The sequence below is a fragment of the Vidua chalybeata genome, chromosome 6 (genome assembly GCF_026979565.1).
Source record: "Vidua chalybeata isolate OUT-0048 chromosome 6, bVidCha1 merged haplotype, whole genome shotgun sequence".
NCBI lineage: Eukaryota > Metazoa > Chordata > Aves > Passeriformes > Viduidae > Vidua > Vidua chalybeata.
Window position 1 is genome coordinate 40,996,066 of NC_071535.1, and position 144,179 is coordinate 41,140,244.

The 144,179-nt window shown below is 40.4% G+C and overlaps 2 protein-coding genes across 3 annotated transcripts; both read right to left on the reverse strand.

The window, feature by feature from the left end:
* Positions 1-4,475: 4,475 nt before the first annotated feature.
* Positions 4,476-23,458, reverse strand: ALKBH3 (alkB homolog 3, alpha-ketoglutarate dependent dioxygenase). 2 transcript variants are annotated; one of them, XM_053946628.1, is made up of 10 exons: positions 23,441-23,458; positions 23,113-23,189; positions 21,169-21,281; positions 19,984-20,018; positions 19,072-19,119; positions 17,424-17,527; positions 16,152-16,240; positions 13,094-13,303; positions 6,499-6,597; positions 4,476-5,979 (listed from the first exon to the last, which is right to left on the reverse strand). In XM_053946628.1, exons 2-10 carry the CDS (start codon positions 23,147-23,149, stop codon positions 5,887-5,889), a joined length of 828 nt encoding a protein of 275 aa, XP_053802603.1. In that variant the 5' UTR covers positions 23,150-23,189; positions 23,441-23,458; the 3' UTR covers positions 4,476-5,886. The 2 variants fall into 2 exon arrangements, with proteins under 2 accessions (XP_053802603.1, XP_053802602.1); XM_053946627.1 differs by lacking the exons at positions 23,113-23,189; positions 23,441-23,458 and adding an exon at positions 22,521-23,069.
* A 574-nt stretch (positions 23,459-24,032) lies between these two features.
* On the reverse strand, positions 24,033-109,135 carry HSD17B12 (hydroxysteroid 17-beta dehydrogenase 12). The gene is given in 13 exon segments (XM_053945470.1): positions 24,033-25,733; positions 25,884-26,033; positions 32,354-32,419; positions 36,389-36,470; positions 41,800-41,834; positions 51,967-52,011; positions 52,975-53,039; positions 58,007-58,117; positions 71,631-71,706; positions 76,170-76,216; positions 107,233-107,400; positions 107,403-107,556; positions 107,558-109,135. Coding segments are annotated over 13 exon segments (1,206 nt in total). The 5' UTR covers positions 107,660-109,135; the 3' UTR covers positions 24,033-25,628.
* Positions 109,136-144,179: the final 35,044 nt, after the last annotated feature.

The following is a 144,179-nucleotide window of genomic DNA, read 5'->3' on the forward strand; positions in this document are numbered from 1 at the left end:
TTCAGTAACTGAAGCTCTGCCTTGCAAAGAGGAGCCAGAGTGATGCTAATGCAGACAAGCAGAAAGAAAAAAAGCATAACCCCATTCCTGTCAGATGAAAGCCCATAGCACTCAAAGCTGAGAAATTATATTTTCTAAGGTAAAATAGAGCTACTTTAGTCTCTGCAAGGGAAGCCAGGAGATGACTGGCAAGGTCATCACGAAGAGATGATCAGTGCAAAATACAGGGGTGTTACAGAGAAGCAGCCAATGCTCAGGGCATCTTTTTCTACCTGTAGCTGCTGCAGTACCAAGATGCTGAGTCCTGTGTCTACCCTGCCCTAGCTCACACAATCGATCTCCTTGCCCTGAGGCCTGGGAGGATTTCTTCAGGCTGGCTTGTCAGCTTATTCCAGGGTAACAATCTCTTCTCTGGCACAAACTGTCATGGCCCCGTCACTGCTCTGAAAGTGCACGTATTGGCAAATTTTGCATTATGTACAGTTTGTCAGACACTGTCTCACTGGTGTGACCACCACTTCCCCTCCCTTTCTCTCCCACTGCTTCCCAACAGATAACACCACCAGGCAATTCTTAAATCCCTCTTCCACCACTTGCCCTTGCTTCTCCCAAAAAAATCGAGAAGCCTGCACCTTCCTGCACTCTCCTCTCCAAGCTCCCTCAGTTATCTCAAGCTAAAGGCATGCCATGTCAGTTGGACAGTCTCCTCCTTCACACAGATCTGCCTCCAAAAAGCAGGAGGTGGGGAACAGAAACTGGGAACCATGTAGATTGTGCACCCTGACAAACCAGCCAGGAAGTGTGGGGTGTACATCTAGGGCAGTACACCCTCTGGCAACTCATGTCTCTGCTCACTCCTGCTTTATCTTTTTTTTTTTTTTTTTTTTTTTTGCATATGAAGTTTTCAGGACAAGAAGCCTTCCCACAGCCCTCCCTAATGATGACAAGGAGCCAATGATAAGTCTGTGATAAGTCACAGCTATAAATCCCATCCAACACTGAGGGTCTTTCCAGTCCATGTGCTCTTCCATGTGCATGTGCATGGCAGCCTGCCTTGGCACAAGGGTGTTGCTGGAAGCACATGCCCAGGGGCAGAGGGCAGGCACTGGCATTTCAGAGATCAGCTGTAATTTCAACCCACTCTTCAGCATGGATCTATGCGATGCCTCCACAATGGGAGCAGAGCAACAGAACAAGTAACACCTTCTGTGACCAGCAAAACAGCTGCACACACAAGTTTAGATGGGAACAACTTTCAGCTGAGCACCATTCTGGATCCAGTGAGCACTGTCTGTCAGGATGATCCCATCATGTGAAGACTTTGCTCTAAGTTTTGCTCAGACAGCAAAATCTGTGTGAACAGATAAAAATTTTTGTTTCTGCTGGGAAACCTGAATCAAACAAACAATGGGGGCCATAGAACAGACCTCCTTGCTCCTTATTCTGATTAAAATTCTTCAATACTGTCCCCACGTTCTTTACTTAAAACAAGGCCTTCCAGCTCCCTCGAGAGCTGCTTTCCCAGTGTGAGCCACCAAGCACCTGCAAGCTTCAACGGAGCTGGCAATAATTCCACAAAGCTGTTCTGAACACTGCATAGGAGGAGGAGGCAAATCAAACAGGAAAAGAGAGGAGAAAGCACACATCTGTCACTTTGATGAGTGGGTGACTCTTTGGGAAGGGCCAGCACTCTCATGGCCAACTGTCACCAGTCACTCCCAAGTGTGCTGAGAGGACATGATACCTGCAAGATGTCAGCAGAACTTAGGAGCAGACAGGACAGGCCAGGATGCTCCAACTCAAACTAATTATCCAGGTTGCTATGGAAACCTCAAGGATGGGAAAGAAGCACTTTGAAAACAAACCATAGTGAGGCAGATTTCCTATCCACTCTGAAAAGGTTTATGACCAGAATAGGCAAAGTGGGTGTTAAATGCTTTTGAGCTAAGGCAATAGTAGCAGCACTTGAGGAGGCATTATGGATTCACAGCACCCACCATACATGCATCTTTTATCCCCAACCCCAGGCCTTGTATTTTGCCAACACTACAGTATGAAAATTCTGACTTCTTAACCCCTTCCTGGCACCCTCTTTCTCCATTACTCTTGTAGCTATAAATTACCATTTGTAGCTATAAATTACTATGTGTAGCTATACTAACCCTATAAGTCATGACAAACAGAAAAGACACAAGTAGAATTCATCTGATACAGATGAAGTAAAATTATCCATGCCTTTAAAGCTAATCAAAACTGAATAACCTAAAGAGTTCTTTTTCACAAAAAAAAAACCAACCAACCAACCAACCAACCAAAAAAAAAAAAAAAAAAAAAAAAAAACCAACCACAAAACACAAACAAAAAACCCCAAAAACCCAGAGCAGAGAAGTGACAGAACTTTGCTATTGAATTCAAATGGTGTGTGCTCAGATAAACCCACTGTGGCCCAAAAGTGCAATACTGAATCAGATACACTCCAACCTTACCAAGAGTTTGTGATTGAATATTCAAGTATTCAGTGACAAAATGATTACAAGTAGCATTGGGACAGAGTGATGTCTGACACCAGTGTAGTTAATTCATAATGTTATTGCTTATATAGCTGTTAAATAAATGAAAGGTTACATATGGACCCAGTTGTGGGTTTTTTATTTCAGAACAGCTCCATCCTGAATGCTCCCTAAGGAAGGCAGGCTACTGTCCATCCTTACCCAAGACAGCTTCCATTCATCTGCTCCTTATCATCAAATCTTTACATTTTGGAAAACATGATGGCTATTTTGGAAAAGGGAATCTTACCTGGGGTTACTACTAGATTCCACCTGTTTGAAAGTCAGAGTCTAACAGTTTTGAAGAATGCAATTTTTGAGCATTTTTTGGAAGAGACATATACTCTGCTGAAATCTTCAAGGACCCTTCCAACCCAAACCATTCTGTATTTCAAAGAAAAGAAAACAGTAAACCCACAGTTTTTATCATCCACATAAAAATACTGACACAGAGGTGTTCTGTAAGCAAAGCAGCTCTCAACAGCTGCTGCAGCCCCTCAGATGGACAGAATCTGGTGCCAACTGCAAAAACAAAACTCTCAGGCCAGCCCCCTGTCCTCGAATCCTCTGTGAACATATAAATAGTATATTTTACTTTACTTTAGTGTACTCTGAGTTTAAATTATTTTTCAAAAAGTTTTTGGCTGAGAATATCCTGACAACAGTCCTAAGAAGGAAGAAAGTAAGCTTTTTATCTGGAAAGTAATTCTTTTGGATGACATTTTTAGAAACGCTGTTTTCAAATCCATGTAACTAGGGGAAAGGTTCCTCCACCTATCTTTTAAGTTAAAGAATGAGACTTAACTGCATATTTACCATTCTAAACATGCTGCCCTTTGCACCTGACTGCAATAGCAGACACAGCTGAACAGCAGCACAAGAAATGTGCAAGTTGCCCTGGTCTGTAGTGAAAAGTCTTTAGGTGCCATGGGAACACCATCAGCTCAAGAACTCTCAAATCTCACTTTTGTGCACACCCATTTTGAGAACTCAGCAGAAGTGCCTGTAGCATTCAGGAACAAATTTCTACCAACAGGAAAGTCCTTGCAGAAAGGTCTCCTGAGGAGCTCTGGGCTGGAATCTCCTCTGCCCAAAGCCATTTCCTGCTCTCTTGGCAGGCAGGGGTTGCAATTTGCTGCTACCTAGCTACCTGACTTTTCTGGTGAAGAGGTGGGGGAAGGAAGGAAGGAAGGAGCTACAAGCTCCCAGCTAACAAAGAAACTTGACCCCTAGGCCAACTGCTCCCCTTGCAGCCAGTATGCACAGCACAGGCTGGGGAATCATGCCATACACCTTCTCTTCACTGTCAAACAGATTTAGATACAGTGAAGCTGACACGTGAGAGAAAGCAGAATGCAGTAGTCTCCAGCAACAAAAGGAGCACTGGAGGATAGAACATTTCTCCTATAAATCATTTCATTACTGGGGAGGAAAACTTGGTCTTTTCCCAAATCAAAGGAAGTAAAGAAACTAAACCAAAATTTGCTAACATTACTAAATTGAAACCAAGAAAAGGAAGTGAAAAACTGCTCTTCCACAACAGTATCAGCCTCTAGGGTCCTACCATTAGTTATGTGCCATAGATTCAGTGAATTCAAATGAGTTGCAATTTCCACAGGCTTGAAGTTTCCAACTCATCCCCATCTCCTACTCTTTCTTGCAGCCTGGCTGCTCTTAACACAGTGAAAACAAATGGAGCTTGTATGAATTGATATGGGCAAAAGTGTTGCCTTCTCAGAATGCCTTGACAAATTAGCACTGTCCCTCAGTTAAGGACTCCCACTCTCTGTCAGGACTGCCAAACCTGGACACATACAGCAATGTGCACAAAGCTCCAAGGACTCAAAGAAAGTAAATATGAAAGTAAGTGTCTGCCTCCTTCAACTCTGATTCCCATGAAATACATCATAGAGCCTAGACAAAAGATTCAAATGCAAGGAAATAACATTAAAAATAGTCCAAAAACATTTCTGTACAAATTGGGATGAAAGAGAAGACATCATTAGATAATGGAGTTAAGTTTTCTAGAAACATTCATTCATTTTAGAAGAATAACATATGGTGGTTTAGGTTGAGAAGCTGTTTCTAGGAAATGATTCTGCCCAATTTCAGACCACAGGGAGTGAAATGGCTCAACATTTATGTCCTTTATATCATCAGTAACATTAAAATATAGGCATAACTGAGTATTAATAACTTGACTGTTCTCACCAAATAAGAACTTAAACCACAACAGATGCTGGCTAAGAAAATACAGATATTTCCTCAACACCATTTTCTTCTTACAGTGAAGATGGACATTAGCTTGCTTAACAAAGCTAACGTGTTACAAGGCATAGAGTATTTACCTGTCCTTAGATCTTACTGCAGGCAGGCAGTGAAGATGGACCAAACCTATGATTTGAACCTGTACAGTGATGATATTTAGCTGCAGTAAGAACTTAATCACATAGGCAGCACTCCTGACTTAACATCCAGACTGCAGTCACGAGCCCTGCTTCCCAGCAGCAGGTGAGTCGCAGCAGGCAAATTTGAAGGATTCCAGCCAAGTCAGCCTGGAATCTGGTCTGAGGTGCTGACTGCTGATCTGTGTCAGCAGAGGCTCAAGAGATAACACTCTGAGTGATATTCTTTAATGCAATATGCACTGACCCAGAAGCAGGGTCATCAGATGTCTCTGTTGCTTGCCTTTGCCTTGTCCTGTCTACGTGGATAAACAGTTAAGATAAAGTCTGACCACTGAGTGCATGGCAGAAGAGAGCCTGGACCCTTGTTCCACTAGACACTAGTATAATTCAAGTAGTTATTTAAGTTATGAAACTGATTGCTTAACTGGAAAAGATTCTGCAACCTACAGATAAAAAGCAGTGCACCACCCTTTGGTGAAATGAGTAATACCCAGTGATCATCCTCAAGTGCAGCTTTCTCCTTTATGTACAGACACACAGAGGTGGATTTAGATCACAGAATCCCACCTTGTCATTTCTTCCAAAAGAGATGACCACTTGGGAGTAAAGGAGAGACAAGGTGCAAACTATGTGCTCACTAAATCTGTCTGCTCCAATTGGGACCTTTCAAATCTTTCACATGCTTTGCGTTCTTTTAAGAATAATCACTGCTCACAAACTTAAAGCCTGTGATTTAGTATCATCTAATAACATATAATTTCTGTCCACATAACACAGACAGCTTCTGATTGCCAAAGATCTTCATAATATCAGCTCTTTTCCCCATGACTTCAAGGAACTCTGTTTCTGCAAGGCTTCCTTTAAATCTGTAGCAATCTAAGGCTCTAGATCCACGTGGGTGTATATCCAGCAATGTCCAAAGTGGCTCTTCACTTCCATACTCCATCAGGTTCTGGATAAATAATCCTAAATGTCAAGTTTATCCGTTCATCTCTAGAATGATACTCCTTAGGCACTCGATGCTGTAAGTGACATTAGGAAAAAAGAAAAAAGCATGAGCTTGTGCATTTAAAATACAGGTAATCAAACAATGACTAAAACCTTAATTTCCTGTGATGCCTTTTTATTCATATTTCTAAACACTTAAGTAAGGTAAAAAAAAAATCAGGTTCTGAATGCTCAGGGCCACTGAAAACAAAAAATCTTTGTACATTACTATAGAATTCTTAAATTAAGTTACAACTTTTTGATGTTCTAAATTTCTAAATTGATTTTGTTCTTTTCACTGCAGGCTGCAACCTTTGTTGCTGAACTTTAATGCTGGAACATCTGAATTGATTCCTCCTGCATCACTTGGTACATGAAAACGAAACTATTGTTTCTGTGGGTGCTTTCAAACTCTGAGCAAGAAAGTAATACTAATATCTTGGAAAACAACTGTGCCACTGGAAGCAGAATGTCCCATACCTTCATGGGAGTGCCTCAGCTTATCTGGACAACTGCATTGCAAGTAAAGCACATAAACAGTGTCAAGTTCTTACCTGCCAATCCTCCTGGGTGGCTCCTTCCATCACCAACAGACTCCCGTGATCAAGTGGGATTCTAAGTCTTTCTATGTAAGTATAGTCTCCATCCTCTTCCTAAAAAGAAACATCAGACACTGAAGAGGCAGGCATGTGCATTTGGTAGAAAAACAGTCCTTTACAGCAGAGCTTAAAAAGCCTGTGAGGGAGGATGCTCTTCCAAGATCAGGAGGTCTAAGTAAACCTCTCTGTATCTGCATTTCATATAAAGTCCAGGAGCCAAGCACTTGTAACGATGACAAGAAGCCACTGTATCTCACTGCCTGGATGCCACAGGTAAAGTTCAACAACCAGTTCCTGTATTTAGTGCAAAATTCTGGAGTGAGGCTACAAACCTTGTGCAAACATCTTAAACAGTTCAGTGTGGAGACATTCTGCAATACTTAACCTAGATACCAATAGTTAACTACTTCATCAAAAGTAACATCTTCCCGCTATTCTGAATTTCTCCTGTTACAACATTACATGCTGCTATGGCACTAGCTGCTGGAAGAAGAGTTTTTCTTATTTAAAAAAAAAAAAATTTCCTTTTCCTATAATATCTGCTAAATCAAGTTGTCTTAATCACCACTAAGCAAAATGGAATGCTAGACTAAAAGACAAATAATTTTCAAGCTTTTGTTAAGCCTTTAGATTATGTGCAACCAATTTAAAACTCAAATGTAACAACTAGACATAGTGACACACCCCAGCAGTGGTCTCACACATGCCACATTGAGTGGGAACAGGAACTCTTGCTTTGCACTATCCTTTCCAACTTTAAATCAGATTTATACACTGCTTAGTGTGTAGTAGTTCAACTTGAAGGAGGTTTGTCCTTAAAAAAGTTCATGGCTTGCTGAAAAGCTCAAAATAATGAAGTAGAGTAACAAATACTGGGAAAATTATGTCCTAAACTAAAACAGAGTCTGATTTTCAGAAAACCAACTAGTAGTGTGTGTGTTTATAATTAAGATGCAGAGAGAAAGAGGACTGCACTTTCTGAAATGCAAAGAGCTTGGTTGATATGAAGTCAGTATCAAGAAACATTTTCTTATCGTCAGTGGAAACAAGGAAAAGATTTCAAAAATAGTTATTATAAACATGACTTCTGAGGAAAAGCAGAGAAATATCACTGTACATATACTTTCTATTTCAGAGGATTACATCATTTCACTTTGTGATGGACAACAGTGGGCTTATTTTTATCTCTTGCTCATTTTAATTAAAAAGTAATTTTGCTAAGATAAATGATTTAGGAGAAAACATCCTTTTGGCTTAGAAAAGTCAGTATGTAAAAACAGCAATTACTTTCTGGTTTAAATGGGACATCTCTGAACTCTATTATACTTAGAAAAAGATATTTTTATGTCAATTTGCTTTGCAAAGCCAGTGGAGTTAAACAACAAGTTTTTTACTTTCTTATGTGTCATTACTGTTGACCAAAGCTCATTTCAGAACTTTTATTCCTAGACCTGATGTCAGACGTACAGAAAACTCACTTGACTTTCAGAGGTCAAGAAGTTTATGAAGGAAATTTATTTTTGACATCAAAGGTGGAAAAGACTTTCTGGTAATAAACATGGAAAGTGCATCAGGTGACTTCTTTATGCTCACTCTGTAACACTATATATGTACCACAAAAGCATCGGTTTACAAAAACAGGTAAAGCAACTGTTCTGCTTTTTAATATATTAGAATTTTCATAATCTTGAGTTACACATTCAATACAATCCAAGCTTTACACTATCCCAGTACACTGGCTAAACTTTTTTTAAAAAACCTTAATTACAGTAACTACAGCCAATAAGTAAGGAAAGCTCAGCATGAGTTGATGGGAAGCTGTGAATCTAAAATCTGTAAAAATTCCTGGACTCCATCAAGGTTTTTTTCTTGAAATGCTATCAAAACCAGAAAGAGAAAAGATCTAGTATAAATCTGTATAAATCACCCAAGTTTGTTTCTTAAGTCTCAGAAAAGTTTATTGCTACAGTGGTAGGAAATTGTTTCTGGACAGTGTAGAGGAATCTTCTATTATATAGAAAAGTAAATGGAAACATCCTGTAGAAGAATGTATAAATAATAATGCAGTTATACAGGCAAATGAGCAAAATCATTTTCAATTGCAAAAGTCAGCATTTTTCATGGAGAACACTGATTTCTAGTCTTCTGCTTCACCTATTTATCTATTACCAAGAGAATTATCCTTGCAAGAGTTCAAATCTTGTATTTTTCAGATTTCATCTTGATTGTAGCCCTGTTTTCCAGTTTACATCTCTAGCACCAGCTGTGTTAATATCCTCCTCCACAACAAAGTAGTCTCACCTACCAATACTTCTGCATTTAACATGTTTATTTTCACTGTCTCTGACAAAATCCTCATTGCAGTTCTTTACAGATTCAGTAATGATGAATATCAGTTATACTGCCCTTTCTTCCCATAATGCCCTGGCCTGCCTACACAGGCCTACCTTTAGACTCCCTCAGTCCCTTCTTCTTCTCTGCTTGTCTACAGCTTCTCAAGCCGTGCCAATACTGGTGGACAACACCTCGTCCTCCTCTGCAGCCACTGCTGTCTGTGAGTCTCTTTGATGCCAAACTAAAAGTTCAACTTGCTTCATCTTGATCTCAATCTCTGCTTCTACCATGCTCCAGATATTCCCACATTCATCTTCATTTAGGTCTGTTATGATACAAAGGGTTGTTTTTCTGCTGTTTCCAGAAGTACTAGATCTTTATCTTCTGCTTAGGAAAAACGGACTGCGCTTCAGGGATTCATTTGAAGGACAGGCCCATCTCAAGGCTGATTCTCTGAACACCAGGAACACCCTGCCATTATCTAACAGGTGTGAAGCTCCCTCCCTTCCCAGCAGCCATGGGTTTCCTTGGTTATAGATGGAAGAAGAGCAAGACAGCTGGCTAACTCCTTCCACAGTTCACATGTCCATTTGCTGGACAACCACCCAGCTGGTCCCTATGGCACCCGCCCCTGCTCTGCCACTGGGCACCTCCCAGTGGAATGTGGGGCATCAGGTATCACCCTTCCCCCCATAGTTACATACCCCACTCAGCTTCCAGGAGGACACAATCAGATAACCTGGCACTGTCTCAGAGTTGAGCAGTGAACAAGCAATAGTAAAAAATGGTAGTGAGGCTGTATCAGAAACACCCATCCCACAGAGTGAAACCAATTCCTCTTGACTGGGAGGATGAAGTCATGTCCAAGTGGGCCTGGGGGCTTGAGGCTGTGTGGGGAATGGGAGGAGGTCATGGTGTCACAGTGGTGACACTCAGGCTGTAGGTAAACACTAGAGGACTCACTGACTCAACCAATAGCTGTGAGAACTGTGTATGAATCACAGTTCTAAAGCAAAGCATTTGTCTCCTGATTTCAGTGTAGGCAGGAGCTACAATGATGGGGCAGGGGGAACAAGAAAGCAGGAGCAAGCTTAAAGTAATTTACTGGAACTGGAAGAAGAAAATTGAAGAAACCACATCACTGTAGACTTTTAACTATGATGTAGGCACCTAAAAAACCCTAGAAACCATTTAAAGCAAAGGAAAAATACCAGCTGCTATCATGCAATTGATCCAAATAAACAGAAGAGGCTGTATTTAGAAAAAAGAATGCTTAAAAATTTCAGCAGGCAAGATAAAACTGTTTCTGGAGTCATGTTAATTCCCATGAAGTCTCCTTATTCCAGTGAGGAATTTACACCTGAAATGTATTTGCAACTTTTTTAACGTGCACTGGGCTGAAATCCCAGTAAGAATTATTTCTACTTCTCCACAAAGTATGCTTGTTTAAGAAGATACTAATAGTCTATGCATGTCTCTACACTCCTTTACCCTCTATTATTAGATGAAGACTTATCCAGTACAGTGCTCACCAAAAATAAAAACAGAGGACTGAACTTTTCCTTACCCTCACCCTAGAACAATTTTCAGGATAATAAAAAAAACACTTAAACATAAGTAACTTTTTTTTTCATTTTTACCAAGTGAAAAAAGATTTCAGATTGTGTGATTGTTTCAGAGTGACTTAAGTAAACACTACCAAACTACTAACAAACAATTGTCAAAATTCACATAAACATGCACAAAAAATGCAACCCATCAGCACTACTGGTCATCTTTTCAGAGAAACAGGATTTTATTCACTACCAGGTTCATCCACATTTCAAGATACAATCTAGAAAATATTTGTAGAGATACCAACACAAACTAAAGTCTCTGAAGGCTCTGATCTAGCACTCTTCAACTGCCCTTCAAGCTGCGACCTCACTTGCAGTACATATGGTTTTGTACTCAATACATGATCCCAACACAGGAAACCACATTTTTTTCCTAGGACCATTTATCCATAGTGATGTTCCACCATAGTATTTCTCATCTTGTATGTTCATTATATCTTTAATCTCAAAATACTTAAAAGTACTTACAAGAACTGAGGGAAATGAAAGCCTTTGAAACCCTAGAATCTGAAATAGCATAGTGTTGGCCCTCAGAGAAGTTTAATTTTGGGAGGAAAAGGATTTACTTTCTATTTCCCTCCTCAATGAAGACTAACTCTGGAAAACCCAATGTACTGATACTGCCTGATAATAAAACCAGGGAGAGCCTGAATGCCCGTGATGACTGTTAACCTGAATTCCTTTCCCCTAGATTACATTCCTCTTTCTGTAACTTGCTCTTTAACAAAGGAATGATCAAACTTCAAAGATGTACAATCAGTTTTAACTTTCTCTTAATGAAAGAGAGAATGCTACAGTAGAATAGGGTATGAAAATTACTTCTTTGGTACAGCCTGAAAGGTTGTAATTTCCATCAGAGCCTCTTGTAACTCCCACTTGGCAAAGCATCTATTGTCATAGGATGCTCTGAGGAAACTTAAGTCTTTGGGAATGTGCAAAGGATACGTAATATGTGCCATGTAATTATTAAGTATGAATTCCCTTAGGCACAGGACACTTAATAGCAACTATTCCAAAGATCTGCACATGGGGATTCTACTTCAGAAAAAAGGTATGTCACTTGCAAAAGGAATACACAGCTAGCAAGACTCAGCCAGTCAGAAATATCAGGTCAAAGGTGCTAAAAAAAATGAGGAAAGCTTGAGGGATACATCTATAGAAAACCATCCATCTCTGGAAGAAAAGGGAAGAAATCGTACAGTACAGCTCAAACAAGGCAGTCAAGTACAAATGGCATAGAGAATTTCCCCTTTGCTAATAGTGGGTGTCTTTCCAGAAAATCTATAGAAAAGGCATCTCACTCAAGAACTAGGATTGATTTTTAAGACAGAACCTGTGAAGTTTATACTGAAGTTTAAGCATATTTTATTCTGATTCATTGATGGGGAACACAGACACTTCTAAAATGAATCCAAACACCATTTCCAGTTTTCTAGAGGAATAAACTTTCCAGTTGACATTTTATTATCAACACAGCATCAGGGATACTTACTCATGCTATGCTCACTGACATAATAGACTGGTTACATGATCTTATGCTCAGGGACCAAGATTAAATTCCCTTCAGGCAACAAAGAATTAACAAATTGGAGAACTGGTGAAAACTACAAACTATTTGTTTTCTGGTTGAATTTCTGACCATTGCTGTTCAGACTAGGTGACCCAAGGTGACTCTTGATGGGTAGGTTTCAGTATGTCAGCATAGATTTTTCATATAGTCTGGTAATTATCACCTTTGCTTTCTGTACTACCTACTCAGAATAAATAGCAACACAAGCAGCTACCAAACTTCTTTCTGAAGTTGTCAAAGACTGCACAAGCAGAAAATTCATCTGAAACAGGACACCCTAAAATAAAGTCTGTATTCTCAACACATGTGAATCCTTTACTTGGATAAATAGGAACTGCAAAGTTTAAGCTGGCTTATAAACAAAGCACTCTCAAGCCCAGCACTTTATCTAGAAAGAGTATTCACTACTGAATCACCAATTAACTCCCGAAAGGATATTCCACAGGTCTCCTTATTGATGTAGAGGATCTCTGTTTAGCCTGCACTGAATAGGATGTGACAGCTTCCATGGCATTTCATGGAAAAGAAATGAGCTTCTTCCCTTTGTTCACTGCCCCTCAATCTGAATACACACATGTCAAAATGCAAACACTCTTAAGACGATTTTTACTTACAAGAGTAGTCAGAACTACTCTTCACCCCATGTACACTCTGCATTACATAACACTGTCCTGAGTTTAAGAAAATGCAACTCTTTGATTCATTTGCACAGTGTTAAGTCCACTTCCAGCATCACTGACCTCATTTTAAGCACCAGAAAGAGCCCTTATTTGGGCAGAAGACTGCCCAGGTTCCAATTCACTGCAGCACTACACTACACTGCTGCACATTGTGAGAGTGCTCCCATCCCCATCCTCAGAATGTCATGGTCCATGTGAGAGATTTCTTGATCCCTACACTTATTCCACAGAACTTTCCAAGTTGTGCTTTCATTAACTTTGAAATGCTTTAGTAATTACGTTTTCTTAAACAGGGAAAACAATAAACATATTAGTAGCTATGAGTCTCTCAGTGTGATATGAACACTCACAGGGGAAGGCTTTTTTCTCATCTCAAAGGTCCGAGTAGCACCAAAGCTGAGTGAGGCAATGACAGGATTTTTCCCCAGCGATGGCTCGTCATCACTGTGCCAGTCCACACTGTCCTTCTCATTTCGGTAGAGGTTGCAGAGAAGAGAGTTGAAGGTGTAGCCAGTGAACTCTTCAGTGCGCTCCTTCAGCATGGTCAGCAGAGGATGCCACTGCAATCAGCACACAGGGAAATGTAAATGCCATGAACACAGGTCAGGGGCAGGTAATGCAAGACAGAAGGCAAAAACCACTAAAACAAAATATGCTGCACTTTAATCACAATAAACTTAAAATCAAACAAATTACAGTAATTCTGATGATATTTTTAGTAGAGCAGAGGAATGGGCTGGGCTTTCTGCAAAATATGCACACATTACCCACCACTCAATACTAAATCATCACTTAAAACTCTGAAGCCAGGCTGCCTTTCATACTAATGGAGGCAACCAGCGACTAAATGACACTACTCTCAATTGCCTGCAGCTGTTGACAGAGAACAAGAGGAAATGGTTGGCATAACACAGCCCTCTGCCCCCACTCTGTTAGCACAGCTTGTTGAGATCAACTTATCACCTCTTGGGGTTTTGACTTCAACATTGTAATTCTTCAGTGGGTCACAAACCCAACATCAGTGGGTCCTGGATTTCATCCTTCCCTTTGCTAACATCTTGCTGAGCCCACAGCCCAAGGAAGCTCTGTACTTTCCATTACAAGTCAGTTCAGTTATTTAATGTTATGAAGTTACATCATGACTTTCATCTGTCAGAGTGATTTTAAGAACTTCACAAATATATAAAGAAAAAAAAAAAAAGCCAAAGCAATGTAGGCCAGAATTTTTGCCCATTATATAAGCAGAGAGCAAGAGAGGATAAGAAACTGATTCCAAATCTCCCAGTGCACCACTGGCAAAAGAAGCAACTGAGAGAGAGCTGGAAATATTTTCTAGTATCCACCTTTAATAAATAAGGCTGCACTACCTTCTTTCCAAGCTTCCCCAAGTTTAACAGGTATTTAACTTATTGGTTACACTGCAGGGGCCTCAACATACCATTTTTCTCTCATGGGGTATTTCTAGCTAAGTCATGCCTTCAACCATTAAGCATCATGTGAATGATTAATTCTAGGTAAACATAGCTTGCAGTTATGGAACATGTCGGGAAAGCGGTAATATCATCCAAAAAAAGTTTGCTTTGCAACTGGTCTGCCTGAATGTGCAGAAGAGTCCAACAAGAATTATTAAGAGCACTTTTCAGTGACCAACCAGGACTAATTTCTTCAACTCCCATCACAGAAGTATGTATTACTGAAATGGTACCATACAGTGAATTTTACAATGTAGTGGCAAGTCCACTACAAACTGCAGCAGAGTAGCTTTGTTGAAACAACTCTATCACTGCTTACAGAGAAACATTTTCTAATAGCAAAAATCATTGAGACACAAACACTGGATTATATCTAGAAGAGCTGCAATCACACCAATTCTTACCAAGCAAAAAAGGAGGGGCACAAAGTTAATTACCCCTACAGATCAAGTGTTGAAGGGAGTAATCAGTTTTGGCTAAGCTGTGCACTAAATTACATGTTAATCAGGATATTTTTGTGTTAGAAACCCTATTCTACAGGTAGGGACTGTGCTGTTTACACCATCCCCTATTTTCTAAGCTGCAGGTATTCCCACCTGCAAAGCTGCGTGAAATACCATTGTCTGTGTGCAGTGTACCCATAGATCTGCCTATGGGCAACTTCCAGCCGGGGAAGGGCTGGCTTCCAGCTATGCAACTTCTCCAGTGCATCTCACTTTTTGCTTGAGTTTCTTTCTCTCAGTAAAAAGCAGAAATATTCAGGAATAAAAGACAGAACCAGCCTGAGTAACTCATTTAGGTGTTGTACCTTTTGGATGAGAGAAACAAGCCAGTGGTCCAATGAGCACTCAGAACTTGATGCAAATTGAAATGAAACCTTGAATTCAGGGTATATGGACTCCATCCAGTCTCTGAACAGCAATGGATTTAACACCAGGCAGTTCTGAACTGGATTTAAATCATTAGTGCACAACAGAATGATTTTGTGAAGGCACTTCCAATCCCTAAAGCCATTCAGCTTTCAGAAAAGCCCATTTAAAAGAGTATTTCACAAACGAGCACCAAAGAAATGCTTGTTTTTCCACCACAAGTTCCCTTAACTACAGTATTTTTGAGACTACAAAATCTTCACAACTCATAATGTTAAATAATGCCTTTCCAACTCTTCCCAAATATCCCACTTTGGCAGCAGTTCTGGAACTTGGGACACTTTTCTCTCATGCTATCCAGCTTTCAACAGTGACACCTAATTACTGCCGTGGAAATTTTAAACAAAGCAATACCAAGAGACAGGCTGATGGGTCAACAGGCTGGTGGGAGGGGGGAGGAGAGATTAACAAAACATTAACAAAACATCACTGAGTCACTCAGAAGATTTTTAACTCTTCCAAAACAGTGTGGGAAATGACATGCTGCAATCTGGAGTTGCTGAGCATATGAGCTGCCTGTATGAATTTCACAGCATCCACACAGGAATTATAATATGCCTAAACTTTCATTTAAACAGTACTGAACCTAAGTGTTTCTGAAAGTAACTATTTCAGTAACTGGTATTACTGTATCTTTACAACAAAAAAATCAGTATGATTGTGTGCAGTACAATCTCCCATACAAAGATGCTTGAAGTAAGTAACACAGAGCAATTCAGAGTTTTGTACGAAGCTACAGCGACCCAAAGCAAAACTTTAAACTCTTAGAGTAGTAACCTCCTTTTGGCAACATTTGGCAACTAAATCACGCTGCTCTCAGTCTACTTACTCAAAGTGTACTGTATAAAACTGACCACATTCCAGTAGAATCTGCTGCTGATCACAAATTAAATGCTAACAGATTCTCTAGATAACTAGAATAGAGGAGAGAGGGAATTTTTGTCTCTTGATCTCTGCAAAGGTTTTCTTTGTAGACAATAATAAGACACATACAAACATATACATACATTTGGATTTGGCTGCATTTTTATCCTGGAGTATGTGTAAGGAAGTTCCCCATACCAGGATGTAAGCCGTGGTTCCTCAAAAGATATTTCTGAAAAAAAACAGGAAAACTTTCTCAGTTGACTTATCAAAGGATTTGAAAATGGAAAGATGATGCAATTCTTCCAAGAAACTTCATCAAGAAGAGACTGTCCATTCACCTAAAGTTAAAAAGTAGCCCCTTAAAATCCTCAGCTTTACATAATGAACTCAAATGAAGAAATTAAATTATTCAAATTCAGGTGTACATCCGCAGGAGGAATTACCTTGCCAAAATCTTGGAAACTTACCAATTTTCCTACCCCTAAAAGCCAGACAGAGCAGGGACTGGATGAGTTAAAGATAGCAAACAAAACTGAAGTTTTATCTTGTTTTATGTTCACTTGGTTCTGGTGCCCAGTATGTTGGTATAAGTTGCAAGGTGCAGATGGAACCACTGGAAAGGGTGAAGTAGAAAGGATTGTAGCATCCTTGGGACATTACAGAAACAAAATGTAGTAAGGCTGGACACAATATTTTGTCAAATATGTGTGTGCTCTGTGGTATAACACAAACATCAGTAAAAATACTTTCAGCTTCTGAAAATACTATCTTGGCAACTGACAGGTAGCCTTCTCCATTACACTGTTCCTTTATGGCCAGCCAAGAAACACACATGTAGAAGACATGTTCCAGCCCCATCCAGTAACTACTCTGATACATTATCTTACATCAGTTCCTGACTGAAAATGAAATTTAGCTAGAACAGGTGCCCCTTAGTGAACAAATCCAGAATAGCAGCCTCTTCTCCTATTGCATATTGGAACTAATAACTAAAGCCAAAGGAAAAGGAACATGCTCTGCTGGGATTTTCAGTAAAAGAGGCAAAAAATGAAAGAAACCTCCAAGAACACAGTTTTTGCAGCATTGCTGGGAGACTGTATGATGGTGGCCAGACTTAATCTTAAAAAATGATTGAGAAAAAGAAGTGGAGATGACAGAAGAGACAGTAAAATTCCAAAATTTTTAAGACAGGCAATTTTAATTTGGAAAGATCTCATTCAGTTGGCAATAGTAACATAGTATTAAAGATTGAAAAGTAAGCTGCAGTAGTCTTCAGATATGCATAGAAAACCTGCATGGAAACTTGAAGAAGTGGTAACACTGAAAATGAAAACCAATTCTGAACAGCACACAGATTCTGTTATGGAATTGACCTGTGAATGACCTGAAAAGGTGGTCTACACACTCCTTACCCTGTCTGATGTGAGTTCGCTGACCCCAGGGTATGTCTTGGAGGAGTTGCTCAAACATCCAGTCTGCTTGTTCTGAGTCAATAAAGCCAGGAATCAAATGAATCCTAAGGATGAAAAAGAAAAATGGAAGGAATATACATTTCTATATCTGCTTTGGGAAAATATTTTCGTTTCCAGGATTCCCAAAGGAGTTAAAAATGGCTGTAATGCAAGATATCAAAAGTCAAAGTCCAGTATCCTGTTTCTGACAGCCAAAAGCAAGCGTGAAGGAAAGAAGGGCTCCAGTTGAGTCTTACCCTCACCAAATGTATGGAATTTCTTTTCAAAACTTATAAAAACTCATGAAAACCAACAATATACCATGAATTCCACGATCAGCCATATGCTGTGAAAAATGGCATCCTTCTCCTTGTTATTAACTTCACATCTGATAAATCAGATAGACCTGATTATGGCAATACAATCAACATTAAGTAAATAATTGCCCTTTATTCACCATCTCCACATCACTTAGAATTTGACAGCCCTTTATCCTTACTGCCATTCCTGTTCTCTTTTTCAAAGCATAAAGAAAAGTATTTAGCATAAGGACACTATTTAACATTTCCTATTTTTCATTTCCATACGTACATCTAATACGTTGATTGAACCAACAGTCACCCAAGAATTACAGCCACTGTGGTGGGCTGCACAGTAGGAATGCTGCTAACAGCAGTTTACTCTCACAAGTATTCCATGCCCCTCACAGTAGGCGTATATAGTAACGGTGTTAAAAAAAGATGCAAATCTGATAATTAACTTTCCAGAAATATATATATTCCATCAGTGTATTATAGAAACAAACTCCAGAAAATGCAGGCTAACCCAGTTGACTGTGTATCTTGTCTCTTTCCAGCTGGTCAAAGCTTTTACTCTTCAAAATGCTTTAAAGATTTATTTGCATCTTTAGAAGAAACTAAGATGAAGACACAAAAATAGAATAATACAATAATCAGAAGAAATTAAATAAATGCACAAAAAAATAGTATGTCCTTGGCATTTTTTCCACTATTAATAAAAACCTATCAAATTCAAAAGAAGAGGATTAATATTGATATTGCAGCTAAATCAGCAAGGTAAAATGTATTTTAGTTAGTAGGAATCACAGAACAAGTAGGTTTTGTTTTGAAGTGTCCTGAAGCTGAAATAATTAAGTCATGGCATATAAGCACATGAGCTTACCACAATTGACTAAAGTTAAATGCTTTCATTAGATTTATTTGAAACAATTACAATTTACAGCTACAAGTTTTGGGCTGCTCTTAACTGTACAAAAGACATCACACACTTGCTTACACAGGAATACTGATCCAAATTTGCATCAGCAACTTACTGTGAATCATGACACCAATAGACAATTGTCCTTATTCTGGAAAGAGCACCGGATGTCAAAAGGTTTCTTTATTCTTTTCTTCAGTGCTGCTCAGAACCATCTCAGTCCCTGCTAAGTGTCACTCAAAAGTATTTCCAGAAGTACTCTAAACAGATGATGCACAGTAAGTGTCATGTGCAGCTGCTGAAGTCAAAACCCTCTGCAGAGACTGGACTTCAGAAAGCTAAGTATTACCACATTACTCTGCAAAACCAAATTAACATTTCATCCACTTACCTAGAAATGCCAGTTGGTCCCTTGCTGAGCTCATACACACCAGGCTTGCTGAGTATGTAAAAAGGAAATGAGAAAGACAAACAAGAAATTAGCTTAGACTGAGCAGCACAGACTAGAATTGCTGTATGCCTGGACTAGGGAAAAGCTTTCTTTAAAAGAGAAAAGTAAGTTAGAAAAGGGAAGAAATAATGTCCTGGACATAAAGGTCAGAGTACAGCAGCAAGGCATGCAAGCAAATGAGTTTGCATGCACTTCCTGTCCCTCCCCTCACCAAAGGCTCAGTAGTTTTAGGGCTCTTAGAAAAAAATAAAAGAGATATCACAGGGAACCTAAGGGAGACAACCATACGTGACTGCACTCAGATCACTACATTTGCATTTATTGGTACACTGAGAAAGAAAATTCTACCAAGACAGCCAAACTGAACCAAGCCAGATTTTCAGTATCTCTCACTCCACCATACACCACCACATCTTCTCACACTTCATGCCAAAATTGTCCTGACAAGTTCGCCATTTCAACACCAAGGGTAAATGACATACAAAGACCCAGCTTCACTATGAAACTTACTATCAGCTACTTCTCTGAGTCCTGAAAGAAGATGCCATACCAGCTATATTTCTGGTATATTCCCGAGTAAGTAATTTCTAGCATAGCTTACACTGGGACTGCCCCAGGAAAATGTGCACTGCTAACCAAAGGAGACATACTGGCAATTGTGCTGAACCAGAATGTTTAACTCATCATGGTTACTGGCTTCTCACCTATACAAAAGGCATAAAAACCAGTTAACAGACTTGGGCTCTCCTAATAACACATTCAGCTCATGATAAAAGGGTTAAAAGTCCACAATTTCTACTCTTACCGACCACGAGGACAGAAAAAGCACAGAGAAATCAGCAGGGTACTCACTCTATCACACCTGCCTCAGGAACTCTGTGCTCCACCTGAAAGGGAACAAGACGGTAAACAGTGAATATTAAAGTATCTGGCACTCTCCAATCAAGCATCATCTTTAGTGACTCTGTGTAGCCACACACTGATAAGCCAGTGAGAAAAACACTCAGGGCGAGAGGGAAGCAGTAACAGCTCAACCACTCCCTCCTCGTCCCAGAAACTCTCAAATGCAGCTACCATTGCAGGCTGGTTTTTAGCCACCAACTGCCCCCTAAAGGACACTGATTTCTAAATTATTTAGACGATCACAGTACTTGCTATTTATCAACTTCTATCAAGAAAATTCTTATTTTCATATTTAAAAAAATATCCTTATATAAGGAAAAATTCAGAGCCACCCTAAGAAGCATGAACAAACTGCAAGCCTCAGTCAAATGAGCAAAACACAAAAGATCAGACATAGCAGGAGTTTACACTGTAAAGCTGTCTGCACAGCTGAGATAGCTGTATTTTGTTAAGAGACAGAGTAGTTTAATCCAGCATTGACTATCATTCTGGTTGTCTAAGGGATTTATGCTTCCCTTCTCTGAGCTCAGTGGAGTTCTGATTTGCAAGGAGTTACTGCATTGAGCCAAGAGGATCAAAATATAGTACTACATAGAGAGCAGGTCTCTGCCACAGGGGAAAGAGAATCTTCCCAGGCCATCTTCAATGCTTCCAAGCCTAGATGACAGCCTTTCAAACAGGTCTAGCATAGAAAGAAGTGCTCATGATTATTTTTTTCCCCAAGCAAGGAAGTTCCCATATGCTGCATAGAGCACAATATCCTTCATCAACTGATGGGACATAAAGTCTATAAAACAAATACCACGCTCTTCCCCTGTAACAAGTTAAGACAGATAGGTACCCCACCTGAAAAAAAACAAGAAGAGCTCAAACATGCTTATGACATTGCAGACTTAATATTTAGTAGAACATATTCTTTTAGCTCTCTAAAATAGAGTAGTTATGAACAGGCTAAACAGAGGGACTGTAACTTTCTGTTTGCCATATACGCAAAACAATTACCAACTCCGCCTAGCAAAAGCTCAAAGCTTAGCTCAGATTTTAAACAATAAACTATATTCTCAAATAATTTTTTACCTATCATTTGAAGTTTTATAACAGATGAGATTTTGCTAGTTACCCTGTAAGTTTTACCTCTGATGGCTTTTCAAAGACAAATTGCTTTTCAGCGTGAGGCTGCTCTTTCTGTCTCCATGCTGGTCTCACACCTGTAAGGGCAATGCTGCTGGCCACAGGTGCCTTAGGTGCTAAAACAAAGAAGAAAAGATCACATGAATTGAGTATCACCATACTAAAAAAAACAGTTAGGAAAAACTTATGGAATCATTCCTTGGAGTAGTCTCCTATGCTTGGCAGAGACTTCAGGAAATTGACAAACCTAAGAGTTAAAACTGCACAGGAACTGAAATTTATATATATATATTTATTTATTTATATATATTTGTTATTCATGGACAAACACAACTGAAAACATACTTTTATCTGAAAGGATGACATCCATAACTTTTCAATTCTACAACAAACACCTATCACACACCAGCAGAAATTCTCCATGCAGCTAAGCTGTTTCCCTCTGTATTCCTTTTCTTAGAAAAAAACTTCTATTAAACCAGAATTTTTAAACCAGCGAGAAAGTGGAAGAGCAACTTTGGCACACCAGTTCAGGTGTTTTATCTACACAGGCTTTAAAGTGGGCCTGAAACACAGACAAAGTCTTCACTCTGCATAATTCAAACAATGGGGAATTTTTTTTTAATCCCCTTGGGAATAGAAGCAATGAAATGCACCTGTAACAGAAAATTTTGAGGCCACATGCACAAGTCAAAACTGTTGGCAATTCTCTTTCATAATTATAAAAAATTCAGCTTGCCTAGGCTGCTTAGTCTGCAGAGATATGGGAGCTTTAGGGAAACTACAATCAGCTGAGTGGAACGTGTTTTGAGCATGTTCACACAAACAAACCAGTTCCTCCTGCAAGACTGGAAACCTCCAAAGTGCTCCTCTGCCTCTGCATCCCTCCATCCCTTTCCACTACTTCTCTTTATTTTACAATGTTTTCACCGTGAAAAGCTAAACGAAGGCACATAATGCGTTTGATGGATAAGAAGTGGCTGACTGTTCTTAGGGAAGTCAGCTCCGCCAAACACTATTGGTCTCACTCGAGCTGCCCAGAGATGCGAGCGGCGCGCTCCCCTCAACGTGTGCGTCAGCAACACATCCGTACCCCGCGTTCTGCAGCCAAATTCGCCGCACCTCTGGCACAGGCGCCAATTTTACTTAAAAGCTGAACACCTGCAGTTCAGCTACCGACGGGAACGGGGGAAAGGGGGCCGGCCCTCGGGGCCGCGCAGGGCGGTCGGAAAGTGCGGCCGCAGACCGGCCCCCCTGCCTGCTGCTCGCCCCGTCGCCACTGCAGGACGGCAGTGGAGGAAGGCAAGCGGCCGTCGGGAAGGAAGGGAAGGGCCGCTGCTGTGGGCGCTCCTTACCTGCGGGCCGCCCCGCCGGGGCGCCGGCCCAGCCGCCCTGCACCCGGGACCGCTGCCGCCTCTCCGCCATGGCCGGCGCGGCCCTGCCCAGGACCCCGAGCCCCGCCCGCGCCTGGGCCCGGCCGTGCGGCCACAGCTCCGCCCGCCCGCCGCGCACGCAGCGGCAGAGCTTCCATTAAAGGTGCCCGGGGCCTGGGCACCAGCGGCGTCCTGCTCGTCCCACTCCAACAAGGGATGCAAATGCACTCCAGGTCTTGCGTGCGCCGCTAAGAAAAACATTCTTGGAACCAGCAAGGGACGGGACTGATACCACCAGAAACCCCCTCCTATTTCTGACAGGTGTCCAGGGTAATCCCAAGGACGTGGACAGCTATTAAATAGACATTACCTCCATCACTGAGGTGAACAGACATCCAAAATCAAAGTCGAGGTAATTCAGGTTAAAGTGTAAGTAAAATTTAGGTAAAAAATTAGTTTAGTGATTCCCTGCTGCAACTTGGAAAACAGAACACCTTAGGGCATGAGAGGGGGAACCCAACCTGCAGCCTGACACCACATGAAGGGGGACCAGGGGCTCTGAGAACCTCCTTACCTGGGCACGGCTCTCTCTGTGCCAGTAGGATGTGCATACTATTCCCTCTGCCATACCTTACTGAAAACCTTCAGTTTCTAGAAAATAGTTATTTAGAAATAATTATGTGTTAATAGCTTAACAGTTCTAATAAAATTCGTGTTCCGCTTATTTAAAGTATCAACACTGTAAAATCATAGAATATCCTGAGTTGGAAAGGATGCACAAAGATCAACTTAAGTTCAACTCCTGGCCTTGCACAGGACAGCCCCAAAAATCACACCATGTGCTTTTTGAGAGTGTTGGCCAAACACTTCCTGAACTCTGTCAGGCTTGGTGCCATGATTACTTCCATGGGGAGCTTGTTCCAGTGCCCAAACATCCTCAGGGTGAAGAACTTTTTCCTAGTATCCAACCCAAACCTCCCCTGACTCAGCTTCATGCTGTTCCCTTGGTTCCAAGTCACTGGTCACCACAGAGATCAGTGTCTGCCACTCCACCTCCCCTTGTGAGGAAGACCACTATGAGGTCTCCTGTCAATCTCCTCCAGGCTGAACAAACCATGTCACCTCAAACTGCTCTTCATAAGGCTTCTCCTCCAGGCCCTTCACCATCTTCATAGTCATTCACTGGACACTCTTCAATAGCTTTCTATCTTTCTTATATTGTGGCACTCAAAACTGCACACAAAGTATTCAAGGTGAGGCCACACCACTGCAGAGCAGAGCAGGAGAGTCACCTACCTCAAGTGGCCAGAGATGTTGCCTGAAGCACCCCAGATAGGGGGTAGATGACAGCCAGGAAAACAGATTAATATAAGCATTGTTTTTGGCGTGTAAAAGTACAGTAATTTTCACTGCTATTACTTACAATAAAGGACAATCAGACACTTGAATGTACCCGCAAACATTTTTACAAGAAAAACCTAACACATTAAAGACTCAAGAGTAATTTCCATTTTATTTGTTTTACAAAGTCAAAAACATACAGATTTTTTTAGTCCAATGCTTTCACATCAGATCCAGAGCAAACCAAACCACGTGCTCTTAGAGAACTAATACCACCACCGTCACCATCCCTGTTCCAAAAAATTAAGAAAACTATGGGATAGGATCTGCATCTCAGATTTGATCAGCACCATTGCATCGGTATTCAGGTTTTTTCAATGTACAGAAATGTTAGCCCCAAATCATGTCTCAGTGCAACACATCTTACTTCAAAATCAGAGCTTGAAATTATTCTTTGAAGAACAGAAAAAACCTCCCCTCTTCAACCATAGGAAGTTACCAGAGAAAATAGTGGTAGATACTTGCAATTTCATTTGCCTTGCAAGTTTTATATATTTTATGTTTATAAAAAGGAATGCTAGAGACCAAAATCTTCAATAAAGAGTAGGTAAATACAGACAACAGCAGTGCAGACTTCTCATGTACTCTGATCCCTGTGTCCAGGAGTTAGGTAACTTGAGCCTCATAGGAGCATTCCACTTTGGAACAGGACCATGAAAAAAAATCAGTTAATTTTAATGCAAGTAAATTAAAACTGTTCTACTCTTAAAGACATTTCCTGGTTCTCATTTTTAAAGCCATCTAAATATTCAGGACTCACATTTCAAAGGACCTCACTAGAAAGACAGACTGATAAATATTTCAAAAATAATTTAACCACCATTACTAACAAGGAGAGTAACTAATTTCAAGCTCTGCATTTAAAGTACCCATAATCTTTTACATAGCAACCAGCATGTAACGTGTAACTTGTGACATTTATCTACATTGTGTTATCACCACCTATTACAAAGAGCAGGCACTGAACTTTTAAAAATGTTATTACAAATCATGAAGATTACATATTACTGAAAAGTTAGAATCCATATTCAAGACCCCAGATTTTAAATGCTTTTTGCAATGTTACTTTATGTATATATTTATAGATGAGCTATTACACTTATTTTGGTTTTTGGCCCATTTCCCTCAAGTTCATAACCAAAAAAATCACACTGGACCACATAAGCAGGGGAGCACTCATAAAAGGATTCTGATAGTGCAGAATCCTTGCAAGTATCCAAAACCTGAGCTTCAAGAGGTCAATACTCTGAAAATAGTACAAGGTTACCTTTTTAAATAATTATGCTCCCTTTCCTCTCCTGCCCACCTGTCTGGGAATATATGAGAACTACTTTTTTTTCTGCCCTTCACCCATGAGCACAATAATAGATATGATGAACACTATATAACCAAGATGTTCTTCAACAGCGTGATGTCTGATCCAAGCCCATGAAAGTATCATAAAGCACAATGCAATTTTAGTTCAAAGCATTTCCCCCTCATAATATCTATAAACAAATAAAGCATATTTTTCAATTAATTTTAGAAGTCAACTGTCTTGTTTCATCTGTAGCCTCAAAACAAGACTGTTCTCTTGTTAGAAAGCACACCTACGATTGGAGATGTTTAAAACATTAGGTCTACTTGATGTTGCAACATGGTGTGGAACTTGCAGGAGTCCCAGGTTCCCAAGAACAAGTTGCTTCCCACTTACTTCTCCTTCATTTTTTTTAAATAGCGAGCCCGTATTTGTTTGTTTGTTTTCATTATTAAGTTTATAGCTGTAGATGTAGGTAGAAGAGAGATGACCCATCCCTAAAAAAAAAAAAAAAACAGGAAAACAAACTCAATTAAAATAAAAGGAGGGGGTGAGGTCTCAGCATTTTATAACCTGTACTAATTACTCTTTTTTCCATAATAAACACAAAGGAATTTCAGATCCTTACATTTTCCAAGGTGACTTACCATCAGTGCATGAGGTAGGTACCCATTGGTCTGGGACTGCAGGCCCACCGTGCCCAAGGCAGCTCTGACATACGTTTCAGGACTGGGCTTATCGAGGGTTGCCTTGCGGATTTTGGACATTTTTGTTGCCACATAATATGGTAGAACACTCTGCACACAGGAAAACTCATGTTAAGCAGGGAATGCTTTCAAGATAACTTACAGATCCATCAAGGATCTAAAGTAACTGGAAATCAGATAATCTGTACACTGAATTCTAGCTTAAGCCAGCCTTATTTTCAGTTCTAAGATCACAATGGGATCCTAATATAAGATCAAGAACTTTTTAATCAGATAACCCATGGGTCATATTTGGACATAGTTCAGTTGTCTCCTGACAGTCAACATCACCAGCTGGAGCCCTAGAAAAAATACTCTTGCAAGCATAGGGTTGAAAAGCCATTCTTACAATTTGCCATGTAAGTACAAAACTTCACTCCAGTTGTTTGATAGAAAATGCTGTACTGTTGCTTCTCTGTAGTAAACCCCCAATGTTTGCTTGGGAAGGAGGTGCAGAACCCGAGACAGGAATTTCATAGCAAAAACTCCTCAGTTTGGCACCTGTACAAAGGCAGGAGGAGGAAGAAGAAAAAATGTCCAGAGACTTGAAGCATGAAGCTCGTAACTCTACAGCAGGGCTCAAAGGACAGAGAAGATCATCAGTATTGGAGTGGAAGGACAGAAGGAAAGATCAAGAAACAGAGCACAGTTAATGAACTTTTTATAGCCATGTTTGCAAGCAAAACAGAAAAGTGTTGCTGGGTCTCAGAACTGTCTGTAGTGGAGAAAAAAGAGGAAGCAGCATAGATATGTTGATGGAGGGATGCTGATAGCACAAAGGCATATCCATGGTAGGGAAAGATAGACCTGGAGGATCCAAAACCTCATTCCACCTGTCCCAACCTCATGCTGCTGGAGAAGGAAAGGGAAATGCACATGTACTCGTACAGCAGGAAGCAATATTCTTTCCTCATGGTCATGGTTTTGGCAATGCTTTTAACTTGTCCTCAAGTTTTGCCTCTAAAGAAGTAATCACAAAAGCCCTGGTCTACAGCCCTGAAACAAATATTAAACATGCCATAACTCAACACACCTTGAGAGGTTGGAACTTCATCACCACTCTCAAGGACCTCCTAAGACACTGTCAGTGGCTCTAGCAGTGATTCAATACATCCATCCACTACTGCCCATCTAGCGAGTGCTCCCACTGCCATACCTTAACAGCAAGTGCCTGAGAAGTGTGTGTCCACTTCTGCTACACTAATTCATCTCCAAATGAGAATATCATCTCAAAAAACAGTCTATTTGGGCAAATTACAGTTTGTAAACCTGCTTCCCCATGTTAATTTATTAAAGAATGACCACACATGCCTGACCACAGAAACATCTGCTGCTGCTCTCAGCAGCACAGCACGGAAAGGACCTCTTCAGTTCCCACTGAATGTGTATCCATGCCATAGCTATGCACATTTCAACAGAAATTTTGCCACCACAAACAGGAAACATTGGTATGTCTGCTCATTCCTTCACCTGAGAACATGAAAACTGTGCCCTTCTGTCTAAATAAATGGGACTTTCAATAACATACTGCATGAGTCCACTTTCAAATGGGAAGGAAAAACATGGAGACCCAAACTTCAGAAGTGAAAGCAGCTACCATTGCCTTTGAAGTCTGCAAAAGCTTTAAATGCTTGGATAAGAAAACTATTCATTCTGCTACCATAGCAGCATAGGTACCTCATTTCAGCTCCAGAATGTGCACTGCATCTATTTTTCAGATTACATTTCTAAGCTGAATCTCTAGTTTGATGTTTTAAAAAGTAAAAATTTTAAGCTTCTTATTCAACACCAAATTATATCTGCAACATCCCCATCAAGAAAGGTATAATAGATATGATCTATTCTCTTTCTCTACTCAAAACAGACTTCAGAAGTGAACTGCATTACCCAGTTACACCACTGGATAGCATGAAGGGGCAAACAATTGTGCATAAGGATACTTGAAAAAGCAAGCATATGGTAGCACTACTGGATTGATCCACAGACTTCAAGGCACATAGAAAGATGGGATTACACTCCAATTTTTCTTCTCCCATATGCACTCCAGAAAACAAAAAGACAGGTACTTAATTTCAGATATGTTAGATTTACCACCTTTGTATTAACTGGACCTTATTTTAACAGATATCAAGAGACCTGCCGAATCTATTTAGTTTTTTCTCCTCTTCCTTCCCACAAGGAATTCAGAGATTCATGAACTGTATCTAAAACAGGCATAACAGATTAAAAAAAAAAAAACCACACCTTAAAGCCTTTCAGCATTTTACATTCAGACAGATATAACCCACATTGAATATTATTTAGATGTAAGAAGTCAGATCTCAAGACCTGAATAGTCAAGTTGTAAGTCCTCCAAAATCAGAACAGCTTGTTTACACAATTTTATCACCTTTTTTACCTTACTTTTTAAAAAGTAAAAAGACCTGAACTCTCCAATGTTGCCAAATAAGTTTCCTTCCCTTTCCAATGTGGGAAAAAAGGAGAGTGGGGAACATAAAAGGGAAACGGAAGAGTTACATCAACCAAAGCTGATCTGTAAAGAAAGCTAAACAGCAAAGCTAAAAAGCTTCTGGACGAAGGAAGGTAATGCCATTAGACATCACTTTGGTGACAGCACACTTTTGTGAATACCTGGAGATAGAGCTGGGCCTGTTCAGTATTGTGAAAAGGAAGCTGGTGGTGACGTCTTACCTAAAATCATTTAAATGGTAGTTATGAAGATAAAAGCCAAACTCCTCTTGGTAATGCCTGATCAAATGACAAGAGGGACAACTGTCAATTTTGTCTGTAGACTGCCAGACTGGACATTAGGGAGAAAGTCTTTTTATTAGAAGAGCAATGTAAAATTCAAACACACTGTCTAGAGAGTTCACAGCACCCCTGCCCTTGAAGGTTTCCAAGATTTGGCTGGATAAAGCCACAATTAGCCCATGACCTAGTGCCAGCAGCAATCCCACTGCTAATTCCTAGGCAATCCAGCTGCTGGGAAGGCAGGAGGTTAGGGTAGAAAACTTTCTGGTAATCCTTTTAAATGAACATTTTCATGAATTTGTGGTCTAGTATTTATTGTAATAAAAGAAAACAGACAGTGCCAAGTTTCTACCACTATACTTTTGCTATGCATAGTAATGAAGTACAGAGGGACCATGCCAATAACTAAACTGAAGTTTAAAATGAGAATAAAAGAAAGGGTCAAATAATCAAGCAATATTTCTAGACATATTAAAAGAGCAAAAATTTCATAAGTCTGCAGAAATCTTTCAAGGAGAGATCTTTCCAAAAGTCTTGAGAAAAGTCATTGTCACCTTCTTCCTTGTTTCTTTTCTTTTGCCTCTTTTCCCCACATAAACACACACAAAGTTTTAACCTATGCTGTTACTGTGCTGCTTCTGAAAAATTAAGCAGACCTATCAGCCAGAAGAGTATATTTTTAATCCAAAGATGGCTACACTGCAACAAAAGCACTATCAAAACTAAGCTTCCACAGATGGTAATCCACTTGAGCAAGACACAAACTTGAAGCTGATATGAAGAAACTGATAAAATCCCATCAGCACTTTGTTTCTGCTTTTCACACAGTGGCACTCCGCAGGTATTGCATGGCAGAAGTTAACTGTTTTCAATTATGATCATCTAGCTGGAAGGACAAGTCTGGAATTAAAAGTGTAATGCTTCTGAAGGTTATAGAGATATACTTCAAAAAAATCTAAGAGGGATGCAGTCTTCCTTAGGGACTGAAGGAGACAGGTCAGCGAGTCTTCACAGGAATGTAGCTGTAATATTCATTAGTGGCTTATAGTGACTTAGGCTGAAACAAGAGGACAAGGACATGGATCTGCAACAAAATTAGCGTAACAAATTGAAGCTGTGACAGCTATTGATAATCAGACACACATAACTCAATGGCAATTCACTGTCTAGTTAAGGGATAAAAAGCAGTGCTGTCAAGAATTCAGCATCCTAAGCCAACACCAGAGTCACAAAACGACAGTTTACCACAACCTGTGAAGCTTTGTACAGGAAAATATAACTGTAGATACAGGAAGTTAGAATTAATTCTTCATTTGTTTATAATCCTAAAAATGTAATGCACCAAAAACCCTTTTCCTAGCTTTTCTATACCCAAAAGCTAGAAAACCTTTCCTATACTATGTACATTCATACTGCGCTTAATGCCTTTAGCCAAGCATGAGTTACTGGGGTATTTATCTTTACAGTCTTAGCAGGTACTCCATAGTCATCAATGGTCTTGCTCCTCCTTCATTCTCCTCTCAAACTGCTAAGAGTACTATTTAGCCAAAATCTGGGGAGGAGGAGAAAGCTGCACATAGAAACAACACATCCCAAAGACGTAACACTTTTCTCCTACAAGCATCTGTCCCTAAGCACCCTCACACTGAAGTAACTTATGAGCAGCTATGCCTAAGAAAACACCAGAAAACAGAGGTTAGATGTGGTACCACAACACAGGCCCCAAAAAATTCATACCATCTTTATTGTCAGGGAAGCTGTGTGTTGAAGGGGCCTATGGCTCAGTTTGTAGACAGACTTCAGCAGGAAGGAAGTCCACCCAGAAGACTTGATATTAATGATGTAGGAAAGGGCAATACTTTACCAGTTCCTTGTGTCTCATTTTGAGACAGTGATGTGACAGACAGAGAGGGCTACATTGCATGTAGCTGAAAATTATTGAAGAACAGCTGTCTGATAGTGGAGCTAAATCTGCTAATAATACAATTTGAAAGACACTGAGAGGTAGAAGTAATCAAGTAGGGCAGAAGTGGTGAGAAAGCTGTAAGGAACTTGCCATGTGGTAAACATTGACCCATTGCAGGACAGTTTGGAGCTGTGAGAAGAGAAAGGAACAAGAAGACATGAAACACTGAAAGTTATTCCAGCTAAATCCACTTCAAGAACTGAGAGTACACAAAATGACCCTCTATGCTGAACCTGTACCTTTTCAGAATGCTACATTTTTATGCATCCTCCATTGCTGCACATCCCAGAGTGCTAGGACACAGAATCAAGCATCCAGGGGAGAAGTCAAGCTTTCGGAGCTGTATTCCAAGTTATAAAGTTACCAGTATAAAACTAAAGTCAAGCAGTTGGAAGGCTTTCAGGGTCCACCTTCCTCTCCACTGCCAACAAATCCCAAAATATACAGCACCCCTTCAGATTCTTAATATCAAGTTTAAATCTAGGTTTACAGGAGGTTCCCACTAAAGGGCCAGTGACTACATGGGAATAGCTCCCCCAACAACTGTCTTTTTTCTTAATGCAATCCATTCTTAGGAAATGTGACAGGACATTTTCTGGTGAGAAGTTCTTGTTTTGCTAAATATGCTTAAAAGGAAAAATAATCTAGCACATCAAAAAGGTAACATAGCCTTAATCTGGTAACAACTTCCCTATAGTATTAGCCAGTAGTAAGAGTTGTGCTCTTCTGTATGATGATTACACATTTAAAGCAGGCAACTTTGTGCCTTACCTTTCATAAAGCATTTGAAGTTCAAATGGCTTTGAGAACCACCACACAGAACAGAGGAATGAGAGGCATGAACATAGGTAACCCTGTTTGTAAGATCCTTAAATGAACTTCAGAAAGAGATACCATTGTCTTCACAGTACAGGTAAGACCTCATACCACCTTTATTAAACTGATTCTTCCTCTGGAGAGGTTTAATCAGCAATAGGTTCACTGTGATCAAAGCTGGAAATTCCAGCTTTGGAAGCAAACACTAGAAGTATGTGAGAAGTGATATTAAGGCAAAATCCAATAAAGCTGTGAGAAACTGGCTTGGTTTGCTTTTTGCCATGCCAAAAAAAATTAAAATCAAGGAAGGTAAACAAATGGGGAGGGGGCAAGGAGAGGTATGAAGCAAGACTCCCTAGCAATACAGAAAATTAAATCAGTCAGTTACACATGAAGGCTCTTTGAGGCTTTTGTTCATTCTTCAACTATGCTTAGATTAGCAGTTGATTCACTGACACTGCAGGGATTCTGCTATTCCAGTTGTTCGAGCTGTTACCCATGGAATGTCTGTACAGATGCATTCCACAAGTGTATTCCAGTAGATGAAGCTTCATAAAGATTATTTTACAGCACTGTGCACAGCTTTATGGAATACTTTATCCATAAAGGTTCAATTAGCACCATCAGCTAAAACCACACAAAATTAAACCATGTCTTTTGTTGCTTCAAGACCCATGGTTTCAGAGCAATTTAAGAAAGCTGCTAATGGGATCAAAGAAAATCCTTATCCTTAATCTGTGTCACACACTCATGAATAAGAGAATATGCTGATTCCTTTTTGTTGCCAAGACACCAATGTTGCCGTGGTAACCACACTTACATGAAACAAACTACTCACCTGCACAATGATGCCCTTGCTCTTGTATTCTGCATTGAGGCCTCGGGAGAAGTAATCCACAAAAGCCTGGAGAGAGAAGAAGGGAAACATGCAGCATGCTACACATTACAATAGAAATTCTAGTTTAACAGTTTTGTATAAGAGTATTTGAATTACTATTTGGAGTTCCTGTTTTCAAAGTGAAAACCCTAGGTTTTCAATGAAACTTTGCATACAAGAGCAATGCCATTCATATAGAAGCTCTATGCTTATGAAGTATTTTTACAGAAGCAAGGCTCAATCTAAACAAACCCCTTTTTAACTTAGAAGAAAAAAGGAACTAAATTTGTTAAATAAAGCCTAGTTAAAAGAGGAAAAGACAACTTCATGTTCATTTTGTTCATTATTTATGTCATTGTCTTAGTTATTTTTAAGAGTAATTTAATTGGGTTCCTCTTGTGCATGGTTTTTAGAACATAGTGTTTAAACACAGTCTTCTGCCTTTACACGTCTAAAAAAATGCCACCCTTTGGTGACACTTCTTCCTAATCCTCAAGTCCACCTCCACAGATTCTCTTCCAAACTTTTGGAAGTTTTAGAAATTGCAAGATTGAAAGTTCAAAGAAAGAAGTTAAAGAGCTTAAAAGGTGGATTTAGCACCCGCCTTCAAGATGCTCTCAAAGCTGATACAGCCGCCTGTTGCATCCCGGAGTTTGGGTTTAGATTAGGGTTTTTAATTTATGTTAAAATGGGTTCTGTAATCCCGCGTTTCCCCCGTGTTGTTCCCCCCCGCGGTTTCTGGCCCCATGTTGCCTGCTGCCGGCTCTTACCCCTGTGCCGCTCCTGTAACCACCCTGCCGTCCGGCCCCGGGAAACCCCGTGCTGGCCACCCCGAGCCACACGATCCTGCTCAGCCCAAGGCTCGGTGCCCGCCCCTGCGGGGTTCTCTGGTTGGTCACGGTTGCTGGCGTCACCACCACGGCAGCCGCCCCTATTGGCCGGCAGGCCGTGGATCCTGTCGCCCCGCCCCTCCATAAAGCCCTATCCCGCCTGCAGTCAGGCGCCATTTTCTCCCATGCGAGTGCCGGGAGCGGTCACGTCTTTCCATCAAACCGCGCCGCGTGACCAATAAACCGTTCCTGCTAAGCACGGAGTAAATGGACAAATTCCTTCCTCTTTGCCGGGTCCCTAGCGCACGGTAACAGAGGCTGGCCAGCCCACGCGCCCGAGACACAGAGCCGTGTCCGGGAACCCGCGGCAGCAAACCCCGGCAGCACATGGAAGCTATGCCACAGCCGGGCTCCCAAGAGCTGCGTGCAGCCGGGGAGAGCGAAAACCCACGCCGCAGCCGCCTCCTTAACCCTGCCAGGAAATACTATCCTAAGAATCAAAGGCTACCCAGCAGTTCAAACCAGCACAGATTCCCACTTCCAAAATTCTTCTAAACCACATTTCCACCTTACCCTGTTGTCCAATGAGAGAAAATACCAGGTTCTGCTACGGTTTCTTGTTTTAGAGAAGTGACACAGCCAAGAACAGAGTACCTTCAACTGAATGAATTAAATCATCCCATGCATGCTTGAAGATAAAAGAAATACTAAGTAAATTAGTTCAAGTATTTAAGAAGCAGTTGCTTCACGCCAGATTCAAATCAAGCAGCAAAGCTCTAGTACTGGACCTCCTTTACAGTCTTCCTTTGGTCATCATGTCCCCAGTGGTTTAACACAAGTCTAACCAAAGCCAGCACTTAAAGCTGGCAGTGCCTGTGTTTTTCCTATACAGGCCATCCCACTGAATTCAGCCTATACAAGAGGCAACAGAAACACTCCCAACACTACTGGACTATTTCTACAGACACTCTTCCCAGCATACTTGGAAGATCTGAAATAAAACTGGATTTTACTGTATAGCAGGTAGGTCCTTTTACTCTTCTTCAAGTTGCATGTATAAGCTAGCAGGAGGCTCCTTAAACCGTGAAAAGCTTATCTGCTGTTCTTTCTTTCTCCCTCTCCCCTGAGTATAAGTTCGTAACAAAATTCAGTACTCAACATGAACAAGACTGAAAGTCTGGCCTAGCAGCAGCTATTGAAATGAATCCTCTGACCATCCTCTTGCAACAGTAAGGTGCCTGCATGGACATGCCAAGTAGTTTGGTGCAGTTTCTGAACACAGCAGTCAGGTGCATGTGTAGTAACTGCACAGAGTATACTGATAATCTATTAAAAAGAACTATATTATATTAATGAAAGTGCTTTGATCATTCAAATTTCTAACTATTCCTCCATGACAAAAGTCCTGATGTTAGCAACTGTTCCAGATACAGAGAAGAAGTACAAAAGACTGTTTTCTCTACTGGTTGCAATGAGCTTGCTATAAAGAAAATGTTCATTTTACATGAGAAGAGAAAGCAATTTCCAGTATACAAATAAGCTTTGGAGTTTTTCTTCTTGAAGAATTTATTTCAAGACAAGTTGGGTTTTCTACCTCTACAAGCTCAAGTCCCCCAACAACCCTGAAGTCTTCAGAATGCTCTCTAAGTATACATTCCCTGAATAAGCAGGTAAGTGTTACACATTAGAAAACTTCTCCTTGGATATTTAAATATCTAATAATAAATCCAAACAGTAAAGGCATGGGGCTGAGGTGGGAAAAGATATAATCATATTTCACTTCTCATTAGCATTAACACAGGTAAATAAACCTGTCAAAATATAGCACTATGATTCCTTTAAAAGAGTCTCATTCCACTGTAAGCTAGGGAATTCTCCACAGGAAGGTTAAAGACTGCATTTGTTCCTGATAATTAGTCAAAGCCATTGACTTACACCTGAAGGGTACTATACTTTAAGTCCCGTTTAAATAGATGAGGGAAAAAAAAAAACCTAGAAACTGCAGATACAGTCTTTCTGTAGCTACATTAGGGGAGTCACTTTCATGCTTACTAATCTTGCTGTAGGAGAAGATGGGCAGTGCTGAGAATAGGCAGATTATTCGACTTGTAACTTAGTTTTTTAAGGGGAGGGTAAGAAATATTTCAGATTCCCATTGGAAAAAAAGACTAACCAAAGCAATTTAAGATATATTATCACTAAAATCAGAAGCTCAATTGATTCCATAAAGCTGAAAGCACTGCCACAACAAAGTGACCATTAAAACAAAAAACTGTCTTCTCAGGAAACAGCTACTTCAAGGGGAATTTTTATCACCTAAAGCTACTTCAGGCTTCTAGACTTAAATATGCCCTCCCTTTAGTATGAATAAAATAGTGTGCATCAACTCCCTTCTGGGAATATGAAGATGTTACTGAGAGTCTAGAGGAAATGTGAGTCTGTTCTGACATGAATGACACTACTGAAGGTTTCTTCATCCTGTCAAGGTTCTGCTTAGACTCTGAGATGCTTGAAATATTCAAGGTAATTACTAGGTACGCCTGAAAAAGCTGTAGTGCCATACTGCTTTAATACCAGTGTAAATGCCTCTTACATTCTGTTTTATCACATATGCCTCAGTTCCATGCTGAGTACCCACATTCTGTCTTTATGGCATTCACTGGAGATATTTTAGGGCAACATTTTAGAATCCCCTGAAAGTATCTTTGGGGGAAAAAAAAAAAAAAGTAAGACCAGCTGCAAAAACATGAAACTGTCCCAGTGACACAAAGAGAAATCAGAGCAGATGAACTTAAGATGAAATGTAGATCATAGAATCACCACAGAATTTAGGGGAAAGAAGTTTCAAAATGAAAATAAGAAAATGTGTTAAACTTAGTCAATGTCCTTTCTCAGCTTTACACTAAGCTTGCTTGGTACACTACTATTCTCTTCCATTTAAAAATTGAATACATGAGGAAATACATACAATAGTCATTTCCATGCCAGTAAACCCTTGTAGTCAGTTTTCTCTCAATCTTCCAGCTTCCACTATTGGAAAAACTCAAGACAGAAACTCTGTACTTTTAGTTCATGAAAACACCACTAGATGGACACCAAAACATTTATTCCTGTAAGTGTTGCCTTATGTTTGACACTTGATTTCAGTGTGGAAAGGAACACTTACCTTGGTTGCAGAATAAAGAGTCAGCAGTGGAGCTGGACACATCCCTGAAGCTGATGAGATATTCAAGATTATTCCTTTTGATCTGAAAGGAAGCAAAGATATATTATCATGAAATAAAGGAAACATCTTTCATGTTTCCAAAAATTACAGCAAGCCTAAAAAGATCCTTTAGAATGCAACTGAGATTAAGATCTGTTTAAAAACCCCAATCAAATCCTGAATTGAAATTCACTTTATGCACAGTTAGAAGTATCCAAGCAGCTGGTATAAATCAGGAACAACTCCAAGGTCAATAGAGCAAGAGAATCAAAGTTGTATTTATATACACATAAACATACACACACAATGAGCTAAACTATGCAAAACTATTGAGTCAAGCTGGCACAAGTTCAAGAGGAGCTTCTACATCTTGGGATAAGATGGCAGAAATGGCAAGACAGTTTCATTATGATTTACACTTGGATAATTCCTTTCATCTTCTAAATATTACTTCATAATGGATCTTCAAGATAGCAAGCATCTGAATCTACTGCTCAAATATAGAATTTAATAAATATGGAAGATATTCAGTGGCTGAACACAGAAAATGAAAGTTACGTTACAGCTGTATTACAGTAACACTGAAGGTATTCATCAACAGTATTTTGGTAAAGATACCTGAAATTAGCGACCACCTGCTCTGTCAAGCTGTTCTAAAGCACATGTAGGACAGGAAGGCTCCTGACCTCCCAATATATACTGATTTGAGCTGTATCTATTTCTGAGACTAGTTTTACCTACAAAACCAGACATATTTAGTGTTAGGTAGAAAAAAGAATTAATTTTAAAAGCTTTATGCAAATTAGGGCAATTACTCTGTTAGAAGGTCCTGCAAGACAGTCCAATATTGTGAAAGATAAATCTCTACTTCTTCCTATGCTGTTGCAAATTCAAGCCAGTTTACCTGAACATAGCATAAGTATGCCATGCTCAGTGCAGTGAGAAGACTCATGCAGGTAGACATCACACAATTCAACTCCTGGAGATTCACATGAGTTTCCATCATATTTGTTCAACCAGGTACACCCTGCACCACTGCTGCCACAATCATTTAAGTAGCCATTTTAAAAACAAACAGTAATTTAAGTCACCATTAAAAATTAAAACAATACAAATGCTTTGGAAATCATGACAATAGATTCAAACCAGAATGGCTTGTGCCATGATACAAGAGTAAATTACATCTGTGACTGGTTTGTCACAAGGAATGAGATGGCAAATGTGACAGAAAAGAGTAATTTCAGTCTTTTGGGATTTCAAGCACCTTTGCCAAAGTTTATTGTGTTTTTTGGGACTTCCCTGCAAGGCTTGGTTGGTGAGTAAGGTAGTAACATTGATCCAAATATGTTGCATGGAAAGCATAAGACCACAAATTAATCAGGAATTTTCAAGACAGCAAAAGGTTAACAGTGGATGGTAGAAGTTTTTTGTATCAAGACAGGTGATGACTGTGATATTTATTCATGAGCTCAAATGGAGATTAGCAATGAAATGAGTATTTATGCATTTTTAAGAGATTATCAGATTGGAGAATACGATAAGGAACTTCTTAAAAAGGCTGCTATGTGAACAGACTACAGAATGGCAGATGAAAAATCAATATTAAGAGTGCATCAATAATCTATTATCAATAACCAAAATAATGCATACTAAAGAAAAGATTGTGAATTAATCACAAACCTTGCAGGACTCTAAAACTCCTGTCACCTCCACGAAAAATCTGAACAAGGAGTTCTATTTTGTGCAGCAGTCACCAAAACCAGCCAATGGGATGCTGGGAATGGCAGGGACAGATCCTCCACAACCACCAAAATCTTGTATTACAGTCTACATACCATCTTTATCCCTCCAAATACTGAACAGAAATATTAAGAAACTGATGATTTAAGGGGAAGAGAAGAAAAAAATCCACCGCGATACGTCAGTTTAGTTATTTAAGAGACTATTAAGAGCAGCCACGATAAGAGTACACATACTAACAAATGAAAAAGATCAAGATCTTGATTCAGCCTCTCAGAATACAAAAGCAAGATGATATTTAAATGAAAGACTCAAATTTAGATCCAAAAAAAGAAAGTGCTGTTCTCATATTCAGACTAGGGAGTATTTGCCACAAAACTTAACTGAAGACAAAAGCTTAACAGGATTCAAAGAAGGATAAGCACTGATATGGATAAACACGAGCCTCAGCTTTTAAAACAAACTGAAGCTTCAGAAGAGAAGCTGACGTGCAGGCTGCCAGCACAGGTCTTGCAGCGCCTGGCTACGCTGTAACTTAAGCAGGAGTCGTGACCACCACCCAGATGGAGTGAATTAATGGTCTGACCCAGTGAACAACACCCTTTTGGCAACACAAAACATTAATAGCAGCCCCTTGCAGAAGCTCTGTATATTGGACTCTTTGAAGCAGTCAGTGCCACTGAGGGTTTTGTGGTTTGTATTTTTACATTTTAAAGAAAACAGTCCTAGTCTTAAAAGCTCATAACTTAAAGCCTCCAGATAAAATGAAATTGAGAAGCATGTGAGTAGGGGGAACACCTTCAATTACTCCAATTACAATTCTGCTTCTTAGAGGAATTGCAGAATAAATGTTTTTAGGGAGGGATCTGAAGAATTACTCAAGCATCAGTGTGGTAAAAAGAAATTTTAGCTCCATCTAATTCAACTGTGCCATTAATGGGGAAAAAAAACCAAAACAAACAAAAAAAGTTGGTTAGGATGAAGAGAGCCAGGCCCATACCCTCACACCTCCCAGTCATTCTACCTTAAGTGGTCCAGCACCAGGGAGGCTATATTTAGCTCTCTCCCTGTTGCTGTGGCAACCAGCGCCTGCTCCAGCTGCATGCCAAGTGGAAAGAGCAAGCTTCTTCTGTAATGTAATTATGCACTTGCTACTTTCCTGGCAATAAATACCATAGTTTGGTATTTGTCTAGCAATGGCCAACTGATTTTTGGTGGTGGTGGCTTTTTTTTGTTCCCAAAGACATCAAGCCTTGGTTTTCAGTTCTATGAGTTTCCTATCTCAGACAGTAGACTGAGTATTTATTCAGGAACTGCTCATTTAAGTATAATAGGAAGCTTCAGATAATAAATTGTCACTTTAAGTGTTCAGAGCACAGGGGAGAAGTCAAAGCAGAGAATCTAAATGCCATTACCAGAAGTGGCATTCATCTAATGCTGCTCTGTTTATTATAAATAGAAAAGTAAAAGGCACACCAAGAGGTAGCTTTGTTTATTCTTATCAGACCTGGATGCAATGCATGCAAAGTATGCTCTATTTTTTATTTATCTTCCAATATATTGTCATAAAACCAACATTCAAATACGCACTAGAGCAAGCTGCAAGATGCTCTAACACACTACGTCACATCTATCTACTCAACATGCTCTCCTCCTTGAACAAGTGAGGAATGACAATGAGATTCTTAGTCTAGCCTTATTCTTGGAGCCCAGAGCCCTTTTTCTAGCCTATGGTCCCATGTAAGAAATATACAGCTGACCTGAAGAGCAGCTGAGTCCAGCTCCAATTCATTCATGTCCTTGGATTTGCTGGACATCCATGTCCTCCTGTGGTGACAGACTCCTAGCGGTGTTAATGGCCTGTGAGCTATGACTATGCAGGAGTTGGCAGCTGCAGGCACTGCTTCTGTGCACTGCAAACCCAACCAACTTCACAAAAATCAAACAGAAAATGGAAGCTTTTTCAAATCTTTTTTCCCTGAGATGGAAACCAAGGCTGCCATCCAAATGGAGAAGTCTTTTAAAGTGGCTCCTTATATTCAGGAAAGTTCAAGATGCGTACTTAATTAGTTTTAACCACTATTAACCTTTTCTTTACAGGCTTCTTGAACATTTATCCTCAGAATCCCTGAGATAGTCATGCAGTTAGAGAAGTAAGAGGAAAGATTATATGTGCTCAAGGGCAGTCAGAACCAGAAGTCAGCAGGATCCTGGTTTGTTGCCCTTCATTCAAATCATCATACCCACATGGATGTGTAAGAGAAAGATCTATACAGGATATTCTCTAAGTAGGATATACATCATTCTGTCCTGAGAAGCTGAAAAGATAACTCTGCCAAATGGATAGTTACAATATTTCTTTAAACAAAGAAGAAACTGAGGCAAGAAACTGAAGAATTTTTAAGTTACAAAACCTAATAATGAAACATTAAATCCCCTCAAAAGTATAAAGGTTTTGGTCATGTTACACCGTCAGAGGACAGTGGTTTCACAGGTCCCTTTATATATTAATAATAGTACAAGGACAAGGAGTAGCTTCTGACCTAGAAGCCCCCTGTTCTATAATAACCCTCACCCTCTACTCTGGCTTCATTGAGAACTATTACACTCCTGCCCCAGAGCTCAGTCTTGGGTCTTTATTTCTAATTCAAATCTCTTGACATGAAATAAACTTATTCATATCTCCTAATTGTCTAAATAAAAATCTTAGCTCACCATCATCCTGATGTGCACTGACTCCCATAGCTCTGACAGTTTGCACCCAGGAAGAAGCTTTGTTTTAAAAGTGAAACATCTGTGCAACACTTGAATAGCTGAATTCTGGTCTCCAATGAAGACTCTCAGACAGTGAGATGACAAAAAATAAACCTTATTTTTCCCATCATCTTTACTAGATTTGGAGGCTTGCCCCAAATACAGACTCCTCCTGCCATATTCATTTGCGTGGTTCTACAGAGTTTTCCCCAGTACTGCGAACAGGGCTTAAGCCTGATCCAGGGCAATCCCCAGCAAGGCAGGGATAGCACCCCAAGAGAGGTGGCAAAGAGCCAGTGTAGCCAATATCAGCTGCAAAACAGCCTGGGGGAGACTAAATGGAAATTGTGAACCTTTTCGTTTCACCTGGGAGCTAGCTGGGAAGTCAGTACGTGTCTTCCCTGTTGACAGTGGTGTGTTATTCTAAAGAGCTGGTCTCCAATTTTATTTTTCCAAATTATCACAGCCTTTTCTCAATACACCTCCTACTGTATAATGAGAACATATTCTTTGCATCCATTTTACTTACAATGACTTAGAGAAATAGCCTTAAGAAGGTTATTCCCAGGAACTGTAACCACCCCCTCAGAATAGCAGGTTGTTGAGTTAGTGCTGATGAGTCAGACGGGCTTTTTAATTCTGTTCTAAAAGGAATCACCACAACAGTGGAGAAGGGAGAGGAAAAATAAAAAGGGAATCTAGTGGAAAAGGCTTCCACCATCTGATGATTCATGCACCATCAGCATGACTCACCCAGCACTACTCTGCCATTAAAACATGGAGACTAGGCTGATTAGTCACAGTAATGAATTTTTCAAGAAAGGATTCTCCCCTATAAATAATGATGACTTTGTCTGGATAGTGTTAGTGTGACTCACCTTTCCAGCATGCCGGGCAGCACCAATCGTGTCATCTGCAAAAGGAAAACATTCGTGATGGCTGAGAATGCAGACACCAGACAGGCAGAGACTGAGGGAAGCCTCCCTTCCTCCCAGAAGCAGCTACCACCCCCTCCACCCCAAGCACGGCTTGGGGAAGCAGGGACCATACTTTGCGTAGGCACTTTATTTTTATTCTACCTGGATAACTTGGCTCTGTCAAGTAGTATGTGCACTGAATCTGGTGAACCATCTAGCTAGTAGCACCGGAGAAAATAAAACAAATGTCTTCACCACTCTGCAGCATTCATGGCCTCTAAAGAACATTAGAACACCAGAGTACTACAGTACATGTACCATCTTTCTCTCCCTGTAAAAAACACCTGTCTTCCTCAAGACTGACTACATTTACCACCTATGCAAGATTCAAAACATTATCCAATACATTTTAGCTAGGCTTACTGAACTGCTGAGTTTAAGACAAAAATAAATTATGGAGCAGCAAGAGCACTGATAGAACTAGTCAATATAAGTTTCCTACATTATTACCTACAGAAAATACTTAAGACTCGAAAATATTTTTTGCTGATTACACAGATGTTTTCACACTGGAAAAACTACACCCCTAAGAGTAAAGTCGCCTTGCAAACCTCCTTGCTGCTCTGGAAACTCCTGCCTTTATTATGACTCTGAGCAATCCATATATAAGCTGGCTGAAGGATTCTCCCAACCAGTAATCCTAAAATGAGATTCCCAGTTGCAGACAGAGCATCTCTGACAAGGGAAACAAATTAAGCATTGATCCAAACTTGAACAAAATTTTAATTAGTGCAAAATAGTTAACTTTCCTACTACTAATTATTACTACCACCCTAAAACACAATTTAAATCCAAAACTTCTGCCTTCCTGAAATAGTATCAAAATTCTCCTTGTGCCAAATTCAGCCCTGCCCTAAGTAACCCTAGGAATAACTGTCACTGACACCAAAGACAGATCACACAAGAAAAATAAATTGCTACCACCTTGGACATCTAAAAGGTGTTCCAACAAAGTTTTTGAGAACATGGGGGGTGGGTAATAAAATGCTAAAACCAGCACACACCAAAACATAATGATATATCCACTGATCCCAAACTACCGTGATAGCTTAAAATAAAACGCTGAATATTTGAATAGTAGGGGAAGAAAAACATGTACAAAAAATCAGCATAAACAAGCACGCAAAACACCTGTAAGCACTTTGATTATAAAGAAACAAATTTTATTGTAGGAAGCCACTCATTTTATTATCACCAGTGCATTAGCACTCACATATGACTCAATCTGGGTATGAGGTTTTATTGTTTGGTTGGTTTTATTTTTTAATTATAAAACATACCCCTTCAGGAATAAAGGAGGAAAAAAAACACAAAAGAAAACAATGTCAGTTGATTGCAGCTGACACACAAAGAAAATGCTAGAGAAGGGCTGTGTTTTCCATTTTATTGGCATTTCTCCCTTAGAATAGATTCTTCCATCAGCCACACTGCATGACAGTTTTGATAAGGGACTGTATAGGCAGGAGTTGAACAGGCCTTCCTTTCATGAAGTCAGTTGTTCAAACACAGTGCTGTCAGCGCTGCCCCAGAAGTCAAACTAAGTACTCAGAGCTGATAAACATCAACAAGCTAAACAGATCTGATGTAGCTTCAAAAAACCCTCTAGTATTAAGTTTAAGCATACATGAGCTTTTTCATACACTAATGCTTCAAAAGAGATGTAGAAACAACTATTTATTTTAATCTTCAAGGATAAAGAATGATTTGGGCTGATTTTAAGACTAGTTCAAGATTGAAAGAACTTTTATCTGATCCAAGTTTTATGATCTCTTCCACAGATCCCTCGGCAAAAAGCAGCATATTGTTTCTTGCCTCTCAGGGCAGTGTAATGCTGCATATGATCTCCACAGATTGGCACATGGATGTGGACTGGAACTGCCTTACCTTAGGCAACCCATAAATGATCTGGAAAAACAGTACACAATTTCCCACTGTAGTGCAGAGGAGACCCCACATTTGAAACTTTGTCATAAATCCACACAAATGCATTCATGGTCTAAATCCAAATTGCAACCCACCAAGCAGCTCTAACAGTTTATCACGAAACTGCTGGCTACTAAAATATGCTACAATAATTGGTGGACTTGTATAAAATAAAAAACTATGAAGCCATTGACAGCTGAAATACAGCAATAGGCACACAGTTTGGGGAGAAATCAAGAAGTCTCTCACTACCAACTGCATTAAACGGTTTGTTTCTGAAGTTCAGCTGAACAGGCAATCAATTTTTTCCCCTCCACAGAAAAACAGATGGCAAAACTGGATTTCATACTCAACATCACTTCCATTTGTTTTACTGAAGTTCTTATTTTGAGGGAATTTCAAAATTCCATGAAATAGGGCAAACATTTCTATCAGTATCTTTACACCTTGTGATGTGTGAAAAAATATATTTATGAATATTCAGTATCTTGATGTAAAAATACTGTTATTTTTAAAGAGGAAGATAACAGAAGACAGCGCTCTGAGTCAGACTCACCTGACCCAGCCAACTGCACACTCAAAGTGCACGATTGGAAAAATGCTGGCAGGGTATTCTGCAGCCATACCCAGGTCTGGCAATTTTATACACTGTACACACATGTAAAATAATTTCAGCATTAATTCAAATAAAACAATTAATAGCAGAAATGTAGTTTCATCACTAATAGTGATGTCAATGGTGTCGACCCCCTCTTGCATTGTATGATCCTTATCCAAAACAGCCAAACTGGTTAACATTCATCTTCAATAGCTGTAATATCAGACATGCCATTATGAAATATGGCAGTTCAAAACCAAAACATCTAGAACTGAATAAATATCTCCCAGATAAAGAATCTAAATTTCAGCTAGATCTTGTTTAGAGATAGTCAGTTCAGTAAGGGTGTGTAGTTCATAAATGGCAAAGCCTTGCAAGTTAATCTATAGGAATTTGCATGTAGGATGTCAGAGAACTTCATAGGGGTGTTTCTTTGAAGACAATTTAATACAGGCAGAAGGAAGTGTCAGGAAGCCTAAAGAAGAGGTTGGGAGCTACCCTAAAAAGAGTGCCTTCAGCTGGTGATTACTGAACATGGTTAGGCTCCCTTCACATAATTTTTTTTCTGAAGGAATACTACTTTCCACAGAAATATGAGTGCTACAGTTGAAAAGACAAATGAAGACTCAGGTAATTCCAGACAAGTAGTTAGGCTACATGAAAACTGCTCATCCAAAACAAAGTGTTTTTTCTTTCTGAAAATTTGCATTAGAACAGAGTGAGCATGTGCATCTGACAAATTTGTTCGGGACAGACTACTTAGCATTGGAAGTTGTTAATCTTTGATATTTTACAGAGTCTGGCTAAAAGTTATGTTTAGCACACAACCATGAAGAATGGTAGGTGCACTCTATTTTTTGGCATGTTTTCCAATTATTTCACATACACACATAATGCTACCATAGAGTTTGGGGTATAGTTCCTTTGGTTTGGAAGGTTGCTTTGTTTTTAAGTCAACTTCTTTCATACCTAACCATCCAGATCTCAAGTTCCAGAATGCTCATGGCAAATTACTAACTTAAGGTAGATTGATTACAGAGCAGTTCAATAATCTTTTATAGGCAGCTATCATTTCTTTATGTCCTTTTATCTGCAACTGCATTTATTATATTCTTGGCAAGCACTGGTTGCATTGTCCACTCTTCCTCACCAAACCTGTCCTCTACCTCCTAGTTCTGGAAAAAGTAACATCACAAAGCAAAGTTTCCTACTTGCAAATACAAGAATGCACAGACTTATGGCTAGATTTATGTTCTAAAGCAGGCACTACAATTAAAAGCTGCATTAGAGGACTAACAAATATAGTTGGAAGTTATAACCATGGGTTTCCAGTGATTTTTCTTCAGAAGAAAACCTCCCATTCTTAATTATCACTGCATTGTAGTCTTTTCTCAATCTGGTCCAAGCAATAGATCAGAAGTAGAGCCTTTGAAAAGAATAATAATAATATGCAAAATTTTGAATCTCTTTCAAGTGATATTACTCAAACTACTAAAACACAGCCAGAAAAGGTGAGGTAAATATTCAAAGTCATCCTTCAGACCTTACGGGCCCCACAACTGTTATACAATGCCAGAAATCTAATACCACACTTGTATATTTAGAGCCAAACCATTCTATGATGTTACAACTCCAAGTCATTCTTTCCACTTTGAAAGAGTATAATGATACCCTTTCTGTAACTAGAGCTATACAAATACAACAAAGGGTGAGGCTTGAAAATTTGGACAAGTTTGCTACAGTGTTATGCAGCTAAGAAGCTTCCCTCATTCACAAACCTGGGGTGAAATTTTAACAACACAGAGCAACATAACTTTTTAAAGATCAGGAATTCTCTGTGGTGCACCCACTCATGTACAAAAACATCACTGTTACCATGAGACAACTCCCGAGTGTCTGGGCAGGGGATTCACACAAGCTCACAAATGCAGTAGCTGTTTAACAAAGTTAACTGGCACCCTTGCCCGCGGACGGTACACTGAAAATCTAAGGAACTGTTCTCATTCACTGGCAGTTAAATTGATTGTGAGGCCTATTCTCAGCATCTACAAAGTTTTCTAATGTGTCTCTCTTGAAATAGTAACTTCTTAATGCAGCTCATACCCCAAGCCAAACAAGAGTTATTTATATTTGTAAAAACTAGCAAGTAAACCTGAGGTCAGCTCAACTCACACAGTAACCCACGTGGCCATGTTAGGGGCACCAGACATAAAAAAGGAACCATGTTCATTTCCAGTGACTTTCCTCGGGGCAACAGTTTTAGAAGAGAAAGTTGTCCCTATTTAGAGCCACAAACTTTTGGAATCAAGTTAAAAACTGAAAGCTGTCAAAAGAAGCATATTTCTCCTTCTGCCCTTTACACAGGACTGCTCAAATAATAAGGCTGAACTTTCTTCTCTTTTCAAGAGGCAAAATACGTGTTTGTCAACCCCAAATCTACAGAAAGCTACAGAACTCTAGGATTGCCTTAATTTCCCCAAGTTACTTGTACTTTCAACAAAAATCCCCAGTGCTTCTCTGACTATTGCTTAAAAATATTTATTGCAGCTGCATTTCCCTTGATCCAGCTTTCTGTGTATCACACTCTCACGTTCAAAATCAGCAAGGTGGGAAACCACAGCATTGAATTTCTCCCTCTGGACCATCTGAATGATAAGCATGACCACCTTCACAGGATGCTTACTCCTTTTCCAAGCACTGGCAACTGTCCCTCTCTGTTTTAAACTTTTATTATGTACTTGGCTAAACCATCAACCCCCTCTTTGATTATGACTTTGAATATAAATGTAAAAAATCTCTTGACCAGACTGGAATACATACACACACACATGGAGTGATCTCTTCTTACAAGTCAGTGTTGCCACTGCCCTCAGAATTATGCTCCACTTACTGTGGATCCTTTCCACAGCAAATACAAAAACTCACATAGGGTTCTTGCAGGGGACAAGCAATCACCACCTGATTTCTGGTAAGGCACCTTTAGAGATGCAGTACTAGGTTGTACTAGCCCATCTGAACACACATCAGAAAGACAGATGTCATTTCCTACTGTCTTTTCAGGATTTCTGCTCCCCAGGCTTTTCTTCTTTCTATACACAGGTCTGCATAAGAATATTTCCCCTCTTTCTCAAATACACTAACTTCTGCTCCTCCTTTCAATTTTATATTGGTTGTGGGATCTGTTGTTGCTTTCTTTCCTAAACTCACAGTTTCAGACTTTGTAGTAGTCATTTCCACGTCCTTCCTGAGATTCACAACCTGGTGGAATTCACCTCTCACTCCTCCTCCATTACAGGGGAAGCTGACACCAGATCTCTCAGTTCAACATGAAGTATTTATGTATTCTGAAGTCTCGAGAAAATTAAAAGCATCTCAAATATGACAACAAAAATCCTTGGATGTTGTAAGGCCTTTTGTATTGACACTCAGTATAAAACATGAGTAAAGTCATCAATGTGACGACTACCACAGACACAAGGGATGTACGTGTACATAATTTACTCTCCTGCTTCATCTGTTAATGCCAATTTCCAAGCAAAGCCTGTTCTGCAAGCCTAAAATTTGCATCCCCTCACAACATAATAGTCTGCAAACCAATTCAGCTCCTTGCTTAATCAACCAGTAAGCCAGCACTCCCTCAACTATTTAGTCCTGCTTATTTTTCAAGAGAACATAAACTTATGCCTCACTCCCAATGCAATTAGCACACTGTGATGCTGCAAAAGAAATAACAAACTTGCAGTTCCTTCCATATCAAGTAACTTCTGCAGCTTTCAAAGGAGAAACAAGGGCACGCGGAAGCATTTGAAGATATTCTCTGTGTTCATTACCTACCCACTTTTCCCACTGGACAGCAGTTCTAGCACCCTTGGCTTTCAGGACATTAAGCCAATAGCCAAACTAAGTTTGTTTTCCCAAGTGAAACTAAAGGCTGTAGAATACAAAGATGAATCAACTCAAGAAGATGAAAATTACTACCAAGGAAATATGATTAGAACTATAGAGAACAACTCTAATTTTGATTTCTCCACACTTCCTGGTTAATGAAAAAACCCAGGGATTTTGACCTACTTCATTCAATGCCACTAATATTTATGTCTCAAAATGCAATAAGATACCCAAAAGTTATAATACAAACCCACATTACCTGAACTGCTACCAACAATCATTAAAGGTCAGCTATTTAAATCCCTCCAGAAACTTGAGATGAGATTATGACAAGAACCATGAAACTACATATACTACCTCATCTTCTTCCTCATTTATTTGTCAATTCAATCCTTGTATATGACTGTATTAAGTCTCAAGCTCTCCTGAGAAAATACCATGAACAAAAACTCCTTATTCTATTTATGGCATCAAGACCCATAACGCTTATTTTTTTGGATATTATATGAAGACCAGAGTAACTCCTGCACTGCACATGACCATAAAAATGTGATATTGCCCAGACTGCTTAAAAAGCATCTACTTTGGTTGGGGGACAGTGTGGTATTTTGCCAATTTTTTTAACCAGTATTTTAAAAGACATGAGGTTTCCAACATGCTTTAAACAGTTTTACGTGGCTTATCTTCAGTGATGTACAGGGTGCTTTAAAGGCACATCATTGTAATCAACACTTCATGCCAGACTGAGTGAACCCCAAAATTGTATGACTACGTGATTCATGGGTGATCCAATCTAACAGTGCTCTAAGGACATGATGGGGGCAGGGAGGGCAGCATGGAATAGAATTTGGGAAAGACACAGGTTTTAAAAGGTCTGACAAGAAACAAGTTCTCAAAGCACCTGCCAAAATTCCATAGTATTAAATACTTTACAGCTGGGAAAAATATTAAACAGTGGGACCAACTAGGCTGAAAGTTTGTCCTGCAAGGTGAAGACGTTGTCTCCTCTCTCAGTGAACCCCTTCTTACACGCTGCATATCTGCTAGGAAATCCAATGAGCTGACTAATGAAGAAAAAGATGGATCAAAAAGTTAGGGGATGAGCATTATGCTTCAAAACTGCCTATACTTATGGAAATAAAACAGATTTCAACATTTCTGCAAAATCAATCTGTTCTAATTATCCCAACTTTCCCACTTTGACTCCAAGTGGTGTTTCAGCCACAACTGGAGTTACTTGACATGCACACCAGAAGAGTTGTGCTGTCTAAAAGTTGCTGCTCATGGCACATGGTGCAGGTTACTGAGAGGACAGGGGATATCATCATCTTTTAGGCTCTGAGAAAGGTTGGTCCAAAAGGTAAGTAAGTGGATGCCAATGCTCTAGAACATAACAGTACAGGTTGTATAACACCTCCTTTAGGGATTTAGAGATACTGTGGGGAGAGCATGAACATGTAGTAGCTCTGCCTCTCCTGTACTTTCACATTTCAGCAGACCTTCAAGCTTCTTGCCTAAGAACTTTGTGCTCTCTTCCATCACAAACCTGATGTTTTTAGTCAGACAAGAAGAGAGAATATTCTTATTACTGTTTTTAAAAAACATACACACATACACATATGAGAGATGGTATCAATCTCAAAAACAGAACTAAATATTCACAGGATTACATCCTAAAAGTCTATGTGAAAAGATACACAGACTTCTCATAAATTTATTTTTTTCATACTGTGATTCTCTAGTTCTATGGGTTCTCCTGAAAAAGTGTCTTACAGATGGCACACATCTCTAATGTGTTCTTCTCCACAAAACACTAAGCATCTGGCATGCCTACTGTTTAATTACACAACATGCTCATGCAGGAGAAAACATTTTCAAGCTTGGAATCTTATGCTCAAACTCTGATTAAATGCAGTAGCAGGAGTTGTTCACAGTCAAGGAAAAAGTTTTCAAACAGAAGCAAAAACACTATTAACACACAGTAAGCAGATCTTCAGTAGTTTCTATATGTGCAAAAATAGCCATTTTAGAAATCTGAAGAGGTTGAGAGGATGCAAATTTTACAAGAAGCTGTATGACAATTTTGTTAAATTGTCTATGAACACCGATACTACAACTAAAGCATTAGTTTACTTTAGAAAACAACCCAGTCTTGCTGCATCTCTGGAACTTCAGGTGTATTCTGAGTTAAATTATTACTCTACTCTCCCATCTTCAGAAATACATATTGAAGTAGTTAGTCTGTAAATTTTCTACTCTAGCAAAATGCTCCCAGGAAGACTGACACCCCAAATTCTTTTATCACTGAATAGTGCACTCCCTCTGCTGGCACAGCACAGACCTGACACCTCAGCACAGCAGGTCTGTGCATGACACTTCTTCAGATGTACACCTGATGCAGTTCTGTTAACTAAAATTACTTCCTTAAGAGAAACTTTCCTTGAGAGAGAACTCATTAATAACTGACTTCTCTGATTAAATCTTGCAGGGGGACAACAAGACACCATGGGTTGTCCTTCTTGGTCAATTAGAAAGTCTGTACTTGTCAGGCTCACAGTCATTTTCCAGGTGAAAGGCTTCTGAAGGCTCACTGTCATAGCACTTCTTTCCAACAAGTAGTTCTGAGATGTCAAATAAAACACACACAGACATAAGAGCTTGCAGCACTAAAGTGACATTACCAACTCCCATTCAGTCATGCAACGGCTGCATTTTCATTGTTTGTCTATGTTTTAATAAAGTGTGAGAATCTTATTAAAGCATTGTTTTATGAGGTGCTGTACCTCTTCACATGGAAACCAGAGTTTAGACTACCCAAAAGAACTGTACTAGATTAATTTAGTACTTGACCTAATCAGAAGAGCTGCAAAAAAGTCAAATACTTTGAGCCATCTTTGAAATGTCTAATATTTTAGCTTTGAGGCAGAAGGTTAACCGTCAGCTGATAGAGATACACTGTTATGCATAAGAAGGTTTAGCAGCGAATAGTCACAAGGAGTTTCATCAGCACACACTGGTAATACACTAACAGCGTCCCTGTGATGTGTAAACAGCTATTTCCTCTGTCCTTTCTAAGCTTTGATATACTAGGATGAAAACCTCATTTTTTAATGGGGCTCATGTTAATCAACAAGAGAACAACCACATGTTTTAGCCTGAAGTGATGCTGATTTCTTCTCAATAAAACCTTCAGTTTGAATATCAAAAAATGAAGGTAACTTCTGAAGTAAAGTTAATGCATGCTTCTCTGAGTTTGGTTTTCCTTCTTGCTCGTATATTTTGCAGAAAATATTTAAGTGCTTTCTCACTACAGTGTACAAAAACCTTAGGCAAGCAGAGGTAAGGGCTGCCCACCCCAAGAAACACAGATGCAGGGGAAGAAGAATGAAGCATTTGCAAGAAGGACTAGAAGAACAATTGTCAAGAAGCATTAGGTGCTGTTTTATGTACTTACCTTGCTCCTTTCAAATAGCTAATAAGCATCTTTGCAACAAATTACATTTCACACAACAATCAGAACAGTCCGATGACAATCGGAACCGCTGGGTTTCTCCAAGACAAAAGTGAGCCTGGTCAAAGGTTACAGGTCAAAGTAATTCCCTCAGACAACTGAATCTCGTTTTCTAGTTTTGAATTATCAAGAAGTGTTGGTAACTTACCTTACAAACAGACATGATGTTAATGTTAACCATTTTGTCGATTGTCTGCAAGAAAACAAAGTTTTGGGGTTTACTCATTTTAAGTCATTTGCACAGTATTTATACATTCTCTGAGTTTAAGTGCCTGGATAATTTTTCTGCCTTTTCTCCTTGCCTACGTGCTTAACTATCAGGAACAGTGGTAGGCTTTCAAAGCAAAGTCTGTGAATTGCTGTTGATCAGGTTTCATCTTTGATTAAGGACTTGCATTCATGCAGAACAACAGAAGTGTGTCACACTGACATTCTATTTCCTAACACTATTTGCAAAACTTATGAACTTCAATAAATTCTTAACTTTTACACGTTTTGAAATTAACTACTATGTTTTACTCTTCACTATTTTAGTGACTTTAAGTTTATTCAGCAGGTTAAAAATTGGGATTTTTTTTTTTTGTTTTGCTAAACATTATGAAGCTTATTTGAAGGTGAACCAAACACCAGATACATTTACCAACACTTATGCAGAAAACACAAAACCACAGTGGACTCGGTGAGCTACAGGGGGTTCAGAAAGAAAATCATGCACCAGTGAAATTATTCATAATCAGAGTTTTTGATGTATCCAGTACAACCAAGACTGTCCCTACATTATGAACTGTCTAAAATGGTCATATTAAGTTTTGTAAGTGTTATGGACTATGCAGCTTTCATCCATGAAATTGCTTGCTCCCCCCTACAGTCACTTAAGAAGCGCCCCAGCACAAGCTAAAGCAGCTCATAAATAACAGCCAGATGAGACCAGGGACAGGAGCAGAAGCAGCAGGGAAGAGTACATAAAGAACACCATCAAAAAGTGAGACTGCCATCATCAGCATTGTGTTATGCTGCTTATGGAAATCTCCAAGCTTTTGAACACTTAATTCTAATCAGAAAACCTCTTTATGTGGGTTCCTTAACCAAACTTAAATACTTCTGTAATATCTGCTAAGCACAGTAGAACACTAGAAGGTCCCACAAAAGCACTTACCTTCTCCAGCTCTGGAATATCAATAAAATATTCAGGATAAGCATAGGAAATTCCCACGTTGTTGACTGAAAGAAAAGGATGAATGAGATCACTTGGATGGCCCCGATTAACAGCAATTTTCAAGCAATTAAATGCTTATAATGTTGGAATTTAGAACATTCTAACTGCTTTGGCCAGGTTTCCTTAAGTGTAAATACCCCCGCGCACACGCGGTGGGAGGCGGGAGCACACGGACAGGCCATTTTAACGTGAAAGAATTAATTCTCCCATTGTTTACAAGCTGCCCTATTTAGCACCTCGCACCCACACCCCACACCGCGGGGCGCACGACGCTGCCTCGGCCACCAACGGGGGTGTCTGCGGAGCGTCGAGCCAGAGAGCAGCCGCCTGGCGGGACAGCAGGCGAAGCCGTTCCACACCGTGTTTTCCGATAATCAAATGCACCAAGTGCAATGAGAGCCGAGCCGCACTCCCCGCGGAGGGAGCGGCGGGCGCAGTGCGCGGCGCGGCCGGGAGGTGGCAGCAGAGGCCGGCGCGGCCGCGTCCCGCACCGCCCGCCCCGAGCGCCGCCGCGCCCCGCGGGGGAGCCGCCGCCGCCGGGGACCCGGCGCCGCTGCCCGGCCTCCCTGCACGGAGATTCCCCGCGGAAAACCCTTCTCCCCGTCACCCCCACACCTGCATCGAATTATTTGAACCGCCTAGATTTGTTTTTTTCAATACTTTACACTGGCACGGTTTTATTCTCGGACGTGAAACCAATACCCGTTCTCTAAATCCCAGCCCCAACAGGAGAAAACTTTTAATTCTGTTCGAAAACAGAGCTGCACTGCAGCCTCCAACTCCACAGAGCACATTGATACGGAGACAAAAAGCAGCAACCAAAAGGGATCTCCGCTTCCTAAGTATCTGTTGTTCATCTTACGCAAGTGAATCGCGTGACATGTGGTTACTGTGGCAACATTTTACATTTATATAGTGTCTTACACCCCAGAGAATCCCAAAGTGCTATGTATGCTCAGCAGCACTGTGCACCTCCAGGCAGGAGTCTGCACGGGGACAAGAAACATCGTCAAAAGGCACTGATGCTTTTTTTAAAAAATAAAATAAAATAGCCCCTCCATCTGTGCCAAAAGCTATCGTTTTAAAACCCAGCCTGAAAGATAATTTAAGTATCAACAGAGATGCAGGATGTGCAAGAAACAGGAGGAAGAGATTCTGGCAAAATGCGCCAACTTCATTCGGAATTCCCTTAAGCTCTTTTAGTCCAGTTCTTAGTGTATAAATGGAAGTTCATTCGTCATGCTGTGTATTTCAAATTTTTAACTTTTAGATAACCTTTAAAAATTGAGGTGAGGAATTGAGGGGAACAGGGAGTTGGCAAATTCCCAGCAGACATTTGCTATACTTAGAAAGAGTGAAAAGTTTTTAAAAGGAAGAAGATCCAGTCTGGCTACTGGATTTTCTCAATTATTTAAATATGTATATTATATATTATTATTATATTATAATATTATATATTTATATATACTCAATTTTTTTCTTCTTTTCATCCAAAAAATAAACTATTTTTCATTCCATCTCTCTGGAAAGGATTTTGACTATGAATTGTGGCAGGGTTATGGGACTAACCTTGGTAATTCTGTCCAAATTTAGAATGCTTATATGATTCATGCTACAGAGACAGACACACGGAATTCACACCCCTTACTGCAGTCTGGGTCCCGCTTTCTGCAATCATCTCTGCTGCAAGTTTGTAACAGACCATTAAAGAATCAGGTTTTGGGTTTACCACCGTATTTTAACTAGAAAAAAAAGGACAGCAGCAGGGTAAGATACTGTCCAGTATAAACTCCTTTCAAGAATCAGATCTATTTAAGAATGGCAAAAAGAAGATTTCCCACCTCTACTTGTTTAACATATTGCTGTAGCTAGCACATGTTCGAAGTCACTGACAGACGCTGTTTTGAACACACAGCAAAACATTATGCAAACTCTTTTAGCCTTCCTACGTGGGTGAGAAGAAGCTTCCAAATAAGAAGTTTACAAGGATTTCAATCTGTAAGTACTTTAGTTAGACTCTGTGCAACTCCATAATTAGAAGCTCATTCTTGAGCAGTACGTGTGGAGACTCCTACGTCTCCAAGTATAAGGTTAAAAAATAATCGGCACTGATCACTGGCAACTGTGCTGTGGTACCAATGCTTCTCACACCTCCTGTTCCAGATGAGACCTGAAAGAAGAAAATATGCTGGAACCTGAGAACACAACCCTTATGGCTGTTCTCATTTAAATCCATGTTTTCCCTCACACTAACATGGAAAACACAGCTCAAAAGCTATATTCTGGATTCCAACAAATATTACAGAATTTAAAATATAAGGCACCAAAGCATGAGATTAATTACCATAAAAGCATTAAAATACTATCCTACAGGAGTAGCCATCATCTGTGTGGAAAAATTACATTGGCAAATGGTTGCTATTAATACAGATATATCTGGGGGAAAGAAAGTAACCACGTATCATGTAATCTGGTGATCTGGGGAACAAGATCTACTAAAACTGCAAGGGACTAGTTAGAAGAGAGGTTTTTTGTAAACCTACACTGACAATGGCTGCAAGAAAAAAAAAGCGGACGAACTCAGCTAGAGAATACATAACTCTAGAGCATTTAATTGCCATTTTTACCATGTTTTAGCCAAGGTGCTAAGGCAAATAAAAGCAAGAAGCAGGCTCTGTTTAAGGAACATGCTTTGTTTTCCTGTAATGAGCTTACACAAAATTTCAAACACACACTGCGTTAGTGCCCACTTTGTGCAAGGCTATAAAAAAGTCAGATTTTCATTATTTTGTAAATCACCATAACCTAATCACAGCCTAAGAAATAATAAAAACCCTTCCAGTGTGGATATGTACCTTGCACAGGTTTGCTGGTATTTTGAGACATTTAAACAATCTACCATTCTGCAGCAATTGCTACGTGACAAGGCAGCTTGCAAGCCTTACACTCCCTGAGTGCATTTTGACAGAACAGATTAGAATGTACATTAATTTTACTCTTCAAAGTTTCTTTGGAACTTATTTCCTTCAGACACAAGAAGCAAGGCATTCACAGCTGTGTCACAACTACTTTTTACACAAAACATATCCTTGGCAGTTGAAGTTACTTCAGTGGCTTTGAATTTTTATAGCAATTAAATACTGGATGCCATGACTTGTATGTACTAAAGTCTGCTAAAAGTAGAAGGGAGCATTCTGGGGTTTATCCTTTAATGTTATTTTTTAATTGCATTTTTATATACACTATTTTCTTAAGTGTTCTTTTCAAACACTGTACAACAAGATTCATCTATTAGCAACCAAGTTCATACAGTATATTATCATGTATATAACAAATTTGTTTTGAAATACGCCTAAAATACCCCATCAGTTGCAGCTCCAATTACTGCACTTCAAGTTAGTAAAACAAGTTTTGTAATGACACCATGAGCGTTTTATCAGATGACAGGTACTAGTGGATGTCTGAGCCACATGATTTTTTTTCATGTGTTTAACCATCACAGGTTCTCATCTCTATATTGACTAACCACAGGATATGGATATGCACAGACATAAGTGTTTCCAAGGGGGGAAAAAAAAAAACAGAAAACCAATAAACAATTGCCTTTACCCCACTGTTCAAAAAAGATTCAGGTAAACTGCTGTCGCCATTGAGGCAGGACAGGAACAGAGAGACTCCAATTCAGAAGACGAGAGGAGAACTGATTTATTTCAAATGTACCGCTCTTTTTATAGAGAACATCGTGCAGACCGATTTCATTGGTCATAAAGTAAAAACATCTCAGGCCATTGGTGCGCTGTGAATGATGCACAGTGGCAGAACATATCTATAAACAATGTGAACAACAAGACAGATAGTGAATTATTTACATCCCTTTCCAACTCTTTCCCAGGCCCAGCCTGGTAGAAATCTCTCCTTTTCTCTCTGACTGAACTGAGAATATCCACAAACTGCTGGTATGTTGATACTCTTCTTAGCTTGTGATAAAACACCTATATGAAATCACCTCAGTTCTACATTTGACAAAGTAACTGGAGGGATCACCTTGTCTTTTCAAGGACTCCCACACTACCTACACTCCTATGATGTAGCAAACCATACTCACACATATTGTGCTCCTATCAGCAAAAGAAACACAGCTTACCAACATGGCCAGAAGAGGCTTAAGACTTTTGAAGCAGGAGACAGTTACTTGATGTTCTATTGTAATGATTGAATTTCAACAGCTCTGTAATTAAAAGTTCATGGTTTTCTCACAGGGCTGTACTCCTAAATTGAATATTTCCTAAGCTAAGTATGTGAAGCTTGCTTAGGATCTAAGATGGCATTAGGTCATAGAATCATAGAATAGTTTGGGTTGAAAGGGACATTGAAAGGTCATTTAGTCCAATCCCCATGACATCTTCAGTGAGGTCAGGTTGCTCAGAGCCCCATCCCAGAATGTTCCCAGAGATGGGGCATCCTCCACCTTTCTGGGCATACTGCTCCAGTGTTTCAACATCTTTTCTTCTTTATACCTAATCTATACCTACACTCTTTTAGCTTAATGCCATTGCTCCTTGCAACATGCCTATTACACAAGCCCTGTTAAAAAGTGTCCCCATCTTTCTTACAAGCCTCCTTTAAGTACTGAACAACCACAACAAGGTCTCCCCAGAGAGAGACCTTCTCCAGGCTCAACAACCCCAAGTGTTCACGTCATGGTGTGTGCAGTCACAAGCCTCTAACAATCACAGAATAACACACTGACACATTCAATAAACATAAGTTCCTAGAAAGTACACACATGCAAGCACCGTCTCATGTAGTGTATCAAAAGCAAGCTAGAAGACATCTTAAGCATGCAGCAACATAGCCCTAGTCAGACAAATAATAGCTTTTGTGAATTAGTTTCAATAAGCTTCAATATGAGAAGTTAGTAGGCACGTAAAGACAAAACACAATGAAAGATTTAGAAAGATCAGAAACAAACCTAAAACACCAATCTCCAGGCCTTCCAATCCTGCTTTGATTCCATTGTAAATATCTTCTCTGTCTCCAAAGTCTGCCACAATGACTTTTGTTTCCACTTTGTACTTCTCCCCTAGAAAAAAACAGTTTTGAAAAGTTTAATTTTGAAATAGTTTACCATTCGGATATTAAGACTGTACCAGTTATTAGGTTTCACAAAACATTTTAAGTAGCTAGCATTACACAGGAACATTTCCACCTCTGCAAAAGGAATCCTTGAATTTTAACATTACCTGCACAGAAGTTCATGACATTAAGCTACTTCTGATGAGAACACAAATTCTCAAATGATTCTGCACATTTTATTTGTAAGGGACAAGAAAGGTGGCAAAATAGCAAATTACACACTTTTGCATAGAACAGCAAAAATGGAGAAATCTGGAAGCACATGTATACAACAGTGTTCACGTACAGCTTGACAAGAACATTTTTTTTTTCAACTTAAGCCAAATGGCAAATTAATTGCTTCAGACCAAACAAAACAATTCTGTATTGCCCTCCATTTCCATTCTTACTTTTGGTCTCATAAAACTTTTTGAATCTTTAGTTTTCTGAACGTGTACCAAAAAGGGAACGTGTGGGTGAACAAGAAGAGCAGAACTTCAAATTTGTTCATTCCAAAGCCCTTCTAATGTGCTGTCATCTCCAGCCTTACTAGAACAGGAAAAATGTAGGCAACTACATTTTGAAAAATAAGAAGGAATGTAGTAAAAACACTTCATATAAAAAGCAACTCTACTTCAATCAACCTAAATTATATTGAATTAAAAGCAGTACAATGTCCTCTCAGTCTTCAAAAGAACAGAACAGTAGCTTAACATCGCAGCATCTCTGTGCTGCTGTACCCGACTCCCAACCTAGCATTCCTTAAGGGACCTGTATACAGCTCGAGAAGGATTTTGCAGCACTTTGCCCCCAGAGCCATTCATAAAAACCAGTGCCATGTTAAAGGAAAAGAATCATTCACAAAAAAAGATTAGAAGCAGCCAGATTCCCATGATGCTCCTTCCCATTCAAGGGAAAGCCGTGACTCCCATGATCCTGCCATCCATTCATGCAGAATCATGAATCTACTGAACTCACTGGTTTGCTGGCTGCCTCCCCTCCTCCCCTCCCCCAATATCCCTAATGGCAGATGAAATTATTTCTGCTTCTTTTCCCATCCTCAACCTCTTCATCTCTCCTGAACAGCTGCATTGTTTAAAAATCCCCTGAGAGATGTTGCTATGTCAAATGACGACGTAAATAGCATTAAGCCCCTACTGCAGCAGCAGTCTTGTGATCGCGTCAGAAGAAAATCAAGTTCAACACTGGAGGGGGGGGCATAGAAATATTCTATTTTTGAACACAGCTGTTCTAATGTTTAGCACACACATTTGGTTTTTTACAGGACACAGAATTAAGGGAAACATTAGAGGCTCATCTCATACGTGCAAATGGACTGGATAGGCAAAGCCCAAGTCACACACTTTACACATGTGCCATTTTTAACTGTTTTGTGGGATCTGCAGCTGTTGTCACTGCCACTCAGATGCTTTGTGAAATGCAAGGTGTTTAAAGGACCTAAACACCATTCTCACAAACTTGCTCAATTCGTACTGTCCTTCTTATACTAAACACTCTTCGTTAGGATTGTTACCAATCCAGCTTCAAAGCTTCCTGAAATCACTACAGAGATACTGAGAAGACAAGGTAAAGACAAATCTGAGTATACTATAAATTATATACATATTACTTTACATAATACTATAAATAGTAAACAAAAATAAAAAATGTTCACACTACTATTCATATAAGACCTTTGAGCCTTTAGAAAATTAGCAACGAGGCATTACACTTAGGGTAGTTAAGCAATTCTCCTATAAAAAGCTGCAGCACCCTTTGTGGGCAGAGAGTGCCCAGTACAATGTATAAAAACATGAGAAGTAGAAGGCTGCCCACTAGTATAGCCAGAGGACAAGGTTTTTGTGCAATTGTTCATGCAAACATGCAAGGCTGTCTTGCCCCAGCAGATACCACCAGCTGACCAAACCTTCCCTCCCCATTTCACAACAGCTTTCAGGTATCCTGTAACTTTTGCACACCCTCTACTCTGTCCCAGAAGCTGCAGTAACTGGGAGGATCCCCTATCTCAGAGAAAAGACTACGAGATACACCTGGAAAACCATATGACAATGCAAATAGCATTAAGTCACTTCTGTGTAAACTTGGTCTAGTAGTCAGAGCATGAGGTGCAGAGAAGAGCAGGTGTACTCTGCTCCACATGAAAAAATGGAAAAGGGAATTTCCTTGATCTTAAGGATTAAGATGTTCTCAAACAGATGGGCTAGAAGAGAGAGCAGAGCACATTCCTATTTTATCTGCCAAAAAGACACTGAGATGTAGAGTAACAGAGAAAGAAACAAATAGGCTATGTCCTTATCCAGGCTATCTAGGAATGTCTGGGCTACTGCTGTCCAAGAGAAAATCTTGGAGCTCTCAGCTTGAGGACCAGGAGATACTTGAGAGCCACAGGGAGTGAAAGGAGGGTATAAGCCAGTTTTTGCAGCCACAGCTAGAGGACCTGAAAGAGCTATTACCTGCCAGCATGTCCAACATTCCTGACGACATTTTGAAAAGTGGATCTGATGTTTTGTCTTTGGAACTGGTATTTCAAATACTCCTTAGCAGGAGACAAAATATTACAGCACCATGTTGTCAGGAGTTGTGCAGCAGTAAGTTGTCACCTACCCACAGGATGGCAAAGGAAATTCAGTAGATCTCCTTCACAATTCTCAATTCTGACACACTACTGTCCTAATCATCACATTTACTAACAAATTCAGGTGAGACCAGTATTGGCCCTACAAATAAGTTTTAACCTAAACCTTCACATATCCAGCTAATTTACAGGGTCTGTATTACCTTAGCCAAGACATCTGATAATTTAGCAAGATACCAACTGTGCTCAACAGTATATTGGTAAACCAATAAAAGCAGACATGATCCTCTGCAATCACAGCATCATTTGATAAGTAAGTTGTTGACCATGAACAAATTTTCACAGCTGTGGAAAGGCTGGATCAACCAACACTCCCAATAGTGATAGAGCAGGCTGGTATAAACACTGTACAAGACAAAAACATGAAGTGAACTTTTGCAGAAGATACTGGGATGTATTCTTCTGAAAAAAGTGCCTGTATTTGCAGTGGTAAAAGAACTACTGACTTTCTGAGGCATGCTCCCATTGTGCATTTCTGCACAATACAGGATGAGACAGTCTAGAAACAAATACACTATTTAACTACTTTCTTCACACCATCAGAAGTACAAACACTTTCACATACAAGCCCTTGAAGGACACACTAGCTTCAGTATCCTCAGAAAAGGACTCCAAATAGTGTCTGAAACTTGGCTAATGTGTTACTATTCAAAATAAGCATAAAAACGCTTACAACTATCCTGAGGAAAAGCCAACAGGACAACACTTGCCTGATTTCTCATCTAAGATTGTCAGTTACAACATCAGTACGTGAAGCAAAAGCCTAATTAATTCTAAAGGCCGGGTATGTCTGACTTACAGGAAATGTATCCAGTCTTGCTATGCAAGGAAAACGCTAATCTCAACTATCAGGCAAAATAGGGCACACCTTGTCTAGTAAAAAGATTCACTTGCAAAACAGCACCACATTACCTAGAACACCAGGAAAAAAGGATCACACTGTAATAAAAATAAAAAAAAAAGCAGAAAGCACTGTAGAAACTAGAGTGAGCTACACTCTAAATAATAACAAAACTGTAAAATGGTTAGGAGGCAAGCATTTTTAATTTTTTTTAAATTTGTTTTTAAATATTTTTAAGCTTGCAAATAATTCAAATCAGCAGCCCTCCTAAACTGAAATCTTGGTTCTTGGCTAAGAAAATGCTAAGGAAGTTTTCAGACACAGATAAACTGGACTTGAAAGAAGTTTCCCAAGAGGAGCAAGCCTGTGTACTTCGATGCAGCAGCAAACAGACACCGGTTTGGTGGTCAGAAGAAGCAGCTCAATTTACCCAAGAGAAGCAGTGTGAGGGTGTCTGTCATATAAAGTCTTGCTGGGACACAGGAAAATCACAAGAACTTAATCCCTAATAAAATAACATTAGTTCTTGAACCACCTATTTCAAAGCAGTTTGCTGGAACAGCTTGAATTGGCACCAAGAACACTGAGGCAAATCCAGTCAACTTTGCACCAGAGAGGTTCGAGATACAATGCCCACACACTGTAAGCAGGTAATGGAGACAGCTCTTCCAAGATCAGGGAAAGGACATTAAAAACTCTTGCTAGATCTGAAGCATCTCACCACTTTACATTCAAAGCCACATATAAATATTGTCATCACAGTGATATGGTATAACACAACTGCTTGCAGAAACATAAAAGGTCTCATTTGGTCTTTAGCTTCAGGACAGTCAGAGATTCTAAGCAGTAGAAAAATAGCTCTCCATTTTTCATCATACAGGAGAGGACAAATTTGTTTAGGTAGGGAGAATCAACTACATCCACAAATAAAGATGCCATCTTTACAATATCACTGCAGTGGTAAAAATCATCTTAATCCAGCACCCAGTCTCCAGAAACAGAGTTTGTAACCTTTCAATAGAGGGTAAGAAGCTGAGAGATGAAAGCAAAACATTAAAACCTCCTGCTTTTTTAGTATTCTACGCAGGACAGCGATGAAGAATTTAAGACTATAGAGTGGCTGTAGAGAGCTCTACAAAGTATTTGGTTGGTTTTAAGGGAGAGCCATACATTTTGGGAATGTATGCAATTTGGGACTTTCAGAGTTCATAGAAGTAACTCACAGTGTCATGGATGGATGGAATCTGTTTTCCAGAAGTACCAAGTACTTCCAGACTGGTGGTAGCAGACTGTTATTACACAGTGATATATTCACCATGTAGAAACATGTTAAAATCAGCTGGGTATAACAACAGCTAGTTTTTTCTGAATATTCTGAAGGGTGTGAAACTCTAAAGCCGAATACTGATAACCTAAGAAATCGCTAAAAGGAAGCTCTGTTGCAAAGGAAGGCTATGCTGTTCCTGCATAGTTTAAGATGCCTGCATACAATTTAACAGTACTTGCTATGTTTCCATAAATTTTTTAAAGCACCTGCATATGAACACTTGGTCAAGCCCCTAGAAATAGGTTCCAATTCCTTTCATTCAAGTACACATGCAGGACTTCCAGGGAATTCCTTACATACTGCAATAGTTGCACATGAAATCTCATAGAAACAGCTTCCTTAAAAAGAGTGAATATTTTTAAAAATCCAATCACATAAAACTGTAGAGCAGGTAAAACAATGACAGACCTTAATTTAAATGTTCTGTTAACTTTAAGTTTCAATAGACACATATAAAAGTCAGTTCCTCACTTCTAAGCTTTGACATATGACTTCAGCTCTCCAAGCCAAAGTCCAAAAACCATTGAGCCATTGGGGTGTGTAAGTTTTTGATATACAGTACTAGAAAACAGAGGGAAAACACACTTTATTAATAGTTGCCTCCATTTGCTCTCCTCTAACTTCCATTACATCAAAATACATTACCATTTCTAAGACACACTAACCAAGTCAGAAACACATTCTGAGCAATGCAGGATCAATCAATAAGGCCATTCACCCAAATATTATGCTCAGCATTGCAAGCTTTTCTAAATCAAGCTTGTTCTAATTACCAAGCTAACTAAAAACACAAAATCAAGCAGCCTGTGACAAACAGCTGCAGAGGCTGACAGTCAGGGGGGCTGCACACTCAAGTCCTGGCAGTGTTGACAAACGCTGTGGTGGCTGCAGGCGAGCAGTGCCGCGGTGCTCCCCACACACCCCCTCGCCCCCGTGTGCCAGGCACGGGGGGCCCCCAGCCCCGCATGTGCAGCCGCCCTCATGCCGTGCGTCGGGAGTCGTGATTCCCAGAACAGCTCTCCGCACCGCGACCCCGACATATCCGCTCCGGCTGAAGCTGCACTAGGAGCCGGTTAGGGCACAATACCAAGCTGCTTTTGGGGGAAGCCGAGCGTGAAGCATGGGAGGGTTGCTATTGTGTAGTAGGCAGCATCTCAAACTCCCCTTCTGTCTCTCCTTTTTCCCCAACACTATTTTCAACCCCCCCACCAAGATTTTTTTTTTATATTCCTTGATGTATTTGTTGTTACTAAGCATGAAGAGAGCTATTTTTCATTTACTTAATCACTTTAGGAAGGTCATATGGACTATTTTCCATACTTCCTGTAACATTTCCTTTCCCTTAATGCCATTATCACATATGACAATATGTACACCTGATATGTGTATATACGTAAACATGAATTTCACATCACTTTTTGCAAAATGGAGTCCAAATTCTTCAGCCATATACTTATTAAAACAGTAATTATAAAAAAAAAAAAAAAAAAAAAAAAAAAACAAAAAAAAAACACCTCACCTTTTTTTCAGATTTAGGCTCAACAGAATGAATTTCAGAAAGACCTGAAAAAATACACTGTAAGAAGAATTTAGTGTCACTTATAGAGACTGAAAGGTGTCGTACCACAGATTAACAAAAAAAAAGCACCGTTACTCTTAAGTCAATTTCAAGACATATAAGTCAGTCACTCTTGAATTAAAGTAAATTTAGAAAGGGAAACAAGTTTCTAGGCTAATTCAGCATTATCTTTTATACCTCCAGTTCAGCACCCACAGTAAAATATTTGCTGTATCCCAAAGTCAGGCACTTAAAAACAAAAGTTTTCAGGGTTCTCCAAAGTATTACGTGTAAGGAAAAATCCATTGTTAATTAGTCCCCATCTACTGCTCAAAGAAATAGAGTACCCAGCTCAGCACTGATAGTGGCACATGCCTAAGGAGTTACAGCAGGCATACTTTTATCCAGTAGCTAAACACATTTGAAAATTGTTTATTTTTCATATTCAAGGGGTTTTTTTAAGAATTTGTTGTGCAGAACAAATAACTGAGTTTCCTTTCTCTATGAAGAGCTACTAACTAGCACTTTTTCCTCACCACAACATATTCCTGGAAAAACACAGAAGCGATTATCACCATTTCCTCAGTAAAGAAGTCTATCAAGGGTTTTTACAGCTTTGACAGATAAAAAGGACTTGATGTAATGGAACTTAACCTGCTAAAAATGTGACATAAGACTAAAATACACATTCATAGAATGAAGTTGCAGAAGGAAGACAGCACTGTTTGCACCACACAGTCCTTTCTTGTGCCAAAGAGAGATTGTTCCCTGCAGAGACACTTAAAAGGTCTAATTTTAAGTCTCTTGGCAATAGAGCTTCCACCAGTTGGCTTAAACTAGATTTTCAAAACAGACTTTCACCCAATCCATTGTGAAAACAATCCAATACTTTTCATGTGATGTTCAGCTTATTTTATACTGAAAGTGATAAGCAATAGATTGCAGCTTACATGTTAACAAAAGGTGTTTAAAGGCCCAGAGGCTCTTGTTTTGGCATCCCTAAAGGCTTATGTTAGATAGGTTGTTAGCAGAGACAGGCTTTACATTTGAGTATTACAGAAAATGCAGTGTATCCCCACACACAACTACTGCCAGGCAGAGGCAGCAATGACCCCAAACGTTTGCAGGGAAGACAATTCCTGGTTGTTCAAGTCTGGATTTCAAAAGTACCAAGGAAATTACCTGCCCATTGATCCAATTACCTAATATGCAAAATTTTAAGACTCAAGAAACCATTAAGTCCCAGAGTTAGTCCTGATCCTACAGGCACAATATACAGAGTATGTGAGGAGAGGAAGAGGCTACTTCTGCTGTGTTTACATTCAGACAAGGAAACGCAAAGTACCAAATTCACATTTAAATAACCTTCATACATTCCTTTTCCTGGACTTTCTCGGATTACAAACTATTAATAAGTATTGCATAGAAACACACTAGCAGTGAGGTTCACAGCAAGCACCCACTTTCTGGAAGACGCTCACTCAGTCCTGCCAGGTGTGAAAAAGCACCATCTCCTAGAGCTTGCGAGATCACCTACTGCTTTGTGGAACCCCTAACACTGACCAATAAACTTCCTGGTTTCCATCCTTAAAACCACGTGTCGTATGTGGCCTGTTACTCCATATGCTGACAGATGATATGGAAAGGAAGCGTATCACTAGTCATCTGCAGAGCATTTTACTTGTGGCTTGTCCTACCAGACTGCTACCTCAAAACTCTCCTAAGAGGTGAAATAGTTATAGGACTGCATCCTGTAGTTTGCAAGACATCTGTCAAGTGTTTCTCTCCAAGTATTCTGCTCAATTTCTTTAAATGAATCCAGACAAAATGTCACTGACAAAATTCAAGAGAAGACAATAAAAGAGACTGGGGGGGGGGGGGTGGGTGGTAGGAAATCCAGCCAAAACCACAGAAGCAAAATTCTTCTTAATGAAGAAAATAAAAAATTAAAAATAAGCTCCCTTTCCAACTGCTCTATCTTTTACATCAGGGTTCATCTACTTATTTTATTAACAAATTAATAAAAATTAATTCAGTTTGAATCCTCTGTCCACTGTCTACAGTGCCTGCCAACTGCTCCTTTAGTAAATGGCTCACACAAGTCAAAACCAAGAGAACTTCCTTCACTTCATCCAAAGGAAACCTTCTTCAGAGATGAAATCCAAGAGCTCATTCAGAATCAAAGATCCTTACACTACAACCTTATGTGAAAGGCAACTTCAGTGCATCAAAACAAGTCTAAAATATTTGAAGCCATTTTGTCAAGTTCAAGAAATATACAGGGATTTCAAGTATGTCAACCTGAACCTGGCTCAGGTGATAGAAGGCTGCAAACACATTAATTTACCTTAAAATGGATGACAAAAGGTCAGAATAACTGCCGGATTCACTTAGTCTTCAAGTTAAACTCAGGCAAGTGAACCTTGTCATTTCTGTGCAAGGAAAGTAAAAAGATGTCCCCTTCCTCTCAGAACTTGTCTGCATTTCAACCTCCTCTATTAAACACAAATATTCTTACTTGCCAGCTCCAAAATGTGAGGAGGATTTACTGGGGTGCAGCAGGGAGGAAATCCAAGTGTCACGACAGAGATGAAGGAGCCAAGTGCTCCAAGGGAGGTGCAGATGAGCATCTGCAGGGGTCAGATTTGGCATGGGGCCATGGCCCATTTGCTGCAGTGGGTCATGGTAAGGGATGGGGCACAAGCACAGGGGTCAGCATCAGGTCTGCTTCAGGATGCTGCCTCCAAACTGGTTACCAAGAAAGCAGAAGAAAACTGTAAAACCCACCTGCCTAGGAAATGGGGAAGAAACATTTCTGGGTTTGGCACCACATCCCATTTTTGTACTCAAAAATCATGCCAGAGTAGTAAGAACACAGCAGATATAAGCATGAAAGCTACCAGTTTGCAATACCCAAAGTCTTAGGGGTAGAGAGTAGTTCAAGATGAAATTACCATGCCCAAACAACTTAGATACACCACACACTGGGCTGAGGAAATGTATTGGAATGAAATAGCTACATAGATTTTAATTGCAAAAAAATCTTTATTTCCTTATAGAAAAAAAATTGTATTTTCTTATAGACATGTAGCAGAATCCAAGTTTTGAACATTAGTTCCCAAACAGTATGAAAGACTTACAGTGTATTCCAATTAAATGTTAATTTTTGAGAATACATTGGAAAAACAATTGATTTCTATCAATTCAAACAATTTAATTGGAGTCAATTTTATCACCTGGTTGTATGTAACCCTAAACCACCCACTTTAAAGCAGTAAATAGGAATTTCCTTTCATTATATAGTAACTGATGAGAAACTCTAAATCTGCCATGTTGCTTTTATATGCACTCACCTACAAGTAAGTAGCTACTTACACTCGTAAGTAGAAACACCAACAAGCAGTAAGAGTTTTTTCCTGGCTCTTGCAGCTCATGCTCAACTTCATGAAGTGTACTGTGAAGGTACCAGCTAACAATGGACACCAATACCAAATTCTTTTGACAATTCCCCTATAGACAAACTGAAATTTTTTCCTTGCTTATCTGGTCTGCACTACATTCTTCATATTGCAGCAGCCCTAGGTTATGAGTTTATACAGCAAAGTAGTTCTCAATTCCCCTCAGAACAAACGTATCCAGTGCAGTAACTGAAGCTCTTCTGCCTGCAAATCCATGGTTCGAGAACCAACTGCTAGCACAGAGCACCTGAGATGTCTTGGACCATGCTCATTATTAAATACAGCAAATCAAGGAACAGACTCATTATGTGGCACTCAAACAACTGTCTCCATTCACAGAGAAATTTTCTTCCTGATCCTCCCTGAATGTTTGGAAGTGTTTAACAATGCAATGCAACAGACACTTCAGAAAAGTGGTGGAACAGTGAAGCAGCATGAACTAAACTAGACAAGCCTTTTTTACAGTGACCTTAATAGTCTGTGCTTGTGCATGACAACTTGATTGAAAGATCAAATATATTTCCATAAAACTTATATAATTCCTCATAAAGGTTGTCCATGACGACTGAAGAGGAAACTCTAAATTTTTTCTTCAGTCAATGGCCAATACTCTATTTCTTAGGGAATAAACCATAGAATTTCTCTCTTATGGCAAATCCTGCAACACTTAGTACTCCGCAAAAAAAAAAAAAAAAAAAAAAAAAAGCTTTAAAACATGCTTGAAAACACAGTGAAAAGTCTTATAAAGTCTTCAGTGACTTGTAATAATTTTTGTTGCTCAAACTGAGCTGCACATTCAGAACATCTGGTGTTCCTGTAACATCAGTTCAGCCACTTTAATGTGCATATACACATAAAAAAAATCAGCTACAGGTCACCTGGCATTTAACATGCAGAAAGACATTTGAGTATTTCCCTTATGATGGTGGTTATACAACTTGTATTTTGTAAATAGATGTCACTCCTAGTAGAAGTCTCCCCTATGAGCAGACAAGTCTTCTGAAATAGAATGAACACACCTGAGCCTTGAAACCCCTGTCATTATTTGTGGCAGAGTGCATCTATCCATTCAATAGGATAAGCATGAGACTGATTAATGAAAGAGAGGAGGAAACTGAAAACATGCACAGAATCACTCAACTCAAAGAAATGGAATCAGTTAAACAGCTATTCTTCCCTAAAGCGATTAACAGTCATTACTCAAGAGGAGCAAGCTCATGCCAATATGAAGAACAACGAACCACCATAAAGAAGTTCAAAGTTATCTTAGAAGCCTGCAAGGGAACCATTTAAGTAATTACAGACTTAGCATTAAAAAAGTCACCCACCTTATATATGACAACATCTGAGCAGACTGCAGAGACCACATGAGACTGAATACAAGACAATTCTGTCCAGCTAAAACCTAGCAGAATCTGAAAGTGCAACTCAGGCTTGCTTGATCACGCAGACTATCCTAATCCTTCAGTATATGCCACGATGAACAAGGTATACTTTTCAGTAGCTCAGTGTTGTCAAAAGAAGTGTTCTGAAAACCCAGCGTGAGTCATCTCATTTCAGAATGGTTTAGGAAAGGAAGCAGAAAAATGTTTGGGTGAGGCCTAACAGTAATTATGTATTACAGGCTGCTTCACATAGGGAAATGTACCTATTTTTTTAATCTGAGAACCTCCCCCAGCAGCTATCATGTAAGTGCTGAAGCTCAAAGCAGTAGATTTATCTGTCTTGTCAGCATCACGCTTAATTCCCAGGGAGTAAGAGATACCCAGACTGTTACAGAAAGGGTTATGACCACTTTCAAGAAGCTTGTCACTTCATGCATAGGTGTTTGATTCCAGAACAAGATTATTTGTAGAAACTTCTTTCAGTTATAGTTTGACTTAGCAAAACAACTTTATGTAACATTGCTAGAAACGTGACTGCACATGCCCACACAAATGCAGCAAACTATCATCCAGCTACTGCAGTGAACCACCAAAAAACACCACCCTGTTGTAGCTTCTTTATGTATTGGCAGCAAGCATCAGCAGTTAAGACAGGTTACCCAGGCAGTGACACCTACTCTGCTGCATTTACACAGTCACTGGATTGATCAGAGTGTCACAGGTAGGTCCAGACGCTGCAGTGACAGCCTTAAATGAAGGATACTAATGAACATTGCCAATTACTTCCAAATCAGTGGAAGATAGAACTTAATGACAGCTTTGCTCTGAGAAGGAATGCTCTTTACAACTTAAACATATACATAGAAAAGAATAATTTTCTGTCTAGAAAACCATTTGATATGCCATCTTACTTTGGACACTAAAAATCAGAAATAGTGACATTTATATCAATAGAACTGTATGCCCTGACTTCTGTAGATTTAGTACAACAGCTACTGTTTAGCAAGTTGAAGTCCTGGAGTTTTTTAGTCATCCTTACTTTCACTCAGCACTCCCTTACAACTTAGTATGGGACAGTGTGTTGATTCTTGACTTAGGGGATTATGCTTTATAGTAAAACAGCGCCACTAACAAATTCACAGAAATTTTTAGTAAACTTAAGCCAAAATTATACATTTATGACCTTGGAAAGAGAACAGTTCTTACCATTATTTCCATTATGTACACAAACAATTTTAGAAAGCCTATGCAAGACAAGGGAGGGTAGCTCAGAAGCATCATCTTAAAGGTTTCTTTGCCCAACATCATTATGCTGAGAAACCTGCTCTATAGTATGCAACTTCTACTCCTGCTTATCAAAACCTTTTCACATGGTTACATTTCTCACTTTATCTTGACATACTCTGCACAAACTAATAACCTTGTGTGAAATAAAAGAGATATAGATTAGAAGAGGAATTCTTGTGGGTTAGATTATACTTTGCTCTGATTGGAAAATAATTTGTCAACATGAGACTTGAGGAAGCTTTTTCCTAACTGATCCTGTAGAAATACCCATTTGTGATTGAAGCACTAAAGTTGGTCCCTTATTTTTCCATTACAGCCATTTACTGAAGAAACAATCCCTAATACAGGTTCTTAAACACATTAACTCATTCCATATATTCTTATGACTATGAACACCCATCACCTCAAAAGAGCTTACAGGTCTCTGATCTAATCTTTGAGTAGTTTATGCAAACAAAACAAAAAAGAGGGAGACAGGGCAAGCTACCCACAATAAATCTGTATACTTGGTAAGACAACAAATAAGGAAAATGCTTTCAACAACTTCTAGTAGCAAAGAAACCACCCTTATGGCTGGAGCCCATGAAATCAAACTTGCTTCACACTGAGGGAATATTCAGATGGAGAAATTACTGCATGTTTCTTGCCTTATTATGATTTTAGACAACCACTACTATGTGAATAGGTGGTACTTCAGTCTGGCCTGGTAAGCTGCTCTTATGGAAGACTAACAGTTTTAGGAGTACTTATTCCAGAATTAAGCCCTATTGTTCTCAGAAGTTAAATATGAACAGCTGCAAAATTGAACTGCAAGGCCTTTACCACTTATATCTCTAACATTTGCACTGTGCACAAGAGCAAACTCTTTTCAAAATCAGAGCTGTATATATTAGCATGTATGAAATTCACGTGCAATTGCATTTATTTATAAGCATACCAGTGAAGTTTAGGGAAGAAGTTTTAACTCACTTATTTCAGTAGAAACCTGGTCCAGTTTTTCTTTTGACCTACTGATTAGAACCACCTTCATTCCACGTCTTGCTAACTGCAAGAAAACAAAACAGGAGAGATTAGAATAGTCATAAATCACTTCCAAGTTAGTATCCTAATCAAAGAAATTGCAAAATTCAAACATCACAACAATATATGACCAGCAAGTCTGAAAAAAATACATTTTTAAATAGAGACACAAAAGGGAAAACCAGGATAAATACTTCCATGTTATTTCTTACTTAATTCCCTTCACACCACACTATCTTCTCAGTCATCTAATATAGGTGGATAGGCACATTTATAAAATAGAAAACAAACAGTGGGTATTTTACAGAACTTTTGCACTACCTCTGCAAGTCAGAGCAAAAATATTATTACCCATAATGAAGTTTAACATGCCAAGTTAAGATATCCATGGTCACTTGAACACCTGTGTTGCAACTTAATACTTATTCCTTTTAGTAAGGCTACAGTCTTACTTTGTACTACTCATAGGTATTAAGGTTAATTTACTTCTGAAATTCTTTTAGGGAAGCTATCTGCAGAAATTAGGATGGGGCCAGAGCATACCCTGGTAATCGAATCAGACCTACCACTGCATGTTGAAAATGACATCTAACAAGTCAATTGAAAAATGTCTGCAGGAAGACAGTTACATATCTGAATTACTCTGAAATTAAAATTATGTTTGTGACTACTGTAAGTAGAAACAATATATCTATCCACAGTTCAAAGTGGCTCTGCCTTTCAGACACTTAAGACCTACACATAAAAAGCATGTATGTTGCCATTGCTCCAATAAAACTCCTTCACTGCCTTCAGAAGCTGATGAGAATGGGACTTCAATGGAATTTTAAAACACAACAAAAAAATCCCAACCAACTGACCAACAAAACACACAGACCTCAAACCTCAAAAGACTACAGCACAGTACAGCAACAACCTGAAGTGGCTTAAAGCCATCTACTTTTCTAGCAGGAGTATGCAATGCAGTAGTGATTCTGTTGGACAGAGGTGTAGCAGAGTTCATCAGTTAACTCTGTACTTTACTTCTGCTTGCTTCTCTAAGCAGTAGAAATCTCATACTACATCTCATGAGCATAGAGTGAGGTGTGGTGAAACCAAAGACACCATAGGAACCAGTAGCAAACAGCTGCCAGGTTCAGGCTTATAGGCAACTTAAGCCTTCTGCTCAAGGAAATGATATGGTGTTACAAGAATTAGTGTCTAAAAGGGATGATCACATCATCCAGCCAACTGCAGATAAGCACCTGGCTCACTGGAACACACTTTTATATGAAGCCTACAGTAAGCTTGGAAGACATCAGGAAGAAGGGAATGGCACTCTTGTTCCACAGGATCAAGGCACTGAAGGCCTTGATTACCTAACCTGCTAGGACAGTCTGACAGTAATCTACTCAGAATCCAAAATAATAATGTCGTCCCATGAGGCGAAAAGCCCCAGAGATCTTCCTCACAGATGCAAAGCTCCAGACTGCTGAAAGAAGAGTTTGCTCTCTTTCAGGAGTCATGACCCTTGGGCTCTCAGACTGCTTCAGTATGTACCTGGGCTTAATGGGAAAGTATTCATCTGTACTCAAAAGCCAAGGAAGTAAAGCGATGCCAATACATCCAGTCAGTGGAACTTCACCACGTTTTGAAAGTTTCCACTACAAGGGTGAGCTTGAGAGAAACCTCTGCTAAGTTCACACCGAAGGGATGCACTGTACAGAAGTACATCTGAAATTGGAAACCCTTTTGCAAGTGGAGCTCTAAGGGGAGAGCACATAAAACAGCCAACAGAAGACCCAGTAACTAGGAACAAATATCACTAAGAGAAGTAATCAAACTTGAAAAAGATACAGCACTTGAGAGCAAGTTCAATTAAGGTGCTTGATGAGCATTCTGCCTTCACTGGTAGAGACCTAGTTGGCTGAAAGGAACCACAATCATCCAGAGGGAGATAACGATCCCCAAGATCCCAGTTACTAATTACATTTTTATACAGGAATCAAGCAACACCCACTTGCTTTGTAGATAACCTGTTATTATACTTGTCCCAATATCCTTAGGGTCCTGAAACGGCTGAATGACAAGACCTTAAAACTTAACATAAAAACTCACCCAGAACAGCATATGTTGGGAGGCTACCCTTGTAACCTAAGGACTGATGCAAGCAAGGGTCACCATTCTAATGGAGCTGATGAATGGAGGTGTTTGATTTCCTTAAATGCCATGTTAGTGACTACCACATTTTCCACTTCAGTAGCAAAACACAGCTGCTGTGTAAACCCTTTTTCTTCAGGATGGAAGACAATGACACCAACAGCCAAACAAAGCAAGGTTAAAGCTCTTATTAGAGTAGACATAGCAAGAGATTCTAAAAATCCTATACTAAACAGATGTGCATAATAGAGTATTGCAGAGTATGCAATGGGATCACAACCTCTAGTTTATCACCAGCACACAAATACGGCTAGGGCTGAATTTATACTAATGATTTTCAAAAACAAACAAAAGATGATGATAGAGGTGCAATGAATACTGACTCCTGACCATATACTCAAAACATGAAACCTTTCACGAAGGGCTGATCTAGCAATGATAAGGATATCAGTGCTGGGCAAAGATTAAAGGTCTTAATACTGCAAGAGTGAAAATGTAAAAACAGTTCTTTGCTTGGAAAAGGCAAATCATCTACAAAGCAGTGTATAACCCAAGATTCCACACACTCATTAAGCTCTTCCATCACTTTCCAGTGAGACTACATCAAACTTTCAAAGAGGCACTTCTCAACACACAGTTACAATTCTCACAAATTCCTCCAAGGAAAAGGAAGTTGTCTGCATGACTATAATCACAGTCATCAAGGCCCAAGCAGCCATATGCCAGTGGAATTTATAGTAGCCAGAAGGGGATTTTTATTAGAAAATCAAGCCTTTTCAGGCAGACTTCTGTAGATATCTCTAGAGTTAATTTAAAGATTGAGATGTCTCTTCAGGTATTCCACATTTTGTCCTACATCCACACTTGACTTTACCAAGTATTCTTCATCCATCTAAGCTGTCAAAGTTTGGATTTGTGCTTTATTCTAAATAAATGCTTAAGTAACAATAATAAATACAACTCATTAAAAGTATGTTTTATTCTGTAGCCCAAGAATGAGTACCTGTACCTTTTGGGGTGCTCTGTGCTTACAGCAACCACTGTAAGGCAGCTGTAATAGACATGGTTTTCCAACAGTATCTCATACTCATGATGGCTTTCCTAATGGGGGTTTGAATGCAGGAGTCAGACAGCAGTAGACATTCAAGCTCAAAAGCAGCCGAGTTCTTAGAGACATTACAGAACATAAAGCAAGCTGTTGTTTTATTCACCCGGTATCTTAACCTATACATCTTGAAACTAATCTCCCATGATGTTCAGGGAGTGTCTCCCACACTAAAGGACTTCCTCCTGATAATGCTCTGCTCTGGGCACAGTGAACTCCTTCCACTTGTTCTAGACAGTTAAAATTAAGTGTGGCATCATTTGCTTCGGAACTATGTAACTGGGGTACCTGGCATGTAGGAGCTGTGAGCAATATGCCAGGATCAGGTGCTGCTGGCACCAGGCTTAATTCCTTTTGCAGGCAACTCCCCTTTCTTGAACTGGTACTATGAAGTACTACTTCCTGCAAAGTAGAAATTAATTTGGGGGCTAGGGGTGCAGGTAGCAGGGCAAGGCACATCAGGATGACAGGAAATCCAAAGGATAAGGACTGTCCATGAAGAGGAATGCCATTTTCCCAGTGGGCTTTGCAAAACCAAAAAGAAAAATCAAGGAAAAGGGAATCTCTCACAGCTGATCTCACACAAAATCATGCTGGTGTTTCAGAGAACACAAAAATGAGCACAGACAGGCTCACTTTGATAGTAATGCTGAGTTTAAGGTTATTTTTGCCATAAATTGTTGTAGCCAGCACTATTTGTCCTTATGTTCTCTGGGCTTATAGGCTAAATTACCCTATACTAACAGGCACTTTCTGTCTTAAGCAATACATTCCAGTATATGAAATATATTTGGAGCCCACATATGCATCAAAAGCAAAAGTACAGTAAAAGAGATAAAGGTAAAACCCAGCTTCAGAGACTTCATGAACTAGAAAAAATAATTGGAACATACTGCTGACAGCTGTAAATGCCGTTTAGTCAGTGCCTGGAAGTACCAACAGGAATTACCAAGGGCTGAGAAAGTTAAAATTCTTTTAAAAACTAAGGAAGTTAAAAATAACAACTGAAGGACAAGGTAAGAGCTGAAAATATAGTTCACAAATAAAAGAAACTAACGAGAAACTAACAAAAAAAGATACAACTTTTGGCTGGCTACCAGAGGAAAGCAAGGTAGGAGACCTCTTTCTCCACAGATATCTATGTTAAGATAAGGTGAGGAAATATCACATGCAGTTTGACAATTGAGACAGTTTGACATATTGCCAAGAATCAAGACAGACTTCCAAGTGGTAAGAATTCTTACCTCTTCTGCATAGGCTTTTCCAATCCCATCAGTAGCCCCTGTGACCACTGCAACAAAAAAAAAAAAAAAAAAAAACTACATTAGTTGCTTCACAGAAGTAACTGCAATGGTTGTGTTCATTTGTAGGTTATTAAAATACTCATTCCAGACAGAAACATATCAAAGTCTCTGGAACAGGTGTACAGGTTCTATGAAATTACTTTAAAAACTCACACTAAAACCTTTCCACAGGTAAGAAAGGAGAGAAAGACATGGAATTAGGAGCCTAACACGTTTCAAGAAGCATGTTTCAAGGTTCAGTACTCCTTTTAAAGCCAGGTCTCTGTCTTAATACTCTTCTTCATAAACTTTGTGGACTAAGAGATTTTCAAGCCATTTAACTAAAAAAAAAAAAGCCGATTTATGACTATTAAACCAGCTGTCAGCTTAGTTTTAAGTATACAGTAAAATAAAAGGTATTTCAAATCCTGTAAGCATCCAAGAAAACAGATTTTAGGACACAGACAACAGTTCTCTGTTAGTGTTCCTCCAGCAGATTTCAGATTCTTATGACCATTGTGCTCACCAGCAGCTAGTATGGGCGACTGATCCAGGCATCAGTTGCAAGCTGGGCTTCTACAACTTAAACTTTCTCACCTGTGGGTGACTGGATCTGTGTCAAGCTTCAAGTCTTTCTAAGATTCTTTTCCACAAGCTGAGAAGCTGTGAGTGACTCAACATGCCATTAGTTTGACAGATTATTCCAGGGCTCTCGCCACACTAGTAGCTGATCATCCCAGTAAATAGGAATTCCTCCATACAGAAACTGCTTTTCCAACTGCTTTTTATGCAAGTACATTCAGCATCATATTTTTTTCTCTCTCAGCTTTTTCTTCTCACCAAACCCAACATCTATACCTCAGCATCCTTATATTTTTAGCTCTCCTGTCCAACCTCTCATTTACCTGTCTCTGCTCTCACTCTCCACCTAACCTACTGGATTTTTTCTGTTTGTCCTTTTATCAGATCAGAAGAGCTTGGTTTGTGCTTCCACTGCATATCACTGAATGTAGCCATATAACCAGACTTGTTTAATGTTTCAGAACAGTGAACTGGGAGTGTTGGTTTAACTCTCAGGTCAACCTCTACCTGAATGCAAGTCATAGCAGACAGAGTGTTGTCTGGCATTGGGATTCAGCAATAGCTTCCCTTCAGAGCACCGGAAGGAGATGTGTTTGCAGATTATTTGATTAGCTACTGCTTGCAGATCCTCTCTAACAGTTGGCATGCAAACTGCAGCCAGAATACTTCTGTTTGAGTAATAACAGCTAGGAAATGCTGTAACCCTTTCAGTCTCTGTGCCTGCTTATCTATAAATAAGTGGATATAATAACAAAAGATGAAACTGCCAGCAAAGGTCCTATTTGAGTTTGAATGGTCCAGCAACAATTCAGTAACAGGCTAGAAAGAAAGTTCCAGTCATACCCCTGATTTAAGTGAAATTCACAGATGACGGTATGTGCATATATGTTTATCCCCTGTCTGGTTTCAGGGTTTATTTCCAAGATGACATAACTGCAGCATGATAAGGATATGCATACCGCACACACGGGATGCTCTGGCTACTAAACAGAGCTCTGGCTGCTGCACTGTCAGTGCCAGGGAAATTTATTGAGAAAATCAAGTGTCTGTGTCATGCTGCTTTGCCACTTCCTGTCCAGCCACCATTAGGGAAGTGTGAGTGACAGTTACGGTACAGAAACAAAGCCATGTAATGAAAAGTGAAACAAGGGTCCAAATGACCAATAAAAATCAGACTTTAGGGAAGAAATCAAGAATACTTTCCCAAGAGCCCCTTTCCTGCAACCAAACTTGTACCAATATTGTTACCCATTCAGCCAGACACACCACAGTCCTGCAGGATAGCATGATCCCTTCAGTTCCAGGACCAACAAGCTTCAGTTTCAGCCTTGCTGACCTGGGATTCACATCATGTATTATCACACAAGCCATTGTTGCTTCAACAATAGAATGAAGCAAACAGGAGTACAGTGAAAACAGTACCAGGACCCCTCCCCATAAGGATCACAACAGTAGCTGGACAAGTTCTAAGCTGACCCAATGTGGGAAACATTCAACTTCAGTTACTTGGTGAAAGGGGTTGTTTCTTTCACCATAGTTAGTGAGGCACCTAAAGAAGAACCATCCCCTGTAACACTTAGATTGTTTCTTCTCCTTCCAACTCAGAATTTACAGACTTTATGGTTTTATTCCCAGATAAGAAGCTCAGCATTTGAAAATACTGTTTTCTGACACTGCAAGTTATTCACTTCTAGCAGCTGCAGCCAAAAATGCATGCTCCATGAGGCAGGGACTCCCAAAAAGCACCTGTAGCCCTTTAAAGGCTTAGTAAAGTACAAGTAGTTTCAGTCAAGGATATTTACTCATTTATTGAATCCATTGCTTAGGTAAATGGTAATGGAATCAGGTGGAGCACGAGACATAAGCTGAAGATCAGGGATTTCTAACACAAGTGTGAGTAACAGGATGGTTTTTTCCCTGTTATAAGTCCTAGTTCAAATTCAAATAACCTGTTGTCCAGAGGTTAAAGTACCCTCCAGAACAGAATGTGAGAAATTTAAATAAATCTGATGTACATAAAAATTACAAAATCTCATCAGAAAAAAAAGTAGTGCTTGAGCCATCACCTACAGAAACAGACTCCTGATTAATACACATCCCTGTTTTGCTTCTGCTGCAGGAAAAGGCCTCAGGATAAAGTATGCAGCTAGTTTTTCTTAGCAATAAGAGAACTCCTCACAAGATGGCACAGAGACCATCATTTAATTACTGGTTCCATGTGGAGAAGGATAACTGTCTTCTGCTCCATGCTCCCACACCATCTTGAAGAACAAACAGTATAAGGACTGCTTTCCAACATCTAACCTAAGCCCCCTTTTTTCAGGCCACACTTCTCTTCCTAAGGCCCTTTGAGAGGAGCCACCTGGCTCAGCTCCCTCCCATTCAAAGCAAATGGATTTCCCATCTACAGCTGCACTGATGGAGAGGCCCTTGAGGGCAGCACCCAAGGACTGCGATGGGAAATGCACTAACACAGACCTGGCCTGCTGCTGACCAGTAGCAACCACTTCAGCCAGCTCTGGTTACTGCTCATTTACTGCATCATAGTGAGCAGTTTGGAGGGTCAGAAAGACTGCCCTGACAGGAATCTGCCAGAGCAGAAAGCAAAACTTAGACCCTGTATTGTAAAAGCAGGGAGAAGAGGTAGGGTAAAGGCAACTGATAGGACCAACATCACAGAAGTCAAGATTCAGCCACCTTATCTTTCTCCACATTTTAGATTACCTAAAGCTTGTACATTAGAAAGTCACTTAGATTTTCATATTGATTACATTCATCTCAAGCTTCTATACTGGAGAAAAACGTTGCTGTTTCAACCACTCCAAAGCTGTGTCAGTTTAATTAAGTTTCTACTATCAACTTGATGTGCCCAAGTTAGTTTGACGCCAAGTGTGGATTAAGCTTTTGAATTCTGTTTCTTCTACAGACTGCCTTCCAACAAAAGTTACAAACTGACTGCAGTTGGCAGAGCTTAAAGAAGGCAAAGCAAGCAGGATAGAAATAAGTTATTGTCTATACAAGAAAGCTGCACCAGCACCTAAGTGTGATTATATACATTTACTCAGTAGTCAGACTAACTGTAGTAGCTTCCCACTTCAGCCATCTGCTGTCTCCAGGAGAGAAGCAAGAAGAGTGCCCAGGCAACTTCTGTGTGAGCCCACCAAGTAAATGTTTGCCTGAATGGAAGCTTGTATTGCAGCATTGGATAATTTTAGACAAAGAAGTCAACACCTATCTTTGCCTTTTCCCCTACAGCCCTAAAAGTCGGGACAAAAAATAAGGGAAGGTATCCAGTAACATGACATACTCTGAGAACAGCTCACTTTTCATAAATCAGTACATGCACAGGCATTGGGCTGGAGATGTTCTACCCTGGGAAATCCCCACTGGCCAGACTTCAGCAGCTTTGGATACACAGTATTTCACAGAATAATTAGTACTCACCTGGAACAGATTCCCATCTCAAAAACCTTTTCTGAAACTAGTATATGCATAACTAGAGAGCTGACATATACATCATCTTTTTAAAGCGCCAAAAAAGCCTGTCTAAAAATTCCTGTTCTGAGTCAGAGTTAACAAAGCCTGGCCCTAGTGAGTCCAGCACACTGAAAGGAACATCTCTTGCTCTTCTAGGAAATGACATTTTGGGTAAGACTGGCATAATCATTGTTAGAATCGGTGACAGATGTATGTATGGTATCATACTCTAGTTCTGGCTTTCATTTCAGTTTTGCATCAATAGTCTTATATTCCAAACCCTACAGTGTTTGGAGTGGTAGACAAGAAATTGGAAAGCTGATAAAACTAAAATCACTATTCATGCTAGCCACTAGGGTACACCACCTTAGTATAAATTACTGTGAACCCACCCATGCTTTGGATGCAGTGATTGGGTGCAAAAAGAAATTGCCAGTGTAGTAGCAAGGTCTCCAAACAATGAGAGCAGTATGGGGCATCATCTGCTCACACTGCTGGAGGAGGTTACGTCATATGTAGGCTGTAGATATTTCAATTACCATTGTATATATACAAGTCATCAGCACAAGATCACAAATCAGCAGTTAAATTTTTTATTACAGTATTATCCTTAATATGTCATGTAATCTTTTCCCTAAACCACCAAAACCTACGCCTCAGGACAGTATAGCATCTTTGTCCTAATGGCTGTGCCAGAATTTTGCTTCCTATGTGTCTGTGGGGAGAGAAGAAAAAAGAAACTCACATCTTCCGACACAGACTTTTCAACTCCCACTTGGAGTTTAACTACACATCTTTGACCTCTTACGCTGGTGATTTCTTTAATTTAAGATACAGCTACACAGGCACCCACCACAGCCTCTACTGCTAGAATAGTTATTGACAAACACAAATCACTAATTCTCTACACTTGAATACCACCGAGTCAACTTCTCTCCTAATGCTTCATAGCTTTTGTCACATATACAACAGGCATGACGTAGTTCATAAGCATTGGCAACATTTCCTGGCCAGTACCAAACTCAGGGTAACCCTTGACAAACAAAGTTAGAAAACTTCACCAGTCAGTGAAATGTGTCATCTTGCACTAAAAGGGAATGGCTTTCCTTTTATGAAAAAAGCCATAGACCAAGTCTGTGGAACGCATGCAACCAGACAGTGACTTTAGTCTAGAAGATTAAAATGACCAGTGGTACTTCAGGGAATAAAAATATGGACAAGAAGCCTTACATAGGGGTAAATACACAAATATTTCCAATAGCACCTGCATCCTTCAGAAATCCCACAGTCTGTGGCTAAATATGAGAGATAAAGCGCCACCAACAGTGTGGGGAACTCACATGTTTTTTCTACTTTTAAGAAGTAACACCCAATGTGTTGCCAAATAAGAGGTAACCAAAAAACATCCACCACCTCCTAAGAGGTATAATAGAGTTATATTCCTTGCTCATAAAAAAGGGATTGCCATTCCAGAGCCAGGCAAAAGCAGAACTCAGCAGTCACTGGCAGTCTGTTCTGTGACTGAAGTGAGTATTCAAGGCCCAGGGAGAACATTTTTACTTGCTTCTCATGCAGCCAGGACATCTTAAAACAAAAGCAAAGAGCGGTGCAGTAAAGCATGAGGCAGGCATGTAGAAATCATCTCAACTCATGAAGGGAGCAAGGACCAGTGTTGAAATAGGGAGAGGGAGCAACAGCAAGCATAGAAAATTCTACTGCAGTTCTGCAGAGCAATCACGCTGAAACAAGATTACAGATTCGTGACTCCCCAACTCAAGGTTAGACTACAGTGAAAAAAAAAAGCTTAAAGAGATCAAGCCTGCCTTCAGATACAAACACACGTTTTCCACAGCAAAATGAACTTTTAAGATGCCTAACAGAGATAAAGCACAGAATACTTTTATTCATATTGCCTCTGGCAAACAGCACCAGGCATACTCCTGCAGTGCTTTGACTACCTGCACAATGAAGCTAGCAACTCTTAGGCATGTTCTCTACTAGTCTCTTCAAACGACAAATTCATTTTGGTTCAGCCATTTTCCTGTTTTCATTCAGAAAAGCCTGAGTTTTTAGGCAATCTTTCAGAGTACTGCAGATGCACTCATGCATGTCATTACCTAGGAGGGAGAACTCAGGCCACCAGCAATGTTATTCTCCAAAGACAGATGTGGGTCCAGCAATTTGGGAATACACCCTTCCTGTCAAAAAACTAAGCTAAGTAACAGATTTCAAGGAGGGTAGCCTAGGATCTCTGATCCCCTGAGAAGTATTCAAATTTGTTGTCAAAATGGTCACTGCAGAACTGTCTGTCTGCAACATCCTGCATTCACACAGAAGAGCCATCCCTGTCCTGCAAGACTGAATCCAGATACGAGTGAGGGTCTGTCACAGCACAGTACCCAGCTGCAGCACATATCAACATATACTAGAACCCTCTGTGTATTGCTAAAGCAATGCAGTTGAGAGAAACTTCACAGCACAGCTAACCTTAGCATGGGTTTAAAGTACAGCCCATAAATAACTGAAGACTCGAGATTCTTCTGCTACGAAACACAGAGGCTATATTAAGAATATGACAGCTCCTGGGGAAAACAAAAGCTGGCAAGGGGAGAAAAGACTATCCCTGCTTGGCATCAAGCAGTGCTTCATTTATTACAGATTTATATAAATCACTGGCATTTGACCAATACCAAGCTTCTAGATTATCTCCAGCCAACAAAAGTACTTTGGTCTGTGCTGGTTAAAAATACTCTACTTTTTGTCCTCAGCTTGCTAGGAATGGCTATTTTTAGTAAGACTCCAATCAACCTTATCAAAATCAAACATCAAAAATAGACTGGAGAAACACTGGAAGCATATACTATTTTTAGCTGCTCCATCTATCCCTGCCGTTATCCACAAATTCTGACTGCACAGACCATGCATGAGTGCTTAGTTATTCTAGGCAGATCTTAGTCGTGACCCTTTTTTTCCCTGAACACCTGAATGCAGAAAACACTCGATTGATTAAAGATTAATACAGCCGCAAACCATGACAGCTGCCTTTCGTCTGAGTGCTTTTGGGGAGGGGGAGAATACAGGATGACAGAGAGCTTGCATCAGTATTCCTCTTGGGGATCTATTACATGGAAAGAAAATTGCTATTTCAATTCCCCTTTGTTGCTAAAAATAGCAGCCCCAATTGATTCAAGCAAACAGGGCACCGGTTTAGCAATGCCAAATTTAGAAACCACTGAAGTCCCAAAGAGTGAACGCTAACGCAGTCTAACACATGCCAGCTCATATTTAACAAAGAACAAAGAAGATAAGCATGCTGGCTGCAAGTTAATAAGACAGCAGCAACTCCCTCCATTTTTATTAAATAAAACCAGAAAACTCTGTGCAAAAAATAAGACAAACTTCACATCTATTCTTAATTTAGCTGCTGAAATAGGAAGCCTCATCAGAAAGATCGGTACCCAAGCTGGAATCCTAGAAGTTGTGTGCATTCTTTTATTTTTCATATAAAGGGTTTTCTTCTGCACAGAGGAGCTAACACCTAATGGTCAGGCTTTGAAAAGACAGGCTACAGAAAAAGGTTCAATTCCCAAAACCAAACACTTACGTGGTAACAGCTTGTGTCTAGGAGGTAGGATTGTAGGTAGAAAAATATTCTATAAATATCGCAGCACTGACAAGTTCCCATTTCACCCAGAAGTACAGCAAGAAAGGGTTTTGGGCAGTGCACTCTGAAGATTCTTTACATTTGTGAACTAGAAGGAATCTAGAAATCTCTACAAGAAAAGCATACTGAAGAATTCATTAAAGTCACACTCAAGGTTTAAGCAATTCCAGTTCCAGCTGCCTCTGTGGGAGCTCTCCCAGTTTAGGCTGGATGTCTTTTATGCACTCAAACTCCACTCTTTGCTGTGAGGTCTTTCTTCCCTGTTAGTCAAGGGCTGCTGCATTATGGGCATGGGAGTCTGGGAGGAGAGGAGGAATTCTGTTATCCTGTTCAGAAGCCCCCACCCCATCCTTTGCTGCTTTCAAGCCTTTTGATCCAGAAAATGTCAGGTAAAACCAAGACTGCCCTGAATTTCTGCAGTAGCAAGTAAGTTGTTCAGATCATCTGCTCAAGCCAGTTCAAGTTGAGTTAAGCATGTGCAAAGGCTACAGCTGCCTCGTGCTCTGTAAGACAGTACAGTAAGAGTTACCGCATAGCATTAATATTCAGCAAAAACAACCTCTCGTTTGTTCATCGTTCTGAAATACATGACAGATGCTGACTGTCACGGCAAGCACGACCAGGCCAAAAAAACACATGCATAGAGGTCATTCAAATTACCATTTCTGGTTCTTCCTGCCTCTAGGAGGGGGTGAATACAACATGAACATTTGAGAGACCAGATAGCTCAGGACTGGCACCATCTGAAGGTTTTCAGTGTGTTTGCCACTGGAAACACACATAGATAAGTCAGTTTTCTGAGAAGAAACTAAGCAGCCAGAAGAAGGGCCTCTGGGTTTAGAGCCTGCAATGCTGAAAGAAGACTCTACATCAGAAGTCACTAAAAGAAATTTGAGATTTTTTTTTTTCCTCTTTCACTAAGTATTTGTAGCAGGCAGAAAAAAGAACCAACACTTACAAGCAGAAGAGGATAACAAGTGATCCTGGAAAGCTGTGGGCATTTTCATTTCAAGTCAAAGCTATGCAAGGTGTCAGAATAATTGTGAGCATAGAAAAAGTGGAGACTGGTATAAAATGCAGCACTAGATCCATTTTTAATCAAAAGGCAAACTGTGTCAAACTTCTAAAAGGTATGATCCGTTTAGACAAGAATAATGCTCCAGACCTACTAAGCGAAAGAAAATAATTTTATATGATGAAACATAAGTATCTTAGAATATCATCAGGGACTACCTGGGGAGGCATCTACAATGGTTCATACCAAAACTAGAATTCCATCAGGATAAAAGCAAATGACTAGTTACACTCCTCAGAGACTTATCTAAGCACAAATCCTGTTCAGCGCTGTTACTAGTGACCACCACACAAAGGAAATGCTTTATGAACATCACAGACAACCTAGCTCTGGAAAAGGATCACCGTGTCACACTGCAAAGAATTACATGGGTCTACAGACCACAGGAATAAAATATATTATATATTACAGAGTGACACAGAGATACCAGGTATCAAGATACACACTTGAGACTAACTTTGTTTAGAGGTGAGGTGACCATTGTAAGGAAGGGGAAAAAAAGTATCTGGTCTTTCTATCTAAAGTATCAGTGTCTGCATACAAAATTGTCCGTAAATTGTCCTTCTGATGCAGCTATAAAGACAACTTCTATAACCACTGATGTGCTTCCTGTAGTAGTAGGAAACAATAATACATTAAGTAATTTAAATGGGAACAGCTGCAAAAAAGTAGTTTTAAAAAAGGGCTGCTAAGATGACTTAAGAGTAAGCTGTCCTGGGAGATGAGTTTAAAAGGGTTTTGTTTGCTCTTCATAAGCTCCCATAGAAAAGGAAAAGTTTAGGCTAACATTGGGAAGACAATATAAGTTGGTTGGTTGTGACCAACTCGAAATCACTATATCTCAATGAAGGAAAAAAAAACCCTATTTCCGACTCTGAAGAGCAGAATAAAAGTAAGGAACCTGAGCTGTTGGAGGAGATCTGAGACGTGGGTCAAGCCAGAACTAACTCTGGAAATAGAGCTACAAACTTGGAACAAGAATCCGTTCATTACTATCCATTTAATGGATCAGACAGAAATTAGGAAACAAAATAAGCCTGAGTGTCATCTGTTTATTGTTTTTGATACATTCCGTCAACTGCATGGTTCTACACTTCCTCAGGTTGTCAGAGGGCATCACAGAAATGATCCTTCCTTCCCACCATCTCAGCACACAATTTGACTTCCAGAGGGTGTCTGTTCATCTCTTCATGAGAAAGAGGCTACCTGAAGCTAGAGATACAAAACAAAAAGGATATGCGAGTCAAACACACCATGGTCCGAGCAGAGACTCTGATTCCATGAAGCATTGGAACTGGGAAAGGGTTCCCACTTGAACCCCTTATCCTGCTGGCAGTAAGTCAAATTATCTTACTCAAGCACCTCCCCATTCACAGTGAGGCCACCAGCCTCCATTTGGGACATGAAAAAAACCAACAGAACCTTGTAATGGCTTTTTAAAGATCAGACCGTGGGCATGAAATTGGTGCAGTGCTAAATACAACCTTTTCTGTGCACTTTTGAAACACTGTTTGACCTTTCACAGCTTCATGACTAGGACCTGAACTATTTGCAGTTATACAAACACAGTCTTGAAATTTCTAAATGCAGGTTCGGGTATATTTCAAGCATAACGCATCATTCTGTATGAACTTGGCACATCCAACACGTCAGGTCATTAAGGAAAAAAATCCATGTTAGCAATCACCTGTTCCTTTGCCTTTGCACACATCCAACCATTTTTACTGGAAGCAAAGGGGAAAAAAACCAACACAGTGTAGACAAGCTTTCTCACATTTCATCCCAAGAACAGATCTTCTAGCTCACAACAGAGATGCAGCCAACCCAAGGTTTGGGTAGTGGTCAGCAAGAGGTACTGAGGGGAGATTTTGAGAAGTCAAGTATAATGATATCTCTCCAGGATGCTGTTCCTGTCACCATCTTGCAGCTCTGCAATTTAGTGAACAACAGCTGGTGTTTTTGGACAAATCCACATGAGACAAATTATTAAGGTATTTTAGAATAACTTCTGTTTTTTTAGTCCGTGTAGACCTTTAGCATGTAATGCAGACTGTAACAAGAAGCCACCCAGGTGAACTATATCCTGCATGGGACAGTATCCTCTCCTCCTGTTCTTTTTGAAACTCATCTGTTAGTTTGGGATTTGATGCTTTCTCCACTACCTCTTGATCATGGCAAGCAATGATACTCGTCATTTTGCTTAACTTTCTCTCTGTCCTTCAAATTGATGTTGTGGATTTTCAAGTTATTTTGTATATTACTAAACAGGTAAATCTAACAGATACAACAAAATTTTTAAGATTAGATATTTAGGAAACCCTTTGATGGGAGCTCCTATCAGAATCCCCTTGGACTACAGGTTTGCAAATTGAAAATTTAATTTAAAAAATTAAGTACATTTAAAATACCAAACTAACCATATTCCACATATTAGAAAAACCATATTTCTTCCCTACTCACAGAATAAAAATCTTCATTTCAAATGCAAGTTACAGAGTAGAATTTTACTGCATCAGCAATATACCAAAAATGAACAAACTGGGAAGCACAGAAAGACTATGGAGATTCTCAGGAATATATTCTCAAAACACAGCCTGCCAGCTTTCAGCTGAGAAGCCCATTCAGACCTAAGCAGCTCACCCAGAACCACTGGGTGCCTCCATATGGAGCCTTCCGAGCTCCTGAAGAGGTAAAGAATGCCTTGGAATCATACATTCATCCAGCCCTGCTCTCACCCAACAAACTTCCTTGCAGCAAGCCCCTGAGAAGGAAAGCAGAGAGCTGCTGCCTCACCTCTTCTTCCTGTAACAGTCCTTCCAACTGAATAACATTACCCTTTATGATATTATAGGTCTAGTCTCTAATCCTTAACCAGTTATTTACAATGTGGTTTCAATCCCATCATAGTCAAAATAAGTGTAGGAAATCAAACACATGGACCACTTAATTTTTTTCTGGAATACCACCTACCACTTTACTTTCTTCCACAAAGCTACTTCCTTAGGGTTTCCAAATTCTCATATACAAAAATTAAAATGTTCCATATTTGGGGAGGGATGATACAAATCAGGACAGCTACTTAGCTGTGCAGAAGCAGAAACAAGTTTTAACCCTGAGAAAGTGCTGTATTATCTCACGCAGCAGAAATATGATTAGGTATATCTTTGATATGGCTGATAAAGTCTATCTTTGATGAGCAACTTTTTTTATTACAGACATTTAAGGAGTTTACAAGTCACACCACAAGCTCAGTATATTATCTACCCATAAACAAATGCACACAATTGTCCCCAAGAACCTTCTTTAGGAAGATTTCAACCTACAGTGTCTCTACAAATATGATCAAAATCCTATCCATTTTCTCCCCCTTAAAGCAGGCTTAGCATGTGTGGATATATAGTTTAGGCATACTAAATCTCCACTTCTAACTCCAAAAGTATCAGTAATCAACCATTCTTAAAAATTTATTGCTCTTACGTTTGAGGATACCTTCTATTACTTATCATAAGCTTGGCCCTGCCACAACAAGCCATCTTGGGTACCAGTGCGCCAAAGACTTCAAAAGCTTTTAAAATTATAAATAAAACTAATCAGGATAGAGTTGACTTAGACCTTCAGCTACTAGTATAGTATACTCACCCTTTTTTATTGTTTCTCGCAGTTCCCTTCAAGCATTTGAGATCACAGGATTCAGGAAAAAGTCTTAGTAAGCAGCCAGACCACTATGAAACCATCACCCTCGCAGGTGAGGCCTCCCTGGGTTACAAGCTAACTCAGCTCCACTCCAGCAAGTTGTTCCTGGCTTCCACCTCCCACAAGCAACAACTCTTCTCCAACACCACCAAAAGCAATGAAGAGCCACTCAAAAACAAGCTCCCATCACCACTACAGAAAGATTCCCATGTTTGAGTTCAGGGGGAAAAGGGAGGGGACATCAGCTGTACCAATTGCTCTGATGACAACAGTTCCCTGCCAACCTAGAGGCCCTTCAAGGACACAAAGAGCAATTCTTTAAGAAAGCCTTAAGTTTTCTACACTTAAACAGGACAGCTGCACTACGGAGGTTCTGAAGTCCAGCACCCTAGAAAGCAACTGCAATGTGGCACTCCTGCCATGGAATTTGTGCTGCAGATTCACACTTAGTGATATACTGCCTCACCATCCAAAAACTGTATGGCTTTGAGCCCCTCCTGCCAGGCACTAAACAATTCTAAGTATTCCACACCAGAAGAGATCTCCCATTTTCTATTGTTAGAAGTCAGCTGGCCCATATCCATTTATTGCAAAGAGACCTTGAATAGCTTCTCCAGGAAGTAATTTTATACCTAACCAGCACCCCAAAACAATACATGAAACTATTTCTCCACAGCATTGCCACGTGAGGGTATTTTGGGGCAAGCAGAGAGGGCAGCTGAGGTGATCAGTCCAGCAGGAGGCTGGTTTTGCCCATCCCATGCCTTTGCTGCTTGCACCAAAGCAGTTCACCCTCTGCAGACAATAAGCAAAGCTGCGTAAGCAGCCAAGCACAGAAGATGAATGAACCGTGTGACGCTGAAGATCTGTGAATTGAAAAATCTAATGCATGAATTAAAATCTGTACCCTCATTCCCCCTCTCCCTTTCCCCCCAAAAAATAAATGTATATAGCAGGACATAAAAGGAGAAATAGAGAGAGGTGGGAAAACGTGGTCTGACACATTTAAAAAAATTGATGGCCTGTCACCCAGACGCTGATGAATATTTTTTACAGGATAAAAATGGCAACCTAGAGTCTAAAAATAAAATGCTGTGCTGCAGACCTGTCTGGTTCAGCAACACCACTGGAATACAAACACACTCCTTTGCTGGCGATTCTTGACTAAGATTTCAAAATAAGAGAAGGAAAAAAAGCACTGTACAATATAGGTTCTATTTTCAAGAGAAGGGATTTGGGGTTTTTAGTGTATTTTTTTTAGTAAGAATTCAGATTAGCATTATATTTCACTTGCACTGTGTAACTCCCAATAAAAAAAAAACTCTGCTAAATTTTAAGTGATTGATGAGAAGAGTAGAATACCTCATATGCTGCACAAAGCTATTTTTTCTCCCCCTCCCCTGACAATTACAATATAAGAATATATTTATCAGTGCCTTTAAACTGTAATTTCAGTAAGCTAAAAAATGTATTTTTAGAATCATGCTACAGACAAAACTGTGGACAATGCTATTTTGAAACTCACCCCACCCTCAGAGACAGAAAATAAAACCTTTTGTTTCATTCTCTATCACAGTTCAGATTAAAAATGTGCTTAGCTGAGAAGTGAAAATGACTGAACATCATTCACAAGAAGCATTAAATTCTCAAGACTATCCACACTGCAGACAGGCTGCCTTATGCAGTATAGATGCTATTTTTAGCAAGTGATGCAATAGCTGCAAGGGCTCTCCCAGAACCTTTAATTTATGAGCCCAAGCCATACTAAAACGTGTTTCAAGATACCTAATATCCCTGCACTATCACCTTCCCATTCTCTGCACCAACCTACTACCCACACAAGTCATTCCTTTTTAAGTTTCATCTACCAAGAAAGACACAGATTCTGCATGTGAAGAGAAAATCTGTATCTATACATTCGTCAGCAAACACACCTGCCCTGCAGTGTATATGACAAGAAAGTTACACAACACTGTACAGAGATTTTCTGACCTCTTGGTTTTCCATTGAAATACAAAGCAGCTTGGCTTCCTTGCTGAATTTGTGTGAAGAATTTGAAAAGCCCACAAAGCTAATACATCTAATCCTTCTCCAAGCTGTTTCCATTCTTGGAGATCTTTTTAAAAGTTCTTGTGTCTAATAGACAACTGTTAAGATAAATTTCTGCTAAGTGACTGTTTCAACAGCTAAAAATTCTAAAAAAAAAAGAAGAGTTCCTGAAATGCTAGGGCTTTTTAAAATTGTTTTAAAAATAGAATAGGGATTTTCCAGCCCTTTGGATCTGTGGATCCTTTATGTTCTGCAATAGCCATGTGGACCCCCATGTAACAGAGTCAAAGCTTACCAGTCAGTTTTGCACTGACCCCTTTTAAATTCTAATTCCATCTGCTCCCTCCCAAAAACCCCGAGAGTTAATCCCAAAATCAGAATTACCCAAGAAACTAGTTTTGTTTAACTTCCTACCTCCAGGGGCCCACGGGAGGGGACACCATCCAACAGTTCTAAAAAAGCCTTTATGTTTTGAATGTGTGGTCATGGGCAAAATATATTATGTGTGTGTTCTATAAGTCCATGAGCCCAACTTGCTGCCCTGCAGAGTTTGAGTCCTTTGCTTGTTAACACAGGCAGGGGACATATAAGAGCTCTTATCTCTTACTTCATACCATCCATTTATTGGTCATGGCCAGCATTTAGGGCTCGGGAGAAATTCCTATATGTGTATCATGTTCCCAAGTTTTACACCTCAGCTCCCATAGTGCACTAACAGATTGTGGGAGAGCAGGTATAAAGATGGCTCTGGGCATAGCAAAAGCATTTGTTTTTTGTAAGGATAGCTCCAAGCTCTTCCCTTTGTGAATTCTCATCATGCCATGTACCATGCAAGAAAGACAGAAGTAGGAAAGCTTGACAAAACTTCTTGTTTGAAGTGGTAAAGGTCTGCCTCCCCACCACCCACACAATGTATGCACTTCCCACCCCACCAACACAAGCATGGGGAAGCCAACGTCAGCAGAATCTGTAAGATCTCCAGGCTATCTGAGAAAGAGGAATCCAACTGCAAAGAGGTGAGACTTGGAGAGATTTCATGCAGAAGCTCGCTCTCTCTCAGAAATCCTGACTGCTCAGAAGTAGAACAGAAATTGAGCAGGAAGACACCCAGTGATATTTTATTCATTTTGGCTGGAAGCAACATTAAAATAAGCTGTGTGCTGAGAAGGTAGCATTAGCTCCACGGACACAGAAGTATGAAAATAAGGATTCTGCAGAACAGCTGAAGTGGAAACAAAACTCATACCCAAACGTGTAACCTGCTCAAAAGTACGGAAGTTGAAGCACAGAGACTTCCATATCTGATGCCCCCTAAACAGCAGGATGGGAAGCATCACACTGGGAATTTTACAAGGCCTTGTGAAGGTATCAGGAGGATAACAACTGCACAATGCAAGTTCAGGCCCTTCAATGTATATACAGTAGAAAACAAGTGTACAAATGTACCTCAGCTTCACTCCAGTACAGCAGGAGCAATGTCAAGCCAGAAGAACAGACCAGTTTCCATAGCCAGTTCCTCATGGTTTTACTGGAACTAAGAGCACAGCAGCCACATAATGTGTGTCACATTAGACACAGAAGTAGAATAAGAAGCCACCTGAGCTAATTAGCAAAGCAGTTCACATTAAGCAAGAACCAAAATCATATTGTTTAGAGACAATATTGGATCTTCTAGTAGCATCTTATGCTTCTGTTCTCATGACTGGAAACATCCAAAATTTCAGGTCACCCAAAACCATCAGTTCCCAAGGAAAAAAAAAAAAAAAAAAAAGATGGACTGGACCATTTAAGCTGCCTGTTGCTATCCAAGACACAAACTATCATCAAATACAACCCTTCCTTCCTTCTCCCTTCCTACTTTGGAATGAAGAATCTGTGCAATCCTACTCAAACCAAATGCTAAAGTAGCTCTTTTGGGGAGAGAGGAAAAAAACCCTCAGGGTGTCCCCTTTTGCAAGTTCAAGCACAACTGCACATACACCAAGATCCACAACAAGCCTGTAAGCATATTAATGCTCTGTTAGGAATTACTCTAAATCTTTTATAATCCCTAACTCCAAACAACACCTTTATTTCTGTTAAAAAATGGAGCCCTCTCAGATGTACTGGAAATAGTTTCTCATGGCTTGTTAGTGATGAAAATTACTTCAGGATCATATTTAGTAGATATTGTTTTGTTAAAAAGATGCAAAGACCAGCACAGATAAAAGGTGCCATAGCTGACAAGCCTTTATTCTTTATCCTATCAAGATCCTTAAAGGTAAGCTTTACAAATGTAGAGAAGTACCACTAGAAGAATTTAAATTTCTCATGTCTTTGAAAATTACCTAATTACGATGAGAAACAATCTACTCAAATAGATGCTTCATACAAACAACAACCCCCAGAAATTAAGGTAGTTGAAAAGCCATTAAACTTATCTTCCAAAGGTACCCTGCCTACAACAAGTGTGAGTACTCCGCAGTATGTTGTTTCTCAAGCCCACGTTTTGCATTCTGTGTCCCCTTCCAGTGCAAAGGCTAGAAGGGCAGCTCTGTTTAAACTGGAAGCGACCGGATCACGTCGCTTTGCGCCCCGCAGCCGCGGAGCCGCCGCGGAGCCCAGCCCGAGCCGCACCTTGCGGAGCAGGACACGCCTCGGTGCGCACCGAGCGCTCCCAGCAGCGCCCTCTGCCCGCAGCGGCAAGCGCAGCCGGCTGCTCAATCGAGCACAGCCCCGCCATTCATAAAAAAGGGGGTCGCGCAGCATTGAAAGGCGACTGTGCGGTGCTGGAAACCTAGCAAATCTGAACACCACTCTGTATTTTTTGACCCTAAAATATATATACAGTTTTATCTAAAATTAGCACATTTGGTATTTATTGCTCCACAGAGGTCCCTTCCATCCCACGCTCTTAATTACGTTCGCTTTAATTAAGTATTTCTATCCATCCGCCGGGAGAAGGCGGGGAGAAGGAGATGAATAATGTTAACACGCTCAAGTTAATCAACGTAGAAGGCAACAGTTGTCTTATGAGAAATGCCCTCGATAAATTACCATAAAGCATTAGGGAGACTCTTACGTTAAAGCGCTCTAGAAATCCTTGACTGTTTTATTTGTATCGGCACTGTTTTGCAATAGGTGTTTGCCTTAAAGATTTAAGGAAGAACTGGGGCAACACTGCCTTTGCTTTCCCGTTTCTAAATAAAAAAACGCCCACCGATGCTTTCTATATTTTACTCCAAGCCCTCGAAAACTTGCAGTATTTCCCTCGGTGGAAAACTCCCCAGATTTTCCCATGGAAATGAGGCTCCCATCAAGCCTCCTTAAATGTTTCAGCTACGATTGATTCGGTGCAATTTCTTCTCCCTGGCAGAGCAGGGAGGCACAGGAAGCGCCCGCGGGCACTGCATGGGCTGGCGCAGGCTGCCCCGGCCCCCCCGGCCGCACGTGGACTAGACAGTGTCCCTGGCAGTATCCCTGTCACGCGAGGCGGCCGCGCATCCCCGGCCCCGGGATGGAGACTCTCACGGAGCGGCGGTGAACGGCGGTGAACGGCGGCTCCGCCGATCCCCTGCCCGCCCGGGAAACTTCGGGAGGGGAAAACGGGGAGCGCTCCCCCGCCGCCGCCCGGCTCTCGGACGGGGCAGTCCGCTGCCCCCTCGGGGCAGGAAGCCAGGGCGCCCCGGGAGGAGCGGCAATGCGGGCGGAGAAAGCCATGCGCTCCCGGCAGGGCTCACAATGGCTGGCCCCACCACGGCCCCGCAGGGTCTGCGAGCCGGACCCTGTGATGGCCCCAGGCGCTTCTTAAGCGGAGCGGAGGGAGCGCGTTATGTCACCGGTTAGGTAACGGCGCGGGAGCCGCCGCAGTGACGGCACCACTCCCCCTCCTCCTCCCGCTGCGGCCGGGGCGGCTGAGGTGAGGCGGCATTAACCCTTGTGGAGGCCGGCCTTCCCCTGCAGGCAGCGGATCCCCCGGGAGCGGGCCGGGCTTCCCCTGCCGCCCACCGGAGGCAGCGGGGCCGGTCCCGCCGGGAGGGCGGCGGAGCGGCCCCGAGCGCCCGCACCTCCGGCGCGCCGTGCGGGCCGGCAGAGGGCGCTGCTGCGCCGCGGCGGGCGGGCGGGGGCGGACAGACGGACGGACGGCCCGGGGGCACCGGCGCCCTGCAGCCGCTGCTCCGCGCCCACGCGTGAGGCCCGACCCGGCGTGCCAGGAGCGCGTCCTATTCCCGGACACTGATCCCAGCACGCCCCTGTCACGGCGCAGGATGCGATCAGCCCCTGATACTAAGCATGCACGATCTCGGGGTGTCGGATCCTCTCGCTCCCGGCCAGCAGCCCGCACTACCTGAGCGTCTGGCTTCCAACAGGACCAGCGCGGAGCCACCAGCGCGCCCAGACCGGGCCAAGCTGAGCTGAGGCCCAGCCGAGAGCATCACCGCATCCCTCGCTGCCGCCTGCCCCACGGATCTCCGCAGCCAGCCTTCACACAGGATCCACCCACAGAGAACTCGCCCTTAGCTCGTGGCCAGCAGCCCTGCGTGCTCCTATCCCAAACACAAGGCATCAGGGCACGCACGCCCGGCAGAGGGAAGGACCTCCGGGCCAGCCCACACCACGCATGGATTTCAGGTCACACTGAGCCCCCGCTGCATCAGGGACCACAGCACTACTTACCTTGTCTTTAACGTGCACCTCGTCCCTGACAAAGTGGAGACTTCTACGGAGAGCTAAACCAAAAATGCAGCACTCCCCTGTCAAGGTCCACCACAACGTCCTTCCAAGGTCTTCACTGCAATGTCCCCAATGCCCTTTTCACTTACAGAGTCCACTCAAGCAAGTGGTGACAGGACTCTTCAGCTTGTCCCAAGCAAGCAAACCAGCAGCCATGGCTCAGAAAAAAAGGTAGCTCAGAGTAATTTTTAGCAACATCCCCTACCCATAGATGCAATGCTATTAAGGGAGAACAGCCTCCACCAATTGCCAGGATGCTCTGGAAAGCAGCATGCTCAATAGGTTGTACTCCCCTGGCTCCCTGTTTGACTTCAGGTACCTCCTGCCCCATCTCTCCTCTACTTGCTGCTTTCCTTCCTTTTTTGACATGCCATTCTTGCTGCCCTCCCATCCCAACTTCTCAAGGACTCTTTGATTTAGACAACTTCATAGGTTCCACAGCAGAAAAGATTTTCACTAGTGCTTCCCCAACTCCTCTCTGAGTGTGACTGGGGGCCAGCAATTGAACTTCTCTCTCCGGTCCAAGGAAAACGCTCCTTTAGAAGTCAAGACACCAGAAAGAGCAATGGACGTTGTTCTCACCACATCTGCATAGAGTGATCTTGGCATCTTTAGTCCACTGATCAGAACCAGACTGACAAAACAGCTTTATTATCCACAGGTCTTCTAGCCTCTCTCTCAAAAGACCCCTCAAAACTGAACAAAGCTCCCCCCTGCCAATGGGACCTGCTCCAGCATTTCTGCTGCTCTCCTTCAGGTCTGTAAACCTTTCTTACCACACACTCTGACAGCCAGTGCCACCTCACCAAAACACACCTGTCCCACAAGCACCAGGACACCTGCACAGGACAAACATAGGCCAGCTGGGGCAGAGCATAGCCTGGTTAGAGGTCGAGCAGCCCATTGCACATGCAAACTGTCACAGCAGTGAATTTAGGTGCATCATTCCTGCTGAAAATGGCCACTGTGGCTAGAGAAAGTAACTTGCATCTAAGGAACTAAGACACCCTAAGGAAGAGAAGGAGAGGGGAAAATAAAAACCTTTTAAGAACAGGATCACTGCTCCAAGATTTAGGAATAATGGCAAACTTCAGACTGCAGAAAATCCACAACTAGTAAGAATATGTGCATATAGTACCACCATACTGGGCATTAAAAGTTTTAATCAGCATCCCTTACTTACATGCATCCCATAGTACTACTTCCCTCCAAAGTAAAGCTTTAAAATGAAAATATAAACCAAATTCTACAGTAAAGGCTACTTTAAAAGAATATGCATTTATTTAAAAAAAAGATATATTGTTACTCAAATCTGCTTCTTCACTTGGTAAAGAATTTGTGCTGAAAGTCAGTTTGAGGAGACTAATTCTAGGTTAGTGCACAAGAAACACAGTTTCAGTTCAAAGCTTACAAATGGTGACTGAAACAAGCTAGTCTATGCTGGAACATCACACATTTTTCTGAACAAATGCATTATTTTCATATGTTGGCAAGGCAATGTTTTACATCAGAAATTTTACACTTTGATTTAACCACAACCAGCAACAGCAACTAAGTCACAAATCCAGCTGGGATGAGATACTACCAAAATTTTGCCTAGCTGGCAGATCGAAAATCCACCTCTTTCATTTTACTAAAATTTCTTGGCCTACAAAAACTTTCAGATTAACAGATTCCCACCCCACCATCTTCAAACACTCTAAAGTATCAAGAATTTGGTTACCAGAAAAAAAGTTTGAAACACAGCCAAGCACAACCAGTCTGTCCCCAAGGAGAAGGTCACAGGAAGAACAATACTATAAACTATTGTAGAAGGAATGACAAAGAGGTTTATGTCTCAAAATTAATAATCCTAGCTATCAAACCAATACAATGCTGTTATCCTAGTCTTTGAAAAGGAAAGGAGCTAGTTAAAACCTGTTAGCAGGGATTTCCAAAATCATACCCTGCAACTCATAACAATCCTCTCAAACACACAAGCAATACGTGCCACCCATCTTGACCCACAAAGAACCAAGCAAAACAAGACTTTGAAACAGCCCATCAAGATGGGACCAAGCAAAAGACCTGCCAACAGGCTCCTGCAGTTTTAGGCTCAGTTTCAGCCAGCTTAGCTGCAGGGCATCACCCAACAATCCATGCCTACCTGCTTCCTCAGCATCCGATTGCCAACTGCTTTTCAGGCAGCTCAGGAAGCTGACCCAGCTGACTGCAGCTGGTCTTCCTGCAGAGTTAGAGGCCAGCCACACAAACAAACCTCACCAACAGTACCACCACACATCGACTGAGGGAACATAAGGGAAGCAGTGAGAGCTCCCAGCCAGCGACCAGAGCAGCCGCAATTCTTTTGGCCGCAGCCTGGTCTTGGAGAAACTCAAGGTGACCACTGGGCTCAACTGTATCTTCAACATACAGTTCCATAATACTACCAAGTTTCTCTTCTGTTGCACCAGAACTGGAATTCATATGACCAAGCAGACTATGGAAAATAAATAGCCCCAAGGGACTAATTTTCTGCAGGACACGCTTCTTAACCAGATCACCACACAAACAGACCAACCTCAGTGCCAGCATAAGGAAGAAAAAAGCAAAGTAAGAGCCCTCCATCCACTTTCTCTCTCAACACCAAACTTTTACATCAGAAAGCCATGATGTAAAAACACACACTCTTGTGTATAAAGACATCTCAATTACAAGCTGACACAATGTGAGAGTGTCAGCAAACTGATTCCAGTGCAAAGGAACATGGACAAGGCTCTGGAGGTTAGAGTGAACACCCAAGGTGAAGAACCAGTCCACCAAATGGAGGGTTCTAGATCAAAATCTAGGAACAAACACAAAGCTGCGGAGCCCCAAAAGTTTTGCCACAATCTGGGTCTACCTGGACAAGACGACTGAGGTAAAGAGTTTGTATCAGGTCAGTTAACTTGCCTTTAAGCACACCTGTGAGTTGACAGGATACACATCCCTTTCTGCCATTGCATACAAACATTGGGTTGGACATGCAGGACAACTGAGGGCAGGAACAAACTGCAAGACATCCATCCTAACTCTAATCCCTTGTTCAACTGCAGACACGGTAGCAGCTTCTTCCAGCAGTGCAGTGATCCTTTGCTGCCCTATCCTTGATGCTGCTCTGTCCCATTAGAGAGCTGACTTGTGAGCCATACTGAATCCACACTCTGGGGTTGGACAGCTCTTTGGCAGATAGGACTGAGACAGCAGGAATACTGGGCATATACACCTCTTTCAAGAAAAAATAGTTATGCAAAATAATAGAGAATAACACGTTTATAGATTAAGCACCTTTGCTGGCAGGATAAGAATCCTGGGGGAGGGAGCAAAGGGGCAAAAGCCTATGGGAAACAGGTCTTCCAGAGACCTCAGAACAAGGGAAGAGTTTTGGACAAACAGATTGGCCAGTCACAGACAAAGAATGTGAAAGTAGGACTTGTTGGAACAAGGATCCAGTGATGAAGTAGAGTGTGGGGAAGAGCAATACACAAGCATAAGCAAGTGTTGGTTGGGTAGCAGCAGCTGCAGAAATAGAAATAGTTCTCTGCCTTTTGCTTTCCATATCTACAGCTTTCTATTTCCATAGCCTTCTAATACACATGAAAATCCTGTATAAAAATTGTTGTGATTAACAGCCCTAGAGCTGAGCTCCTCAAGTCTGCTCTTCTTTGTCTAGTAAGTACAGAGCTCCTCAAGAAGTAGAAACATAGCTGTCCCTCTGGCATGACTGATGGAATACACCCCTCTGGAACACAGGGCTCACAATTGCTTAGAGGACAAAATAGAAGGGAGGCGTAAAAAATAGAAAAAAACAAACATGCAACCAAAACCAAATCTGTACAGTCAACCAGACAATAAGTTCTGCATATACACACACCATGCCTGAAGCTGAGCCACCCAGCTTTCTCCCACACTGACAAGCAACTGACTCATGAGAGAAACGTGAGAGAACCCTCAGGAGAGAAAGAAGCAGGGAGGGTAACAAAAATGGGAAAAGTAGAAGAAACAATGGAACAGGCACTATTTTCCCTGAGGCTCAGCTTCTGGACATCTCAACTCCAGTTTTAAGAACTGCTAAACAGGAGATTTCTTTCAAAACCTACAACCAAACCTCAGGCTTTTAGGTGTCACCATTTGCTGCTGAGGGCAATGGAGTGAATTAGAAGCTCAGTAGGAAATTCTGCATATAGCTCTCTTCCCATGTTAGCTGGAGATGCTTATAGCGTGGAACAGGATTTCAGCACTGCTAATGACTCATCCAGTAGGTGATGGTGCACTGCTCTAGACATTAACTCCAGGAATCTGGGAACTTCCACAGATTTGAAAAACAATATATTATTTTAAGGTTAAATCAGGAGTCAAAAAATAGCAGATTTAAGGTAGAATTCTTTTGTGCAATTAAATGTACAACAGGGGAAGGAACTTGAACTGTCCTAATTCTAGCAAATATTTTCAGATATTAATGTACTCAATCTGAAAAATCTTTTGCTTTTCTCTAAGAACCCCCATTTTCCAAAACTTATCAATAAGTGAGCATCAGAAGTCATCTGAAGCAAGAAGTAGCAACTTAGGTAAGTGATGAAACCATGCAAGCCCAACACATGGGTGTTTTACCTACTAGTTACAGAGTTTATCCCACATTTTTGTTCATATACAGGCCTAAAGAATCACATTTGGCATTTCTGTTAGAATAATCAGGAAAGATACTTTCTTACTGTTATCCCTTCCACAGCAGAGATATCATCCTCACCCTATGGATCAGGAATTAATATATTCACAAGACCAAGAATTATGTATTTCATCCACCTACCAAAAAACAATTCCCTGGTGGAGAACTACTGCAGTTTTCCCAAAGGACACTCTCAGCTCTGCCCTCAGACCCTCAGGGCCTCCTGCCAGCTTACTTGTTCCTTACACAGGATTGCATTTACCCAATTGGCACTAACACCCAGCAAAATTCCAGCTGGGACTTCCTTGCTGAAGACACTTGCGTGCTCCCCACTTCTACATAATGCCTTTCCTTGCTGTCACCAGGGCACTTCACAGGTAATCTTCTTCCCAAACTGAGGGAAGCACACTGGCCAAAAGAACAAACCAAAGAAACTGGAACAAGATATTACTCTAGATTACATCCTCATATAAGTTCTCTAGTTTTAAGTAACCAGTTTCCATTACAAGTATTCCAACACACAGAAGACTGGGAGAATAAGCTGGCTTAAAATAACACAGCTGTTCATCTCCAGGCTAATAAATTGTCATGCATTTCCCTCTCAGGCTGTTTATCAGAGATGGGTATTCTTTTCACCTTAATGCAATCATCTGTCCTGCACTCACCATTAGCTGGTTTTTTGTTTGTTTGGGGTTTTTTTTTTTTTTTTTTGCAGGTGGAGAAACCACATTAAAGCATTTAACCCTCCTCCATATACATTTCTCTGCTCCTGCAGATAAACATGGCTAAGTCTGTTTATATTCTGAATCAAACTGCAGAGCTGTAGATGATGAGCTTGGCTGATGCTGAGGCTGGTGATGCCCACTTATGCCACATTTAGTGTGCTGGCATGATCCAGAAGGGAAGGGCTGAAGTCCATCAGCAAGGACACAGCAGAACTGGGACTCTGGACATCTGGGCTCTGAACAGTTGCTCTCCCTCTACTCTTCTGACCAAAGAGTGCAAAAAGGAGCACTTGATGCAGTAAGTGTTGAGCAATCCTAGAGGTTTTAAACAGTCAGCAACATCAGGTGCAAATGAAGACACCTGAAAGAAGTAAGCAAGCACCAGAAAGAGAAAAATTGTAGAAGACAGCAGAGAACAGTATGGTTCATTACTTTACATTGTCTAGGAAGCAGGGCTGATTTTAGGGTATGTTAATAGCAGTAGCCTATGTAAAAAATACTAGAGAGCCTCCCTGACTCACCAAGAGTTGCAAGGTCTCTGAAGGATTTACAGCCCCCTCAAACACCACACAGCACGAGCTGCCGAGTCTAGAGAAACAGGGTCAGAGATCCCACTTCTCCTGGGCTGCTCTGGAAGTTTGCTCAGTCCAACAAAGGATTGCTGAAGGGATACACTGACAGAAGTCTTCTAAATTACAAGTTATGAGTAAGACTGATGACTGAAGGCAGACAGCTAAAATTTTACAAGAGAAAATTTATGATGGATACTTGGAAACATTACATGGCAACTAGGAAAAGAAAAAGCCATACAGGCTGAAGCACAGTACTCCTGAGCAGTACAGACAGGATCAGGACAGTTGCATCAGACTGTTCTCTGAGCCACTCTTCAGTGCAGTAACCTTTCAGAAGCAGTTTGCAAATAGCCATACAAAAAACAAAACATGCTCCAAGTTCAGTCTGCACATTTCATTTGAGCTGTCACGATTACAAGTTAGTTTACAAGCAAGCTGGCATATTTCCATGCGTTCTTAACATTACTTTTCAGGTTAACAAGTGTCATGCTTTATTTCATACAAGGGTAGCATCCAGAATTGAGAACAAGGCCAGAAAACCTTCACCATGGACCTGAAGTGCTGAAGATAATAAATCCCTGAATAAGTGATTCAGCTAAAGAACTAAAGATAACCAAAAGCTCCCCACAAAGCTCTGCACACGCCAGCCACACACTCCTGCACAGGGAAAATGGGGAGTTGGGCAGAGCCTCTCCCCTCACATCCTGTAGGGACAGCAATGCTTAGAGAGGTTGAAACTCCCTTCTGCTCCATCTCCCTACCAACTACATCCTCATCACACATGCTGCTCTAGGGTGGCTGTTTAAATCTGCAACAGTGACTTGTGACATGGTCTGTCAACTATGTATCACTGCACATTGTGAAACACATGCAAAGCAAGACTGCACTTGTTTGTGCAACCTGGACTGAAACTTGCTTGCAGAAAACTAAGAAGCTTTAAGGTAACAACTATTTCACTTGATGCTAATGAGTTTGAAAAATGACACTGACAGTGAAAGTTGCTCAAAGTCATCAACAAGTTAGCACCTGATCAGCAGTGACCATCCTCTGTATGGAGTTCTTAAATTGTAACTAAAATATTTTACCATCTGATTTATTTCATTAAGGATGCCCCAAGAATTTTATAAGGATCAGGGTCTATTTCATAAGACACCATTTCTAGGGACTGCAGAAAGCATAACCTTACAGACAGAATCTAATGCAAACCATTTAAAAGCACAAAATCCAGCTAGTCCTCTTCTTAGACTTCTTCCTCTTGACATAAGCATCATATCTTATTAATGTAATAATATTGATAGGCTCTGATGCACAGAGCTTGTTATTATCTCAACTTACTAGTCAACAAGAGTTTGGGAATTGCCCCTGTATTCTTAGTTTTCAAAAGACCTGACTGTACAGACACAAAGAAGTACCTACTCTACTGCTCATGTACCCAGTTACATATATTTTTCATGCCTCCCTCAGTGGCCCTGATGCACAAATTGCTATTTTTAGAGGCCAGACTATGTTAAGTAAAAGAAGCCAACAAGAAGGCAGAGAGGGTCACCCAGCTTTGCTGCTGCTCAAAGTTTTTGTTAAATATTTACACAGGGAAGGACTGGTTTAAGACTGAATAAGGGGGGGGTTGTCTAAAATCAAATTACAGAAAGTTAGAGGCAGTTGAGAGCACCATCCTGATTAACAACCTCTCACAAATTCTTTTTAAGAAACCTAGAGCAAATTGCCCACATTTAGTTCATTTTGCATGCTAGTGAATAAACTCCAAGAAGCTTGATTAAGGCAAGCTCATCTTCACAAACCTTTGTTGGCCCAAATACAACTGTACAGCTGTAATCACCACATGAGAAAGCATCATCACTAGCAGACATCTTGTAACCACTAAATGTATGCTTATTCAACCATGACTCTAACAAAGGCATTGAAGATGGAGGGGAAGAAGTGGATGCTTTTATAAGACACTGTAAGGCTTGAAAGAAAGCAGGACTTGTCTTCAAGTGTCATATGGCAAATCACGTAATCAAAATAACTTGCTTCAGCTACAGAAAATTGGGGGGGAAACCCACATTTATCATCAAAATATTTGCAATGTTGAGACCAGTGAAAAAGAAACAAAAATTTTAAGTACCCACACAACCAAGACGTTAGATGCTTTAGAGCACCAGGTCAATCCAACTTGCACTGACAGTGTGTTTTGAATATACGAAGTTGATTGTCTGCATGCACTGAATTGGTCTGATTACACAGCTGACCCTGCTCCAATCAGGAGGTTGGACTACAAGCCTCCTGAGGTCCCTCACAGCCTAAATTACCACAGAGTTTTGAATTAATTTCACCAAGTTACTGAAGGGAAGGAGAAGAAGAATGATTTCATGTTTTCCTGCAAAAGAGGCGGCTTCCTAAAATAGGAGACACGGCATCTCTCCAAATGGAAGCTATAACAGCAGCAGACAGTTCCCTGCTCCAGACACTCTGTACTCCAGAATACACCCAATTTTCAATGGCAGAGAAGCAAGGTGGCTGCCTGCCACTACCATCAATGGGAGAAGAACAGGACTCTCATCCAGCCTAAGGAAACACCACTATGGATCACAACAATCAGCACTACCAACAGCTCTGTCTGCCTAGAGGAAGGAAGGGGAACAGCCACATCTTTGCTGTATTCTTGGTGAGTTCAGAATGACTCCTTGGCACTCTGGTCCTGTTGAGTCTGTGGTTTATTTAGCTACATTGTTTTTCAATCATAGGAACTGTTATTCTTATATTCTTTTACCAACTTGTGAAGCACATTAAAGGTAGAACATTCAACCCAGGAGTTTTCACTGTATAGTCTCTCAAGATGCACCCAGAAATCTCACACTGAGATATCCACCCAACTTCCTTACTGTACTTCACTGTACAGTAGCCAAAAACCAAGCCAGATGCAAGTTATACGGAGAGAAAACCAGAAAAGCTGCATAGAGACCGCCACACATAATTGTGACTGTAGAAAAACTAACTTTTTGTTAAAAGAGGTGCTATTTCAAGTAGTACAAACCTAGTTTTCCCAGAGTAGATTACCAGTTCACATAGTGGTTCCTCCTCCTCATACCCCCTCTTTTTAAATACCAGTAAATTAGACCAAGCACAGACAGAAGCAATTGCATATATGCATCCAAAAAAACCTCTAAGAAAACAAGGAAAAAATTTGCAACCCAATTTCAAACACGCAGAAGAGTTAAAGGGCAGTAAGAAGTCCTTCCAAAAGGACATGTGTTTTAGGGTTTTTATAAAGTTGCCCTCTAGTTGTGCACTAGAAAGAATACATTGACACAGTAACTACAGCAGCTAATTAGCATCAAAACAACTGTTTTTTAGACTATCAGAAAAAAAGGAAATGCACTTCTTCCTACAGTATGCCTTAATAATTTGGTAATCAAGGTGACCCAACATATCTGCAGCTGTGCCTCCATCTTCCTTACCATGAGAGAAAACAGAGAGCCTGCCCAGCCACAACATATTTCAGGGCAAACCACCCCAGTGCTTATTCAAACTAAGACAACCTCTCTTCATTTCAGCTGGAGACTACAGCAGCTGTCCCAATAAAGCAGCATCTTACCTGTGTCAGCTGCACACAGAGGACACACAACAGCTAACTCATGATGGCCACACATCTTCCTACAGTGACAGCAGGCATCATCACCCCATTTCTTCATTCTCCTTGACACTGCAGCAATGCTCAAACTTCAGAGCAGAGCAATAAACACGGAGTTTAGCTGTGCTACCAGTGCTCCTCTTCCTCCCTGCCTTGAACATCACAATCTTGGCAGAGAAAGAACAATTTCTGTGAGCAGCCATTGGCCACACTGCTGCCTGCACTTGTACAAAACAGTGGCAGAGGACATTTGCACTGCAGTTCTCTGGGTGTTTGAGGATGTGACTGTGGGAAGATCTGCTGTTTATAGTTTGTGGCTCCAGCTGATAAGCTGGCATTTGGCTCAAGCACTGCAAACTTCCATGTTTGAAACAATGCAAAACAAGCTCAAGTGGCCACCAAGATTTCTGTGATGCACCACAAGTCAGCAAGCAACTGATAATGCAGTTGTATATTCAAAACCAATATCAGAAAGTCAAAGGTTTGGGTGTCCTGTGCCAGTCATATCTTTAACAGGCATAACATTTCTCCAGCTGAAAGGAAGACCTGGGCCTTAGCTATTTGTATGTAAAGCTGTTCATTATCCAAGGCACAGCTGCTGCACTTCAAGCCTGTGCACACAGGATTCATGACATGTTCTGGCATTATGTATGCTGCGAGTAGCAGTGCTGCTTTACCGGTGTCTCACACAAGCAGACATTCAACTACCCGGGCATGTGCTCACATACAAGTTCCGTGTTGGCTGCAGTAGAGGTTATGGGGGAGCACAGTCATAATAAGCCCAGCAATCAACCTGCTTGTTGCAGGGCTGCTCTACCGACAGGTCTGACACCTGGAAACAGCTGCAGCACCCGAGCACTTGATGTCCTCCCACTCCCCTTGAGGAAAGGAAGTACCTTTTGCAGCCTTTTAAGCTGTCATCTCATGTTAAACTCACACCTCTTACACGCTACAATTATTTTTGTGGCCCCTCTTATCAACTCCCAATAACGCACAGGACTTGCCTTTTCCAATAACTTTTCCAAGAATGGATTTGAAAATTCCCTTGGCCTGATCTGTCACACCAGCAGAGAAGCCCTTTCTATCGTCTCATCATTACTTAAAGGCCAGAGTGGCAGCGGCAGACTCAGATGGAAGAAACTGTCTTTGCCCTGCGTGGCTCCTATGAGCAGGAATCGAAGTACTAAGAAAAGTTAGAGCAGCGCGGCACTAAAAATACCCTGGTAATAGCCTCTGTTGTACTTCCACAGCGCTCCTGCATTTCGGGGATGCCAGCTAAATGCTGCCGCCACCCCTTCCCGGCCACCGCTACTGTCACCCCCTCCACAGAGAAGGCCACTCGTGCTTCAGCCCCTTCCTGAGCGCGGCCCGGGACCGTGCAGGGGCCGAGCTGCAGCAGCAGGCAGGATCGGCATAAGTTTCGCGCCGCTCCGCAGTTCTCCAGAGTTCCTGCCGCTCTCGGCAGGGCTCTTCCCTCGCCCTCCAGCACAGCCCTTCTCCCGGGGCACCCGCGGGTGCCGCCGTTCGCCCGCGGGACAGCGCCGCCGCTCCCGGTGCCGGGCAGGGGCCGCGTGGCCCCCGGCTCCCGCGGCGCCGGGAGCGGCCGCTCCTCCGGGGGCGACGGGGACGGGGCGGGCCTGACGTCAGCGATGAGGTGCGAGGCCGGCGCGGAGGGGGCGGCGCGCACCGACCGGCCACGCTGGGAACTGCGGAGCGGCCCCGGCTGCGCGGCCCCGGAGCCGCGCTGCGCGCCCGGCCGCCCCGGGGACACCAAATTCAAACACGCCGTGCCCGCCCGCCCGCCATCCCACAAGTCCCAACAATCGGCGCTTCTCTCAGGACCGACGCGACCGGCGCGCTCTGGCCCTGCACGTTTCGTGGGGAGCTTGAGAGCGGCTCCCGGCTCGCCGGGGGCCCACTCGGCAGAGCAATAGAACCCGCCAGCCCCTCAGCCGCTGCCCCAGACCGGCCTGCCCGGGACCCCGCCGTCGCCCCACGGGCGCTCCGCCAGACTGCCCCGGTCGCCCCGAGGGCCGGTCCCCGCCGCTCGCGTCCCCCTCCCCGCCAGGCCGAGGCCGCTCCCGCGCGAGATCCCTGCCCCGGCCCGGGGGGGCACCGGAGAAAGAGTTGCGGCGGGGGTGGCCGGGACGCGCACTCACCTGCCCAGGCGCCCAGCGCCGGCCCCACGGAGCTGCTACCCAGCACCCAGACGCGGAGCCCGGCCAGTAGACGGTACGAAGCCAGCGCCGCCGCGTAGAGAGCGCCCAGGGCGCCCACCCAGTAGAAGAGGCCGGCGGCCGGGAGCGCGGCAGGAGCCACCATGCTGCGGAGGCTGCCGCGGCTGGACTGAGCCCTCCCGGCCACCGCCGCCCCGCAGCCGTCACGGCGCCCGCCCCCGCCCCGCCGCGATTGGCGGAGGGGCCTCTCAGCCACCGGGTAACCCGGCAACGCGGCCGGGCGCGCCCGCCCTGGGGCCGCCCGGCCCCGCCGCGCCGGGAAGGGGGGGGCAGGCAGCGAGCGGCCACACGCCCCCGTACTACTTGCGGCCTGCGCCCCACGTGGTCGGCACCGCTCTCTCGCCGCCATTGGCCAGCGAGCATGGCCGTCACCTAGCCGCCGCACTTCGATTGGTCCCACCGCCCAGGAACCCCGCAGGACTGGTGGAAGACGGGGCCTCCGCTCCCTCCCCCACTGACGTCATATGAGCCCATTCATAAAATGCTCAGGCTCCGCCTCGCACTCGAATATGTCCCTCGGCTCCCCTCCCCCCAGCCCCGCACTGCGCTCGCCCGCCGAGTCGCGCCGCGATCGCCACGGCACGGCACGGGTCTGCAGGGACCCCTGGGCAAAGAGAACCCTCACCAGGGAAACTCCATCCTGGGAAAAGAGGGGCTGAGCACCACAGCCCAGCTGCCACTGCACCCCACGCACCGCGGGGCTGGCAGCGTTGTCCCGTCTGGCCGGCCTCGATCTGTCTTCCCCGACAAGATCCAGGGTCAACGGAGACTTCCTGAAATATTTCCCCTGAGCTGACCACTTGTTGTGCCATGCCTGGACTTGCCCTGCCCCGTCGCCCTTCACCTGCCCGCTTGACACGACCTCTCTCCCAGAGCCCCACACACGATGCGGTTAGGAACGCCTAGACTTAGGAGGAGTGTAGGAGACACTTCTGAAATGACACACACACTCCGTCGGTGGCTCCTTCCATGGTGATGAAGGGTACAAAGCTCTGCTGCCTTCTGTCCCACCTCCAGCCACCTGCAGGGCCGTGCCACCCTACCTCACTTATGGACCCGTGTTTTTCCCTCCCTCCCAGGAGCAGCCTGGCGCGGAGAGGAGATGGGACAATGTAGGCTGTGGGAGGCTGAAGCCCTGAAATAGCTCATGGTTGAGACGTATTACCTCAATAGGCTGAAACAGCAGGAGTGGCTGAGGAACATGGAAAATGAGTGGCAATTTCGTGTAAGGTGTGGGTCAATTAAAATGTCAAAGAAGACCAGTTGAGGTATAGGGGACTGCTGTTTTTAAAGGGAGCCCTTTGCAACTTTCAGTGCCAACATTTTTTTTCTAGAAAACAAGCCTTTTATACCACTTATTTGACAATGACCTTAGTTCAAGCAGTAAGAAACCTTCCCTAGATTAGGTTTTCTGGAGATCTGCATCCATCTGAGTTATTAACAAGTAGCACAGGGGGTAATCTTAATGTTGCCTTTCCTTCCTCTCCTGGACTGGCAAAAAGGTCATACCCAAATCCAGCCACTACTGCTGAAGATCTCCAAGCTGTTCCAGCTGCCAGGCTGCAACCATGTTCCCCTCATCCACTCCTTTGTGTTACTTGCCACACGCCATGCCAATGGCAGAAGAAGCCTCCAGGAGCCTTATCTGCCAAATCCTGGCACGCCTCAGGCCTGGCATCCCCTTGCAGCTCCACTCCTGCAGACCACTGATTGTAAGCTCAATGGATTTACAAGTGCTGTACAATTTCTCTTTCCTCATCTCATTCCACATTTCCTAACCTCTTCCCGCTTCAGAGTTTGGAAAGAGCTCACGTAAGGTGCCACCTTACTTGTTACAGGTAAGCAGTACCCTGCATGTTGCACCTCGAGGCCACAGCCTGACCATGGTGCCATGTGAATGCAGTTACAAGCACTACTGCCACTTCACAGCTCTCATTTAGAAACAAGACACACTAGTATGACATCAACTACCTGATGCAAAGAACTGTGCATCCTGAGATACCTGAGGCTGCACTTTATGACCTTTTGACTATGCTGAGGGAAACAAGACCAAAGAAATTAAATGAAAACTTGCCATGATAGGTTTTATCCCTTTTATTCGTTTAATAAAAATAAACATTTTCTACATTTCCCGCTATTAAATATACATACACAAAATAGCTTTTCACTCAAAAATACATAATTAATAGAAATCAAAGGCTTCTGTTCATAATCTACTTGTGGAAAACAAATTCATAGTGGGATTCAAATTTCATTGGATTCAACAACACACTGCACTGATGTCAATTAAAGGCACGAAACTTATCATACACTTTGCAATGAATAATTAGTCAAGTCACTGTCTTATTGGCTGACCTATAGCTTTATAGTGGATTTTTAGAAATTAATCTTTATCATACGCAGTGGGATCCCACCTAATAGGAGGGAACATGTCACAGGATTTTGTCCTATTCCATAACAGGAAGCATCCAATCCATCCAGAATTAGTTCACTTTTTTTTTTTTTCTTTTGTCAATCCCTTATGAGAGGTGACACTGCAGAGGATCCAGCTCTCACCAAGTTTTCTTCCTGCATTTTTCCCAAGAGAGCCCACCTATTGCTTACTGGACATCACTTTTAGAATAGTGTGATATGCTAGGGCTAAATCCTGCAGGCATTACATAAGAAAAATCCTTACAGGCCTGACCAAGTGTGTAGTTGATATAACACCCTCCAAAGACAGGACTTTGATTACAAAAAAGTGCAAAATGCTGGGATAATTTTCCTCTTGTTCCATACCACCCTTTCCTTAATTTTTAATTTCTTCTATTGGCTGTCACAGCAGTTCTCATCTGTTCAGTTTTTGCAGAATAAATGCTGATCCTCACTCTTTTGTCTTCCAGAGGACAGGTGGATATGGCACAAGCATCTGGAAAGAGAAAAGGTAGAAAAGATCTACTACAAGTCAAAGACAACATAAGAGCTGAAGCAAAGGATGGAAGGTATCGATGGTCACCAGACTCACCAAGTGTTTAGAACAAAAGTGAACTGGGCAGCTAGACAGTGCATGTAGAGGCTGGTGGAAAGGACATGAGCACTGGGCAACCTGCTGAAGGGAGCAAGCAACTTCCTACTGGACATTCATGTAAGCTGCACTGCAGTTAGCAAGGGAATGCTGCCAATTACAAATGGGTCAGAAAAAGGGAAGGAAGTATGTGGGTGCTACGAAAGATTTGTTGGTCTCTGTCAGTGTCTACCCATATTTTATTATAACATCTCCTGCCCACTGCTCTGCAGTTGTGCTGCTCCTGAGACCTCTTGTCTGAACAACCTTCTTGTTGCAGGTCAGGACAGAACCTGCCCCACTGTTCTCTCAGGGGGACTGATAAACCCCTTGACAGAGAAGCACAGACAAAGCAAGGCAGTCTTCCATTTTTTTTTTTGTTGTTTTTTTTTTTTTTTTGTGTTAAAAAGATCATGCTGGTTATTCAAAAGTGTTGCTATTTTTTATGCTACCCTGCTTGGAGAGAAAGGCAGTCCTCTGAGAGGCTTACAGTCTACATTTAGAAGAAGATGAGTCACAGGCAGGGAAAGGGACTCACTGGAAGGGAAAGAATTATACAAAGGTCAAATGAGGGGGTTTGTATCTCTTGCTTATGGGCATCACACATTCCTGAGCAACAGGCATATCCCCCTTTCCAGGGTTAATCCTAGTATTCTCATGAGCTTTGCAGGTCTCTTCCCATTTGCCGTAAGCTGCTGCAAATCCCAAAGGAGCATCCAGTCGGCTGAGCTGATGGAACAGACAGGCATTTTGAGTGTACTCACACATCAACATGCATACATATATGAGGATACCTTGCCAAGGCCCCAGAGATCCATATTTCCTTAGCCTCTTTTATCAGCTCAGGCATGTAGTCAGTTCCAGATGACTGGAGATGCAATCTGGGTCAGGACAGTGATGTAAACCTCAGTCAACCCACAGCTTGGCTACATCGCTCCATCATATGGATCATGGCTAAGCTGTACAGCAGATCACAACAGAGATGAGAGAAGTGTTTAGGAAAGCTAAAGGAGTAGTGACATGCATGTCTAAAAAATGCAACAATAAGGAACAAAAGATAGGGACATAGAACTACATAGATGACAACATCAAAAGAAGACAAAGAAAACAAAAATACAGCACAGGAGCAATAAAACACAATGAATAGGGGATAAAAGAGCACCCAATAAGAAGAAACATTTGATTTTTATTATGAAATTTTTCTGTGATGTTGCTGCCACAAGTACCTCAGAAGCAATACATATCTCAGTGACATTTCCATGTCTCCCTCCTGCCCCGCTCTCTCAGTACATGAGGAAAACACTTCTCACTACAAGTCCACAAGTCAGTGGACCCAAGACAGTCCCTCACTGTCCCCACAGTGAGACCTGTGGCTCAGAGGTCTCAGCACTCGGGAAGCCTCAGCACTGGGATCCACTTCTCATCCCAGCCTGCCCAGTACTGCCAAAAATGCCGTCTGCTCTGCAGCAACCCTGAGACAGGAAAGGGGGACTGCTGGTTATCTGTGATGTGTCATGTTTTTTCCTGCCACTGAACAGTGTAGTCATTTGTTGTATTAAATGGCATTCTTGTACCCAGCACTAATTTTATCCCTTTACAAATATGCTTTTCACTCTAGCAACTCAAGAGCAGCTCTCCCCCCTGTACAGTCATTCTGCTCTCATGCCTCTCTTACCATTACTCACACTTATTGCAGTGAGGCCAGATTCAATAAAGGGCCTGGCTGCTGCAGTGCTGAGCACTGCAGTGTGTCTTTGCCTAAATCCATAGCCCCAAATTAAGACACCCTGCCCCAGTGCACACTGAAGGCAAAAATTAGAATACCTAAGAAAGTAATCTTCATTATCCATTCTGTTAAGGTGTCTACAAGAACCATTCAGACACACCAATGAATCTCTCAAAACACCTCATCAACTGCTGAGTTCATCGTAATGATGGGGTGAGGCAAGATACCTTGTGTGGAATTCCAGATCTTCAGCTTTTCCTTAGGCACCTACTCCATCTCCTTGCAAGGGTCATGGTACCCCTCCAATTCTGTGCACTATTTAGCATTCACCCAGGAGTTCAGGTTTCCCTCCTCTGCCTCAAAGGGCAGAAAAGTGCTTTAACAGCATGGCACATATGTGCAGGGTGAGGTGATTTTGGTTGAAGCTGTTTCACAGCACACAGAATCAAAGAATCATCACATCATAGAACCACAGAGTTGCCTGGGTTGGAAGGGACCTTAAAGATCCTGTACTTTCAACTCTCTTGCCATGGGCAAGGATGCCTTTCACAAGGCCAGGGTTCTCAGAGCCCCATCCAAGATGGTCTTGGATATTCAGAGGGATGGAGCATCCACAACTTCTCTGGGCAACCTATTCCAGTGCCTTGCCACCCTCCATAAAGAATTTCTTTTCAGTAACTGTTTTTCTTTCAGCTGTAATGATGGGAGGGAAAGCCAGTGGGACTGGAGGGGCTGGGGCAGACAGTCTCAGTCCCATCCTGTGCATACATTTTCAGCATATGTTAAAGTGGTATATTTGGGCAACTACAGAAGAAGGTATTTATGTAACCCTCCTCCCTCCTGGCATGCTACACATGAAACAGGTGCTGGGGGTTCCATGGTTCAGACTTGGGCTTTGCCAGCTGGCTCTCGCTGTCAGCTCCTATGGTACAGACTCCTGTGGGCCTAACATAAGGCACCTCAAGCTGATTGGCCCTGCTCTGCAGAGCTTGCAGGAAACAAGGGAGCCAGAGAACAGGAGGTTGAGAGAAAGGGATGGAATTGGTAACATTAAGTGCCATAATAAATAACCAACTAAGCACAAATTTTGATTGATGTGTCACTCATCTGCAATTGCACACTTTTGGGTATAGTTTCTATGAGAAGGGCAGAAACCTGCAAACACAAGGCAGCTGCAAAGCTCAAGTCTTAGCCTTGAAACTGAGCCAGTCAGGCATTTTAGGTTACCACACTGTGATACAGCTATACACTCCTTGCTTCTCAAATAAACCTTGGGCATCAGCAATTTAGCCTGCTTCAGGGAATAAAGTCCCAAATTTCTCAACAAAACACTCCAGGCAAATGTAGCAATGGAAGACAAACAGAACCTAAAGCCAAACAGTAGCTGGCATATTAACTAGTTGAGTCTACAGATTGCAAATCCAATGTGCCATGCAGATGTACACTGCTCTTTATAAGGAGGTCTGTTCAGTTTAACTTTCAAACAGGAAGCAATACAAATGGTACTACAAACTTCTAGTACTTGATACAGGGATTTTCCACTTTTACCTACTATGGATTGACAAGTGCATCTCCTGTTAAAATTCTGCTTTTTGTTGCCTTTCCCTGTTTAGAGTTCTCAGAAGTGACTGCAATGGGGGGCTCCAGATCCTCTTACTATGCAAACCAAGGAAAGGCTTAGTAGGACATGCATATAAAGTGGGGGTTCGGTTTTATAATCACCAGCAATATTGGAAATCAAGTACTACTAAAAAAAAATTCTAGTAGTCATGCATGCTGCAAATCCAAGTGCAGCATGTGTTTACTAGAGACATAATATGGCCATGGCAACAGATTACCCTTTTTCAATCCTACAACTCACTGAAATATATTGATTTGAGCTGAAAATATCATCTGTAGAAATGAAATGCTGTTTGCTTATTGTTTAATCCTTGATGTATCTTCTACCTAGTTTTGTAACTGTAGATAAGTGATACAGATACTTGTCCACATAAAATGAACAAAGTTCAGGAATGCATGGCACTCACACCACTGCTAACACTGTCATCTTGCATGACACATTCATCTTCAGACCCAGATGATGGACTACATTTGGTACTAAATCTCTGTCTTCTTATCCTTTTAAAAAAATCTGTAGTCCTCAAGTGTCACCCTAAAGGTCCACATGCCAGACCGTTCAGGCCAAAACACAGTACTTGTAGAAGACTTCGTCTTGGCTACTCCCAGTATTTCACAAACATGAATTCCACTTTGAATGCCTGTTAAACAAAATGCATCATTCCAAGGGAAATGTGAGGGCAGAAAGTACAACTAAGACCCTACCGGGGACAGAAACTGCGAGCAAAAGATAGATTGCTATCTATCTTTAAATCCCAATTATGCATCTGTATATTTTTCACCAAATTCTCTGTATTTCTTTAAAATGTTTGGATTCCAGATTTCCTAAAGACTTTTACCATTGCAGTTTTAACCACTGAAAATTGGCATTTCAAAACCACCATTGCTGAAAAACAATGTAGGACCAAAGACACCATAATAATGTTTTCACACAGAAGGCTATCTATTTAAGGTGTGTAAAATGCTATCCCCCTCTGGCAACTTCAGTGGAAATCTGAAGATTTACAGAAGCAATGGCCTGGCTCCAAAGTATTCCTACAAAAAAATAATTAAAGCCAAACAATGAGCAATTAAAAAAGCAACCCAAAAAATGCTGCTGCAGGCTGCAGTGAAACCTCCCTTTCTGAGTCTACTGATACCAAACCAAGCCCTGCCATACTCTGATTCTGTTCAGTGTGTGGGTTCCCAGTATACCTATATATTGACTCTCTGTTACTTCTACTCATCAAGCCAGCACCTGCAGCAAAACAGGGGTATCCTTACACATATATGTGCATGAACAGACACATGTACACATTCTCCCCAGATGTGGTTACATAAAACCAGCAAAAGAATGGATTTGACCTGCTCTTAGTGACAGCAGTAACACCTTATTTTTAATACTAAAATATGTGCTGTTCTGCTTTTGTTATTGAGTCACGCAAATGTCATTATCAGCCTTATCATGTGAATGCTGGTCACTTCCATGACTTTGCTCCCCCAATCAGTGTTATTTCAAGAGCCATAATACAGCACAAGAGGACTAGAAACAAGTGACACCAGTGGAAGTGCCTCTTTTAGTGGCACAAAGCCTTGTAGGATGACATGGACTAATCAGGTCAGAAAATTTTTCTTTGCTGAAGGCCTAACACAGAATTCCTGCCATTTCAATGGGAAGTCCAAAATTTCCTTCCAATTCAAAAAGGTTAAGAAAAGAACAAGAAAAAATCTGCTATGAATAGGAATTATTTTCTTTAAAGAATCAGACTCATAATGGAAGAAGAAAATTTCAGGAATCTGGCTTAAATAACAACCAAGCATGTTTCATTCCACACTCATACCATCACTCTGTGGTCACACTTCTGCCCTGTAAGCTTCAAGACAAATGTCTATAGCTCAAATCCCACTTTACAGGAAAAAAAGTACAAGAAGTACAAGAAACTAGTTAGAAATAATACTTTTTGTTTGTCTTTCTTCCTAGTCTTTCATACTGTCTCATACCAAATGAGCCTTCCATTTTCATGACTTGTTCACCTCTAGGCATATGAAGGAAGTTTAATTCTTATAATCAATTCACTTTGCTTCAGCAACTACTGAAAGTGCCAGTGGTAGCAGTTAATGATGATTGGATTGATTCAATCACTTAGTTTTCTATTGACCACTGAACAGGAAGTTACCTCCTTAAAACATACTATTTCTCTTTGAATAATCTGCTACAGCTGTGGACTGAAAAATAAAATTAAAATGGATGACTGAACAATGATTTCTTAACTCCCTGCCCTGTGGAGATTTCCCAAAAGTCAAAATGCCAAGTAAAAATCTAAACTGTCTACCTAGAGGAGAGCAGCCTTGCTGAAAAACAATATTCTTTAATCTTTAGGTTCTTCTGTTAATTCTTCAGTACTGCACTAAGTGTTGTATGTAAAAACTATACTATCCAAAAGGCAGGGAAAAAAAAAAAAGACACAAAGTCTCAGGTAACATCCCAAGGAAGCTGACTATACATAAATTTTAGCATGCAACATTGTCTTGGCCTAGATGCCTAAAAACTTACCTAAAAATTGTTCCATTAAGACTCCTATTAAGTAGCCCATCCAGGCACAAGAAGTCAGGTAGCACTGCATGAATTCAGCCATAGTGTCCAAACCAAATACACAGTTCAGAGCAAGCACAACCAAACTACTCTGCTGCTATTAAGAGGCATAAAATGAAATTAATATGACAAAAAACAGCAGCACTTTTCAAAATGGACCCACTGTAAATTAACATATCCATCTCAGAATCCATTGATACACAAAAATGCAGTATTATGGGACGGGATATCCAGGATTCCCAAGTCAAATTCCCCACCACTCTGCAGAACCAAACACTGATGTTCTTTCCTGGATATATCAAACTTCCTTCTAGAAGAAATTTAAACTTGTTTCTCATTTGAAACTAGTCCAGAGTATTGTCAGTGTGATAGTTAGAGCTCTTCCTGCAATTTCCAGCAAAGTCTACCCATTATCCCTTTTACACACATTTGTTTTGTTTTATTCTAATCTTGAGCTCATATAATTATTTTCCTTCCTTATATAACAGTATAATTGTCACTTCTGTGTCTTTTTGTTAAGCCTCTCTATTACTCTTAACATCCATGTGGTCCTTTTCTGCATCTGTTCCATCCATCTGTTTGAACCCATTTATCTGAATGTGGGTGATAGTTGGGCTCCACATAAGGTCTTACTAATGCCATACACTTTGACAGCAGTATTTTCTATAGAGGAAATCCATCCCTTAACACTTTCTAGGGCACTATCTTTTTTTTATTTTTATTTTCTCAGCCACGTCACATGCTATCATTCTGCTGCTGACTATTACACCAACTACCAACCTGTCACTGAAGTGACAGAATGAATTGTGATCAGTTGCTATCTGCATCACTAAATCTCATCTAATTCTATTAATCTCAGTTTTGATTCATCGTGTCAGCACATGGATATTCCAATCCTCCTCTCTATCAATACAGTCCACCAGTTTTGTGTAGTAAGATTTTATCATTGCTGTACTTTTTCACTAGTGTCACTAAGGAGAGAATTCCAATACTCCTCAAAACCTCCAGTTTGCAGCCTTCTTTCCACTTGTATAGTCTCTTTCCACTTACTATCTGTCAGTTCATTCCAAAGTCACTTTACAATGCAATTAATCCAAATTTTCTCTGTTTTATATGATTTCCTCACATGGTACAGTATCAAAGTTTCCTCACAATGAAACATAGATAGTCTGGCACAGTCTTTTTTTGCTAAAACTGCAAAAAAGTTTTTGGGCATCTCATCCCATCTTTAATTTCTCTGTGATCTTATTTTGCCCTTTAAAAATTGTCCTACAGCTAAGTGTACAATATCTGCCAGATTAGATCATCTCTATTACTAACCTTGTCTTTCCCTTTGGGTACCCTCAACTATTTGACCCCCTTTACATGTAGCTTCCACTAATAATACAGTACAGTATTTGCAGGTAGATTATACATTTTTGGCAAGGGTATATACTGTATTTATTGTGCTAAAACACAGCTGCAGTGTTAATGTATTGCCACTGAAATAAGAAAACAGAATCCAAGAAAACCTACTATTATAAAACTGGAAAAGCAATGGTAAGAATGGGAACAGAGTAGGCCATACACTAACAAGTTTAGAACACCTTACAACAGATTAATCATTTTTCTCTTGCCTTGATCTTTTCTGCTTTATTTTGTTCTGGACATGCTGATTTTGTATCTCAAGCCATCTTCATTAGCTTCACTCTGAAAGTCCAAACCATGAGAGTTTATAACGCTGGCACTGAAGGCACTTATCCCTTTTCTGTGGCTACTCAACAATTTCTTTCATAAGCAAAACATTTTTTCCTCCACTTGAACAATACCTTCCCTTGAAAAAACCGATACATTTAATTTCTTTGTTCTCTTCTGAGAACCATCTATGTATACCTTAAGAACTGTATTTCAGGTGATATCATTGGCTGAATCTGACGTGCTTTCTGACTCAAAAATGTTTGTAGAGTTACTCACATCTCTCTTGCAAAAACTAAGCAATAGAAAATAAACCTTTTTATGCTGTTGTTTGAGCTCAAGAGTGTAATTTTCTCTGCACTTTATTTATTAATTAACAAATAAATCAGTCTTCTTCTGAATCTCAGAAGGATTACTACTAGCAAGGAAAATAACCTCACAAGAATATTTCCATCCCCAAAAGAAGTTTAAGTATGTTCAGCCCCAAGTTCAGCTGTGGATGCATGACACCACTGTCTTTGAAAATCTGTTTCCAAAGTAAGGAGGAAAACAAAAATACACAAACAAAATTTACTAAATTCACTTAGACTGATTTATTATTTGCGATTCCTCTGATACATAGAGTAACTTATCCCCAGTTAATTAACAAGTTACTTTAAAACATCACAAGGTTTAACAAAAACTGACTTCGCACTATTGGCATAAATTAAATAAAATTAAATTAACACGTAGTGCTAATTGCCTTTTTCTTCCCTCCCCGCTTCGTCCCGAGAGAAAATACCCCTCTATCAAGTAAACTACCAAGTCTTGTTTGCTTCTTGGGTTTGTCCCATAACTTCAACGCACTTCAGCACCTTCATGCACCGTCATTCTTACACTTCACATTTAAAAAACTCAAAAGGAAAAAAAACCAGCTTGCAGATAAAAGCATTCTATCCCTTCTTGCCACGTGCCAGCCTTTGCTATCCGCGCAAGCAAAGCATCTATGTGCTCCGGGGTTCGGTGCGGAGCTCAGCGCGGAGAGGAAGCCAAGGTCCGCACACGGAGTGAGCCCGTGAGCTGGTGCCTCTCGGGGGCCCCGAGCAGCCACAGATGCGGCGGGGCTGTAGGAGCCCCAGAGCCAGCGCGGACGAGCCGCCCGTGTGGTTTAACCGAAGCAAATCCCTCTCGGGAGGACGTGGCTCCGGGCGAGCCCTGCCGGACCGGGCTGATGCCTCATGGCCGGCGGAATCGCAGGCAGCGAGGGGCAGCGGGAGGCCTCTGCTCCGGCCCTCGCCCGCGCCCCGGCTCCGCCGATACCGGGGCTGGCCAGGACTGGCCGGGCACCCCAGCACCACCGGCTCCGGGACAAAGTCGCCACTGACCTGCCGGCGCTCGAGACACGCCGCCGGCCGGGCCGCGGCTCGAGGCCGCTGCTCAGGGCGCGGGGATAACACCGGCGCTCGCAGAGACACCCGGCCGGGCACGGGCCGGCCCAGCGCGGCGGCTGAGCGCGGACGGGCCGGGCCGGGCCGGGCCGGGCCGGAGTTCCCGCCCGACGGGACAGCTGCGGCCCCCCACAGCAAAGTGGGCCGGCGCCGTCACGGCTGCTGCCGGCGAATCCTGGTCGCTCGTGGCGGTTCCCGTCATGCCGCGGCGCCTACAGCTCCCGCCGGCCCCCGCGCCCCGCCGCTGTTAACCCTCTGCGGCGCCGAGGCGCCTCCGCCGGCCCGCCCAGCCCCCCCTCGCCGCTGCCCGGCGGGTCCTTGCCGGACCCCAGCCCGGCGCCTCCGAGGCCCCCCAAGAAGATCCACCCCGCCCCGGCTCGCCGGCGGAGCTCGCTCCGAGCGGTCCGGTCCGGCCCGGCCCGGCCCGGCCCGGCCCAGCGGCGGGCCCCGGGCCGCTGACATTGTGGCGGGTTTCTGTACTCCCGCAGTGTGCTTTCTGGTCCCAGCCACAACTGTTTGTTACTGGCAGTTAGCTGCACGCTCCCTGCGAGATAGTAAAAAGCAGGTGAACTATCTTATTCTAGCTGGTGGGTCTTAAAAAAAATTCTTTATTTATGTTTGAGGAGGCAACTTGTAATAAGCAAATTAACTCCAAAATAGCTTTACCAGCCCCAGAAAACTTCGTGACAAAGTTACTAGGAAATGCTGGGCTATCCTGTAGTGAAACTAATGTGAAAATCAGTCACGCACTCACGTACTCACGTTCTGCTCTCCTTTCCATACACTCTTCATACAGGTGCTCAGTATACGTGTGACTAACACACACAGTACTTTTATAGCTCCTCTCTTAAAATAAGTAGCAAACAATGTGCATGCAACTACCCTACTGGGAACTAAAAAATATCCCGGAGAGTTGGGCTGAATTTTTAAAGTCAGTGAGGGACAGGGGCAGATAGCACAAGTCCAGGCAAAAGCAGCACCTCAGAGTAAAACCCTTGGGTCTCACCCAGCCCCGCTCCACAGCTCAGCATCGCACCCCAAAACAGCCCCTGCACACACGCAGACATCATCCTCTATTCTTCTATTTTATTTGCAATTTTTTTAATGAAAGCCTCATGCAACAAATAAAAGTCAAATAGCTCTAATTTGTAATGCTACAGACTGTAACATGCTCAGACGTGTAACTGCCTGACAGACTACACAGAAATCTAGCTTAGGCTCCAACCTCTGAAACAAATGCAAATATCCACAAACGTTCTCCTATTTCTCCAATATTAAATTACAAGTAAAACAAACCTATTGCCAGATTTTTCATACAAATACATCTTTAAAAAAATCGCTACAAATGTATTATTTATTTCAAACTATAAACAACACAGAGGAAAGAAACACATATATATTTTCCTTTTTAGAAAAAAAAAAAAAAGCAAACTTATCTATAAGAAAAGCCCACACATAGCTTCTTTTCTTTAAAGTTCATTTTTTAATACCCTGCCCCTGAAATCAGCCTACAAGCCCATAGATTTATCTAGAGAAAACACAATTGGAAAACCTTTTTATGTTGCACTGTTTTTGGACACTTACAGGAGATTGTTAAAGACAATTCACAGCCACACTATTGCAAGCAGCACGAATACAATTATTTAGAATTTATTCTTTACTGTGGGAAATTTTACTTTGGTATATTTTTCAAAATTTCCTGGGAAAACACTATCAGTCCCCATCTAGCTTAGCGCACCTACACTGTTACCTCTTTCTCTATATTTTTTCCTCACAAATCAACCACAAACATTTTGTAAGTGTTTACGTATACATAATTAAGTAAGAACAACAACAATACCATGAGAAAAATGCTCAAAACCAAACTGAAGGTGTAAATGACCTCCTGCCATGTTCCAGACGTACCTACAAAATCCCTGCTCACTGGTACAGGATTATACATTCCATTATAAGTTCAGCCTTTTTATATTTTGTACTATTTCAACACCCTAAATTTATAGATTTTTAAAATTGGCATGTTAAAAGGGCTTTATTTAAGAATTTCAATGAAAATAGTGTTATGTTTTGTCATATTACCATAATCCTTCTTTTTAAATCACTTAGAATTTCAGTATAACCTAATTAAGTAAATTTAAGTAAGTCTTAACCCAAATACATAGATCTAATAAAAATGTATTTTGCAAACAGGGAAAATAGACTTCTAAAATGGATTCCTCAGGTATCAACAAAGATGCTGAAACATTTCCTCCCCACAAACTTTGAGATCTGAACTATTTCATAGCAATTAGATTTAAAACCAAAATACTTATAAGAAAACAAATTTCACAAAATATCTAGCATAATGTTTCATTCCAAATCTATTTATTTATTCCTTTTATATTTGAAAGAAATCCTTCTATTTTCCTTGAGGAGAGAGAATAGGGGAAGAAAAATACTTAAAATCCTAACTACCTATCTGCACATACTATTTATTTCAAAACTCTTTGAACAGCAGTTTATATTTAATTTTAGATAATGTATATTATTTTGCCTGTAAAAATATTATTATTTAGATTTCTGCCTTTTCAAAGGCTACAGAACAACATTTTAGACTTTAGAGTCTTCTAATCATCTTTAATCTCTCACTTTTTTCAATGCTACAAACATCCTATTTGGTAAATGGAATTTATATTTTTCTCTTGTCCTAATTATCAAAAGTGAATCAACAATTCAAACCAGGAAGAACAAGTGACATACCGTAACACAATAGCAACTCCAACACTTTAACACAGCTCCTCTATGTATTGGTGTATAAAAAGCTTACACAAAGTTTAAAATACCTCAGAAATATAGACTCTTTCCTGATCATAAAATTTTACTTATTCACTAATTTGACCTCAAGCAACTGCATTTTTCTCAAAAAGCATCCTATCTAGAGCTTTATGCCATTTACTGACTCTTGCTTATTTAACCAGCATGCTTTAAAACCAAGTCTCAGCCCTTCAACTTAATCAGAACAGACTACTTTTAATTGCTACCACATCAAATATATTTGTCAACACAGTAAAACCACATACAATTAGAACTATTTTTTCTAGCCCTGTCTTTGACCAACCAGAAATTGTAGCATCTACTTCCAATTTATTAGCTGTTCTAATATGAAGCAAACTGAAACACACAGCACAGTTCACAAATACATTGATCTTTCTATAATATCTTATCATTTGCATCTTTTAATGGGAAAATCCTGTATACCACTGTCAGCACTGCTGTTCTCCTGCAACCGATCGGACAGCAGAAGGACTTGGTATTACTTCCCTCCCTCACAGCACTTTGCCTCCTCACCTCTCTCAAAATAAAACAAAACTATCTGTGTTTGTCTGAAATGTCAATAAATACCAAAATTTAAAAGGCCAAAAGGTCAGGTATTATTTAATCTGAACAGAAAAGTTATTTTTTATCTCTCTCTCAAACCATCAGTAAGAGCAGGTTACCTGAGAAGAAATGCCCATGTCCCTTGGACGTCCGTCCTTCTGTCCCAGAACAGGGGCTGTGCCATGCTCTCTGTAACGTAAGAAGGAATAGATTAAAATTGTTGTATACCCAGGCACATTTTTGCACGTTCAAATTATCTGGCCCTCAAAAAGCTTTATATCTTTTTGTCTGAAAAGCATTTTAAAAACTCTTATTACATTCAATTCCGAGTCCTCAAAATTGGTTTTGGTAAGTCAGGTACACATGTCAAAAATTAGTTCCATACATTGTCAGTTGAAGTACCAGATTTCCCAGGCCTGTTTTTCAGTTCTCAGAGGCCTCTATATTACTGCATACTCCATCTCATTAGCAATATTTAATCTGCAAGTGGTATGATCTTATATTTAAATATATATATATATTACATACATTGAAAAATTTTTAGAAGCCATTTACATGAGGGACAAAGCCCTAAAATATTTTTTTCCCACAGCAACTTTTCCCTCCTCGGCTTTAAAAGTTGAATACCTTCCCAGATAAATATAGTCTTTGCTTTACCCATTTTTCTGTGATTTGTATTATTTTGTACTTACTTCTGGTGCTGCAGAATTTACATAGGCCTGTAGTTTTGAGACTTCTATCTCCTCTCTCCACCTGTGAGGTAGATACCAGCTAAAATCACTGTCTATACACCATCCTCCCCCCACCACTTTTCCCTTTAAACTTTTACAAACAAATGTGAGAGGGAAAAATATTTAGGACAATGAGTACAAATTCAGTGTGCTAAATTAAAAAAAAAAAAAAAAAAAAAAAAACCAAAAAAAACCAAACCAAACCAAAACAAAACAAAAAAAACCAAAACAAAAAAAAAACACCCTTGCTTCAGTTTGTCATTTAATAAGCATTATCAACATAAATCATGGTCAGAAAGCCTCAGGGCTGTAGGGTGTAGTATTCATGACTAAACTGCCTTAAAAAAGTCTGTCATCTCATACCCTTTTCCTTCCATGTATTTACCTTCTTCATACTGCTTAGATCTATAGCAGACTGTTGCCACACATGTATCTTTACACAGAATTTCCTAGACACTGACAAATGTGAAACAAGGAAGAATTTTGCACAAAGTTAACTTATCTAAACCACTTATTTCCTCCATTCTCTCTTTTTGTCCATGGCATCCAATGTTTTTTTTTTTTTTCCCTCTGCTGTTGTTTTGTTTGGTATTGCCCCACTTTCCTGTACATTTGTCTGCTGCTGATCCTACCGGATCGGGGAGGAAGAACTGAATGTCTGTCTCTCCGCATTGCTACACTGCTATTTTTTGGTGTTTTAGCAATTAAATACATTCGACCATCCTTTTCATATATTTTTAAAGATACTTTTTCTTTTCCTTCTCTAGAAACTTGCCTGATTACAGTTACCAATACTTTTGTAAAGCAAGGTCAATTCTGTCCTGCTCTAGCACATGCTTCTGTCACCATCTTAAGGGTACATGACTTACAAGTCCGTGATGCTACACATGCAAAAGGAAAATGTGTAGGAAAAAGAGGGTAATGTGTACAGATGCCCCTAAATATCATAAAGAAAAAATTGACATTTTTAATTGGTTCTGATTTTTTAAAGAGATACCATCATGAGAAAACACCTATCTTAGGGGAAATCTTCATCTAGATCACTAGCAACACTTTTTCACACTAATAAAAGTAAAGGAAATTTTAAAATTCAAATTTACTGTTAAGCATCAGCACTTCAGGATTTCTGCATTTCACTCAGCCTGGGAAGGGAGAGTTGCCTGTTGGTTTCACTTTTGTTCTCAGTTAGTTTCACTTTCACACACTGGCAGAATCTTTTATGTTTTTGGTTCAGCAATGTTTAAGACAACATTTACATCTTTAAACAATCCTCATTATACTTTTAATACGAACAATTTGTGTCCATCTACTTCCCAAGACACTAAGAAAAGTAATCTGGGAGCCTGAATATAATGGGTGGCATACTTCTAAAGGAGCAGCTTTCACCTACAACTCCTGTTGGGTTATAGTCTGCTCTTTCTTTCCCTGAAATCAATAGGAAATGTGCCATTCACTTCAGTGATAGCAGAATCAGGCCACTGGGTCTGCAGTCTGCAACAAAAGAATGCCATATGCAGACAAATATATTCCTTACAACATACAATGTTTGCCTTTAATTATTTTCCTATGCAAACTCATGGGAAAAAATAATGGTCCCTGCATTTACCTTTCTGTATGCTTTTAAATTAGCAATAAATATTCTTCTTGACATAGGCCATAGGAAATTAGAGGACATATGTTCACTTTGGTTTGTATGGGAAACACTGCGTCTCCCAGCTACCAACTGCGGTAACACTTTCTCCTCCCCGTGCCAAGTGCAATCTATTAAAAAAAACACTCCAGCCCAGACAGAACCTTTACTGTCTTGCACCAGGACCTTGTCTAAGTAAAGTTTCCAAAGCATACACTTTTGTAACCCTCATTTTTTCATGATAAACCACAATGCTCTAAGCAACTAAACAGTCAACAGCAGCACAAGAACCGGCTTGCATTTATATTTTCCAAACCTGTATATTCCCTTTTATATTACCTCACACACATGGAGGCAAGCACATATACATACAATGGAATCTTTCTCTAGCTACCAAAGCACTGCAGTTTCTGCCTTTGTAGACATAAGGGCTTCTGAGACACTGAGACTTAATGGAAAGACCTAGGGGTTTATAGGAACCTTGCAAAAGTTGCTTTTCAACTTCTTTCGTAGAAATTTTGTGTCCTACAAGCACACAAATAAATTGTCACTAGCTGCTTACAGAAATTATTGTCATGTTTACATGCCAAAAGTCAAATACCAAAAGCTCACATATGCAACTCCTGTGAAAATACTTATATCACAGCTTTATTTACATTACTGTTTATTTCACCATATGAAATGTGAATAAAAGCATGGAATTTCATTGTGATTATGTACCCATCTACTTCACATTCACACACTTTTCTATCCCAGTACTCTGTGGTACTGTATATTCTACTTATATTGTCACATTACACATCTAGACATGAGCAGCTTCCACAGCACAATGTAGCACACATTCCTGCTTTCTCTTTTCCTGGATATTACTGCACGGAAGAGGAGCGACTGCACTCCCAAAGAATTTGTTTTTGCCTTCCTTCTCAACCACAACGTTTCCTCTCCTTTCCCCAGAAGGCACTCTTTTTGTTTCCAAGGCAAGTTCAACGTGAGACTTACACTAAATTTCAAGTGTCCAAATATACCCCATGTTCAGTGGGGTTATTCACTCATTTAGGTAAACCACACTTTAAGGTGCCTCGGTGCCTTACAAAAACAGACCACCATGACCCGGGTCACAGAAAACCTATTTTGCTGGAAAGCACAATCACAACACCGACTTTCACATATTCACAACATGCTACATTTGCGTCCCAGGGTATCCATCCATATTCCTCCTAAGTGCCAAAATTCACTCTCTCCTAACAGCAACATCTAAGACTGTTTGTCCCTAATTTCCTAATGTCCAACCACACTGTTGATAGACTGTTTTGGTGGGAGTTAGCTATTACACAGATTTTACATCAGGCTTTCACCCACAGCTCCATCTGCCCCAGTAATAATGTCCTGGGAGAAAGACTTTGCTTACTGCCATCTTTCCTTGTATTAGCTTTTTGGGCAACACCCCTGAGTTGTATCAATTTCTTTAATATAAGATGGAACTTAAGTGAGCACTCATGTATCAGTAAATATCTATCAATTAATATTGGCGGAATCAGATAAACAATTACGGGAAATACAATGGCTAATGGTTCCTTTACAGGATGTGCTTCATAACTTAGCCTTGTTCTTAAATGCTCTTCTTGGTGCACTCATAGAAATTATTTCCTTCTGGAGCATTCTGGCCTGTACTTTATCTGAATTTTATATAAATATTTGCTGTACATTTTTGTGTTTCTAAAACTATATAATTTTAGCTCTGTGATTGCCTTCCAATAATAAGGATATTAAGGCTCACAGCTTGTATTTCAATGAACTCTTTGAAATACTGTGAGAGCGGTAGAGAGGCTAAAGACAGTTACACAGGAAAGAAGATAGAAAGAGGGTTGGTGTTACTTCAGAGATACTTAATGTTATACTAATTCCTGAAATGCAAAGAAGGGAACTCTTCATGAGGTGCCTGTCCTAGCCATGCCAGCAGTTTTGAAGGGCTCTGCAGTCTTTCCTTAGGGTTCCTAATGGTTTACAGCCCTCTTCTGACAGGTTCTGCTACAGTAGAAGAGGTTATCACAAGGACAGTCTGCTTCTCTCACCTTTTTCCTTCTGGACACAAAGAGCAGAGCAACTATTAACAAATACTTGCTTGTGTATTTGTCTTGGAAGGCACTAGGCATAAACACCTGGTGCTATTTAATAGTCAGATTATTCGTAATCCTTGCAAGTGGAGAGTAACTGTCATGACAGGTAGGTTAAACAGAGGAACAGAGATGTGAACAGGTCAAACACTGTCTGTGACAGATGAGCTAGGATCGCTGACTTTTCACCTCTCTTTCACTCTAGTTCAGTCTCAAATACACCAAAAAGCTGTCTTTACCTTTTCCTGATCTTTAAGCAGTGCCCTGATCCTAATTCAATGGGGCATTCACATAGGAGAGACCAAGATGAGCATAGCAATAACCAGGCTAGCTCAGGGGATGGGGATCCATGCAGAAAATCCCAGTAGTGTTGGAACACTTTCTTTGGCTTGTGATAGAACAGCATCTTCCTTTTTGCACAATAGGGTTATCTCAGAGATACAGTGACTATTACAACACATGGATTATAAATGCTATTTGGCCCTATTTTAAACTACCAAGGTAACATTACCTCATAGATTTCTAATAGTCTTTTGCAACTTCTAACTAAGGACTGCCTGATCAAGGATCTAAAACAATAGACACACAACATAGGGGAAAAATACTTTCATTCTTTCCTTAAATTAAAGTAAGTATACCAACATCAAAACTTCTTCTATGGCCCATATCCCTTACCAAGAATAATTTTGTTTATAGAGAAACATGAGAGAAGGCAGCTGTGACTCAGGTTATCACAGTGACTTTGCGCTGTTCTGGAATTACGCAGATCCTCTGCCACTATCAGCAGATCTTCTCTGAATCTAGGTTAAACAAACCTGCTTTCTGACACTTTCTAAAACTGTGCTGTTGGGGAATTCATCACTCAATGGGAACTTTGCCTCTGCTAAACAATTGTTTCTCAAACCATGGGTTGCCAAAGGACAATGATACTCAGAGTTTTAAAACCCCAACGTTTGTCTGGAGTATCTCAGTTTTGACAGCTGGGGACTGAGAAGCTCCTGTAAGTATCTGCGGTAGCCACTGATCTACCAACTACCTTGACTTGCTGTCAGTGAGTCCAGTCTCCCTGAAAAAGTTACTTTTCAGGCAGCAATTACAAAAATCTATCATCAAAAAAAAGGGAAGAATTCAAGACAGTGACAGGGAGAGAGGTGAATCAAAAGGAAATTGCAGATTCAGAAAATTCAACACTGTACTAAAGGACATAATGACATTGCATACAGCAGATTGCAAAATAAGGACGTGCATATGCTGCCTGCTAACAGGAAAAGGAACTGCACCACAGGTTACCTCCCTATAAGATTAAAAAAAAGATACATAAAACTTTCCCTGATGATTGGCCGACTGGTAGCAGATTTATCAGACTTGATCAATTAACAGCACATCATTTAGGAACTACCTTTTTGCCATATATTCAGTATCCTACAATTAAAAAGTAGCGCATGATCCTCAGAGTCTGAAAGCATTGGTCCTTCTGAATGAGATATTAGTGGATGAATGGGAAGAAACTACACACGACTCATTTTAACTGGAGGAAGTGCTCAGCATGTGTAAAAATCCTGCAGACTTCACCTGCCTCAAAATATATTATGAATTTGGTACCTTTTGGATTGTATGCAGACAGCTGATGAGCTTGCTTGATTTCTCTCTACCATTTGAAGAGCTTCAACTATAAAAATAACTTATTGCCAAACAGTCCTTCTATTTTCTTGTTCTTAGACTAGCTTTGTACACTCCCAAGTCCTTTCCCAACTGTTTCTGGGAGAAGATAGTGTTTGATTTCTCCCACAGCAAATCTTAAATAATTTATTTTACTTCATATTCTACATGTTCATACATATATTCTACATAGAAATATATTTCTACATCTTAGTTGACATTCCAGGGCACCTAGGCAAATGGCATTCAAGTCAGTTAACATTAAACTTGCAAAAGATAAAAGACCCCTTACTTCTCCCACCCTCTTTACACCCTAGTGTATAAAATAACACCCTCTGGACAACAAAAGTTTGGCTAGAAATTTGTAGCATAATGAAGATCAGAAACTATCTACTAACAGGAGACTAAAAGAACATCCATTTTTATCCTCAGGAGGACCATCCAAAACCATACTATGTCTAGTCCTCAAGAATGCTTCTTCATGGGTTGCAAACCAAGCTGTGTCCAACTAATCTTGGATATACGGTATACCCATGCCTTCCCCGGGAACCAAGTCAAGTCATTCACAAGTATCAAAACACACTCATTAGCACTAAGAGAGTGGCTTTTCAACAGTGCAGTTATGAGCATGATGTAACAATTTAAATAGGATTAAACAAAATTCAGTAGACTTCCATAAAAAGGAAATGCAGTGTTCTGGTTTCAGAAATATCACAGGTATGACTTTGATCTTTTCCTATTAAAAAAAAATTGAAGTGCTGTATAAAAATTACATCATTGATCCTACAGATTTTTATGAAAAATTAAGCCCTGTCAGTCTTTTCCATGGACATTTCTTACTGTCCTATATTATTTTGCAGCACCTCAATATTAATGGTGTTTTACAGTATTTGACTAAATACTGTAGGACTTCTGGTCACAGCTAATAGCAAAATATTCTTCCCTGGCTACCCAACCATAATTAAAATAATCAGAAATGAGAAAAGAGGAGAGAAGAAGAAAAATTTGGCCTGATAGTTATCCACATGATAATAAATTACAGACCTATGTGTACACAGTGGCTGTGGGCCCAAGTACATATTCCTGATCAAAGCAGGATGAAGTGGACACTTCACATAGGTTAAGGTCAGGTATTTCTGCTCAGGTTTTCTGTCTCTCCCATGAATGGTATTGAAGCTGGTCTTACTGTGTTTTGTAAAGGCACCCGGCGAGCTGCCAGAGTATAAACTCAAGAAAAAGAGAAGGTTGGGCAGATTAATTCAAACTTCACTCAGTTGAATTTATCAAATAAAATAAGTGTGCAAAGAACACTGTTAATTGGCACAAACTAGCTGAGACTTTTTTCCCCCTTTTGAACCTTCAGAGCTTGTATGCCATGCATTTGAAGAATATGACCCATACTTCACTACTGTTGCACATCCTTGTGTGACCAGTGAACTCTGAAATTTCAGAAAATGTATACAGGAAAAATCCTGAATTTTAATTAAATTTGGAAAATGAGACATATGTGAAACTCCCACAAATGGTAAGTGATTCTGTCAGAATCCACTTTATTTTTACCAGTTGTTAGTTTAAGGCAGCCATTAATACCTTCTTGCTTCATGTTATCTCCCAACTTATATGCATAAGGAATAAATACACCAGCAGCTAGGTGTATTATACAGAGTCTGTTCTATATACAATATTTTCTTTGGTAAAAAAATTAATTCCTCTCTATTCTTAAAGTTTCAGTTTCTTTTAAGCAAGCAGTTAAAATAATCACTATGTCCAAGCCATAAATACAGAATATTATAAACAAAAATTCTGATAAATACAACCAAATTGAAACCAACTGCACTGTGCACTAGAATGTAGCCAAATAGTTTTTACTAAAACAAGCCTGACCCTAAATTTCTGGAAGACTTGGGTATCACAGACCTGGAATGGCCCCCATGCAAGAGCTGGGCTGCTCTGAGCATGGGCAGGCTTGTATTCCAGCTGCAAAGCTTAGCCTGTACCCCCACCTCATCCACATCTCAACTCTGGACTCCATTTCAGGATGGAGTTAGGCTGCAGTACAAGTCACTGCTATCACATGAGCCAAATGATCACTGACAAGCTCTTGGCTGGATTTATATACATCACATGCTCTGTATAATTTCACATCTTCACACCTATGATTCTATATGAATTGAAACTTCTTATCTTCAATTAAGCAATTTACAAAGAAGTTTGGTGCTAACCCACTTAAATCCAGATACCCTCATATTCTGACTGCTTTCCTTTTTGTTCCAATTAGATGCCCTTGTGCACATAGTACCATCTCATCTTAAATCCCTATGACATGAAATATAGATTTGCTGCATTATTATAGCAGAACAGTGGTGAAGATGACTTGAATGGTTGCTTTAAATCTTAAAAGCATAGGGCCTGATTGTTTAAGTAGCATTCTATATGATAAGTATAATGACCATTAAAACTAAAATTTGATAACTAAAATACCAATTTGCAACTCTGATAAATATTGAGGGAAATTAACTGGATTTTTAAAGTGAATTAAATTTAATGAATGGTATATTTTAGGTTAATAAATTCATGCTAGCAGCAGCATGTCATAATTACCCCAAGAATTTGTCCTACAGAAACAGAGGATTTGATATGAGTTAGGAAATTACAGAAATACAGAATAGTTTGAGTTGGAAGGAACCTTAAAGATCAGCTATTTTCAACCCCCCTGCCATGGCAGACAAAATTGTACTAATCTGAGTTCTATTTTTGCCCTTTACCAAATTAACCAGGGAGAAAAAGGGAAGAGAAAAGTTAAAGTTAATTAAATCTGTATTAATTAATTCTCATCCTGACAGGATGGATTTTTAGAGACCAGAGACCAAGCAATTGGGTCTTCTTATTTGAAATACCTTAACAATGAAAACTGTGGCAAAAATATTAGTCTTAGTAAATAGAATAGAAATCTAGGTAACTGTACCAGAAGAAAAATATTCAATGTGGAACCTCTAATAAAGATATTCCTATGATTATAAAATTACAGACAGAAACGAGGAAACTGCATTCCAAATTGTGCTTTGCCTAATCTTATTCTATTATCAGCTGGAATTTTGAATGTAGGACTTTGTCTTATATTTACGGTATCCTACAGAAAAAAAAAATATAAAATAAGAGTTTAGTGGAATAATAATTTATAGTTGAATCTTCATAATTGGAAATTTTTTAATTAATGAATTACATTGAATCATCTTTCACATATGCCTTATTGCAATGTGAAATACAGAAATATTTGAAAACTTTTTTGGGGGACTTTTTTGGGGTAATATTTTGACCCTTTCAGCAACTTTGGCATAATTTCTGGAGAGCAAAAAGATGACATAATTAATGTAATAATTAATGACAGGAGAACAAAACATTTCCAAAAAGTAATAGAGGTATATACATTTGTGAATTTTTTCTGGAGAATTTACTATTCACCTCTAAAACTGTTCTTTTAAAAATAAAGAATGAAGCATATTATTAACACAACGGTTCTGTTTCCCATTTTTTTGCTTACATTATGACTTACAGAGCTTTCTTTCTAATTAATGAAATAGTTAATAACATAATCATGTTTAAGCTTGTTAATACATGTTTTAAAAGCCCATGATTTCATTTTGCAAATTCATTTTACAATTTGCAAACTCAAATTTAAGGTGGTCTCTCAGTGGAAACTGTAGTCAAAGAAGTTGAACTTTGTTCCTGACATTTATGTGCTGCTATGACACTGAGGCAACTCTGAGCTCCCTCCCACTTCAGATCATGCTGTACCTACCTTCCATTTACTTGGTAAAATCTACCTTATTGTACTGATTATAGCACTAACATGGCCAGAAACAAATGCCCATTGATTTAAATTTTGTGTGGAAATAATTATTTTTCTTTGAAAAAAATACTTTTCTGGTGTTCCTCTCTCCACTGATTAGATATATCCAGTTATTCTTTTCCAAGGTAAACACTTAGGTCTACTTAGTACATGAAAACATAATTTTTTAATGCAGTTTCAATTAAATTTAAGGAGCTTTCTAGAGCTTTGAAAAGCTAAGTTCTGTGGTAGAACTCTCACCATGAATTTTAATGTTTTTATTTTAATTTTAATACAGTGCCAAAGCAAAAAAGGTGTTTCCCCTCTTAAAAAAATTGCAGCAGACATTTAGAAATATTTTTATTCAAATATGGGAGGGGTAGGGGGTCGTTTGTTTTTGTTCTTTTAACTCCTTCCCTGCAAAGACTTTAAAACTTCATAAAGTTACTTGTGCAAAATTGCTGCATATTTCCTTCTGTCAGTAATTTCTCTTGATGTCAAAACAAAATAAATATTTATTCTTTACTATAAATTTCAAAAACAACAGGGATATTGTGTTTATTATTCTGAAAGCCATAAATGGAAAAAACTTCAAGAATATTATGTAGAAACTGAACACAGAGCTTCCAGATGGGAGACTTTTAACATACAATAATTATTACAAGTGCTATTATTTGAATAAAAATTCATGTAGGATATTTTTCTAGCTCATTTTTCTATTAAATAAGTCTCAATTAAACTTACAAACAAATATGATGTAGCCCTGTCTGCTCAGTCAGTTTAATGAGATATGAACTATCCACAAATAAAAATATTTTATCCCAAAAAGGATTTATAAATAACCTATACATTATAGGCAAAAATATATCAAACCACATTTAAAGGTTTAGAAACATTTTTCAGGTTTTTTAGGAAGATTTAAAACAGAATCTTCTAATCTTGATTTGCTTTCATTGCTAACTACTTGAGAGTCTTAAGAAAGAACAAACTCCCCACTAAGATTCAACAGTGCAAATTAATGTTCCTAATAATTGTAACTGTATCTACATCCACATTTTGTTAATTATTATGTACAGTATTCAATTTGAAAAAAAGGCTATATTCTAGCTGCAGTCAGTTATAAGACAATATTATAACTTTCAAAAAGCTTCTTACATAAATTAACTTAAAAAAAAAGTTCAAATAATTTCCTATTAGTAATTTCAGAGTAAAAAGTCTGCTTCAATAGGAGGAGTATTTGTGAATTATCATTGAATTTACTTTTTTCTTCTGCTTCTCTATAGAAAAATCAATAACAATTTTTGAAAGAGGAAAAAACATAACTTATAAATAGAAACATATTCAGTAAGGATAAGTAACAATTCTAACAATTTTGTCTTAAAGTTATATGAATTAGTATGATATAAAGGAATTCATGGGATAGTGATGAGCCCCAAACTGACTTATGCTTACTGTTTACCTTTATCAAAGTATTTTCTTTTTGTACAAACTTTAAGTTTTAATCCTACCAATTGTCCTTCTTCAAAGGTTGTCTCTGCCTACTATTTAAACAATGTTTTTATTAAATTACAAATTTAAGCTCAAATACACAAATAATTTTTTTAATGCCTGAAAGACCAAATTTGTATATTTTGTTAAGATAAGCTCTTTCTTGATGCAAAAATATCCCTATTTTATTTTCTAATGCTAACATTAAAATGTCAGTTTTTAGGTAACTAAATTTTAGATTCAGTAGCTAGTTTTAATTGTTTTAATTGTCAAAACATATTTCATCCTTTATTCTGCAAGGGTAGGGCTGTATTTCTTTTGCATCCTGTATATGTTAATAAAGAATCTAAAACATCTAAGTCCTATAAACCACTTAAAAACAGTAGATAAATAAGGCTGAATACTTTTTATTAAATTATCAGCCAATAGGTTACAAATAGCTATCTCCCAAAAGCTTTTTTTAACAGTATTTGCTAGTCCTTGTTTGCTTAGATTTTAATCTGTAGTTTTTGTTATTTTGATTTTATACAAACAGTGAAGTTTTATTATTTAGCAGAATACTGAAGAGTTAATAAATTCTATTTAAAAAGCTGACATGAAATTCAGCTCCCTTTGAAGGCAAATGGAATTTAGCCACTCATTTCAGGAGAGCAGGATCAGTCCAGAAGAATATAAAATCCAATTGTCTCCTAACTTCTACAATATGAATTCAGTAATAGTTAGATATATTCAATAATTTAAATCTTTTTTTTTACTGTTAGGAAATAAGTCCAGCAAAAGGAGAAAAAATATTTAGCTGATATTTTAGCTAAAGCATACAATATTACCACTTCAGCTTTTTTGTCTGTATATTAAGGTACAAAACACTGCTCTAAATAGATTTCACAAATACTTGAATTTATATCTATATGAGATAACTGAGCTTATTTTGTTTTCTATTCAGCTACATGCTACGTAGTACTTTGGCTATTATGATTCTAACTTCCCAGAATATAAGAAAATATCTTCCCTGAAAATTATTTCTGAACTGGATGCCATTTAGTATAAATATTCACTTTTTAAAAAAGCTTCCCACTGAAATTATCTGGCTGATGCCTGCAGTTCTAAAATGTTTTCCCTAACTTTTAATCTTTTCTAATTTTTAATTTCCTTCAAGTCCAAATTCTTGACAATTAAGAGGACCTGTCTGTCAATATTTCAGAATATGTAATATATTCAAATAAAAGCTATATAAAGCTCAAGACATTTTTTTTTTCCCTGAAAGAAGTAATTTCAGACAATACATATAAAGGCAGTAGATATTTTGCCTAAATTAACTGTGGAGGTCAAGAGACTTATATGAAATTTTTCTTCATATGAAAGTATGGATTTATGATTCTGTAAAAATAATGTTTGTGATAGACAGTATGCTACTGAAGCAACTTTGAAAGCTTATATAGTTACCTTCTCTGAATGTTCTGGCTACTTCTGGTCCTCCCTCATCTGGACGAAAAAGCTGGTTCCAAAGTTAAATTTGCAATTTCTTGTTACAAATCAAATCACCAATTTCTTTACTTTAAAAATTCTAGTACTGTGCAAAATTTTGCTTATTTAGTTAAAGATTCAAGCTGCTTGTCCTGGAGATTTTAATTTTTGTAGAACTTATTATTGGGAGCAGATCCCAAACATCCAAGAAAAGAAACTCAAACAAAACTACAGCTAAAGGCTTTTTTACTTGTTTTTAGTTCGTTTGGAATACTTAATATTGTCTGATGTATAATGCACTTGGATACATGAAATTAACAGTTTTAACTTTTACTTTTGATTTACTGCTTTCAAAACTTAGCTCTAAAAGCCAGGTACCAAAAGAGGAAGCACTGCAGCATTATCAATTGGAGATTTTGCTGGGGCCATATTATGTTAACCTTCACTTCTAGGAATAATTCTGATCCACAGAAATGTTCCTATTGAGTTCCTTGATACTATTTTCATGAATATGCATGAATATTCACTAGAGGTTGTAGGATTTAGCCTCCAAATAGCCAGCAGAAATTCCTTACTTTTTTCAGTAAGAACAGAAAGCATGTTTAGTCCTGATGTTGATCCAAGCTATTTTACAGGACAAAACTCTTTTGGAACTAATTCTTTCAATCTAGCCCCCAGGATTTATAACCTCCTTCAGTAAGCAGTGCAATTTAGTCTCATGTAAAATTGCCTCTGAAGCCAAGCAGAGTGTGGTGCAGACAGAGCAGGACGCTTGCGAGCCACGAGGCAGGTGAGGTACCAGGCACACAGGTCCTGCATTCTCAGGACCCCGGGCACCAATAACAGCTGGGATGAAAGCTGGTTTCCAATCCACAAAGCTACAGGTGTCAAATAGTGAGGGCAATGGAAAAGCATGGGAGGCTGGTCAAGATCAGGCCTTTGTGATGCATGCTTTTGCTAGTATTCAGCTGGAAAAATTAGTAGTTCTACCTATTTTACCTGTGACCTTGACGCCTCTAGTCTATTTGCTGTTAAGTCATAGGCTTCACCTCTCCCCCCACAACGAAGCAAGCTGGCAAGAAATTTTCCCAGCAAATACAGAAAGTGTGAACCAGGAGCAGAGAGGGAGAATTGGTGAAAACTCTTTATATTATCCAAAACCAGGAGTTAAATCAGGATGGTCTGTTAAAGAGTTACCAAATCAACTAGCAAAGCTCTCCACTGCTAGTTCTTTGAATTGCTGTAATTGAAGCAAGTCTTTCAGAAGGTGCTGGACAGGAAAGGGTTAACATCTTTTTTTCGAATAGAGTGACACTGATGGCTCTATTTGTGGTGACAAAGATAGTTATGGGCCTGATTGAACAAAATCATGAGCACTTTAAGCAGAGCAAGAGCTTGAAACTACACACGACACAACAGACTACACCTTGTGTCGTTTTGAAAAGCTGTTGCCAAAAATAAAGCTTTGATAACTTTTCCATTCAGAATTACTCTTTTTTTGAGTCAAAAATTGTCTTACTAAATTAAAACAGAACATTTAAAATTTCAGTCTAGATGTGTAGCAAACTTCTATTTAAGCAAGATGTGAAAATATTTAAAATGTAATTTGTAAGTTGTCCTATTTTAAACTTCTAAAAAGAATTTTAAAATGCCTTGCTGATAAATGCAAATTAGGGCTATTCAGGTGATTTTGAATATTTCCTTAATTGTAAATAAGGCAAGTTCAAGTTCAGAGGCCATTCATCATAAATAAAGACAATTATTTTAACTAGAAAATGTACTTTTATACAGGTAAGCTAACTATTACAAGGTGTGAAAAGAGTCCACTTAAAAAAAGTACATGCTCCACAGGCATTATGAGCCATAGAGTTGCTGATTTTACCCTTTATTAGCACTTCCACAATAGATCATGATACTTCGGTGCTTCCCTGGAAAAACTCTCCCTCCTCCCCGCCCACTTCTACAGATACTCACTTCCAAAGGGTTAATCAAACACCTTAATCCCAGAATTTGTTTTTTAAAATGTCTATAACTGAACTGTAATCTAATGGTCACAGTTTGGTCTGTTGCCAGTGGCAGGGCTCTTCTGTGTAGCTCTCCCACTGACTGCAGTCTCAGGTATGTCGTCTTTGCTGTGCTCTTTCACCCTCAGCTGCACAACCCAGTCATGAAAGTGACCAGCCTGAGGGGCCAGATTGGTAAACAAAGATTAAGAGCTATCTTCTAAGAAATTAAAACATTCTGCATTAAGCAGAAAATAACATTTTTATTACACTGTTTACATTAAAGACAACAGACATTAACCAGTTTTCAAAAACCAACAACTGGACCCTCAACGCACACATGACTTGTGAAACGTCTTCATTGGGTCTGAAAGACGCTTGGGGCATGGTCTGATGAAATTCCCTGAGGTCAGCAAGTGTTCTATGATTAGCCCCCAGTGTTGTTAACTCTTTGCAGCAGGTTTATGGCACACATCTTACAGAGAAGTGACTGCAAAACATTTCCCACTCCTAGCTCAGGCATTCAGTTCCCTACACATAAATGTACTTTGTGAAACTGGAGTTAGGTGGTACATAGCACTGACCCATGGCAGAAAACTTCCAAACATTTTGAGAGGAAAGATCTCCACATTTTACTGACAAAACTAAAGCCAAGGTTACTGATGTGAACATCTGCAGCAATGATTTTAGCAATTTCTCTCATGTATGCCAGTAAGAATTCAGATCCACTGCATGTACTTTTATCAGTGAAATGCTGGCAAACTACCTGTATGAGTTACAGAGAGTGGGACCTCAATCTGCCTGAGAAAGCATCATGACCTCTTAGCACTGGAGCACAGAGATCTGCAAAGAGCACTATGAGAGGCAGTAAAATGGACCTTTATTTTCAGATTTTGAGGGGCTGAAATGTGGGTTTAAAATGTTTAAACTTTAGTTTAAAGAACTGTTTAAAATGTTATCAACCTAACATGGTGAAGTCACTCTCTGCCAAGGGCCAACACACCACCTACACAGAGCCCCAGTCCAAGCCAGTGGTATGTTGTCTGTTTGTCTGCATTCTGCAGAAGAATCAGTTTTCCCCTGGTTACAGTGAACTACAGATTTATGCAAAATCTTGTAAGGTTGTTTTTTTTTTTTTTACATTATTGCATTCAAACATCTTTTTCTTAAACTTATCTCAAATAGTTTTCTTCATACACACTCTCCTTCAAAAAAGTGAAAAAAACATTTTGCATGTACAATACATTTTCTCCACTTTTTTATATTAGGAAAGAGAAGATTTTACTAGTAGAAATTTTTCATATAATTTACTTTTTCATCAGCATCTTGATACTAGTGCTTAAGTAAATGCTTAGCTGTCAAATTACATGCAATTTAGGTATTTATTTACAAAAGCTGTATCACAAAACCTGCATTTTCCCCCTTTCTAGCAGAATTCTGCCAGAGCCAGCCCCTCTGAACCCCCTCAAAACTCCAACAACTTCACTGATTGCAGGTGTACCACACTTTGCATCTGTTGTTTAGGAGGTGGGGGGGGGGGGGAAGCATGACAATGTCTTGTCATTAAAGCTATACAGAGAAGACCTGCTTACCTCAATGTCAGTCCCCACTGATGAAACATGTGGTTTTCTCTTACGGTAAAAGAGAACCTATCTTTTCAAATGGATCTGACAGGTATTTTTACATTCTTTTTTCCAAAAAAGCAATGCTAAGGTAAATATTTTGGTGAAAGCGTATGTTTTAAATAGGTTCCTTACCTTTGTTACCACTAGCACATGGAACTGCTGAAGGAAGCAGTTTTCACAAGTTCACTTCCATCTCACAGCCTGAAGTATCTGAGTGCTGGTGTACTTTGGTCATGTTGAACACTGAAGCTGGACTGGCCAGCTTACTTCTCTGCCTCCCTGACTTCCCAGGCTCCACATAGCCCAGGGCAGCAAACTCCAAGTCACTAAAATGGCCTTCTGATACTACTTTTTACAAATCATTGTAACAGTTCTAACTAATCTTCATTGCAAATTTTAAAATTAATCTGTTTTAATCAAGATATTTGGATCTATTTTAAAACATTTTGTTGTTTATCGTGATCTATTTCACCCTGCTTGTTCTTAACAAATGTCCTTTCCAAGTATTAACAAATGCTAAGCCTACAGTGAGATGTGGTGCTACAGATTTTAATACACACATTGGAAACACTGCAAACCAGGTTTTTAAGTTCAAAAAGAAAAAATGGCCTTCTTTGACAGAGACTATGTCAGATGAGCTAAACACCAAAATACTGTTCTGTCTGAAAGAAAAACATGTTTCCTGCTGCAGTTAAGAGCTACACGGTAAGGCTGCATTATTCTAAAAGCAATAAAAGGGTTTCAAAGAGGAAGACGTTCCTTCCTCTTTTCTGTCAGTTTAAGTCTTGAATGATTCCAGTGAAGTGACTGAGGCTTCTTAGTCTTTGTATCTCTGTAACCAAAGGTCACGTACCAATACATCTCCTGGATAGTTTAATTGACAGACACATCTTCTACTATTTGGTTCAAAGTTTCTGTACCTCTGCTGTAGCCAAAAATATATTAATTGGGAACAAAACACCTCCAAATTGGTCAAAGTCCTTCTGTCCCAGAAAGCAATGAATAGCTGTATCAATGATTTACCATATCCTTCCAATGAGTATTGATAATTATCTCTTTCCCAGCTCCCCAGATAAATACAGTGGATGGGATCTCCTGTGTTGATGAGTAAAACCTTCCTATTTTGCACAACCTTGTTATCTAAACCCTTTCATTAATTTATCAAAATCCATAGCTAATTTTGCTTGCCTGTTTCTACCACTCCTGTGAGAAAACTTTTCCAGAAGCCTACACCTGTCAACTAAGTAAAATTAAGTTGTGAGGACTGACTGCAGAAATGTCCCTTGCTCCAGCACATATTTCCTACTTTGATGTTTTCCAAGCCACACTGATGTCATCTACCTGGAGTCCTGCCTATAGACTGATGCATGCAGTTTCTACTGTCATCAGTGAAAATTCCCATCATTTATCAGGGCCTCTGTACAGCCCTGTAGATCTGACACTGCCAGTATGGCTCAGTCAGGGTACCACTGGAAGCATGGGCACACTCCTTCTTGCCTGGCATGTGCCAGAACTCTCCTCTGACTCTAGAGCCAGAATGTTTGGGGATGGGATTCAGAGGGGACAAATCTCCAAACATCTGTACTGTAGATGGCATGTTGATACCACTGCAGAGTTAATCTTAGAAGAGCAGGAGGAAATCCAGTATTGAACTAACTGAACAAACGTATTGGGGTGTTCCAAAATGACAGCACTGTAACTTTCTCCAAGTAATAGCTATCTACCACGTAGCCAGTAACACTTTTTTCTTCCAAAATTCCTTAGACATATCCAGGCCTCACTACAGAAGTTCAAAGGCATTGGTATGAACACCAGGATTAAAAAATGGGAAGAAAAAAGAATTGGTGTGGCCTTGCACTGTATTGTTTTCTATACACAGAAAAGTAGTATGGCTCTTTGAGGTGCTGGTAGGAAATGTATAAGCCTTGATCCATTTCCATCAACTAGATAAATGTATCTATCTCTTGCTATACCAACCAGAATATACAAACCTTTCTGACATAGATCAGGGACATCAGTGACAAGGAACAAGACATACCATTCAGAAATCAGATATTTAATGGCCAGTAATCTTATCATAATAATTACAAAATAATGTAATGATGAGCCAGAGTAAACAAAATATATTAACAAAAATGGCAAGGAAAAAAAGCAATTAGAGTCTTGGGCTTGATCCAACTCCCTTTTGCTGTGGGAGTTCTGATAGACTATTACCCCTATGTAATTAGAGGTTTAGGCTTAATCCAGTTCCCATTTCCTTTGGGGGAACTGGGATAGGCCCCTATGCCTTAATTTTCTGTTGTCCTGCCCCTTGTATACTCAGCTCTGTATAAGCACCTGTTTCACCATGCTGGTACTCTGTATCATATTAGGGAATCACATTTCCAGACTCAGGTAAGAGAAAAGTGCAAAATAATCGTCTTTTGCACTCACTTTGCATGGGCCTAAATTATTAAATTAAGCAATAAAAAATGAAGCCTTTATTTTTATTCAAGGTGCTGGAAATACTTTTATTTCCGTTGCCATTATTTTAAAAAATCCTGGTTCTTTGGAAAACTATGTTAAATGCTCCAATTTCAGGAAGGTTACTTCACTTAACAAATTAAGTAGACAGAACAACTGATGAATATAATCTCTCACTTTGGCTCACCAGACAGCTCAAAGTGCCTGTAAAACATTTAGTAGGGATGCAATTTCCAAACTTGGCATCAGAAATCTAAAGGTTTGTATTGCTAAGCATAAGGCAAAAGCAAACAAAAAAAACCCTTTTAAAACCAGTCTTGGCCATATTCTGCATTCCCCTAAGAAACAAAGGCCAGCTTTCTCACAGTGTTGTAATTGCGATTTTGTGTTTGTGTGTGTGTGTGTGTGTGTGAATGAGAGAAAATACAATCAGTTTTGTGCAAGAATATGGACATTATTATCTTGATAAATTAAAATATCTTTAATGTTGGCAATCATTACTAACCTTGATGTTGTCACAAGCACTCAGTGGTCAGCATTCTGTACACTAAGAATATGCTAAATGTCTGCAAACTAGTAAAGTAAACTTCCTTTGTATACACTTCTGTGCACAGAGTTATTCACCTCTCCAGATCAGACCAAAGCAGGTTAACCATATCTACATGAATGCATGCATACATATATTACAGACAAGCACAGGTCCTGACTAGAACACGTAGATCTCAAATGAACACAAATATGTGCATTGACAAACACAGCTAAGTGAGTATTGTTATGACTTCCACCACCTTGGAGGAACTGGATGCATGTCCAGACAGACACACAGAAAAATAAATACAGAACGCTTCATTGACACAGAGACACACATGGAGAGGACACACACAGTCACAGACAGAGAGCATATTCATTATGAAGGCATTTACACCCTGGCTACATATCCCCACATTACTGTTTGTCTGACCAAATCAGCCTGGAAATTTATTTGAGCTTGAGCCATCTTTCTTTTCTTTCCCTTTTTTTCATAGAGGGACATATACATACATATATAGTTTCAAAGCTATTGATTCCAATAAATACATGTACACTTTACTGTGTACATACCAGCACTTACACACATTCCAGAGAGAAATCCCTATTTTACAGGAAAAAAAAAAATCAGCTATTTTCCCCTGTCAGGCTCTTTCTCTTTATAAACTGCTGGTGTTCAGCAGTAAGTGGGAAGGGAGAAGCAAAAATATCAACTATTAAATAATAACTACTTGGATTACATTTATAAAGATAATTTATTCCCACTTTACTTAAAGTTTTATTTCAAAGTATGGCTTTCCATCTACAGCCTTGTCATGAAAGATCTGACTTGGAAATCTAAGCATGGAAGAACAGAAATAATGAATCTTTTGGTTAGTTCACATAAATTTGAGTTAAAGGAACTGTGCTAATGCCTTTCTTCTTCTTACTGATACAGTGCCATACATGTATATATCTCAATACAGGTAAAATATTTAAAAACACTGGTTCCTTAGAAGCTAATATTCTAAATTAGACTAATCCCAAACATACCTTGGGGGCCTGAAGCAAAGGGAGGAATAGAGTAGAGATGCTTGAGCAATGCAAGGGTTTTCTACAAGAAGACAGCCAGTAGTTGCTGTTTGGTTCCACACAGTCCTTGCCATTTTATTTCATCATCTCCTTTTCAATGTGTTATTGTGGGCATTTCACTGGTAGGTCTCCTCTGAAAGGACTTGCAGAAGAAATTTGTCCTGAAGAATCTGCCGAAAAAGACAGTATCTGAATAGCAACATTAACTGAGAGTTGGTGTAATAATTTTGAGAATAGAGACATCCTGGGAGTCAGTGCAGAGATGAGAATGAATGGAGAGGACAAAGCAAGGAAAACAAGTTAGAGGAGCTAAATTAAATTCTTTAGAAAGCAAAACTTATGGTAAGGACTGAGGTTAACAGTCTTCTCCTCACGCTGGTATAGAGGTCACATCAACATATTTTTCTCTACAAGACACTGGCGCACTTACTGAAGGTCTCCTATGAAAAGACTTTGTAATAGAAGACTGATATCACTGGGGAGGTTATAAGCATTGCTGTCCTTCTTATAATTACTAGCCAACACTACAACTGTTGTGGATGCTCTTGGAAAACCAGTTAGTCTCACTGTGGTAGGACTATACAATGCTACAACAACTGGCTGCCTCTACTCCAAAAGCAAATGGAAGGATAAACCCAGTCAGAGAAAGAGCTTGACAGGTGTAGTTATGGCACTCAGTATTGACAATAAGTATTAATTCAGGGCCCACCATGTGTTATTGGCAAAGCCACATCATAGAACTCTTTGGTGGTTTCTCATTTGTTCAACAGGGAGAAAGTTTTAGGTTTTTGTTGAAGCTTTTTTATTACTTTTTTTTTCCCATTTAAATGGGATTATTCCTCAATTAACCT

What these genes read in the sequence shown, in the direction of transcription:
- ALKBH3 (XM_053946627.1), bottom strand. Translation starts at nt 22,590, where the DNA reads ATGGCGGAGAGGCGGCAGCGGTCCCGGGTGCAGGGCGGCTGGGCCGGC. An exon ending in GGACCAACTGGCATTTCTAG is followed by an intron (nt 17,528 to 19,071) that starts GTAAGTGGATGA and finishes TTTCATCCTTAG; the next exon opens with GATTCATTTGATTCCTGGCT. An exon ending in AAATGCAGCCAAATCCAAAT is followed by an intron (nt 13,304 to 16,151) that starts GTATGTATATGT and finishes TGCTGATTGCAG; the next exon opens with TGGCATCCTCTGCTGACCAT.